The sequence below is a fragment of the Mirounga leonina genome, unplaced genomic scaffold (assembly GCF_011800145.1).
Source record: "Mirounga leonina isolate KUSES-001 unplaced genomic scaffold, KU_Mleo_1.0 Mir_114, whole genome shotgun sequence".
NCBI lineage: Eukaryota > Metazoa > Chordata > Mammalia > Carnivora > Phocidae > Mirounga > Mirounga leonina.
In genome coordinates, this window is record NW_023270265.1 from 14,399,826 (window position 1) to 14,528,988 (window position 129,163).

Genomic DNA, 129,163 nt, shown 5'->3' on the forward strand with positions numbered 1-129,163 from the left:
AGATAGCCAGGCTACAGACAGGAGCAAGGAGGGGCCACGGAGGGGCCTTACCATATGCCTGGGGAGAAGAAGTGGTTCCATAGTGCCCTAGCCTTCCCTGTGGATCCTGGTTCAACCCACCCAACCCCATGGCAAGCTCCTCAAAGTGGGTCTGGGGGTCCTCTGCATCAGCATCGCCCAGGAGCCTTATTAAAAATGTAGATTTGGATCCTGTTCCTACCTTAAACCCCAGCAAATGATTGGGGCTTGTTAGATTTCCATACCCAACAGGTCCCCAGGTAAGTGTGGTGTGCACTAAAGTAAGGGAACAACTATTCCAAAGCCCTCTTTGGGTTGTGGCAGATGGGCCTACAGGAGGGAAATCTGCTCTTTCTTCTGCCATCATGGCCGCTGGTACCACAACGGGCATGGCCACCATTTCGGAACCCGGAGGGAGAGGGCTGGCCAGGAGCGGCTTCCATGGTGCGCACTTGCCGTGAGTTCTCTTGTTTGTCACGGCAACCGTGTGAGGTCGATTTTACTCTGACACCCCTGTGTAGGATAAGGAAGTTGAAGCAGAGAGAGGCTTAGTAACTTGCCCAAAGTTATATGACTACTGTAGTTTTCACTTCTGCCACGAGAGCAGACACAACCAACCTCGGACTCACGTCACACTGCCAGACTAACCTCGACCACAGATGCTGCCATGCATCACTATCGACAGCACCACCCCCGACCATAGACCCAAAGGTCACCATCAAAGCCATCACCTCCTTCTCTTATACCACAGCTGTCCCAATGGCCCCACCGTCACCTCCTCCAGTGCAGCAAACCTTTCTCAGCTCTATCTTCATCGAAGATTTTGGCCCAGGACTGAGACATCTTTCCTGGTGTCTGTGACAACAGGAAAGGTGTTACCATGAAGTATGGATTCTCCTGTCATCATGAGTCTCTCTGGTTTGCTCTGCATCCCAGGACCCATGATCTTTCATGGGAGAGAATTTCCCAGAGTGCTGAGGGCTGCCTTCTGAAAAGAGTAGCCATTTTCAGTTAGTTCCTTTCTAGAATGTACTCCACACCTCCTTGAGTCATTTAGCCATCCATTTATGGTTCTTTCTTCACAGAAGCATACACAGACATCTGATGAGCCCTTACTAGGTCCCAGGCTCTGCACAGGGAATCCCTTCCTTCAAAGTAGGGCCATCCGGAAACACTTGTCAATAATCTGGGCTGACCCAGAGCGGTGAGCTCACAAGGATCTACAACCACATTCGCTTCATTATTCCTAGTGTCTCAAGGGTCTTTGGGACTACAGGGCATCAGCCCATCTCAGAGTAAAAAGAAAGATGTGTGGGGCTTGTGTATTCTAAGAAACTGACAGCACTTCTTTGGAGAGCAGGGCCCAGACTTCCTCCCCGACTGCCACAGTCTTGGAAGAGAGCTAGCACAGGATCCTTGTTCTCTAGCCTGCCCAGGTGTCCCTGTCTGTGGTGCACCTGCCTGAGAGCATGCCAGTTCCGGCGTGGGCGGTACTGCCCACTTCTGGAGCCATGGTGGTGCAATGAAGTAAAGGTAGATAAATGGATGTCTGAACAAGAACGCTGCGTGGATGGAAAGACAGATGAACAAAGGGCACGTCAGAGACATTCTGCTGATTCTGGAAGTGCCAGCGTATTCATGGGGTTCTACTCGGAATCAGCAGTTGTGCTGAGACTGTGCTCATTGGGAGTGAGGTCCAGAGCAATGGAAAATGAGATAAAAAGCAGGAGACAAGGCTCTAGACCTGGCTCTGTCCCCAACAGCTTCTCTGTCCCTCAGTTCCCCCCCTCCCCGTGAGATGGGGGTGCTCCTGTACATCCTAACGTGATGACAGAAAAATAATAGGACATAGACAAGAATCTACTCAACAAAATGCAGGTCGTCCTTATAATTTTCACAGGCTTGAAAGAGCCTCTCCCCCCCCCCCCCATATACCAGCTGATGACATTAGGGAGCTCAAAGACAGTTTCAGGCTGGCAAGAGCCCCCTCAAGCCCAGGTCCACATCCTTCCCCTGCCGTTTGCCCTGACCTGCCTGAGGTCACCACTGTCAAATAGAATTACGTGCCAGGGTTGTGATCACAGTTCAAGGGAGGATTCAGGTGAAATGACATGAGGGCGCAGACACATTCATAAAAACCAGGCTGGGCCACAGTATGGAGCTAGCAAGTCCATGTGAAGGCTTGCAAACCCAAGCCAGTGGAGGTCTTGCTGTTCTCAAAATACTGCTCGAAACGGTTTTGCTGGAAAGCAACAGTATTGGGCACGACACATAGATATTTGCACACGTGTCCTATTGGCGTGTATATCGCTGCATCCCTCAGATGTCGTAAGGGGAAAGAGAGGAGATCTTTGAAGATATTAAGGATGCTGCATTTGTGTACAGATGTAATCTAATTTCTGCTTGGAATTCATTTATTTGTCATTTGAAGCAAGGACCAACCCCGTTGAGCACAATTCGTTTTAGGAATCGCCCCGTAGATTTGGACTCAACCTGGTACATAAAAAGTGCTTGGGGAAGGCTTGTTGTTTGGACTTTTGCACAGACACAAAATGCGCATGCATTTCCTGGGCCCAGCTGGGGCAGCGGCATCTTCCCGCCCGGCTGCTGAGGGACCTCGCGGGGATGTACCCTGCCCATGTGTCTCCATCTCACCCTTCCATGCTGAAGGAATTAGTGTCTGTCCCCAAATGCAGTCATTAAAATGAGTGAAGTAACAATCATTGAGTTATATTTTTTGAAAAAACGTTCTCAGCATTTAATTATTGGTTGTGGCGTGAGAGGATTTAGATAAGTTGATAATGCCGACTTTATGTAATTTGTTTTTACTAGGCAATTACGGGCTGCATTACATCCTGGCAGCAAGGTATTGTGGGGCATCTTATTAAGCATAAAGCCAGTAAACACTGATGAACAATTTTGCTGAACTAGGCATGCAATTTAGAAAGCAATAATACACAAATCCAATTTGGTACACAATGGATACCGCAGCACGTCAGCACATGGAACTATCACAGGCTGCAAATTAAATTGGGACGGCCCTTTTTGCAACAGCAAGGCCAAGATTAAATATATTTTCCCCCTCAATTTAACAAGTTGCTGACCACAAATATAAATACGTGTGTATGTGTTTGTGGCCCTGCATGTGGACGTACATGTGCATGTGTGTGAGCCCACTCGGGGTTTCGAACGATTCCCTTGCACCATCCGCACAGGTCACAGGTGGCAGAAGAATCTTGCCCTGTGCCGAGAGCTGGATGTCAGCCTTGCTTTGACCGGGAAGCCCAGCAAGACCAGCCCTGCGGTGACAGCTCTGGCCGTGTCCAGGTAACCAAGGCCTGGCTTCTTCAGGCCTCCAGCAGTGGGCGCCAGGGGCACCCCTAGGAAAGGCCCCCCCTACAGCTCTAGGCTCAGGCTGCCTGGCCCTGGAAGGTGGTCTCACTACTACAGGGACCTGGGAGGGCCCACCACGCACAAGAGGCAAACAAGGTGCCCATGTCGGGCCCTGGGACGTTTTTTTAACACGCACATGTTCTTGCTCGCTCGCTCTCAAATATCCATGAATTCATGAAGAAATCTAAAGGGTAAAAGTATATGGCTTTGTAGTTTCATGCTATAGAGAGACCTTTTTCCTGAGGCTCACTACCGATTATAACATTTGGTGTAGTGATGATCCTATGTCACAAAAAAAAAAAAAAAAAAAAGCCTTTGAAAGCTCTAAGGCAGTGTAGAATAGACGAGTCTGAGACACTACCCTTGATAGAGAGCATTTTATTCTTCACAGCTACCCCATGGCAGTAAGCGGTACTTCCTATCATTAATCCATTCCACACACTAGGAAGTGTAGCCTCAGGAGGCTATGGACCTTGGAGAGCTGCTTCCCTTCTTCCCTCACTGCCCTGGAGTGGGTGGCTCAGGGTCCGTGGTGGTGGGACCCACACAGTGTTCTAGAAGCCAGGCTGAAGTGAGGTAGGCTAGGGTGGGCCATGGGCAAAGGGACAGAGGGTCCAGAGCCCTACTTCTCTGCTAGAAACCTTGCCATTCGTTTGGCTGGGGGGACATCAGGCACACCTGGAGATGTTGGCGAGAAAAGTCTGGGCTTCATCCTGCCACTTGCAGCCTGGACATCTTGGAGTGTCCCTCCGTAGTCACGAAGGAGGCCGCAGCCCTCCTAGTTCAAAAGTCCCCCTCCCCCTGGGTCAAAACATTCTCCAGTTCTCCCAGCCCCTCCCCCTGCCTCAGGTGGAGGCCAGGTGCAGGCCCCACGGGGTCCTGGACTGAACCCCCTGTGTCACAGTTGCCTGAGGGCCGGCTGGGCTAAGTGGGACTCACACTTGGCTCTAACGCTCCTGTCTATTCCTTCTCTTCCCAAGAAACCAGACCAGACTCCTGGTCGGCGATGAGAAGGGGAGAATATTCTGCTGGTCTGCAGAAGGGTAGGAAGAAAGAGACGGTGGAAGTCTGGCCGAGCAGCGTGTGTCCTGAGCTGCAGCAGCACCCCGCAAATGTGGGCTGACGCGGTGCCTGGGGCTCAGGAGCGTCTCCCCCGAGAAAGGGCTGCTGGCCTCAGAGCCGCACACCCTGCACCACTCCACGGCCCGTGGGACTTTGGCCTTGGATTGTCCAAGGACGCACTCTATAAAAAGGAAAGCACCCTGGGAGCCTGGGAGCGGTGATCTGGAAACCATGACTTGCTCACTAGCTGCCCACGAACTCACAGGACTCACCTTTACGGAGGGCTTATTCTGTGGGGAAAAAAAATTGGGTCGCTTACTAGAAACTAAGGGGAAATATTGGATTGTCTTTATTTTATTAAAACAACTATTTTCCAGATGCAAGAGGGCTTTTGAGTATAAAATCACCACCCTTTTCCACTCAGTTGTTTGCCTCCCATACCTAGAAAGGCAAGAAGCCCTCAGGGACGCACAGCCCACTCTCAAGAATGTTTCTCAGGCCCTCCCGTCTCCCTCTGTGGAACCTGACTCTCTTGCAGGCTTGCTTGCTGGACAGGGGCTCATGGGGAGTGAGGGGCCACACTCAGGAGGCCTACTTCTGTGGCTGAGCCACAGGACGTGGACATGAGGCTGCCCATGCCAGCCTGGGAGATGGGGGAGAGACACCCCACCATGGTATGCCTGCCCTGTCTTTGTACCCCACAACAGGCTTGGGCTTGGCAGGCTCTTCCCAGAGCCTATCCTTACACAAAGGTCAAGGGCCCCAGTCCACATGCCAATTCGGAGCTGGAGCTCATCCTGGAAGAATCTGGGCTGCTGTGTGACTTCTGCCCTCCAGCGGAGAATATGGCAGGTGAGGTAGTTAGTGGAGCCCCTCTGAGGAATTCCAGTGCCTTCCAGAGCATGGGTCACTCTCAGTCCCGTCATTGGGCACTGAAGGCATCACTCTATTCCAGTGTCTTCTCTCTACCCCCAGCCTTTCAGAGCTCCTTGAGAGGAAATTCACTGCCTCTTCAATGAAGTCAAGTCCAGGTGGGTGCATGGGGATTTAGGGTAATGAAGCTCCTTAACAACTCCCCTACCTGAGATTTCCTCTCCAGGGAACACAATCCTTTCCATATTTCTGCAAGTCCTGGAGAGGCCCTGATGAGTGTCCCTACCCAACATAGCTCAGACCTGGGGATGGCAAGAAAATGGAGTGTTTTATGAGCTGGTTCATCCGGTCTCTGGGGGCAGTGAGTCGATTTAAAGATAAATTTTAAGAACATAGAGGTGGTATGCAGCTATGCCAAAGAGAGTGAGTGAGGGATGGATAGGAAAGAGTGATCTATCTGTAAATTTCGAGGGCTTTGCAAAGGGCAAGATGGAGGAGGAGGTGCTTCTGAGGTCCATTGCGCCCCTCCCTGGATGAGAAGGGCCTGTGTCTGACCCCAGGGCCAAGGATCACACCACCCCCCGCACTGTCTGCGTGTGCTGTTAGCAAAGAGCCCATTTGCAATCCCCTCATCAGTCTGGGGCTGCACCGAAGGACCATAAATTGAAGAGCAGAGAGCACCACTCCCCAGGAAGGCCAAGAAGCAGGGTCATAAATATCAAGGCTGGGCCTGCTGTCTTGTTTCAAAACACCATTCATTGCATTTTCCTGGGGCTGAAAGGTCTGATGGCCCAAAGGCTGCCTTGGGCTCATTCACTTGACAAACATATCCTGAATGCTGCCTTTTGCTTCCTCACATCACTGGGAAAAGCGGGGGAGGGCATCAGGTCTTACTGTTGGAGTCTTGGGGCTAAGATGTCTGTGCAAACAAACGTGACTTTGAGGTGGAATGCTAAAGAGAGAGATGCACTGTGCCCAAAGGTAGGCCCCAGGCGATATTGTGGCTGTCATAGTCTGCTCAGGCTGCCAGGACAGTGCCACAGGCTGGAAAGACTTTTCACAGTTCTGGAGCCTGGAAGTTCAAGATCAAGGTGGCGGTCGGCAGGGTTGGTTTCTTCCGAGGTGTTTCTCCCTGGCTTGTAGGTGGCTGTCTCTCTCTGCGTCCTCACATGGATCTTCCTCTGTGTCTCTCTGGGTCCTAACCTCCTCTTCTTATAAAGAAAGATACCAGTCATGTTGGATTAAGGTCCATCCTCATGACATTTTACCTTAATTACCTCTTTAGAGATGTTATCTCCAAACACTGTCACATTCTGAGGTCCTAGGGATCGGGACTTCAACCCACGAATTTGGCGGGACAAAATTCAGCCCAGGACCCTGGCTGAAGGAGGTGGCCTTACAGCAAAGCCTGGAAGGACAGACATGACTTAGCCGTGGGCAGGTGGAGAGTATGATGTTGCAGGAAGAGGAGACCGCAGGGCAGGCCAGGCCGGAGCCAGAAGGGGCAAGCCGGCAAAGAGAGAAGGCGGGTCACGTGGAGGCTGGGAGGAAGAGAGGCTGTGGTCCAGGAGCTGCAGGGGCTGCGGCCAGCGCGGGCTGGCGGTGGGGCAGGGCCAGCGGGAGTGAGGGGGCAAAGATGGACCATCCACCCCAGAGATAGATGCCCAGAGCCCAGCTCACAGAAGATGCTCCACGCGTGTTGCTGACGTACGTGGCCGCACAAATGAATGCATGAGCCATGGTGGCAAGCCCTTCGGAGCTGATGGCTCCGGGGGTGAGGAAGAGCTCTGAGGGACAGCAGGCCGGGCAGCAGCGCCCCCATGGCAGGGGGCGAGGGGAAGCGAAAGGGACTGAAGGTGAGAAGAGACAGGAGGAGACCGGTGACTGCTGGCCTCCGTATTTCACCAGGAGAACCGGCAGACAGGGATTGAGCTGCGAGGGTCACGTGGATCCAGGCCCCTGCCAACACCCCAAACCTAGCAGTGACGAGGGGACCCCAGAGCAGGAGCCCTGCCAAGAAGTCTGGATGTAGCTCGGTATCTGGAGACTGGAATCTGAGGATGGATCATGAATAAGAGCAGTTCCCCGGGGCCCCGGCAGCCTGAGCCCTTTCCCCAGCATCCCCACTTCCTGCCAACAGCAGCCTCAGCTTCTCTATCTGTAAAATTGGATCCTGGTGTCTACCTAATGGCCTGTCATGAGATTAATGTTGTATCTGCTTATTTTATGGAGGGCTGAAGCAAACAACAGACTGCCTGTCCTGACATGATGCATCTTTCGATATATCACAGATTCAGTCACTCACCAGTATCTTCTCTTGCTGAGCCCAGCCCTGTGCCAGGGTCCTGGGGACAGAGAACCCTTCTGCCTGTTCCCAGGGATGCTCCCTGCCTGGGCTGGGGAGAGGCTGAGAGAGCATGACGGGAAGCCCGCTCCCGCGCCCGGAGATTTCTCAGGCTGGAGCAGGGGTGTTCACGCAGGATAGCCTTGCTTCAGGAATGTCCTGGAATGCAAGTCCAACTCTCAGTGACCTGGTCCCTCCTAGAGCAGAAGCTGTAGTCTGCATGTTCAAGTTTCCCAGGCCGTGCTGATGAGGGTTCCAGAGTGCCCACTCAGAGATATTCTGGAGTAGACAGTGACAGGACCTGGCAGGGATGGAGGTCATTTGCCCTCTGCTGCCCACCCTGCAGTCTCAAGACAGGTGGTGAGGGGCTTCCCTGGCCTCTGGGGTCAGGCACCCCCATGTTCCACTCACTTTCACTGGTTCAGCCAGAGACAGTAGCTGTGCCCAGTTCTCGCCCAGTTGAGCTCCTCCCCATGACAACTACTTACTAACTGTGAGACCAGGGGCGCCTGGCTGGCTCAGTCGGTTGAGCGTCTGACTCCTGGTTTCGGCTCAGGTCGTGATCTCAGGATCCTGAGATCGAGCCCCCATCGGGCTCTGCGCCCAGAGGGGAGTCTGCTAGAGATTCTCTTTCCCTCTCCCTCTGTCTCTGCCCCTGCTCACGCATGTGCACGCAGGCTCTCTTTCTCTCTCTCTCTCAAAATAAATAAATAAATAAATATTTAAAAAAACAAAAGCAAAAAAACTGTGAGACCAGTCCCCACCCCCCAAGCCCACCACTGCGATGACAGAGGGCTCCCACACTCCCATCCTGGGAAAGTCTCAGCTCTGCTCACCATTCCAAGTAAATGCTGCTTTCCCACCCATTCATCACAGTAACGCTCATCCTGACCTCCTTTGGATTTCTACCTCCTCTGGGAGGCCAGGGAAGAGAATCCAGTGCAATGGACATCCCTCTAATTGCAGAGAGGAGGGCAGGGCTTTCCAGTTCAGTCTGCAAAAGCACAAGATCAGGGTTTGCATTTGCATCAACCCTCTGGGAGACAGCTTTACCCACTGTGGATCCCAGCAAGGCTCGAGCCATGCCCACCTCTCTATCTGGACAGGCTTGGGCTCACCTGGGACATACTTAGCCTAAAACCTATTCATTGCTTATCAGAAGTTCAGATTTAACTGAATGTCTTGTATTTGTACTTGTTAAGTCCCCGTGCCCTGCTCCCTGGACCTCCTAGAGGCAAAGAAGGATGGTGGCCTGCCCAATGACCTGACACGCCCATCATATTCAGTGCATGACAGTGAATTGCTTCTGTGAATTGCTAGAACCTGGTGGAGGGACCACAAGAGGTTCTTTGTGCCACCACCATGTTTCCTCTGGCCCTTGCTCTCGGCAAGCATACCTTGACCTTCTGGTTTTGTTCCTTTGTGCTCTGGACTCCATTTGGGACAGAAGCTGCCTCCCCCAGGCTTAGCCAGCAGCTGGAAGCCAAGTCCTAAGAACCCAGTCACGGGCCTGCAGAGAACTCAGAGATTGGATTTGGCCACATTAGCATGCAGCCGAGCAGGGCACATCTGCGGAGGAATAGACTCTTCATATGAAAATCCTGATGAAATTTGTTTAGCATAAAATCAAATCTCTCTAAGCCAAAATCAGTTTTGCTTTAATAAGTTCTGGGTACATATCACATGTGCAGATCCAGGGCGTGCACATGCGTGCGTGTGCATGCACGCGTGCATGCGTGTGTGCGTGCGTGCGTGTGTCTGCCCACACGAGTGTGTTGTTCCCATTTCATTCTTAGGGCTGCTGCCAGGGGCACCTTCTGAGTCTTCTTAGTAAACAGAATTCTCCAAGTTATCTCCTTCCCCCAAATCCCTGAAAGCTCAGGGAACACTGTGTGGTCCAGGGCTGAGCTGTCCGCCCGCAAAGCAGCTGATACAGACTTTGCCCAAGACCCACTATCGCCATTTGCCAGAAATGATCACCTTACACCCCCCACCCTGCCGTGACCCCAAGTCCCCCAGGCCCAGCGCTCTGCCCGGCACACTGTGCAGCCCTGCTCTTCACGCAGCCAGTAGGCACTGATGCGATTTCACTGACGGCGGAGTGATGGCTTACATTAACTATCCACCCAGGCAATTGCTCATTCGTCTGTTCATTCATTCATTCCTTTATTCATTCATTCACTAGCATTGCCCAAGGGACCACTGAGTGTTCCAAGCCAGGCTGGGGCCTGATGGAGAGAGACTGAGTCTGGACACGGATGCCTGAAACTTAACCCCTAAGAGCCTGTAGGCATCAGGGGTCACACACAGCCTCTAATTCTGCTCTTTTACAGGTGGGGAAGCCAGGGCCTAGAAAAGGGAAGGGACGTAACTAAGGTCGTGTAGCAGGGCAGTGGCAGGACCTGCTCAGGGCTCCGGACAAGAGCACCCTTTCTGCAGTACCGCATGGCCTCCTGTTCCTTGGGGGGCCACGGACAGATGGAGGTGTAAACAGCCTGCCGCCAGGCCCTGAGCCTCAGCACCCTGCCTTACTCTCCAGTGCCTGGGTTTCTGGGACTGGCTGCCCCGTCCCACCTCACAACAAAACAGGGAGGATGAAGAGTGGGCCTAGATGCTCCTGGAAGAATACAAAAGAAAAATGGGTTGAACAGTTTGTATCGGAAGAGACCAGCTTGGCTATCTCCTGCAACAAGGAACTCACTGCCTCAAAAAGCAGCGCTCTGGGACCTGGAAGTTGGTCCTCCACAAGTCTCAGGAGGCCCCCTGCACCGCGTGTCCGGGACTCTGGAGCCCCCGGGAGCAGAGGTTGTGAGATCACCCTTTCTGACCCCGTGCGGCTCTTGGGCTCTGTGTCCCTCTGCCCCGGTTGTCCTTCCTTCCTGGGGTTCTGTAAAGTCGGAGTGACAATTCCCCACCTCACAGGCTGCTGGAAGATTCAATGAGATCATGCGTGTAAGCTCCTACCACAGAGCAAGGGCTCAGGAAAGGCTTATTATTGTTATTATGCTGATTAACGTGGTTTCTCACACAGGGCCTGATAAGAGAATAACACCTTCCTTGTCTTGTCTCTCTTCTCTGGGGCATTATCCCCTCATTCAAATGCTTCCAGAATTTTTCTCATTCCCCTACCACCTTCATGATTTCTCTAGGCCATCTGTATCAACTGCAATGATCTTACTGTTGTCTTTAACTCCACATGTTCCGTGAATTTTAACCTCTAAGCATTAATGTCTGTGAAATCACAGGTTTGAGGCACAGTCTCTATTTTTACTAATTACATAAAAACAAAAGGACAAACAACAACTCTTTTCCATGTCCACCTACCACCACCCAGTCCGGGGTCTCTTAGATATAACACCGAAAGTATGATCCACTAGGGAAAATGTAGGTAGACTGGACCTTGTCAAATTCAAGATCTTCTGTTCTTTGAAAGATACTGTTAACAAAATAAAAGACAAGTCACAGATGGAGAAAAAAATATTTGCAAATCACATATCTGTCTCAGGATTTGTATCTAGATGAAATTTAAAACTCCCAAAATTCAATGAAAAAAAAAATAAACAACCCAGTTAAAAAAAAAAATATGCAAAAGATTTGAACAGACACTTCACCAAAGAAGGTATCTGGCTGGCAAGTATGCCCACGAAAAGATATCAGTATCATTATCATTTGGCAAATGCAAATTAAAACCAAATAATAGGCCACAACATTGTAAAAACGGCTAAAACTAAAAAGAATGACCATACCAAATATTGGCAATGACGTGGAGGAAATGGAACTCCTGTACAGTGGGAGGGAATGTAAAATGGTACAATCACTTTGGAAAAGGAAGTTTCTAGAAAGATAAACTCTTTCTTCCCTTCCAGTATGAAAGCAGCTATAGACAATGCACAGATAACGTAAAGGGATAGGTGTGCCTGTTCTAACACAATTTTATTTATGGATACTGAAATTTGAATTTCATGTAATTTTCACACCACAAAGTATTATTATTCTTTTGATTTTTCCCAAACATTCAAAAATGGAAAAATCACTCTTCGCTTCTGGGCTGTATCAAAACAGGGCTGCAGCTTACTGACCCTGCTCTTGGGTAAGTACCCAGGGCCATTTCCATGAGGAACAAGGAGAGGCTTTAGGCATAAGGCCTCTGCTGGGAGACTGGAGGCAGCAAAGCCAGGTCCACATTGGGAGAGGCGTCTTCTCCCCATTTCTGTGTGAAACACAGCATGATTGGGGTTCAATGGGCCAAGCGGCATAAGCTACCCCCGATGGCCATGGAGCCCTGGTGAAAGAATGTGAGGAAGGTGGAGAGCCATTGAGGGGCTGGAGGTGACACCCACAGGAGGCTGGAGCAGGGGAACCCCTAGAGTCAGCTCCCAAGGGCACATGACACCCCCAGGCAACTTCCCGAAAGAACTGAGGGGTCATCCCATTTGAATGACCCACCATTGCGTAGCAGAGAAAGCCCATGAAGGAAGGGCATTCCCTCTCCTCACTTGAACCCCATGCTAGAGAAGCCTACGGACTTGGGGTCCCACGGTGCAGTTAGCAGACTCCTCCTCACCAGTGACAGGCCTCGGCCAGTTGTGCTCCTGGCTTCTTAAGGCTCGGAGTAGTGAATAGTGATTACCCCCAGCTGCCTCGAGAAGGAGGCACCCAACCTCACATACTGGGGGATCTCTGGGGCCTTGGGACCAGGGCAGGGTCACAAACTGGCGGTTTGAGGAGCCAAGTAGAGCCTGCAAGTGTCTTAGGTCTGGGCCGTTCAGAGCGAGCCCTTATTTTGAGTCTGAACACCTTGGGGAGGTTTGAATGGCGCTTCCAGTGTGGAGCAGATCCTGCGGCCTCCTCTTGCTGTGGTTTTGCAAGCCATGTCAGGTTCACATCATCAGGCTGGCCCCCAAACCCATTTTAATTTACAACCACGGGGCCAGCACTTTGGGGGAGACTCAAAGCCTGGGAAATGTGCAAACACCACCACTGCACTGCACGCAGGGGCAAAAGAACACCCCCCCAGGATCCCACGAACACAGACCCCTCCGGGTCTGTAAGTGGCTGGCAAGAATTTCTCAGCCATTCTCTGGGGGTGATGCCCTCCTCCAGGCGCTTTCTAACCCATTCCACATTTATTCATAATTACTTTTCCAACACCAACTCTTCTCAGGGCCATGACACAATGGTGAACAAGACAGATTAAGGTCCCTGCCCTTGGGGAGCTGATAGTCCAGTCATGGAGACAGACAAGGACAAAATGAAAAGATCACAGCTCGTGAGGAAGTGGGACATCAGGGGACACTCAAGGGAGAACAGTGAGGGACACCCTTCAGAGAACTGGTTGCTGGAGGGCAAAGCCAGATACATGTTGTCTCATGTTATCTTGTGTCTTACAGTTAAGGAAACTGAGACTGGGAGAGGCTGGGGGCCCAGTCCCAGCGGGAGGGGCCTGGATTCAGGGTAGTCTGTGTCCCCGCCTAACACGGCATCATATCGAAGAGCCGCGGGAGGTCCTTGTCAGGACAGCACTGAGCCCTGCTGGGCCTCTCCCAGTGTTCTTTCCTTGGCTCTAAGACGTGGCCACCCTGTCTCTCCCCTGCCCTTCCTTCCGAGGCATCGTGGCTCTCTCTCCCCTGTGCTCCACGGGTCACCTGGGTGGCACGTAGAGCAGGGAGGGGTGGGCCCTTCTGTGCTGTCTGCCTCCCCCTGGACTGTCCTAGCACCAACATAGGAGACTATCTGTGCCTGCTTCCTCTCTGAGCACAAGTGCCGAGCCCAGGGCCTGCTGCAGGGGACAGGGACACACGGCCCTTCAAGGGACCCAGAGTGGGCACCTCGTGGCTGGGTGGACCCAGGTGAGGCAGCCCCCTCCCATAATGACTCCAAGGAAGGCTCTTTATCCCACCTCGGTTGTAGGCGAAGAGGTTTGCGGGGAGAGGAGCACCTGAACCGAAGCCCCAACCAGGCCCCAGGCAGACTCTTCCCTGGTGCCCCTTCCCCCTGCTGCCTCCACCCCAGCCCATTACTCGGGAGCAAAATTTCCCCTTTCCTGGCCAAGCCCCTGAGCATCGGTGAGGTCCTGAAGATCAGAGATAATGTCCTGTGTATTTACGTCTGTCTCTACTGCCGGGAGGGGCTGGTCCCATGCGGGCACTCTAGGAAGGTGTGGTGAACGAATGAATGATGAACTGAAAGGAACCCTCAGAAGTTCTACAAAGATGTTTTCCCAGTGTTTGGCCAGGTCCTAATAAGCGGTCACCACGGAGAGCATCTCCATAGCTGGGAGGCTGGGCCTGAGCTCTGGCAGGGGTGCCCCCATCTGCTTATGCCAGGGCTACCGTGGCCTGTGGACCAGCAGACACTGGTCAGTGAGGACTGGAAAAGGAAGACAGAGGTACAACAGGGAGTGAGAGACACAGAAAGAGTGGGCAACGTAATGGGAGCAGGTCACCTCTTGGGACCCTCTGAGCAATGGGCAGGACACTTGGTAACCAGCTAAACACAACTGGGCCTTCCCAAGATTGGCAGTCTCACTGCCACGGCCAGCAGGTGGGAACACCGGACCCTGGCTAAGATGTGGCTTTGAAGTAGGACAGACTGTGGCTAATGTCCCAACTCTGCCCATGCTCCGCTGAAGAACTCGAGGAACCTGACGTGACCTCTCTGAGCCTCGTTTCCCAAATCTGTGAAATGTCCATGATCATACCCAATCCTGTTGGAGGGTAAAAGTGTCTACAGTGCAAGGCATGCATTCCCTTAGCCAGGTGCCCTGTACAGCTGCTCAGTGTCGAAGCTGGCCCTTCGGTGTCCGCCAGCCAGCCAGCCTAGAGCCGTGGGCTGCCCATCTCCTCCCAGGACCTTCCAGCCTGTTCTCCTGGCCTCCCATCCGCTCATTCATTGAACACTGAACACTCTTCGCCAAGTGATCACTGTATGTCCAGTGCCGGTCAAGGCCCTGGAGGTGGAGCAGTGCCTGATAAAGCCCTGGCCTGCAAGGAGCTTGCATTCTACTCCAGGAGACAAACAGCAGATACATAAGGAAAATACCTGGTAAGTAAGGTGCCTTTCCAAGTAGAAACGGGTGGGAAAGGGGCAAGGAAGCGGGGAGGAGACACGTGACCGGGCGCCCAGGGATCGCTGCCCCAGGAAGGTGACATCTGAGAGCTGAAGCAAGCAAGTCAGTGAGCCAGGTGGGTGTCAGGGGAGAACATTCCAGCATAGAGATGAGCCAGTGCGAGTCTCTAAAGCCGGAGCATGCTGCTTTGAGAAACAACGGGAGCGGGGGGGGGGGGGGGGGGGGGGGGGGGGGACTTTGATTTGGGGCAGAGTGATGGAGAGAAGCAGGAACAGGGGCAGAGTAGAAATGAGGGGAGGGTCATAGGGAGCCCGTCACCCAGGATGGCCAGAGGTCTCTACGCTGCAGATGTGAAGAAGGGAGGGCGGCTTCTAAAAAATGGCAACAGAAGATTCCAGTCTGGCCAAGTCTGGCCAGGTGACCCTGGCCTCTCTCAGCACCCCCATCCTGGGACGGTGCCTCCCGGCTCCTCCCGAAGAGGCAGGGTGCTCGGCCCCACCGCCACCAGCTCTCGTGGGCCACTCCTTCCCGTTCCTGCGGCCGCGGCATCTCACGTCCATGGGAGCCGTGTCTGGAGTCTGGCCGCAACACTGTGGGCATCACCCAAACTGGGGGGCCCACATCCTCCTCCTCTCCCCACCGGGCTGAGGCCGGGCCCCTGGCCCCCCGCCCCCGGCAGGGACCCGCTCACGTCTGCTCCCGGGGCCGGCGTGTCCCGGGCCGGGCAGGAACCCAGCTGTGGGACCCCAGGCGGAGCCCGGGGCCGTGCGTGGGGATCGCTGTGAAAAATAACACAGATGGCGAGCCTCGCCATTTCCTGTACAACACGTAATTAGGTTAGATAAGAAACTAGCTGTGTCTAAGTGCTATAAATGTCTATATTAAGCTATTTCGAAAGTGCCGAGCACTTTGACATTTCAGAGTTCAGAGTAATTGAGGTATTGAAATAAAATTGCTTCTGTAATTTAAAAGGTCATTATCGTCTTCAGCTAGATATATGAGGACTATTTTCCACTCTAGTGAGCCGTTCTCCCTGACACAATTAGTGTCGCTCGAGCAGAGGCCGGCTGGGGGACTCCCAGCCGCAGCCCCCGCCCAAGGCAGCCGCTAGGACACATGGAGCAGGAGGAGGGCCGAGGACCCCACCCTCCGTGCACGGTGCTTCCACAGCAACTTCCCGTGCAGTTTTTCCCACCCTCACGGGGGCTTCAGGACACCGGCACTGTGGGAATGCTGCAGACGGGAGCCGGGGCCACCTGCAGCAACGGAGCAGGGCGGCCCCTGGGGGCCGGCAGGGCGGCGAGCGGCGGCCCCTGTGTGCTGAGCACTTGGCACGCTCTGGGAGTCCGCCAGCCCTTTAATGTCCTGGCTTTGTCGAGCCTGGTCATCATCCCTAGAGGAAACGTGTCCATTTCAAAGATGAGAAAACTGATCCTCAGGGAGGTTGAGAAGATGGAAACAGCAAGAAAGTGGTTGGAAATGCCGTAAGACTCAAGAACAGGAAGAGTATCGCTCAGTGCCCAGCCCCGCTCCCTTTAGCTCGCATAGCTCAGGCCTCTCTCCACCACGTCCTGACCCTCCCCCGGCCTGTGCCCCTCGTGCCTTGAGGGCTCCTCGCAAAGAACAGAAACAAGAGTGGCCTCAGCTGGACCACTCGCCCCACAAACTTAGACCAGCAGTTCCTGGGAGGGAGGCTCTGCTGCCCCACGGTGCTGGCTTACAGGAGAGCTGGGTACCAGCACGCAGGAGGCCTGATGGGTACGGGGCACCCTCACGAGGCCCCATCAGTCACATGGTGTTCCTGAGAGCATCCAAATCAGGTGCAGATCTCAAACTACCCTCTGCAAGCACGACTCCTGGAACGTTCCACCATAAAAAACCAAACATTGCGGGTTTTCTCCCATTCTCATTCGAGCCACTTACCAGCTCACCCCTGATGGTTAAGTTCAATAAATAGAACGTTCTTAACTATAAATTGGACACCTAATTTAGTGCTAAATTACATCCTTGGTTATCATTGATTTAACGTATCACAATCTCCAAATGTCCCCCAAAGGGAATCTTGACTTCCAAAGGCATCTTCATCTCAGCAGTACGGGACCCACTGCTCCAGGGAAGAGATAAGCGGCAACAAGTCAGCCCGGGCGTGTCTGTTGGGCACTCCATCTGCGTGAGGCCCTGAGCTGGGCCATGGTAAAAAGCTTCAGAGAAAGCACTCGCTCTCTGAAAGCAGGGACTCTAACCAATATTCATACCCCCACATTCATGGCGGCACTATTCCAGAAGCCAGAGAGCAGAAACAACTCACGAGCCCATGGACGGATGAACAGATAAGCTAAACATGGAACATAGATGCGATGGAATAGTATTCTGCCTCGTAAAGCAGGAAACTCCGACATGTGCCATTCTACGGATAAACCTCGAAGACAGTATGGTAAATAGAGCCATCCAGTCACAAAAAGACAAATACTGAATGATGCCACTTACGTGAGGTACCTGGAATGGTCAAATAGAGCCAGAAAGCGGAGTGGTGGTGGCCGGGGACTCGGGAGGTGGGGGGATTGGAGTTTCGGTTTGGGAAGACAAAAAAGTTCTGGAGACAGATGGCAGAGATGACTGACCACCGTGTGAGTGCATCCATTCACTACAAACCACTAAGATGGTCCATTTAATGTTATGTGTATTTTATTACAATAAAACAAATAAGAGTAAAAAGTAAAGAAACATGCACCCTAGTGGGGCCGTCGACACTGTCGATGACATGTGGTGGCATGCGGGAAAGCTCAAGTGACGGAGGCAGAGTAATCGGTTTTACGTTGGTCTTACTTGGGCTCATCTGTGGTGAAAAGGTCCATTTCTCTCTGCCGCACAACGTCCGCTGGCGAGCTGTAAGGTCACTCTGGGGATCTCGGAGGAGAAGCGAGCAGCGGGGCAGACAGGGCCGTGGCGCCCCTGGGGGGCACGAAAGGCTACCCACACGGACAAGGAGCCGGACAGGGTGGGCCAGGCGGGGGTGCAGGGAGGCAGTGGCTGACACCCCTGCTTTTGTCAAGGATCAGGGAAGGGCTAGAGTGGCTGGAAAGTAGGCCAACCCTGGCCCTTCCCCAGAGAGAGTACTAGAAAACTAAGTGTCGAATCTGGGGGAGAAAAACAACACACCCGAAGACCCTTTGTAAAGTGTAAGCAACTTGCAAGCCTAAGCTCCTCTCACGACCTGGTTTAGAGTTGGGATTTCATCTGGGGAAATAAAATATTGCCTAAGCCTCTACACGTTACACATTAGCCTGCCCCCTTCTAGACACTGAAGCCAGGTACCTTCCTAGGGAGGCAAGGACTTTTCCCCCAGACCCAAGCCCTCAGCTCTGGTCTTCTGACTCCAGATGTTTCTGAGGCTGTGGGGCCAACCCCGAGCCAGCCTCCTGGCCGTCATGGTCCAGTGCTTTCCGGGGAAAATGTACCGCCTCCTTCTTGTCCCACAAAAGAGGAACCTCTGCGGGCCTCTGAGGTGGTCGACACCCCAGGGTTCCCGCCAAGCCCCCCACCCTGCCAGGACCGCAGCCAGACTGCAGCCAGCCACGGCCGCCTGGTCACCCCACCCCCCGCCCCTGGCAAGCATGTGATTGCAGGCTGGTCCTTGATGGAAACTGGCTGAGGGGGCTGCCAACAGGACAAATATAGCAGTGTCTTTCTGCTGAGTTGTGGAAGCTCTGGATAATGCGGTTTGGGGTACAGGGTTTGGATGCCTTCGGGAGGAATAAAATCTATAGGAAAAAAAATTCCGTCCATGTGGGTTGTGTTTTTTAGTTTTCAAAATGCCTTCACTGTCCTTCTCCACCCTTTGTCCCCTTCCTAGGTATCATGAAGCAGTTGGGTCCTAGGCTCTGCGACAGGCCGCAGGGACAGTGTAGTGACAAAGCAGATAGGGGCTGCCCTTAGTGGGACTCACTGTGCCCTGGGGAGAAGAAAGCCATCCTTTCCTCGTCCTGTTCCCCAACCGTGAGCACTCGGAGGAGGAAGGCGTGCTAAGGAAGCAGAGCCGGGAGCTGGAGGCCAGTTGCTGGCACCTCGTGGAAGGTCCTGGGAGCAAGGAAAGGAGGTGACTGCGCCCAGGCCTAGTGCTCCATGTGTTCATGTGGGTCGAACAAATACCAGTAGATGTTTTCATCCTCAGTCTAAGTGAGAACAAGCCGAAGGGAGAGCCAGCCCGGGGGCTAGAACTCCCTGCACCAGCATCCCGTCCTGGGCCCTGGGGCGGCTCCTCCCTGGGGTGCAGCCCCTCTGGGAGCCCTCCACACGCCTGCCCCTTCCCGCTGTCTGTTGAGGCCCACATGGAGCGGCGGTGATGATGATTGGTCATTTTTCACAGGGGGACACTGAAGACCAGAGGTCAAATAGCTTCTCAAAGACACACAGCAATTAAAAGGCAGACTCCGAATTTGGACCCGAGCTTCTGACTAAATCCTGTGCTCATGCTACCGAGTGAGAAAAGCCAGGACACCAGCAAAAGAAAACAAAGTGTGTGGGAAGAGAAAGAACGCAGACACAGAACTCCATTTATAGGCTCTGATCTGGGCTCCGGCCCCCGAGCCAGAGAGAATGGCCGGACGCGCGGGCCCGGTCCTAGCCTGCTTATGGCCCACGACGAAATAACCGCTTTCCCTGCAAATGGAGTGAAGGCATGAGGAGAGCGGGAAAGGGAGTGAAAATGCTAAGAGCAAGAGTGGGATTTGGTGAAGGTTGGAGTAGGACGAGCATGCGCGGGAATGTAGAGGAGAGGCAGAAGGAGCGGCCTCTGAAGACAGGAGAAGAGGTCCGGGCCAAGGACGACAGGTGGGAGCAAGGGAGGTCCGCAAGTTCTCGGCGGTGGCCACCAGGAGGCGCTGCCTACCCGGACCCGCGGGGCTGCTGTCCAGACTTGGCCAAAGAGCGGGGAGAGGCGCCTGACGGGAAGGACTGGGGGAGGCACGAGGAAGCGGTGAGTCCCCACCACGTCCCCGTCCCCGGTCTGTTAACTCAGGAAGTCCCAAGCCCGGGCTGGATCCCTCATGATTCCCTTCCTACCACAATCATGGTCACGCGGGCCATAAACAGAAGGAGCCGGTCAATTAGCAAAGGTCTCCTTTTTACTCACTTTCCTGGAACAAGCATGTGGCCAGTTAAGTGCATAAATTCCAAATCTATCAAAATAAGAGAACACGGGGCGCCTGGGTGGCTCAGTTGGTGAAGCAACTGCCTTCGGCTCAGGTCATGATCCTGGAGTCCTGGGATCGAGTCCCGCGTCGGGCTCCCTGCTCAGCAGGGAGTCTGCTTCTCCCTCTGATCCTCCCCCTCTCATGCTCTCTGTCTCCCATTCTCTCTCTCAGATAAATAAATAAAAAATCTTAAAAAAAAAAAAAAAATAAGAGAACACACTAAAGCTAAAGTGACCAGGCCACCAACTCCCTTCGTTGGGGATGGGAATGGGCAGAATTCCAGAATTTTAGGGACTTTCAGTAAAGACCTTTTCTCTGCAGTGTTATCTTTTTGTTCTTTCTGCCATCCATCAGGTGTACCAAATTATCTTTTTACTGCAGCTTTTCTCCTAACCTGACTGGCCCGTTTGTGCGTGATGATAAGGTGATCATCATTGCTGGTTGTGAGGGGAAACAGAGCGCTCAGCCCTCCCAGCCTGTGCACTGCTTACAATCCCATTTGAACAGCCTGTGGCCCATCTCCCTTCCCAGGCAGCCCTGGCTCCTGTGTACCGCGGTCCCCCAGGGGAGGCAGATAGGAGCCTTACACCCCCCACCCCCACCGCTCTCCCACCACGCACCTTCCCACCAGGAGCTCTGTGTGCAGCGGGATATTTACGGCCCACGGAGCCCCCTGCCCTCTGCCTCTGGGCAGATTCTCGCCCCTCCACGGAGCTCTGCTCAAATGGACACTTTTTCCAAAAAGCCTGTCTGACCCTTTCCTCCTTCTGGTTGCCAGGGCAATTTGGGATTATTTCCTTTGTGTTTCTGGGCCAGACCACAATAGAAAGAGCACAGGATTGACACCGAGCAACCATGACTTGTTTTTTTTTGTTGTTTTTTTGTTTTTTGTTTTTTAATTAAACTACAAAGTTTATTTAGATTACATCAGTTTTCTACTAATATCTTTTTTCTATTCCAGAATCCAATCCAGAATATCATATTATATTTAGCAGACACACACTTTTATATCTATCAAACATCTATCTATCTCCCTCTCTGTTCATCTGTCAACCTGTCCATCTTTCTGTCTGTCTGCCCTTCTATTTCTCTATCTCTATTTAGAAACATGAGTTCATGCTTCTAATCTTTTTTTTTATTCTTATGTTAATCCCCATACATTACATCATTAGTTTTAGATGAAGTGTTCCATGATTCATTGTTTGTGCATAACACCCAGTGCTCCATGCAGAATGTGCCCTCCTCAATACCCACCACCAGGCTAACCCAACCTCCCACCCCCCTCCCCTCTAGAACCCTGTTAGTTTTTCAGAGTCCATCGTCTCTCATGGTTCGTCTACCCCTCCGATTTCCCCCGCTTCATTCTTCCCCTCCCGCTACCTTCTTCTTCTTTTTTTTTTCTTAACATATATTGCATTATTTGTTTCAGAGGTACAGATCTGAGATTCAACAGCAACCATGACTTGTAATCCAGCTCTGCAACATGAGGTGCAGCCTTGGGCAAGCGACGTAGATGCTCTGACCCTCATTTCTGCCAATGATAACACAGCAGGAATGCCACCTTCCTTCGGGGCTGCTGCGAAGCCCGTAGCACCAGCAAGCCGCGCCCAGCACACCGCGACTGCCTTGCCCACGGCAACCACCGTCAGTATAATTTGCCCATTGGCTGTGCATCTTTGTGCAGGCTTCTGCATTCGATGCCTGGCACATACTTGGTGCTCAGTAAACATCTGTGGCACTGAGTGTTGCCCTCTGGAATTCCCCTGGGGGTGCTAAGCTTGCTGGGTTTGATGCATCCGCCCCTCCGCAACACTGACCTTGCTCATTTCAGCTGGAAGCCGTTAGCTGTCACCTTCAGATGGGTGCTCTCCATCCAGCCCCGCTCGATCAGGCTGAGACATGACTGACCTCTGGGGGTGGGGCAGGGAGGGAAAGGCACACAGGCTGGGGGGAGAGGAGTTGTGTAAAGAAGGTGAGCCCTGGGTTGGGATCCTGATGACCACTAATGGTCAAATTTGTGACCTCTAAGTCATGGTCTTGTTTGTAAAGTGACGGGGCACTGACGGGGAGGTTTAAGCAACCTCTCAGGGCCCTGTAAGTCCTAACATTCTATAAGGAGGGCATGTTCCTAGATGCCGAGTCATCGGCTTCTGGTGACTGGGAGTCCTGTGTTGCCAGCTGGGGCCGAGAGAAGATCTGTCCCTCCGCAGGGACGTATGACTTGAGTGGCACTCTCCCAGCCCAGGAGCAGGCCCCGTCTTTCTTTGCTTGCCCCTCCATTGACATCACAGAAGGCCTGGAGGAGCCTACCTGTGGTTGTCTCCACGGTCAGTCCTGGCTAAGCTTACCCTGCCAGTGTAGACAAAACCCTCGCACCTCCCAAGAGCTAGAGGTCTCCCTATTCTACTGCCTTAGATGCACGTCGCTCCAGAGCTTGCCACCACTGTGCCACCAAAGCCAGCAGCTGTGTCTGTGACACTCGGGGAGCACGGTGACCCTGCCTGGGCTCCCTGGTCCTGGGGCTCTGGCCCTAGATGCTGCAGAAGCAAGAGCTGCATGGCTGCCCCTGGGGCTTGGGTCGGTGGCCAGAGGCGTGGTCTCCTCTCCCCATGCTCTGAGAATTGCTGGGGCAGCCTCCGCCGGCCAGAGCTGCCTCCTCTTGCAGCCCTGACGCCCTACTTGGGCTGAGCAAATGGTGTGAGGGGAGGGGGCGGCCAGCGGTAGTGGAACCAGCAAGGGAGGCCGGGCCGGGTCATGATGGGTTAGACAGCAGGGCGAAGGTCGGGTGTGAATGCGGAGGCCCATGAGGGAGGTGCCCAGAGCCGGTGGAAGGCAGGAGCCGTGTGGATGGAGGGGAGCGGCAGGTGCGGGCAAACGTGAAACGGGAGATATCATGATCCAGCTCTGCCATCTTGAGCAGGTTAGCTGAGCTCTCCGACCCTCTGCTTCTCCATCTGCAGATGGGTGCGGCACGGTATGGGTTTAATGAGATAATACAGAAAATGTGCTCAGTACGGTGCCTGGCCCCTGGTATTTTTCTCCAAAAGTCAGCAGTAGGTCTGCAGCTGCTTGCTGTTCATGACCTCCATCTCCACTGATGACACCAGGTTTCCTGTCTTAGTTACGGGCTGAACAGTGGTGTTCTTAAGCAGCACGGCTAGCTGTTGAGGGGCGCAGGGTGTTCATGATGTGGTCAGCTGTGGACACTGGCTTCTGAGAGACCCGGGCTGTGCTCGGGGCGGGGGGGGGGGGCTAGTGGGTAGACATGGAGCTCAGGAGAAGGGTCCAGAGACTCCATGTCCAGCGTTCAACTGGTGGGCTGCCTGGGGCCAGAGCTTGGTGGTAGAGTTGGGGGGTTAGGGTGGGGAGATTGAGGGGGGATGGTCACCAGGTTTAGCGACAAAAAAGCTTGGTTCCAACCGGGCTCTGCCACCAACTAGCAGGTCCCTTCCTACTCCTTACCTTCCCCAGTTGTAAAGTGACAGACTTCATCATGATGCTTCTAGGGGACCTTACTGTTAGGACCCTGGCAAAGAGTCTCTAAAGGTCCCATCTTATGTGGAGCATGGACTCCTTTAGAAAACTGAAGAGGGCATCAGGCCCTCACACAAGCAACACAAACTTCTGCATAAAAATTCCTGGGTGTTCATGGATTCTCTCAGATCCCCCCATAGACCTGGGAGTCTGGGGTCCTAATCATCCTCATACATAGGGAGCGATCATGCCCACCTGCCAGCTAGCAAGCTGTAATAAAGGAAAACAGAATGCTGGGTCTGCCCGCCGCAGCCACGGCCCTCATACACACCAGCTAATAATGAGTTTTTCTCCTGTTTGCTGATGGAGGACACTTGTAATAAAGTTTAATGTGGAAGAACACGGTGCATTTAACCAAAGCTGTAAACATCTCTAATTCTATTTAAAACTATAGGGTCCAGTACATTAACGTTTAACAATCAGACTCTAAATTGGTGTGAAGCTAATCGAGCTGTGTTTATTAGGAAGGAGACACCAAGTCATCTTTTATCAATGACAACAGAAGGAGCAGAAAACTGCCCCCCCACCCTATGCATTAATTAAGAGTCTTCCCCAAATCGCCACCCTTTGGAAAGACACCGATTGCCTCGGGGAAAATCTACTGAGCAGAGCACACAGGGCTCAGTGCCAAAGTCTGTTAGCCCTGTGCACTTGGGGAATTGTTTTCCCCAGCAAAACAAATCATTTTTAAAAATGCAAAATGTACAATTAATTCAGAAAGAGCAAAGGCTCAACCTCTATTCTATTTGACCTCTGCAGAGTGCACACGGCTGAGTGCTTCCTCCTTCAAGAAACTCCCAGACATGGCTTTCTCTGATCGCTTGCTCTCCCCTGGCCTCCTTCAGGCTCCGCACCTGCTCCTGGAGCTGCCAGCAGGGAGCTCCTCACCCCTCAGGCCTGGGCACCTTCTCTCCACTTTGGGCTGCCTCTCCCTGGGGATTTTGCTCACTGTCAGGCTTCGGCTGTGACCTATACTCTCAGGACAGCCCCCAACCTTGCAGGGGTTCCAGATCCACATTTCCCAGCAGTTCACATCGATGCCACTCCAAACACGGTCCGGATTCAGAAGCATGGGCATTCCTTGGGGGCTTGTCAGAAACATAGACTCCCGGGCCCCATATAGACTTCCTGAACTACGATCCACAGTGTATGAAGATCCGGTAATGTCCTAAAGTTTAGGGAGCACTCATCTATCCTACCCATCTGAACACTCCACCATAGCTCACATTCAACCTGTCCATGCAGAAGGCAGGCCCTTCCTCCAGACCATGAACAAGACGTCTTCTTTGTTTTCCATCCTGGTGAATAGCTTCTGTCCAGTGTATGGGGTGGGGTTGGGGGGTGGGGGGTGATGGAGAGTCAACATCCCCACCATGTGGTTGCCTCACCTTATAATGGGCTAGGAACGACACAGAGCTGGGTCCCACCTTCTCCCCCAGGAAACACAGGGACACTGAAAGACATGTTCTATATGGAAGCCACACTAAACTTCACAGCCACACAAAAAGACTCCCTCCAGTATCCCTGTGGCGTGGCTCATTTGAATCTCCTCCTCGTGCCTTTCCCCTGCTGTCCCCAGTGCTGCTTAGTACTGCTCCAGGCCTTCTGCTATCCCTACTCCGAGCCAGAGGGTCCCTCCATCAGGAGAATATCAGTCCTGACAGTCCCTCTCCATCGAGAAGTGTCTTCAGGGCCCTGAGAAGGTCTGCTCAGTGGGAAAGTGCAGAGCACAGCAGAAACTCATGGCTGCAAGGACCTCATGGAACATAATGTAAGTGGACTCCTTGGGTAGGGACACTCAGTGGGAGTCTTTTGCTTCCTGAGCTGGGAAGCAACTTTGATGCATACTATATTAGTCAGAATTCTTGCCATTGCAACCTGATGAGCTTGAACAAAACCAGGATTTAGAAGATAGGAAAAGAGGGTAGTTAATTGAATCAAAAGCAGATCTGAAGGAAAGAGAAAAGTCCGGGGGATTCTAGGGTCTGGGAGCTAGGATTCTGTGCTTTCCTCCCTGCTTCTCTCTCGAAGTCTCCTTCATTCTTCAAGGCTTCTCTACTCACCAGAGACATGGCTGGAGGCAGATCTGGTATGTGGCATCCTAGCTTCGCTGCCCAAGGGAAAGATGCTTTGTTTCTCCCAAGGATTCTGATTAGTCCAGGCCAGGCCTCTTGCAAGCTTTGGACCATTTTTTGTGGCCTGGAGCATGAGCCCCATTCTTGGCCCAGCCTAGGTTGCAGTCATGCATATCAGAGGCTGAGTGATGAACGAGGGCGTGAACAGTCCCTGAAAGGATCAACTGGTTTAGTGTTCTTATCCCAAGTGAGAGTTTGGGCTTATCAATGTGTGGGATGACCCAGATGACTATGCACTAAAAAATACCGAGTGCCCATGTCATTTTCACTCCAGCAAGTATCAGGAAGGGTGTGGAAGGTGGGGGGCGGGGGTGCTGGCTTTTTCTGACTCGCCCTGTGAGCTAACAAAATCATGATGCTTTAATGAAGACAAGATCCCAGAGAAATCCCAACCCTTTCCCCCCACAACATGGGGCGTTTAGTTCAGAACTTTAGTTCAGAGCTTGAAGATGCCGTTTTTCACTGCCTTGCTTCCTGCCATGTTTCCATGTTTCCATGTTATGCCTGGCCTAGGTCAAAGTTCACCACCAAACCTTAGAGTATCTGTGAGTAACGGGTTCTTACTTGTTTTGATTTCATTTAAATGTACAAGCAATTGTCCCTTTTATAAACTGCTTTAATATAGTTGTTTCAATAGATGCCTGAGAGTAAAAGCAAGTTGAAGAGCTTTTCCTAATTTCTATTTGATATGTTTCCCCTTACTTTAGAAATTTAAGGCATGGTTAGTGATTTGCTTGATAGAGAATAAACAAGTAGACCCATTTTTTTAGTTTACTATGACAATAATGTCCAGATTTATCATCCCAAAGAAGCACCAGGGACAGATCATCCATTGCTTCTAGTTGTGAGCTGAACTGGGACGGTTTGCTTCTGGAGATAATGGTGGGATGAACTCTGCTCAGATGTGGACGGTACCTTCCAAGATTCCTTCAGGAAGCATTTTCAGTAGGGGGTGATGGTCTGGCAGACTCCTTTTATACTCTATGTCTATCTGGTCCCCCAGACACACAGCATAGGGTGGATTTATGCAGTTATGACCAGAATGTTGGAGAAAAAGTCTGGGTTGACTCTATAACAGTGACCTTTAAGACTAACCTGCAGCTACCAGCTCTGAAAAGCTTGTGCTCTTCTTAGTGGCATGTGTTTATTTCCATATATGATGGCCCTAAACTCCCTCTGAATTTAAGGACATGGATTTGAGGGTGATTGAAGTTCAGTTTGGTTCTGCAGAAGGCTGGGGGCTCCCTACCCTCTTGCCTCTCCCCACAATCTTCTCTCCATGTACCCCACTCTCCACCCCCACCTGTCACCCCCGGGGGCCCCACTAGCCCATATGGCTCCTCGTGCAAATGAAGAAATCACCCTCCTTTCTCAAAACACCAAAGAACCACAGTCTGCTGGAACATTGCCATGATAAAATAGGATATGCTGCCCATGATAATTATATGAATTGTGTGCCAACCATATATTCACTCTCCTAAAGGATGCTCTGGGAAGGTCCAGTGAATCCTTCCAGGTGGTATTTCTTCCTCAAAAGCTGTGTGGTTTATTCACTATCTTCGAAATTTGGCAGAGGGGAAGGGAAATGAGATGCAGGTATAGGCCAGAGAGAATGACTTCCTCTTTGTAAAGGCAGATTATTTCTGCTTCTAGAAAATCTACCTGCTCCCAATGCGGACCCTTTCCAATAAACCACAAGATGTACTCATAAGCTATCATGGGTCTTTGCGAGTGTTACTGTAGAGCTAAGCTCATGGACAAACATTTGCTTTTTGAAGCTATTGTAATGAGAGCCTTACACTGTAAAGAAATTTTCATTCTGAAGATAAGTACTGGCTGTCGCACGAATGTTAACACAGTGTTTTGTGAAGCAACGTATAGTATCCAGAATCTCGCAGTAGTCGTTATCCCATTACAAGAATTCTATGACAGGTTAAGTCACCTTAATATAAACATGAGTCTGAGATAATTAGGGAATAAGAAACTTGTAAGACCGAGTGCACATGGCTATACAGAGGAGCACAGCTCACACTCAAGGCTGTGTTTAAAATATATAATTTACCGTATATACATGATCCATTACAAAGCCAAACAATTTCTGCAGTGTGCAGTAAATAACCGCCCAGAGCACACCCACACAGAAAGTGTCCTTAACACAGGCAACAGGATGTCTCTCTTCTAGAAGGTCTCCATCTTCAGGGAGATCCTGGATGTTGCATCAGTCCACACAGGGCAACTTCAGCACAGATGTATTTGCCCCGCATCCCTGCCTGAGCCCAACCCAAACACATGAGAAATCACATGTGAAGTCGAGTTGGGAGAGGCACTTTACAACAGTAGGGTCTTTAAAACACATTTTTCCAGCTCGGCCTGCACTTCCTACTCTCCTACCCCAGTGGAACCAGGCAAAAAAACTCTGCTCACACAAGAGCGGACATTCAATCAGAGCTGGTAACCTCGGCTTACTTCCAAGAGGCCCACTTACTTCCTCCAGCGTGTCCATCGATGGCTAGCTCCCTCCCTTGCTCCTTTGGAAAACAGTGAGTAAGAACTTTCTGGGGAATATGAGTTTCTATAGCAATATAAGTTCACCGTGCTGAAGGGGGGGGGGTGTCCTTTAGAATGGTATGCTACTCGCCCTGCATCCTTGGGTGATCACAGGTGGGGAAATGGGCACTGGCGTATTTAGAGACAGTGGACTGTTAGCTTAGACATCAAAGTTCCCCACAATCTGCCTCTGCCCTTAAACCACCAGGGTCAGTGCATCTATTTAAAACAAGAGATGCTATCTTGAGTGACCATTTGCAATAAGCAGTTCGCTCTGATCGAGGTGCCCTAGAAATGTTCTCTGACCTTTTGAAAAACCAATTAGTACATATCTACCATCCCACACTTTGGCCTATAATGGCATTTCCTCTAGCTATATACTATGAGCTTGGTATCACAAATACAGGAAGAGTAGAAGATTAAAATAAGATTTTAAAAAGATTAAAGCCCAAAGAAAGGAGAAGAAAACATGAAGAGGTTTGGCTCAGCAGAAAATCTCCTTGGGTGCTCTCAGAATCAGAGTTCACACTGCTCAGGGCTCGGACCCAGACACATCCTGTCCTGGGAGATTCGTCCAAGGGCTGTGGCCCCTACTCTTTGATGGAGAGGAGCCTCGTACCTCGTGTGTCATACCTTTCCTCGAAGGCACCTGGGACGCCGCTGGAAAAGGGCTCCTCACCACACAGAAGGCACGAGGTAAAATACAAAAATAAGGATTTTGTTTCCAAGATATCATAAATAACTGGGGTGGCAGGTATTAAATAGGACCACGGAAGAGGACGCCACGTTACAGCTTGTTCTCCTCAAAGAGGATCTGGGCGTAGACAGTGCTGGTGGGGAGGCCTTTGGCAGCCCGGTGGGGTTTGACCAGCTCCAGCTCAGCGTAGGTCAGGTTCTCCTCGGCAATCTTTGGCTAGAAGACAGAACACAACACAACTCTAGCTGACCACAAAGAGTTCCACATCATACCTTCATTCATCGGGCATGCATTTTCACTGCATTCTGAGGATCCAAGGGGGAAAAGATGGACACAAACTTTCCAAGGATAGATAAAAACCTAATTAATAATAAAGATCTCATTGTCTTCTAAAGAACACTATGCCCTGCAAAGAGACACCATCATTTATTCTTAAGTTGACATAGAACACTAACAAAAAATGATTAACCATGAGGCCATAAAATAAACTTTAATTCTGAAAATAATGTTAGCAGTTTCTCTCTTTTTTAAAAAAGATTTTATTTATTTATTTATTTATTTATTTATTTATTTGAGAGAGAGAGAGAGAGAGCACGAGACCGGGGAGGGGCAGAGGGAGAGAATCTTAAGCAGACTCCCCACTAAGTGTGGAGCCCAACTCAGGGCTCGATCCCATGACCCTAAGATCATGATCTAAACAGAAATCAAGAGTCAGATGCTTAACCAACTGAGCCACCCAGGTGTCCCACTAACAGTTTCTGGTCAAAAGGAAAAAATAAATAAATAAAAGATAGAGCAGAAACAAAAAATTCTAGAAATTAATAACAAAATTAGAATACCATCTATACATCGCCTTGAATGACTTAACCTGTACAAAACTAAAGCTCTGGAATATCTTGATAATGATGAAAAAGAAAATATTACTTGCTAGAAACCAAAGAATGCAGTACTCACAGAAAATTCACAGTCTTAAATATTTATATTAATAATATGAATTAAATGGATCAAGCACCCAATTAAAGAAGTTAGAAAAGAACAAAATAAGTGAAAAAAAAGTAGAAAGAAAAACCAATAAAATTAAAACCAGACTGTATGAATCAGAAAGCAGAACAATAGTAGAATTATAAAAATACCCAAAAGCTTGTGCTTGGAAAACACCATAAAACAAATAAACTGAAAAATAAATTAATCAAGATAAAATGGGAAAAAAGCCCAAATGACTAACATAGGAAATGAGGAAGGGGATATAATGTAAATAAATTTTTTTAATTAAAACAAACAAACAAACAAAAAAACAACCTTGCTCAACTCATTGCCCCAAATTTCAAAATACAGGATAAAATGGGTAATGTTCCAAAAATATAATTATAAACATTAACTCCAGAAAATATGAATGTACTAATTATTATCAAAAAAAGAAAGAAAAGGAAAAGAAAAGAAGGGAAGGAAATACTGTCAAAGAGCTCTTTCTCAAGAATACCAGGCCCAGGCAGCTTTATAGGAAACTTTCTATGAGAAATTCCCTTAAGGAAAAGATAATTCCAGTGTAATTAACTGATCCAGAACATTAAAAGAAGAAGAAAAACTTCATGTATTTTAAAACAATCTATTAATGTAAATTTTAAATCAGATTTACTCAGAATGAGGAAGCACATTAAAAGGCAGATAACCGTGTTCCAGGAATGCAAAGATGGTTCAATGTTAGAAAAATCTACCAATACAATCCATGATAGCCATAGATGCAAACAACAATACGGTTATCTCTATAGATGGTGGAAAGGTATTTAGTAAAATTAAAAAGAAACGTTTTTGTTAAAAACAACGTTTGAATGAAGGAGGCAGAGGTGTATATTTTCCTACTATGATTAAGGAACATAATTAAAATAAAGAATAATTGGTGGATTACTATGGAGTGATGTCAGCATCACACCAGCAGGAGTCATTCCTTTCTTCTCTCCCCTTCCACGTACAACTAATTGGACATCCATAACCAAAAAGAAAAACACCTCTGCACAGCATACCAGGATAGCCAAGAGATCTGACCATCTGTGCACCTAAGGTGGGCGGACGGGACTACAGAGGGAGGGTGGTGGTGGTGACGGAGCCAGCGGTGGCATGTGCTGTGATGGCAGAGAAGGTGTGGGCTGCTCCAGCAACCAGCCAGCACCACCTTTCTGGCAGAGGAGGTGGAGGGTGAAGTCAGGAGTGAGTGGTGGTCGGCCTGGCTATGTGCTACACAGCTGGAGGGACCAGTTGCTCTCTCTGAGGAGACCACAGGGATGGGGGAGAGGAAAAGAGACTGAAAGAGGACCATCCCCACTTCAGGATCCCCCTACGGAGCAGTGGGCACACCCAAAACCCCAAGCACTGAGTATACACCTTCCCTACTCACCCCTGCTCTGCCCCACCTTTTGCTTTTTTTTTTTAAATGCATAGTGCTCCCAATCTGAGCAGCTTGTCAGATCCCTTAACAGAAGCCAAAATCTTGTGCTATCGCGCCACCTTCTGGAAAACAAAAGGAAGGCTCCTAACTACCAACCTGTTGAACAGTTAGAATCAAAGTAAACAAAACCTTGCCTACATTTTAAAAGAAGGTGTTCACTACTTCAAATGCAGTGGCAGAACCATTTCTCCTCAAACACCATGAAAAATCACAGTAATATGAAAACAATCACAGTAACGTGGTATCACAAAAATAAAATGACAATTTGCCAGCAACCAAAGACATGGAATATTATAACCTAACTGATAATTTAAAACACTTCTTGTAAAGAAGTTCAAGCCACAAGAAAACTCAAGAAGATGATGCAGTGATCTCAGCAATAAAACTAATAAACAGAAGGAATACTTTACTAAAGAGACTGAAATTCCAGAACAGGACCAAATAGAAATTCTGGAGCTGAAGAACTCAATAAATGAGACGAAGAATGCATTAGAATGTACTGGAAATACAGCATATCATATGGAAGAAAGAATTAGTGAGCTCAAGGACAGAAAAATAGAAATGATTCTGGTGGAAGAGAAGAGAGAACTGAAATGTTTAAATAGTGAAGAAACCATGTGAATCATCTGACTCTATTAGAAAAGCCAACATAAGAATAATGGGTATCCCAGAAGGAGGAGAGAGGGGAAGGGAAGAGAGCCTATTTAAAGAAATAAGAGCTGAGAACTTCCCACTCCTGGGGAAGGAATGGGATATACAAATCCACAAAGCTAATAGAACACCTTATTATCTCAATGCAAAAAGATCCTCTCCAAGACACATTATATTAAAACTGTCAAAAGTCAACAATAAAGAAAGAATTTAAAGACAGTGAAAGGGGAAAAAAAGACAGTAACCTACAAAAGTACCCCTGGTTAGGCTATCTGCAGATTTCTCAGCAGAAACTCCACAGGCCAAGAGAGAGAAGAATGACATATTAGAAGTACTAAAAGATGGGGCGCCTGGGTGGCTCAGTTGGTTAAGCAACTGCCTTCGGCTCAGGTCATGATCCTGGAGTCCCTGGATCGAGTCCCGCATCAGGCTCCCTGCTCAGCAGGGGGTCTGCTTCTCCCTCTGACCCTCCCCCCTCTCATGTGCTCTCTCTCATTCTCTCTCTCTCAGATAAATAAATAAAATCTTTAAAAAAAAAAAAGAAGTACTAAAAGATAAAAACTGTCAGCCAAGAATACCTGGCAAAGTTATCCTTCAGAAATGAAGGAGAAATAAAGGTTTTCCCACACAAAAGCTGAGAGAGTTCACCACCACTAGACCTGCCCTACAAGAAATGTTGAAAGGAGCTCCTCAAGCTGAAATGAAAAGATGAAAGTACACAAAACTCTGATTAAGGCAATACATAGAATTAGAATATGATAACTCTTCTTTAGAACAGTTTGTTAACCTCTTAACTACAGCATGAAGGTTAAAGGAAAAGAGCATTAAAGATAACTACAGTTACTACAACTTGGTAACAAAATCACAGTATAAAAAGAGATCATTTGGGTTTTTTTTTTTTTAAGATTTTATTTATTTATTTGACAGAGAGAGAGAGACACAGAAAGAGGGAACACAAGCAGGGGGAGTGGGAGAGGGAGAAGCGAAGCAGGCTTCCTGCTGAGCAGGGAGCCCGATGTAGGGCTCAATCCCAGGACTCTGGGATCATGACCTAAGCCAAAGGCAGAGGTCTAACGACTGAGCCACCCAGGCACCCCTAAAAAGAGATCATTTGTGACATCAAAAATATAAAAGGGGAAGAGTGAAAGAATGGAGACTTCATAGGCAAATGAAAATAAATTACTATCAGCAGCAGAAGGACTACATTATCTATGAAATGTTTTGTGTAAACCTCATGGCAACCACAAAGCAAATATCTAAAGCATAGACACAAAACATTAAAAAAGGGGGGGGGGAGGAGACTGTGCCAATAACCTTGAAAAACCACCAACTTACAAAAGTAGACAGAAACAAAGGAAAAAGAAACAATGGAAAGACAAAATAACCAGAAGGCAAAAGACAAAATGGCAATAGTAAATACTTACATATCAATATTCATCCTAAATGTAAAATGGATGGAACTCACCAATCAAAAGGCACAAGTGGCTGGACAGATAAAAAATAAAACCCAACTAAATGCTGCCTACAGGAGAATCATTTCAGCTCTGAAGACACACAATAGGCTTAACATGAAAAAATGGAAGATGATATTCCAAGCAAGCAGAAATGAAAAATTAGACATAGCCAAACTTATATCAGACAAAATAGACTTCACGCCAAAAAGAGTAACCAGAGACAAAGGTCATTATATAATGATAAAGGGGTCTATACATCAAGCAGATAGAACAACTGTAAATATATATGCTCCCAACAACTAAACAATGAAATTAAGTATACATTAATTATATTAAGTAATTAATATTTAAGCATATATGTATATTATATATTAAGTCATTAATAAAAGTAGTTAAGTAATTAATAAAAGATCATAAGGGAGAAATAGACAACAATACAATAATTGTAGGGGACTTCAATACCCCACTATCAGCAATGGATGGATCATTCAGACAGAAAATCAACAAGGAAATGTTGAAATTGAAACATACTTTAGAACAAATGGACTTAACAGACATACACAGAACATTCCATCCAGCAGAATACACATTTTCTCAAGTGCACCTGGAACATTCTCCAGGACAGATCATGTTAGTCCACAAAACTAATCTTAGGAAATTTAAGAAGACTGAAATCATAACAACCAACTTCTCTGACCACATGGTATAAAACTAGAAATCAACAAGAGGAAAGTGAGAAGATCTAAAAATATGTGGAAATAAACAACACATTTCTAAGCAACCACTGGATCACAGAAGAAATCAAAAGGGAAATAAAAAATTATCTCAAAGCAAATGAAGATGAAAACATAACATCAAATACTGTGGGATATATCAAAAGCAGTTCTGAGAGGAATGTTTACAACAATAAGTACATATATTAAGAAACTAGGAAGATCTCAAACAACCTAATTTTACATCATAAGGAACTACAAAAAGAAAACAAACTAAGCCCAAAGTTAACAGAAAGAAGAAAAAGTAAGGATCAGAGTGGAAATAAATGAAATAGAAACCAGAAAAATAATAGAAAGGATCAGTGAAACTAACAGACAGTTCTTTGAAAAGATAAACAACATTGACAAACCTTAAGCTAGACTAATTAAAGAAAAATAGAGAAAAATCAAATAAAAAAAATTAGAAATGAAAGAGAAGACCTTAGAACAGATACTACAGAAATACACAGAATCGTGAGACTACTATGAACAATTATATGCCAACAAATTACATAATTGAGAAGAAATGTTTACATTTCTAGAAACACACAACCTAAGAAGACTGAATTGGGAAGAAATAGAAAAGCTAAAGAGTAGCTTTAGCTAACTGTAAAGAGATTGAATCAGTAATAAAAAACTCCCAACACAAAAAACTTCAAGACCAGACAGCTTCATTGGAAAATTCTACCAAACATGCAAAGAACAATTAATACCAATCCTTTTCAAACTCCTCTAAAGTATCAAGGAGGAGGGAATGCTTCCAAACTCATTTTATGAGGCCATCATCACTTTGATACAAAAACCAGACAGGGGTACCACAAGAAAAGAAAACTGTAGACCAATATCCCTGATGAATATAGATGCAAAAATTCTCAAAACAACATTAGCAAATCAAATTCATGAACATATTAAAAGGATTATACACCATGACCAAGTGGGATTTATCCCTGAGATGCAGGATGATTCAACATACACAAGTCAATAAATGTAATTCACCACATCAATAAAATGAAAGCTAAAAATCACATGATCATCTCAATAGATATAGAAGAAACATCTGGCAAAACACAACATCTTTTCATGATAAAAACCTTTAACAGACTAGATATAGAAGTAACATACAAAAGGCCATATATGACAAGCCTACAGCTAACATTTTACTTAATGAAGAGAAACTGAAAGTGTTTTCCCCAAGATCAGGAACAAGGTGAGAATACCCACTCTCACCACTCCTATTCAATATAATACTGGAAGTCCCAGCTAGAGCAATTAAGCAAGACAAAGAAATAAAAGGCGTTCAAATCAGAAAGGAAGAAGTAAAATTGTTATTGTTTGCTGATGATATGATCCCTACATATAGAAAATCCCAAAGATTTAGTAAAAAACCTATTTTGGTAAAGTGGCAGGATACAAAACCAACATAGAGAAATTAACTACACTCCCTTACACTAAAGACGAAGCACCTGAAAAACAAATAAGGAAAATGAACCCATTCATAATGGCATCAAAAAAATACTTAGGAATAAACTTAATCAAGGAAGTGAAAGATCTGTACAATGAAAACTTTGTACAAAACTTTGCTGAAAGAAATTGAAGAAGACACAAACAAATAGAAAGATATTCCCTGTTCATGGATTGGAAGAATTAATATTGCTAAGATGGCCATACTACCCAAGGCCACCTACAGATCCAACATAATGCCCATCAAAATACCAAAGGCATTCTTCACAGAAATAAAAGAAACAATCCCAAAATTTGTGTGGAACCACAAAAGGCCCTAAATAGCCAAAGCAATCTTGAGAAAAAAGAACAAAGCCAGTGATATTATGCTTCCAGATTTCAAACTACAGTACAAAGCCATAGTAATAAAAACACTATGGTACTGGCACAAATATAGACACATCAGACAACTGAAAAACCCTAGCATATATGGTCAACTAGTATTTGACAAGGGAGCCAAAAACACCCAATAGTGAAAGGATAGTCTCTTCAACAAATGGTGCTGGGAAAAGTGGAGAAACACATGCAGAATAATGAAATCGGACCACTTCTCACATCACTCACAACAATTAACTTGAAATGGATCAAAGACTTAAACAAAAGATCTGATACCATAGAAGCCCTAGAAGAAAACATGTGGAAGAAGCTCATTGATACTGGTCTTGGAAATAATTTTTTTGGAAATAACACCAAAGGCACAAACAACAAAAGAAAAACATTAACAAATGGTACTAAATAAAACTGAAAGGCTCCTACAGAGCAAAAGAAACAACAAAATGAAAAGACAACCTATAGAAAGGGAGAACTTTTTTCGAACTCTATTAATGGATAAGGGGTTGAAATCATCAAATAACATCCAAAATATATAAAGAATTCCATCAACTCAATAACAACAACAACAACAAAATCCAATTTAAAAATGGGCAAAAGAATTAGACATTTCTCCAAAGAGGACATCAAAATGGCCAACAGACACATGAAAAGATGCTCAACATCAGTCATCATCAGGGACATGCAAATTAAAACCACAATAAGGTATCACCTCACACCTGTCAGAATGGCTATCATCAAGAAGACAAGAGACCACATGAGTTGGTAAGGATGTGGTAAAAAGGGAACCCTTAAACATTGTTGGAAAGAATGTAAATTGGTCCAACCACTATAGAAACAATATGGAGGTTCCTCAAAAAATTAAAAATAGATGATCCAGCAATTCCATTTCTGGGTGTATCCCCAAAGAAAACAAAAAACAGGATTTCAATGTGATGTATGCAACCCCATTTTATTGCAGCATGATTCACAAAGCCAAGATATGGAAACAATGCAAATGCCCATCAATGGATGAATGGATAAAAAAGATATGCTACATATATACAATGGAATATTATTCAGCCATGAAAAAGGAAGACATTCTCCCATTTGTGACAACACGGATGGACCTTGAGCACATTATGCTAAAGTGAGACAGAGAAAGACAAGTACTGTATGATATTACTTATTACTTATATGTGGAATCTCAAAAAGTTAAACCTATAAAAAGCAGAGAGTAAAATGGTGGTTATCCGGGGACTGAGAGGAGTCAAATAAAAGTGATGGTGCATAAGGGTACAAACTTGTAACGAGCAGTAATAAGGCACTGAGATCTAATGCACAAGATAATGCATGTAGACAATAATATTGCACTATAATTATGTACATGTGTATGTATAATTATGTAATGTGATAAACATTGCTACATTGGCAATCATATTACAATATATAAATGTATCAAAATAGCACATGTATACCTTAAACTTATACAATGTTACACATCAAACTTATTCAATAATAAATAAATAAGCAATAAGTGCTTATTTATTTATTAAATAAATATAAATATATTTATATAAATATGTAAATATAAATATATTTATTAAATAATTATAAATTATAAATATTTTTATTAAATAAATATAAAAAGAATAACTGGTAATCCAGTTCTAGTGATATTAAAGTCTAAGGCTGTAATAATTAAAATACTGTTGTACTAGAGAAAGACATGTATCATATGATCTCACTGATATGATGAGGAATTCTTAATTGCAGGAAACAAACTGAGGGTTGCTGGAGTGGGGGGTGGGGTGGGAGGGATGGGGTGACTGGGTGATAGACACTGGGGAGGGTATGTGCTCTGGTAAGCGCTGTGAATTGTGCAAGACTGTTGAATCTCAGATCTGTACCTCTGAAACAAATAATGCAATATATGTTAAGAAAAAAAAAAAAGAAGAAGAAGGTAGCGGGAGGGGAAGAATGAAGCGGGGGAAATCGGAGGGGTAGACGAACCATGAGAGACGATGGACTCTGAAAAACAAACAGGGTTCTAGAGGGGAGGGAGGTGGGAGGATGGGTTAGCCTGGTGGTGGGTATTGAGGAGGGCACATTCTGCATGGAGCACTGGGTGTTATGCACAAACAATGAATCATGGAACACTTCATCTAAAACTAATGATGTAATGTATGGAGATTAACATAAGAATTAAAAAATAAAAAAATAAAAAAAATAAAATACTGTTGTACTGGCAAAGGAATACACCTATATGTCAATGAAACTGATGAGAAAGTCTAGAAATGAACCCAGAATAATAAAACAAATTATTATTTTTCAATAAATAGTGTTAAGACACTTGGGTAGCCATTAAAAAAAATCATATCCTTACATCATTCTTTATACCAGACAAATTCCAGATAAATTTAAATTTTAATGTGGAAAATAAATTCATAAGTGCTAGAAGAATGAGTGGGGACATTTTTAAAAATAACCTCAGTGTATAGAAGGTATTTTACAGAATAATCCAGGATCAATACAAAAAAGATATGTACATCTTCAAGCCATAGACGGCAAAATATTTCTTAAATAAAGTCAAAGGACAATTAACGAATGAAGAAGAAAATATTTGCAACTCATATCAAAAAGCTTTACAATTCAACAAAGATAATGGCCAATAATCCATTAGAATATTAACAAAGTACAACAGACAGGACCAGATAGTTCACAGGAAAGGAAATTACAAAGGCTCTTACACATACAAATGAGACTCAACCTCTCGTAATAAGAGAATCATGATTTAAAATCAGACATCACTATTTGTCTTTCACGTTAACAAACATTAAAAAAGAAAGACTGCGAAAAGAAACAGAAGAAAAGGGTCCTCTTGTATGTTGTTAATGGAGGTGTTTGTTGGTACAAAAGCAAAAATCTGGAAACACTTCAATGGACATCAGTGGGAGACTGATGTATTCATACAATGGGTATTGGTGCAGTCTTTAAAAAGAATGAGGGAACCATACGTGGACTGTATGTTTTACTATCACTTGGGTAAATATGTGTATATGTATTTTACATGCTTAGAAAGCCCTTGGAACCTGCTTGGGAAATCAAGCCCCTGGTACCTATTCATGGTGCCCTCTGGTGACATAACCTGGATGGCCGAAGGGAGACCCACAATTGAGTGTGTACATTTATTGATACCTTTCACATTTACTAGTAGGCACGTGTATTTAAACAACACATTAATTAATTTTAAGTCATAATCAGAAAAATAAAAGTCAGTCGCGAATTTACAGTCATAAAAGACACCTGACTTGCATTTAAGCAACCTGCTTTTCGTTGTTTCTTGGCTTTGGTTGTGTTGTTTTGTTTTATGGTTTTTGATTTTCGTGCTTCCACCTTGGTTATCTTGCCAAGATTCAGGACCAGTAAATCATTTACATTCAATTTAAGTTTCTTAAAAAGAATGCCTAAAGCAAAAACCTCTTTTCTTTTGAAATGGAGCATCCTAATAGAGACAGGAAGCAAGAGACAAAGAGAGTTCCTAAACTCCTACAGCCAGTACGGATTGCCAATCGACCTTCACAAATTGGCCATTTTTAAATTTCAAAGGAGATTTATAGGGATGAGAGCCTCTTGCTTGTCTTTTAACATCAAGTTTTAACATTCCTTCTTAGTTGTCCAGATATTCCCAGCCAACATCTTGCCTTTCAGTTTAATTACATTTCACATTAAAATGATTCCATTTAGAAATGCCATGTGTCCTCAAATAAGCACGCAAAACCCAACTCATGTAAATTTTAGAACCCAGATTTATGAAATCATATTGTCCAGGTGTTTTATTACATTACCTTGAAATTGCATTGTTTTCTAGTGTAGATTATCTGTTTATTCTTAAGTTATTCCATTACGTTTGGATATGAAAAATAACACTAGCTTTCTCAATACAGGTCACCAGGCTGGTTGGGCTGATGTGTTGTTTTCATACATTTTTATGATGTTCCTATAGTAAACATAATTCAATAAAGCCAAAGCACACTAAATAAATAATTGCATCTAGAAAAGCAATAAAAACAAATAAAATTAGTACTTTCATAAGTGGAAAGGTACTTCAATTACTGCTACAAGCAACAACCCTCCATAAAATGTGTAGAATCATTTCCCTTATGCATATTTCTGGGATATAATAATTTGATTGAAGATATGAGGCAGCACACAGGAGGCTCCGAATTGTGAAGTGTATACAGTTTCCAACAGAAGATGCATAATATCGGTCCTTGGCACCTTTAAAGAACCTATTGTTTTTCTGGCATGCACACTTGGCTGTCACCATCAACCATGTGCTTAATTACATTTCCCGGCTTGTTTAACTGGAGATAAATTCCTAATGGCCAACGGAAGGCGGTAAATGTAGACTCCTCACCGGTTCTCACCAAGCCACCTTGTTTTCGCCCGGATGCTTTAGTGGAAGGTTCAGGGGAGAAGCAGCTTAGAGCAAATGATCAGAATCATTAATTATTGGTAAAACTATAGAACTGGCAGTAAAGCCAGGAGCCAGGAGCAGCATGTCAAGGTTAAAGTGGGTGATGCAATGGGGCACAACCTGGGTGAGGACCCTGCAGCGGGTCTTCAAGACCCCATTCCTACTCACACAGAAGTGCATGTGCACTCCAGGGTACAACCTTCAATAACCTCGAATGGGCTGTCCACACCCTTGCAAGTGCTTCAGACTGCTCTCGGGCACAAAAGAAATCCCTGGAAGCAGGATTTCCAGGCCTCGGACATTTAAGTCTTATGTTGCTGTATTCACTAGAGAGCAGGAGAAGGAAGAAACGGGAAGGAGGGGAAGTGGACCAACTGCTGGGAAGGTGTGACAGGGTCCTTTAGAAAAGGCCCCAGAACTTTCCAAACACGTGAGAAGCATCTGCCCCATTTCCTCTTTCCCAGGACTGTCTGATTTTATTTTCTTTTCCCTCTCAGCCTACAGAGACCCCTGGTCAGTTTCTCTATTCCTCCAATAAGGACCTGGTATTTGTGTTCCACTGCTTGGGCTCTTGTCTGTTCTTAAACCTCTTTGTTTTATGTACCTATAATCTCAGTTTCGATACATTTCCTCCCAGCCAAGGTAGAATCCATTCTTAGTCTGGAAGGGGATTCGATAAGCAAGAGGGGATGGAGGTTCAGATACAGACATATGTTGATGCATCAAAGAAAGGCCGGAATGGAATTCTGAAAAATTCTTCTCTTGGTTGGTGGAAATGTTCATGGAGAGGAGGCAAGGAGACCGGCCCGGAGGCCATCATCCCGTGGCTGACTGCAGAGCATGGCTTCAGGGGCACTTTGGACCTGAGTTCAAATATCAGCTGTGTGACCCTTCCGCTGTCCTTAAGGATCTCACAGATGCTAGACTTGAACTCAACTGCTCACTGACCACCACTGAGCCAGATTAAATTCCCACATAGCACAACTTCCCCTCAGAAAGATTCAGAAAGCATTATCACACAGACCAGTTTTCTCATGCAGTGATGGAACCTTCTGGACTCTAGGTGTAACAAGGTCAGTATGCAATGAAATGCCAAGTCTTCCATGGCCCATCCTTCTGTTCTGCCAGTGGTGAGACACTCAACAGCAGATTACAGCCCCCAGGCTGGACCTCTTACTTCTAATTTAAGCTCTTTTTCCCCCAGTTTTAGAGTACTGATTATGGAAAGTGGATCTATGGGGAAGGATTTACTTGATATGGCTCACACTAGAGAAGTCAACCCCCAAGAATTCAGAAGTTGTGCACCTCTTGGGGACACCACACTTCAAGCTCCTATTTGGTAGTTTCTGAGTATTTCATTTCAGGATTCAAGCCAAAACTTAACATTCCTACCAGGAGAGAGAGAGGGAAAGAGAGGCTGATTGAACATTCTATGCCGACTCCTGCAAAACAACATTTTTTCATAGAGATCACAGCTGGATGTGCACGTTGAATTAAGTTGCAGGAATGAAAGAAAAATGGAATTGCAGCCACTGCAAGTTCTCCTATGTCAGAAGTTCAATTGGGTAATAGCATTATCCGAGCAAGAGATCAATAACTAGGACATGGGGATGTTCATGCTAACGTCACCTTAGAGTTAAAAAATGTGATTGCAGTTCTACCGACCTGCACTATCAGGAATCTATTTACCCAAGAGAGAATTACATATCATCGAGGGCAGACTTCCTCTTCCCCCTTCAAGATAAGTGCTCATTTTTTATTCAACAGAGGAGTACCTAGTAAAACAAATTCTCCCCTCACGACGCCCACCCACATGACTATGGCCACTGAGGAGGCAGAGGCTGTGCAGTCGGGGAGGCTCTATCTGATGGAGGGCCCTCGACCCCTCGACAGGTATCCGTAGGTCCAACCTCAGGAAAGAAAACGATGTCATGGTTCTTACTGGCCCTGTTAGAATCGACATGCCTTGGAAATGAACTTGACTTAATTTTGAGTTCCACAGGTCAGCCGACTGGCATACTCTGCTTTGGCCATGCTGTGTGTCAGGTGGTAACAGACTTTGTTGCTTTTTTTTAAGATTTTATTTATCTATTTATTTGAGGGATTGAGAGAGAGGAGGGGGAGGAGCAGAGGGAGAGAGACAAGCCGATTCTGCACAGAGGGCAGAGTCCGATGCAGAGCTCGATCCCACGACCCTGAGATCATGACCTGAGCAGAAATCAAGAGTCAGAGGCTCAACCGACTGAGCCACCCAGGCACCCCTGGCAAGAAGAGACTCTTGATTAGAGATGTCCACTGGACAGGTGGGAATAGGAAGCTAAGCGGTGAAAGGGTAGAACTGGGGAATTTTCTGAGATAACTGCTGGAGCCACATGCCAGCTCTACTCACCATCTCCTTGGAGGTGAGATCACTGGTCCACTAGGACCTCTGGCTTCAGCAGCATAAGTGCTACCAGAATCCTGACTCCGAAGTGAGGGCTGGAATTCAGCCGCACTCCCCAAATTCAGCATGCAGCTGTGACTGCTGACATGGGTGCCTCTTGATGCTCTGAGCCGGGGTCTAGAGACCAGGGCCCTTGGTCAGCACCAGCAGCACACAGGTACTCTCTCAGGCACCAAATGCCTCCTTCCTCAGTTGCTTCAGACAGCCACAAACCTTGGCATGATATCTGCCCAAATTCCTCCCCCATGCCTGGCTTTCACATGATTCTTCAGTAACTGATGGCCAATGAACCAGTGATCTCTATGACTTTGGGAGGATTAGAAAGGATCTGGAACTCAGGAGAGAAGTTTTGGATGGGGATTAAGATTTCAAAGTTGTATCCAGGTTTTTGGCACTGTGGATTGGATGAAGTCACTTGGAACTCTTGAGCAGAGCAAATTCGCATCATGCTCTTGACTCTGGAGAATTCAAAGGATGTTTAGCAAAGCACATTCCCAGAATGAATATGACATGACGGAAAGTCACATGCCCCTGGTTAATTGCTCTGAGGACACACAGAGGTGACCAGCTATAGAACCTGTTAAAGCCATGCACAGAAAAGGCCCAAGGTTTTACAAGTCATCAGACAGATGGAGGTCTCTAGATTTCACCAGTGTATGTTTGGAAGCTAAAATGTGATTATAGATAAAGCTCTTGGGGAGGGTCCTGACACATGAAACTTTTCATAGTGACACAGTGATAGCGGTGATTAGCTCCATGATCTAATACAGACACTCATTTTCTCTTCCCCATGGACCATAGATGTATGTTTTCCCAGCTTCCTTCCAAAAGTACTTTTACTGGCAATATTATTCAAAAGAATATTTATGTTTAGAAAGAGAGGGTGTTTGGTTATCTCCTTCTTTGTAGTAGTCCACTCTGAGAATCTTCAATTTGGAACCCTCAGTCTTCCAATCCACTGCAATCTTTAACACTCTGATTCATCGAATGTCTGGGGCTCAAGGATCTATCTAGTGGTACTTAAGAGCATCATTCTCAGAGACAGAAAGACTGCCATTTACCAGCTCTGTGACCTTGGGCAAGTTCTGTAGCTTCTCTGTGCCTCCATTTCCTCATCTGTAAAGTGAGACTCATAATAGTACCTATCCCACAGGGTTATTTTGAGGATTAAATGCATTAATACGTGTAATGTACTTAGAAAATTACCTTGTGGGTAAATAGTAAATACTATACAAGTGCTCACTTATTATTATTACTATAATTTTTATTATAGAGTACAGAGAAGTGTTGTTTTGAAAATTGGTCCCTTTGAAATACTTAGAGGCAGAGAGAAGAAGACACTCAGAGATCATTTGGAAAACACCACCTGCCAGATTCTGATGGATGCCACTGGACCTCAGGCCAGTGCCAAATAAATCCAGTGATATATATAAATATAAATCTGTATGTATTTTTTTCATAGTGGTAAAGTTAATCCTTCTAAAAAGATAAGTCAAACCACTCACTGCTGTGCACAAAATTCTCCAATGGTTTCTTATTACACTTAGAATAAAATCTAGAGTCCCTATCAGGACACCGATCTTTCATGATTTTGTCCCAGGAGTCCTCTGGCCTCCGTTCACACCACACACACCCCTTGCTGACCAATGCTCAGGCCAAACTGGCCTCCTGGTGTATGTCAGACACACGGGCACAGTTCTCCTTGTCCAGAGCCCACCTCAGGGCCTTTGCCCAGGCTGTGCTCTCTGCCTGGAATGTTCTTCCCCCAGATAGCAATGTGGCTTGCTCCCTTACTTTACTGGGCCTTTGCTCCAAGGAGGCTCCTCCCCATCAAACACAGTCCCTCCCTGGCTAATATGCTCTGCAGAGGATGTATCACTCCTTGGAATTATAAAGTCCTGTTCATTGGCCTTCTCCCACCAGAATGTAATCACAGCACCTAACACGTGGTATATCAGCGTACCGACAACGCTACGCAGAAAGTGCTCTTATCATCACCCTCATTTTACAAAGGTAGAAACAGAGGCGCAGAAATGGCAGGCTTGGGGTCAACAGCTCGTAAGTGGGGAGCTGGGACTAGAGCTAGCCTCGAACCACACCGCTCAGCTCTGCAGAAGCACGGACTCGGTCAAACCTTCACGGCTGCATCTCACAGTGTGCTGGGAAACGGTGAGCAACTAGTTCTCCAAGAGAAACGTTCTGCTTTACAGCACTGGCTGATTTACACCTGTAAACTTTATGACACCAGAGATCTGTTCTCTCTCGTGGATGGAAGTGGGCGGGCGCACGCCACTGGTTGTGACCTAGCTTCCGGCAAGGTGCCCAGTTCAAGTGCTACCTTGGCATGTAGGGGATAGTCAGTGCACATTCTTACATGATCGACTGAATGAGTTTAAGACAAAATGAAAGAAAACCAGTCTGACACTGCATTAAAAACCCTCCTTTTGGGCGCCTGGGTGGCTCAGTTGGTTAAGCGACTGCCTTCGGCTCAGGTCATGATCCTGGAGTCCCAGGATCGAGTCCCACATCGGGCTCCCTGCTCAGCAGGGAGTCTGCTTCTCCCTCTGATCCTCCCCCATCTCATGCTCTCTCTCTCTGTCTCATTCTCTCTCTCAAATAAATAAATAAAATCTTTAAAAAAAAAAAAAAAACCCTCCTTTGAATATCCTGGGCCTCAGGAATACAGTGAGGGGATGCTCTTGGAAATCGCGAGCAGAACCATGGGACTTTTTTCTCTTTTGGCCTATCTAGGGTTTCCATGAAGACTTTCTACCGAGAAGAAGGATACTTAGGTTCCACTCCTTGGAATCACATAAATCTGCATATGGCTTTCAACTTCATAGGTTAAAATATAGACATATGATGATATCAGATAAATAGACAGATGAAAGGAATGATGATACCATGACACCTGCCAGTTATTAAAAGAATGAGATGGATCTGTATGTACTGACGTAGAAATATGAGCCTGATATATTGTTAGTGAGAAAACACTTCAATGTATAATCATTTTGTTTAAGGTCATTCTCAATTTTAGGGAAGGTGGCACACATTAATTATTTGTCACAATCTGTAGCCATGACCTACACTGATTGTGGGGTGACCACGTACACACTTTGGGAATATAGAGAGAGATGGATATAAGTTTGTGAATACACAGAAAACTGCTTAAAGAATATATGCCAAATAGGAATTAGGCAACTGCAGAGAAATGAGCCTATGGAAGGAATTTCACTTTCTAATCCTAACAAATGGATATTCTGAACTGCCAGCCCCACTCTCGCCCCATTTAGAATCACCATTGCAACTTTCATCATATAAGATCCCATCCAGTGAGGTCAAGGCAGAAAACGCTCCAAGATTTGGTGGACTAGAACTTTACTGAGTGCTCTCGATGAGGAGCAGCGGAGCCCGGAGCCCAGTGGGGAGGAACAGGGACCCGAGGCCAAGCGCCCGACAGTGCACATCCGTCCTTACCTCCCTGTGGCTCCCTGCCTCATCTGGGAGACAGAGCCAATAGCAATGCTCATGTCAGGCTGTCCCCGCGTTCCTAGGGACAAGCACGGGGATACCGGCTGCGTGGGGAAGTGCCACGGAAGTGAAGGGCATGCGTCACCACCACCACCATCACCATCACTAGGTCATGGACACGATGTACAGGGCACAAACCAAGTGGTAAGACCAGACATAAAATAACAGCGGGTCTGTGGCTCATTTGCTGAATCCATACGTAACGTGAGCAATGGGCACACATGACCGAATTTGTAGCTTGCCATCTTCATCTTTCTATGCGTGCTCTAGTCATACATTCACGAGGCTGTGTCTTACCGCCTTTTGGACATCACATGTGCTTGCTGGAATGTATAAATTCAGCTTTTGCGAGTTATAATAGTAAGTTAGAATTAAATCTGGCTAGGGGCATAAAATCCCTTCAATGTTCCATTAGCTTGTCATGAACTCAGGATTTCCCATCACGATTTCCTTCTGGATATTTTTTTTTTTAAGATTTTTTATTTATTTATTTGAGAGAGAGAATGAGATAGAGCCTGAGAAGGGGGAGGGTCAGAGGGAGAAGCAGACTCCCCGCTGAGCAGGGAGCCCGATGCGGGACTCAATCCCGGGACTCCGGGATCATGACCTGAGCCGAAGGCAGTCGCTTAACCAACTGAGCCACCCAGGCGCCCTCCTTCTGGATATTTTGAATACTTAGCTTGATGTCACAGATACAGTGACGACTTTTTTTTCTTTTCTTTTCTTTTTCCCAAAATGGCACTTTTTTCTAGTATTCTCTATCTGAGATTGAAAAAGTCTTTTAATAACAATTCTGAAATGTTCTGCACTGAAAACAGTGAGGTTTTAAATGAAATCAGCTTTTTCTATTAAAAAAAAATCAAATGTGAGCACAAATGATATTGTTCCATGAGATTACAAAAATAAAATAGAGTAAAAAAGTCAAAAAAAAAAAAAATTCCCAGCAGTGCAATGATCCCAAAACGAAGTGCCCAATAAAAGCAGCAAATCAGCTGAGCTGAGCTGAGCTGAGCTGGGAAACAAGCTACCGTTCTGAAGGGACATTCCCTGCAGACCCACAGGGTGGGCCTTCCCAGAGGGGGCCTCTCCAGGACGTCCAGGAGAAGGATGGGCCTGTGCCACCCGGTGGGGTCACTCATGGGGCTGGACCTGCAGGACCTCTAGGCCCCCCTCCGGCCTTGGACCTGCAGGACCTCTAGGCCTCCCTCCGGCCTCGGCCAACCTCTGGCCCAGCTTCTCTCTCCACCACCTGCTCCCGTCTGTCGGGAGATTCTAAGGCTCATGCTCTTGTCCCCACAGCTTCTTGCACACTGCCTGCCGGCACTCAATAAATGGGCGAGGAATGAATGGGGATGTGGAAGATTGCAACGTGATATGACCTGCATCAACGATGCAATAAACAGGGGCCCGCAGTCCTGAGGTGGTCAGTCCCGAGGCACCTTCCTCCTCAAAGCACAGGGTCACATTATCCTCCTAGAACGGGGTGAGGCAGACTCTTCCTGCAGCAATCCTGGGGTAGGATCCCCACCGTCTCCCAAAAGGGGGTTCCTCACGAGTGCCTAGGTGCTACTAGTCTTCCTGGAGAGTAAGAGCTTCACTTGGCCCATCGTGAAAAAAATCAGAGCCTCCAGCAATCTCCACTGGCCTCTGACACAGCTGAGAAGCATCCAACCTGGTGGCTGTCTGTGGTCAGCCCCAGGCAGCAGAGGGCCTGGGAGGTGACAACCCTGTGACAGAGTTAACAGTCCCTAACACGAGACTAATCGGATTCCACCTCCACTTGGGGCAGGGGTGGGGGGGCCTCACCTCCCTGACGACTGCATCACGCTTATCACAGGCCCCGCCGCCTGCTCTCTCCGGACTGGAGGAAATCCATGAAACCAAATGACTTCTGTTTCCCCTCCTCTCATCCCTTCTGAAGCTCAGCATCTATTCTTCCCTCCAGTCAACATACATAACTCCCCGTGACAATAATGGGATATGCATGTGTACCGAGGGGAGCATAGAATTTTTATCTCCTCAAAAATGGTACTAGCGTGGTGCCAGCAAAGTTTTTGTTTTTTTCCCAAGGCTTTTACTTGGGGCGATATATTGTACATGTGGTTGTGGGGTTTTTTCTTCTTTTTAATTTTAAATCTAGATTATGAACATATTTTATGCAGGTTAATATATCCTTTTCATGTAAAATTTAACTGAAACCAGTTCTAGCCCATTAACGACAACAAGAGAAATTCTCCGGCTTATTATAAACATCCTTCAAGAAACCTGAAATGCGTGTCCTCTGGAAATAATTTTGCTGGGATTTGGGTTATTATTAAAATCCTCTCAGAATTCTATCACCAGTGCCTAATGCGCCTCCCAGCCCTGCACTGCTACGGATCAGAGAGAAACTCTTCTGGTCTTGGCAGGATATTCTCGATAGTGAAACGGGGCCGGGAAAGGGGGCTTCTTTCCTGAGACCAGGAACACGCCGGACAAGGCGAGGCATCTGGGTCCTGGGCTGACCACGCAGTGGAAGGCCGTTCCCAAGACAGGTTCCCTCTCAGCTCTGATGGAATGAACCACATCCTTTATGTCCACTCGGAGTGCTCTGATCTGTCAGATTCCACGAGAGGAGGCAGGTGTACTGCAGATAGTAAGCTTGAGGGAATCCCAGGCGGGCAAGTCTTGGTCACACACTCCCTACATGTCAGAACTCTCTATCTGTGAGAGGCCCTAGGAGATCACAGGGCAGAGCTACCCCCAGCTGACACAGGGATAAGCTGTCCAGGAAAGGTCCTCAGGAATGAAGGAAACTCACCATACCCTTTAGAAGCAGATTCTCGTGTTTAATTTTCTCGTTGTTGATAAATAAGAAAACTCACCATTCTCCCCTGTGGGCTGAACTTTTTACAAAATGTAAAATCAGTCTTCTCCAGATGTGACAGACTCCATCTTGTCGGCGGTGACCCAACCAGAGCTGGCTACTGAGTTAGATAGTTATTCAGAGCCACACTCTCAAACTTTCATGTTCGTCAGATACATCTGGGATCTTGTTGAATTGCGATTCTCATTCAGTAGGTCTAGGGTGGGATGTGAGCTTTTACTTTTCCAACAACTCCCAGGCGATGCCCAGGCTGCTAGTCCATGGATTGCACTTTGAGCAGTGAAGACTCAGAGCTCCAATCACAGATCTCTGTCCTCAATCGTTCATTCACTCCACACTTACTCTACAAGTTCCAGCTCGTCTACTGGGGACACAGTGATGAGGAGGACAAGTTCTTGATGTTTTCAAAACCAGTGCTAATTTAAAACTTCCATGCATCAAAGGACACAATCAAGAGGGAAAAGGGAACCTATAGAATGCGTGAAAATATTTGCAAATTATATATCTGATAAGAGGTTAATATCTAGAATATATAAAGACCTTCTACAACTCAACAACAACAACAAAAAAACAACCTGATTTAAAAAAACAGGGGAAAGACTTGAACAGACATTTCTCCAAAGAAGATATACAAATGGCCAACAAGAACATAAAAAGATGTTCGACATCACTAACCGTTAGGGAAGTGCAAATTAAAACCATGATGAGATGCCATGTCACACCCATTAAGATGGTTACTATCAAAAACACCAGAAGATAGCAGTGTTGGCAAGGATGTAGAGAAACTGAATCCTTCTGCACTGTTGGTGGGAATGTAAAATGGCATAGCTGCTGTGGAAAACCGTAGAGCAGTTCCTCAAAAAATTAAAAATAGAACTACCGTATGACTCAGCAATTCCACTTCTAGGTATATATCCAAAAGAACCGAAATCAAGAACTCAAAAACATATTTATACATCCACGTTCACAGCAGCATTATTCATAATAGCCAACATGTAGAAGCCACTAAAGTGTCTATGGACAGATGAATGGATAAGCAAACTATGGTATATACATTCAAGGAAATATTATTCAGCCTTACCAGAAAAAAAAAAAAAGAAATTCTGACACATGTTGCAACATGGATGGTCCTTGACAATGTTATGCTAAGTGAAATCAGCCAATCACAAAAAGAGAAATACTATGTGATTCCACTTGCACAAAGTACCTAGAGTCGTCAAATTTATAAAGACAGAGAGTAGAAGGGTGGGCTTCAGGGGCAAGGAGGGGGGAGTGTTATTTAACGAGTACAGAGCTTTGCAAGATGAAAAGAGTTCTGGAGATGGTTTGTACAGCAATGTAAAGGTACTTAACACTACTGAACCATACACTTAAAAATGGTTAAGATAAATTTTTTTTTTAAAGATTTTTTTTAGGGGCGTCTGGGTGGCTCAGTTGGTTAAGTGACTGCCTTCGGCTCAGGTCATGATCCTGGAGTCCCAGGATCGAGTCCCGCATCGGGCTCCCTGCTCGGCGGGGAGTCTGCTTCTCCCTCTGACCCTCCTCCCTCTCATGCTCTCTGTCTCTCATTCTCTCTGTCTCAAATAAATAAATAAAATCTTCAAAAAAAAAAATTAAAAAAAAAAAGATTTTTTTAAATTTCTTTATTTGACAGAGAGATAGCACAAGTAGGCAGAGTGGCAGGCAGAGGGAAAGGGAGAAGCAGGCTCTCTGCTGAGCAGGGAGCCCCATGCGGGGCTCGATCCCAGGACCCTGGGATCATGACCTGAGCCGAAGGCAGCCGCTTAACCGACTGAGCCACCCAGCGCCCCAGCTAAGATAAATTTTATGTCATGTGCATTTTAGCACAATTTAAAAAAACAGCCCCTCCCGTCTCTAGTATCTAAGCTGTCTATAATGTAGAGCCTTTGTAGTCTAAGAAATGTAGAAGTCACTCTGTAAAAAGGAACCACATGGTGCTAGGGGAGGAGAAAGTCAAATCGGGCAGCTAAACATGACTTCAGTGTGGTGTGGGAAGTGCTAAAATACAGGTCTGGATGGGACAGCCATTCCTGGAGGCAGGGGCATCCCGGGGGGAGCAGGGCCGGGGGCAGGTGATGAGTCCTGTGTGTGCTGTGGTGAATTTGGGGGGCAGGGGGAGCCTCCAAGGGAATGTACCATAAACAGCCAGGAGGCCCAGTCTGGAATCGCCATGAAGACCCAAGTGAGGGAACGGACGGGCTGCCACATCTGTGGCAGTGGTGACTCTCCCAGGCAATCTGCTCAAGAAGAAGAGCACCCCAGAGACAGCCAACATCCAGACAGGTGGAGGAGGAGAAGCAGCCTAAGCATCTGGGGAAGGGCCACAGCCAGGAAGCAAAGCAGTCAGCTGGGGTGGTGGCAGACGACCCACGTTTACCTCCAGGAACAAGGACGCTGATGCCTGGAAGGGTCAGAAATAACAGGTCACTGAAAAGTGCCATGGGGGTGGGTGATGGGGAGCTCCCTGACATGAAGGAGCATAACTGATGCCCAGAGAACTAGACTGGGGATAAGTGGGGCTCAAGGGGCAGAAGGGCTCCATAAGAAGCTCGTGAGAGAGCCACGAGGTAAGTGGTGCAGGACAGAGCCTATGGGGCCACCGGGGTATCGGGGCCAGCGGGAGACAGCCCGCACTCGTGCCGCTCACAGGAAGCTGCGCTTCATCCTGGAAGCAAGGGGGAGCCTGGAGAGTATTTTAAACAGGGAAATGACATGGTTGGAGTTGTGTGTGGGAACAATCTCTAGGCAGCAATGTGGAGGATGGATCTGAGCGGGACAGACAGGATACAAGAGACCTGCAGGGAAACTTGTGATAATGAAGCCCGTGATGTGCCTCATTTCTCGGTGTCTTCAGTCTTTTGCTCACAAGAGATCATCTCCTCCTCAGAGAAGAGAGGTGGCCCGAGCCTTCCAGCTCCTGAGTACTACACCCAAGTGTCTTCGTTACTGATGTGCAGGGGTGAGGCCCTGAGCGGTCCTCAGCGAGGACTGCATCCTCTTCTTTTTTGGTTCGTTCTGGGGTGCTGACTACCCTCCTCTCAAATCCATACTTCCTGTGGCTATTCGTGAAGCACTGAGCTCTTGCCTCCACATCACAGAAACTGTTTCCTCTTCTTCCTCTTGGCCTCCAAATCAATAACTGACCCGGTGCAATAAAAATCAATCAAAAGTACTTCTGGCTTTCTCTGTTTCTTCGGAAACCAGGAAGCCGGGACGGCTTTTCCTGGAAGTTATCTGCATTCGCTCAGTGAGTACTGGGGGGCTCTGCTGCAGGGCTGCTTAACCAGGGGGAGGAGGCGGGGGTTCGCCGAAGGTTTCAGGGGTCTTGAGCCAGTGGCAATCCCTCTCCCCTAACTGAAAGGAAAACGACACATTTTTGAGGGTTGTGAAAGTACTCCCTTGCCCCCAAAAGGAGGAAGAACCTCTGATGTAGGAACAATGCCTCACTCTCGGCGTTTAGGGTTATGAGACAAACCGATCACATCGTCAGTCAGAGAGACGCTGCGTGATCACGCACGGCTCACTCGTGGACGAGGTCACCTTGAAAGCAGGCCACTGTGTTTGTTTTGTTAAAAAAGAGGAGGGTCGGTTTTGGTATCTTGATTATAAAATGCCTAAAATGCCTTTCTCATCTCTTTGTTTCCTTCATGAATCCTATCTTTTAAACTTTCCAACCACTATCAGGCATCCATACTGCCCACAAAATGCCACGTTGTCTCGGAAACACAAAAAGAGTCCCACTTTTATGCTTTGAGGGTGAAAACACACTGCAAGGCGTCGGTCATTTTTGCCTGCCGGCGTCCAGAGGGCCCCCCGGGAGCTCACGTGTGAACTTAAGATGAGTGAGATGGAGCCTGTGAGCCCCTAGCAGACGAGTTAGCACTTAGTAGGTCCTCAGTAAATACAGGTCCTCCCTTCTTGTCGAGGAGTTGCTGGAGGCGGCGGGCAGCGTGGCTTCTTCGGGGTGAGCATGTGCTAACAGCCCTCTGGAAAGAGGGCTGGGGGGCTCTGCGGCCCATGACCACTCCAGGAAGCACCGTTTTATGCAGATGGTGACAAAATGGAACAGCGACAGAAATAAACGCCCCAACTGGTACCAGGCCCCGAAGAAGAGATGTCTCCTAGTTATTTCCTAAAACACCCACCAAGGCCTCTGTGAGCCAACAAGTATCTGTGGACTTTAGTTGCAGCTCCCATCAACACTTACTGACCTGAGAGCTAAATATCGACCCAACTGAGACTAAGGTCAATGTTGCCCTCCCGGGAAAATAAATCTTAATATTAACTAAAACCTGCAGATGCTAGGCCTGGGATTTTTGACTCTAAACTGCTGGTCAGATAGAGTCCCACTCAAAGTCAGCTCTTTTCTTTATTGTCTATTGTTATGGGTATAAACTGGTTTCCAAATGGTCTTGTTGCTGGAAAATTTTGGTATGGAAAATTTTAGGTCTTTTCATCTCGTAAACGATCCACAGATAATTTGGTACTTACCAGCTCTTATTGGAGATACTTTCATAAAACAAAGATCCCCTCTGAAATGCATATAATTGCCCCAACTTACTTTCTGTGAAGATGAAGAATGTCCTATGTTGCGTCTGCATGAAGAGGAGCACACCAGCTCGAACGAACACACAAACAAAACTCAGCAACTAAAACTTGTGATTAAGACCAGAGTTATTTTTGAGGCCACCATTACCTTGATCCCCAAAGCAGACAAAGACCCCACCAAAAAGGAGAATTACAGACCAATATCCTTAATGAACATGGATGCAAAAATTCTCACCAAAATACTAGCCAATAGGATCCAACAGTACATTAAAAGGATTATTCACCACGACCAAGTGGGGTTTATCCCTGGGCTGCAAGGTTGGTTCAACATCCACAAATCAATCAATGTGATACAATACATTAATCAAAGAAAGAACAAGAACCATATGATCCTCTCAATAAATGCAGAAAAAGCACTTGACAAAGTACAGCATCCTTTCTTGATCAAAACTCTTCAGAGTATACGGATAGAGGGTACGTACCTCAATATCATAAAAGCCATCTATGAAAAACCCACAGCGAATATCATTCTCAATGGGGAAAAACTGAGAGCTTTCCCCCTAAGGTCAGGAACGCGGCAGGGATGTCCACTATCACCACTGCTATTCCACATAGTATTAGAAGTCCTAGCCACCGCAATCAGACAACAAAAAGAAATCAAAGGCATCCAAATTGGCAAAGAAGAAGTCAAACTCTCACTCTTTGCAGATGATATGATACTTTATGTGGAAAACCCAAAAGATTCCACCCCAAAACTGCTAGAACTCATACAGGAATTCAGTCAAGTGGCAGGATATACAATCAATGCACAGAAATCAGTGGCATTCCTATACACCAACAACAAGACAGAAGAGAGAGAAATTAAGGAGTCGATCCCATTTACAATTGCACCCAAAACCATAAGATACCTAGGAATCAATCTAACCAAAGAGGCAAAGGATCTATACTCAGGAAACTATAAAATACTCATGAAAGAAATTGAGGAAGACACAAAGAAATGGAAAAACGTTCCATGCTCATGGATTGGAAGGACAAATATTGTGAAGATGTCAATGCTACCAAGAGCAATCTACACTTTCAATGCAATCCCCATCAAAATACCATCAACTTTTTTTAAAGAAATGGAACAAATAATCTTTTTTTTTTTTTAAGATTTTATTTATTTATTTGAGAGAGAGAGAATGAGAGACAGAGAGCATGAGAGGGAGGAGGGTCAGAGGGAGAAGCAGACTCCCCGCTGAGCAGGGAGCCTGATGCGGGACTCGATCCCGGGACTCCAGGATCATGACCTGAGCCGAAGGCAGTCATTTAACCAACTGAGCCACCCAGGCGCCCCAGGAACAAATAATCTTAAAATTTGTATGGAACCAGAAAAGACCCCGAATAGCCAGAGGAATGTTGAAAAAGAAAAGCAAAGCTGGTGACATCACAATTCCGGACTTCCAGCTCTATTACAAAGCTGTCATCATCAAGACAGTATGGTACTGGCACAAAAACAGACACATAGATCAATGGAACAGAACAGAGAGCCCAGAAATGGACCCTCAACTGTATGGTCAACTAATCTTTGACAAAGCAGGAAAGAATGTCCAATGGAAAAAAGACCGTCTCTTCAACAAATGGTGTTGGGAAAACTGGACAGCAACATGCAGAAGAATGAAACTGGACCATTTCCTTACACCACACACAAAAATAGACTCCAAATGGTTGAAAGACCTCAGTGTGAGACAGGAGTCCATCAAAATCCTAAAGGAGAACACAGGCAGCAACCTCTTTGACCTCAGCCGCAGCAACTTCTTCCTAGAAACATCACCAAAGGCAAGGGAAGCAAGGGCAAAAATGAACTCTTGGGACTTCATCAAGATAAAAAGCTTTTGCACAGCAAAGGAAACAGTCAACAAAACCAAAAGACAACCGACAGAATGGGAGAAGATATTTGCAAATGACATATCAGATAAAGGGCTAGTATCCAAAATCTATAAAGAACTCATCAAACTCAACACCCAAAGAACAAAGAATCCAATCAAGAAATGGGCAGAAGACATGAACAGACATTTTTCCAAAGAAGACATCCAAATGGCCCACAGACACATGAAAAAGAGCTCAACATCACTCGGCATCAGGGAAATCCAAATCAAAACCTCAATGAGATACCACCTCACACCAGTCAGAATGGCTAAAATTAACAAGTCAGGAAACGACAGATGTTGGCGGGGATGCGGAGAAAGGGGAACCCTCCTACACTGTTGGTGGGAATGCAAGCTGGTGCAACCACTCTGGAAAACAGTATGGAGGTTCCTCAAAAAGTTGAAAATAGAGCTACCATACGATCCAGCAATTGCACTACTGGGTATTTACCCCAAAGATACAAATGTAGGGATCCGAAGGGGTATGTGCACCCCAATGTTTATAGCAGCAATGTCCACAATAGCCAAACTGTGGAAAGAGCCAAGATGTCCATCGACAGATGAACGGAGAAAGAAGATGTGGTATATATATACAATGCAATATTATGCAGCCATCAAAAGGAATGAGATCTTGCCATTTGCAACGACATGGATGGAACTGGAGGGTGTTATGCTGAGCGAAATAAGTGAATCAGAGAAAGACATGTATCATATGACCTCACTGATATGAGGAATTTTTAATCTCAGGAAACAAACTGAGGGTTGCCGGAGTGGGGGCGGTGGGAGGGATGGGGTGGCTGGGTGATAAGACATTGGGGAGGGTATGTGCTATGGTGAGTGCTGTGAAGTGTGCAAGACTGTTGAATCACAGATCTGTACCTCTGAAAGAAATAATGCAATACATGTTAAGAAAAAAAAAAAAAGAAGAAGATAGCAGGAGGGGAAGAATGAAGGGGGGGGAAATCGGAGGGGGAGACAAACCATGAGAAACGATGGACTCTGAAAGAAACTGAGGGTTCTAGAGGGGAGGGGGGGTGGGAGGATGGGTATTAAAGAAGGCATGTTCTGCATGGAGCACTGGGTGTTATGCACAAACAATGAATCATGGAACACTACATCAAAAACTAATGATGTAATGTATGGTGATTAACATAACAATAAAAAATTTTTTAAAAAGACCAGAGTTATTTTTGAAAATGCTGTTGACTCCCATCTCTTTATAGGTGGCCCCAAAGTGCTTATTGAAGCATTCTGTCCCCGAAGTGTGTACAACTGATTTTTGTTTAGTGGATAAATGAGAGGTGGGCTTCCCCCGCCCCAGGCTGTGGACTAGAGAAAGTTGTCCATTTATGACCAGTGACACTGCAAAGGGGCTGTCCACCAGGGCAGAAGCACCATCTTCACGGGAAGTGGATTGCTACTCCTGTGAGTTGTAGGACCTCGCTTTTCTTAGACAGAGTGTGTGTCCTCCCATGCAAAACTGGACATTGGGAGGAGGGACCTTATTGTGAGAATTAACTATGACGACGTGCAAAAAGCACTTTTTTGGCTCTCTCTCTGGGATATATCCATGGAGCGTCAGTAAGTAGCTGTTTCTGTTATTACCAGGGCTAAAATTTTGGATTATAAGCAAAAACTCCTGAGCAACTAAGACAGAAAGTAAGGTGGGAAAATTTACAAGGCATATCCTTTCTTGAGGTTTTGATAAATATCAGAACAAGGAGGAAAGATCTGAAAAAGATACACACATACTCACACAGATGCGCAGTGATATGCACAGTTGAGGGAGTGAGAAAAGTTGATAGGTTTAGCCTTCGTGCCCCACTGAGTTTCCAAAAGCCCATTGAATGGCCAGAGATCTATTAAAATCAGCAAAGACTCTCCAGCAGCATTTGAGGACAAGACAGGGGTAGTGAACAGAGCAGAACTGGTGAGGAACTTTTGATGATCTGAACCAGAGGGAATCACATGGAATGAAAAGTCCATTGGAACCCACAATTCACTGCAGGCAAAAGAAGGCTCTCTTTGGAAACAGGTGAATCAGCCTCTCCGATGGAACAGCTGGAAATATAGGTGCAAAGCAGCAAGGTCGCGGATGAGGCCGAGCCAGGACAGTATGTCCGACCCACGCCCAGAGAGCCACCCAACCCAGGCTCCACTCTGAGGCAAGAATCCAAATGAGCATGTTTTGGATTCAGAAGCAGATTCAAGTGTGCGTGACCTTGGGTTCCATCTTGCACCTCACTGACTTTGCATCTCACTATGCCCATCTGTAAAAGCAGAATGACAGAACCTACTCCACGGAGCTGGTGTGCAGTCATTAATGAATCTCCATCATGCTGGACCCTGCTCTGGGCACGGAGGACATCGCACGACCAGAGCAGACAAGCTCCCTGCCTTGATGGGCCGTGCACTCTGGTAGAAGGGAGAGGCAATTATTAGATAAATATAAAGTATGTCGGGGTGTCTGTCATGAGGAGCGCCGTCAGAGGGTGAGCAGTGTTTTATATAGGATTTCAGGATGGTTTCTCCATCAAGGTGATATCTGCATAGAGACCTTACGGGGTGAGTGACAAGCCGCAAGCATATCCTGGGGAGAACGTTCCAGGCAGAGTGAACAACTGGTGCAAACGCCCTTCCAGAACATGCCTGGTATGTTTAAGGACTAGCAAGGAGGCCAGGATGGCCAGAGGGAAACAAAGAAGGGAGACAGTGGCAAAAATGATGTCAAAGAGCTAACTGGGGCTGGATCATATACAGCTGAGCTTTCCAATATGGTAGCCACTAGTCAAATGTGGCTGTTAAGCACTGAAAATGTGGCTCTGAAATGAGATGTGCAGTAGGTGTAAAATATACACTGGATTTTGAAGGCTTTGGAGAATAAAAAGCATGTAAAATATTTCATGAATAATTTCTGCATAGATTATATGTTTAAATGATAATCTTTTTGCTATATTGGGTTAAATAAACCATATTATTAAAATTGGTTCCACCTGTTTCTTTTTCCTTCTTTAATGTGGATACTAAAAAATTTAAATGACGTATGTGGCTTGTATGATATAGGGTATTAGAGGCCACAGTATGGAGTTTGGCATTTACCCTGGGCAATATGGGAAGTAAATAGAAATGAACATAAAGTATTCAGCTTATTTCTCAGAACAGAGTGGAAGGAAAAAGCTTATAAAACTAGAATTCCATTCCCGGGCAAATTGCTCAAATGTAAATGCAAAGAAAGATATTTGGGGAGAAGACATTAGATTCAAGAAAGAATAATAATAAAGTTAGTAAATGTTTAGTTCAAATAACTGTTTAGAATGTAGGGATGAAGTTTAATAAAACTGGCAAGGAATGATTATTGAAATACAAAACATAAAGTAAAATAAAAAAGAATCTGACAAACAGATAAAACTGGATACATTCCCAAATTCCCAATGGGTCAGAGAAAAACAGGCAAAAAAAAGAAACAAGTGTTCCATTTCAGCCATCCTCCTAGATGTAAACTTTACGCTTTTTAACTTGCATTGCCATGATGCTAATGAGGTTAAATACTTTTCATGTGCTTACTATTGGTTTATCTCCTTTTGTGAAGTGCATGTTGAAGACTTCTGCTTATTATACTTTTTTTGTAGAGTTGTCCTTTTATTTCCTATTGATTTGTAGGTGTTCAGACATTCTAGATAAGAATCCTTTGTTAGATGCATGCATGCTGGATGTTCTTCCAAACTGTGGTTTGCCTTTGCATTCTTTCTTGGTGCCTTTAAATCACAATCAACAGTCTGAATTTTAAGATTTTTTATTTATTTATTTTTATTTTGAGAGAGAGAGAGAGAGAGCAGGGGGAGGGGCAGAGGGAGAGGAAGAGAGAAAATCTCAAGCCAACTCCGCACTGAGTATGGAGTCCAAAGGGGGCTTGATCCCACAACCCTGAGATCACAGCCAGAGCTGAAATCAAGAGTTGGATGCTCAACCAACCCAATCACCCAGGCACCCCAACAATCAACATTCTAAATTTTAAGGTAATCCAAATTTTTCCATCTTTTCCTTTATGGTCGGTACTTAGTGAGTCTTGTTTTAAACAGTCTTTGCCTGAGCTGAAGTTAGGGAGATACGCAATCTTTAGGAAGCTTTATATTTACCTTTCCTATTTAAGTCTATGATTCTTCTCTAATTTTTGTCTATGGTATAAAGCAGGGGTAACGGATCATTGTTCTTCATATGGATATCCAAGAGACCTATCACCCTATATTGAAAGGTAATCCCTCCCCTGACTTGCAATGTCACTTTTGTAATAAATCAAGTGACAATACATATATAGATCTGTTTGGAGCTCTTTATTCTGTTCCTTTGATCTATTTATCTATCTTTGTGCTCATATCATAGTTTGTTAATTATTGTGGCTTTAAGGTAAGTCTTGAGAATTGGTATATAAATTCTCCACTTTGTTCTTTTCCTTCAAGATCATTTCAGCCCTTCTCAGTACATCCACATTTTAGAATAGGGCTGCCAATATCTCTCCCTCTCAGTCTCTCTCTCTCTCCCTCCCTCTCTGCCTGTCTGTCTCTGTCTCTCTTTCTCTCACACACAAATATACAACTGCTAAGCAATGTTAGCGACAAAGTAAATAATTAGAAACTTAAAATTTCTCATATCCATGCACCCATACTGATAGAAATTAGTGAATAAATAAATGAGAGAAGGTGTCCAGCTTTTCCTTACAGAAGAATTTCAAGTAGTAAAAATAGAAGGATTTTTTAAAAGATTTTTTGATTTATTCGAGACAGAGATACACAGAGAGAGAAAGAGAGCACAAGCAGGGAGAGAGGCAGAGGGAGAAGCAGACTCCCCACCGAGCCAGGAGCCCGACGTGGGACTCAATCCCAGGACCCCAGGATCATGACCCGAGCCGAAGGCAGACACTTAACTGACTGAGCCACCCAGGCGTCCCTAGTGACTGGCTTCTAACAAACAGGTATGGAAAGGGGAAAATAGTAACTTTGTATGGAGGAAGCCCAGAAAACACCACCCTAACGAACCAAGCTATCGTGATTAATGTCACTAATAAGACATATTGATATCATGCATCCCCAAAAACATGCCATGAGGAGGAAATATCACTTCTGTATTCTTGTCCAAAATCCAGAACCTCATCTCTACTCATCAGAAAATCTCAGAGAAAGCCAAATCAAGGGACATTATAAAAAAATAACTGGCTGCTTCTCTTCAGAAGTGTCAAGGCCACAAAAGAAAAAAAGATTAGGGAACGTCACAGACTGGAGGAGACTAAGGATGCACGACAACTAAGTGCAATGTGATATCTTGAACTGGATCCTGGAACAGGAGAAGAACATGGGTGGAGAAACTGCTGAAATCTGGCCGAAGTCTGGAGTGTGGTTAACGGCAATGTGCTGATGGTAATCTTACTTTTGACAAAGACACCAGGGCTATGTGAGATGCTCACCCTAGGAGAAGCTGGGTGAAGAGCAGACAGGAACTCGCCGTGTCTTTAAAACTCTTCTGTAAATCTACAGTTATTTCAAAATAAATAGCTATGACATATTTTCTGGAAGGTTCTTCAGCAGTCTCTTCAGAGTCGTTATCAGGTAAATTTACATAAACAGGTCCATATTCTATTTATACCTTCTGGAGTGTGGCTTTTTTTTCCCCCTTCTTTTTGAAAAATAGCATTTCTAATGGAACATGGTTCTCCTTGGATTTTTTAAAAGCCACTGTGGGAACCAGATGTGGAGAAAAGATGGCTCAAAAGCTGACCCAAGAAGAGAGAATGCCTTCATTTGGGGACGGAAGCACCAAGAACTTGCAGCACATTTTGAGTCAGTCAAGGTACTCCTTGGACCTCACGTGTGTTTAAGGCTTGAGGGGACAACAACAACACAGAATAAGGTTACTCACCAGGGCGACTTTCCTTTGTGGTTTCAGCAGCTTCGGTTTATGGAATGTGGTAGCTATGGGAGCTGTGGAAGGATGTCAAGGGTTTAGCTTGCATTTCCTCCAGGACTTGTAACACCCACGTAGCATGAGCATCACAGACATACTCTGTGGAGACTCACGCACCCCTCCCTGCCCCCACAGAAGAAGTTCGGTTTCTGATCTAGGCATCACTGGGTGCCCCTCCATGGAGAGCAATCCTCCCCTAGTCTTTGGACATGTCATAATCTCCCAACAGCAAGGTCAATGAAACAACTCTGCATAAAACACTGCCAGCTACCAAGGTCAGGTGTGCAGGTGAGAACCAGGTATGTCTGGTAAAGCCTGAGGCCGGAAACTTCCCTGGGCTTCATCCTAACTACACAGTAACAGTTAAAGCAGTGACCCCGACCCTCAGAGCAGCCCTCAGAGGTCATCAGGGAGGCGGGTCTTATTGTCCCCATTTAACAGAGGAGAAAATTGAGGCTCTTCCCCCCAAATATCATGTAATGAGTACTTCAATGTTTTGGAACTTGAACTTGACCTTGAAAGTTAGGCAGCCTCACCTCCAAGCCAGACTCTACCACTTAGCTCTCTGAGGCTCACTCTCATCTTTTGTAAGGTAAGGTACTATCTACTCTGATTGAATGAGACATTAAGCAGGGTTCTCTGCCCCCTTCCCTCCCCAGACCGACAACTTGTCATGCCTCCCAGAATGCCCAGGCCTTCCAGCCCTTCTGTCTACCCAACATGTGTTCAGCCTGAGCACCAGTGGCTTTTAGCACAGGACCCCAAGGATCTCTAGGGGACAGTCCTAGTACTTCCAACTACATTTCAAACTCTTTGAGGTATGAACATCTCCAAAACTGGCCACAGTTATTTTAGGAACTATCTGTAAATGGTCTCAGTTCTCCTAAGACATGAGCAGTTCTCCAGAAACATTCATCTTTCTCACCTATGTTGCTCTACATTACAACTGGAATCAAAGACTAACCCTCATTTTATCCCTAGAACAAATCCAAAATAAACTACATACCTGGTTTACATCCTTAGAAAAATCAGAGAGGCTTCATTCCCTTGAATGAACCAAGAAGATGTTGATACCCCTTTGTCCCACCCCACTATGTGTGAGAATGTTAATAGTTCAAGGTGAAGTACATTGTGGAATCAATCTGTGCACGTTGACCTCCCCCCTCCCATCTCCCCACTAATGCCATGCTGGGCCAGCGCACCACCCCCAGCCCCACCTCAGTGATGGGGCTCAGTTATGATCAGAATCTAGGTGGGGTTCTGCAAGCCATATCATCAGCAGATGTCACATCCTCCATCTGTCTACTCCCCCTGTCCCGATCCCACTGCAGACCCCAGACCCACTTCTAGATCAGCCGTGCTGGCTCCCACGTGGGTAACTGTAGGCTAGACTCCTACCTTTGGCAGGCACTGCAGGAGGAACGTCGGCCTTCTCCTTCCGCCTCTTGCCCTTCTTGGGTTGCAGTGGGGCCAAGCTGGTAACACTGGTCACGGTCTCCCCTGAGCTATACAAGAAGAGAGTCCTGGTGAAGGCAAAAGCAGGTTTGTTCCAGAAAAAGGGAAAGGAAGCCATAGTTTCTGTGGGCTTCCTGAGTACCTACGTAAGGTGAAGTTCTCTTACAGCTGGACTGGGATCACTCTATGTTGGTCTCCAGGGATGCTGGGAGGTCTAGTACTGACCTGTGGCTAAGATAAGGATGGTGAGGTGAGCTAGTTAGTGATGTATAATGTGCTGTTTAACATTCAAAGATCCCTGGAGAGATCCAGGGCCAGCTTGTCTACACAGTTACAGATGCAGAGATTGATGGTTTATACAGGTTGCATCAGGAACACAGTCTGGCTTGGCCACATCACCAGTAGGGTATTAAGAAACGATTAGAAACTTCTGCTTGAGCTACCCTAAAACTAAGATTTGCACGTATTTTTGTGGTTCACAATCCACAAATAGAGCACCTCCTATGCAAGGGACAAAGGACTGTGGGAGCTGCACCCAGAATTCTCCAGGGTCCCCCATGATTGTTCACACTTTCTTTTCCTGCTGTAACTTTACCTTTAGTAGAGAGTAAGCGGCTTCACCCTGAGGAGGGCTGTGGGTGTTTTCAGTTATCTGGCCCTGTGCAATCACTGTGCTCTCAGGTTCTTTGTATGTGTTACCCAGAATGATGGTACTGATAAGCCTTATATTGCAGGTAAGAAAACCAAGATGTAAAGGCGTTAAGTGACAAAAGTTACACACACAGACTGGCTTGATGGGAAACCTCGATGCTACATGTGGGCTGGAGTCCATGCACTTCCTTGAATGGCTATCACTCTTAACTCAAATGTGTCGTATTGGCTCCAGCAAAGGCCCCTTTCAGAATCTCTTGTCCTGAGACACATGTTCCAGCCAGGTAGGTGCAGTTACCAAGAGAGGTTATCTCCCTAATACATAAAGAATTTCTAGAAATCCGTAAGACTATGACCAACTGCCTAATAATCAAAATGAAGGAAGGCAGTAAGCAGTTATCACATGAGAGGAAAGGCTCTTACCTATGAAAACACGCTAAGGCTCCTTCACGAAAGGAAGCCAAATTAAAACACACTGCACTTCCTTTCTCCACACATCAGAATGACAATAATCACACTGGAAGCAAAGCACTCTTTTGCCAAGGATGTAGAGAATCGGGCACTCAGAAGTAGGGCTGGTATGAGTGTAAACCCTTCCCAAAGGAGAATAACTTGGCAATCAGAATAACCTGGCAATCAGAATAATTTGGCAATCAGAGCTATAGAGGCTTATACTCTGACCCAGCAATTTCACTTCCGGGAATTTATTCTGTGGATATCCTTGCACGTGTATGAAATGTACATGTAAGAATCGTCCTTATGGTGCTGTTGTTGATAGCAATGGATCAGAAAGAACCCAATTGTCCATCAGCAGGGGACTGGTTAAGGAAATGGTGGTGAGTCTACAAATACACATGTGGGGTTCTCTGTAGCTGCAAAGAGGAGTAAGAAGCTATTTATGTGCTGATGAGGAAAGATACATTGCTAAGTGGAAAAGCTGGGTGTTAGACAATGTATAAAATGTGCCCCTTTTTGTATTAAAATAGGGAAAAATAAAAATATATATTAGTGTTTGCATATACATGCATAAAGAAATTCTGGAAGCAGTCCAAAGAATTTTAAAATAGTGGTTCCTGAGGCACCTGGGTGGCTCAGTAGGTTAAGTGTCCAACTCTTGGCTTCAGCTGAGGTCATGATCTCAGGGTCATGATATGGAGTCCCACGTCCAGCTCTACACTCAGCACAGAGTCTGCTTGGGATTCTCTGCCTCTCCCTCTTCCCCTGCCCCTCCCCCCATTCGCCTGCTCGCTCATTCTCTCTCAAATAATAAATAAATAAATTAATAAATTAATTAATTAATTTTAAAAATAAAATAAAATAGTGGTTCCTTAAAATGGGGGTGCTGAGGAACGAAGCAGATGGGAGACCAGGCAGGAAGAATTATCACTATATATATTTTTAGTCAATTATTTAACCTTTTTTTTTAAAGATTTTATTTATTTGACAGAAAGAGAGGGAGAGCACAAGCAGGGGGAGCAGGAGATGGAGAAGCAGGCTCTTGCTGAGCAGGGAGCCCAACGTGGGACTAGATCCCAGGATGCTGGGATCATGATCTGAGCCAAAGGCAGACCCTTAATCGACTGAGCCACCCAGGCACCCCAATTATTTAATTTTTTAATTTTAATTTTTAAACCATGTGATTGTATAATCATTAAAAAAAATAATCATTGCAAAACAGTAAATTAAACACAAATAAGTATCTGCATACACTTAAGAGAAGGTAGGCTATTCTAACAGAGTTCTAGGGTTTTGTTTTGTTTTGTTTAAGATTTTATTTATTTATTTGACAGAAAGAGACAGTGAGAGAGAGAACACAAGCAGGGGGAATGGGAGAGGGAGAAGCAGGCTTCCTGCGGAGCAGGGAGCCCGACACGGGGCTCCATCCCAGGACCCTGGGATCATGACCTAAGCCCAAGGCAGATGCTTAACGACTGAGCCACCCAGGTGGCCCTAGAGTCCTAGGGTTTTTAAAATTAACAAAGACTGACTCACGCATTGTGGGAAAAACTCCAAGAATACATATCGTGCTGAGAGTCCCCAAAGATGGCTTATTTTTACTGGGAACTGAAACTCCAACTGGCCATAAGTTGAGAGTACAGGGTCAATTGTGTAAACTCACAAATAGCCCAAAGGAATGTGCGTTTACAAAACGCTGACCACTAAGAAGAAACAAGGGATCAAAAACTCTCAGAATTGTTTAAATACACAACTGCAGGTACAGCTTCATCTCATAGCTTTAAACTCTTTAAGTGTTTATTTTTTTCTTTCCATTATAAATTAATGCACATTCATGTTTTCAAATGGTAATTACAGGCATGGAGAAAAAGGAAAATAAATAAGTCTAGCCTAACCAAAACACAGCCTATTTAAATATTTCCAGTCTTTTTCCTCTTCCTTGCTTAATTTTTTTAATGGACTTCATTTTTTTTTTTTTAGAGAAGTTTTAGGTTCACAGCAAAACGGAGCAAAAGGTACAGAGATTTTTCATATGCCCCCCCACCCCCCCCCACCATATGTGCAACCTCTCCCATCATCAACGTCCCCCGCCATGGTGGGATGTTTGTTATAACTGATGAACCTACATCAAGACATCATTAGCACCCAAAGTCCATAATTTACATTAGGGCTCCCTTTGGGTGAGTTCCATGGGTTTGGACAAATACATAATGTATCCACCGTGTAGTATCAGACCGAATAGCTGAACTGCCCCCAAAACCTCTGTGCTCCACCCATTCATCCCTCCTGCCCCCCAACCCTTGGCAACCACAAATCTATTTACTGTCTCCATAGTTTTGCCTTCTCGGCAATCTTACATAGGTGCAATCATACACTAGGTAGCAGCTTCTTTCACTTAGTATTTAAAGTTTCCTCCAAGGGGAGACGAACCATGAGAGACTATGGACTCTGAGAAACAAACTGAGGGTTCTAGAGTGGAGGGGGGTGGGGGGATGGGTTAGCCTGGTGATGGGTATTGAGGAGGGCACGTTCTGCATGGAGCACTGGGTGTTATGCACAAACAATGAATCATGGAACACTACATCAAAAACTAATGATGTAATGTATGGTGATTAACATAATAAAAAAAAAAGAAAAAGAAAAAAAAATAAAGTTTCCTCCAAGTTTCATGGCTTGATAGCTCATGTCTTATTAGCCCTGAATGATACTCCACTGTCTGGATGTACCACAGCTTTTTTATCCATTCCTGTACTGTAGAATATGTTGGCTGCTTCCAAGCTTGGGCCATTATGAATAACACTGCCAGCAGTGTTTATCCATGTCCAAGCTTTCGTGGAGACATTAAGTTTCAATCCTTCCTTGATTTTTATACATTGTATTTTTTTTTGTCATAACATATTTATACTTTCGTGCCCTTCTTTTTACCTAATCTCTCTTTTCCATATTGTTACATCCTCATACTATTCCGGTAAGAAGCTATGCCACGGTCTTCTCAGCCAATCCCTGACATCTAAGTAATATTGATACCTGAGTAATATTGCCATAAATGTATTTGTGCATCATAGTTTCCCACTCTTGGACTTTTGTTTTAGGTGAGAGTCTTAGAGCTGGGATTACTAGTTCATGGGGGAGGACCATTTTAAAGGGTGTCTAATCCCCACTGTCCAAATGATCTCCAACAAGTTAGTACTACCTCACAGCCACTGTGGACGAGGGTATCTCTGTCTTCAGCCTAAATTCAACACCAGGTTTATCAGCTTAAAAAAATTACTCGCTTAATGAATAAAACTGTAATCTCCCTTTTACTTGCATTTCTCTGACTGCCAGTGAGAATGAGCATTTCCAGCATGTGTCTAATCGTGTTTCCCCTTTTACGAATGATGTATGGACATCTGCTATCATGTATTAGGGTCCTGAGTTTTTCCTACAGGTTTGCATGCACCTTTCACATTGGTCTGACATATTTATTGCAAACATTTCCCCCAATTCCTTTTGAGTTGTGGTTTCTTGTTAAATGCACAGTGACTTGTTTCTTTTGCTAAAATCATTCAGTGTTTTCTTTTTGTCTGTTGCCTCTGAGCTTGGATCGTCCTCCCCAGCTGCACCTCACACCCTGCAGAATCAAAGATTTCCCCTTCCTCTTCTCTTTTCTTGGACTTAGTTCTTTAGCTCTTTAATATAAAATGAAAGTTTTGGGACATCATTTGTATAAATGCGTGCTTTCAGGCCCAGGGCGTTCAGTAAGCTGAAAAAGATCTGCTTTGTCATCACCGTTTTCCTTCAGAACAGCAAAGCTGCACTAAACTAAATTTAGCTCTAATTCATACTTCAACAATGAGAATTCATATACAATGAGTCACCCCCCCCACGACATGACAGATGATTTTGCTCACAGAATACTAGGTCTCCCACTGAGCCAGCAAGACCGGCAGAAATTTTTGACAAAGAAACTCCACATTATGATTCACTTACCAGAAAGTTATTCTATATCTGAGATTGGAACAGGACTGTGTTTTGTCTCTGACACAAGGGAGTGAGCATTGCTGGAGCCAGTCAAACCCAAAAAGATAGAGAACAGGCCGGAAACTCCGTCTAAATGAGAGAGCTATGTGGTTTCCCTGTGGAAAACAGGGCTGTCTTTCTGGCTCCAGGCAGGGCCGCGTGGCTGGCATGCGTGTGTGACAGGTATAAGGTTCTGGCCCGGCTACCCCCATGGGCGTCTCCCTCCCACAAGTGCTGGGCACCTCTGCTCTGCGCCACATGTGGTCGCATCTAGTGGATGGGCACTGGACAAGGGGATTGGGTCTGCACTAAAGCAGGTTCCACTCTGATTAGAGGGGTGACCCTGGGCAAGTCACTCGCTTCCTGGGCCTCATCCCCCAATCTGTAAAATGGGAAGACGTACACTTGCCATTTATCGCACAGGGTTATAATGAGAGTGAGATGGGCTAGCGGAGCCTAAATTGGACGAGGTGCACGAAGTGGCTCAGTAGCGCTAACCCAACTCTCTGGTGTGTGGGTGCAGCGGGGGAGGTTTCATGCTGTGCCTCGGGGAGAACAGTGCTGCCCCTTGGGTATCTCCTGACACCATGTCGTGGCCCTGAGGGGAGGGCTGCAAGTTACAACTTAAAGTTCGACCAGAAAATCTTTCCGCCCGAGATGGCACAGCATGCCCCCCTACTGCCCCAGAGACAGTGGTGTCGTCTAGGAAGCAGCAGAACATACAGCCGGTGGGTAAGGAGGAGGAAGAGGCTGCACCCCGAGGAACGGAGAGCTATGCCAGGACACCAGATGAAGCAGGCAACCTGGATCTTGCTAGGTATTGAGCACATTGTGAGCAACTGTATTTTGCCGGACTTAAATTAATAAGAGCTCCATCTGCCCCTAGCCTGTGCAAGGCACTGTGAGAAGTGTGTGATATCCAGAGTCTTGGACCCTCCCAGATGGGGAAAATGAAGCCTCAGAGAAGTTCAGGCAGGAGATGTGGGATCTGATCCAGGTTGGCCTGTCTCCTTGGCCCTGAAGCAAGGACTCTGGGTCCAGCCCAGACAACAGAGAATAAGAAAACTAGGCCAGGAAGAGGGTAGATCATGCCAGATACATAATGGCTGCTCTGGGCATTTAGCTCCCTAAAGAGAAGGTACTGAAAGGCAAGATCAGCATTCCACTGCATGTAAGTCTGTACTAAATCTGGGACTGTTACAGCTGCTAAAGCCCTGCCTGGGCCGGGGGAAGAGGGGCCAACCTGAGTGCTGGGCACTTGGAGGCAGGAGCTGGGGCTGGTGGCCCAAGATTGGGCAGAGGAGGAGGGGAGCATGTTCTCGTACCTGGAACTATCTGGAATAAGTGATGTCAGCTGTCAAAATGGAGGTGGGAGGGGGTAGGCTGGCCATGTGGAAATTTGGCGCCTCTACTCTATAGCTAAGAGTGTTCGGGAGTAGAAAAAAAAACAAACAATAAAACAGCACAAATAGAACTGACACCCCCCCCCCCAAGAACACAATTATAACTAAGACTCATAGACCCAGCCACATCTTGCCTCCATAACTAAATATGAGATCAAAGCGCCCTCATATGGAAGCACAGTGCCTGTGGCATAGAAGTCCTCATCCAACCATCCGTGACCGTCCTAATGCCCCGCCTCTCCCTGGGATAATACGAGAGGGGCGGCTAACCACTCGAGCCGAGGAGCTTTAGTACATCCAACCCTCACCCCCCACATGCCAAGTATTTCCTTTGGTCCAGGGCAATCTTCGTGCCTCAACACAGGAACTACGAATCAAAATCCTTCTTTGAGGTCTCTTTAATCTCGTTTCCATCTAATGAGCCAGCACCCTCGTCCCTGGGCACACAGCTGTCTGTCCCATGCCGCAAAGCAGAGGGATTTGTTGCAGTTTGAACTGGGATGGCCAGAGATGCCAAGTGTTGTTTGTCAGTCAAACGAACCCAGCCCGGAAAGCCCCTGGGGAATGGCGCTGGTCGTGGTCCTGCCGACACCCCCTCCCCGGGGCTGCTTCTTGGAGTCATCTCCTCCCGAGCCCTTCTTGCTCCGTGCCATCTTCGAAAAAATCATTGCTTTAGTTGCCTATTGCATCTGCAGAAATGTCCCCGTGCTTCCTTTCCTCCGGCCCCCATGGCTCAGTTTTGACACAGACGATGCCCGATTGGGTCCCCAGAGGACCAGGAGCTCCTTGCCAACCAGCTCTGAGCTCCCTTCTCCAAGATTTCCTGCAGTACACTCAGCACCCCGTAACCCTGTGTCCTGCAACGTCAAGTGTGCAGTCTTGAAGGAGGAACACTGGTCTCAACAACGATGGTGGCAACTCACCGTCATTACCAGTTACGGTCAATTATATCTCAAAAAGCTGTGGGGAGAAGTGCGATTACAGCCCCCGAGCCCCAGGCTGGCTGTCACTGAGAAAGGCCCATGACTCATGCAATGGGGCAAACTTCCTGACATCTCGCTCTAGGCTTCCGGACGTGCTCTGTGGGCCTCCCCTGCCACTGGACTACTCGAGGCCAATGGAGACCACATGCCAGAGCTGCTTAGAAGTTGGAGAACTCCCCTCTCAAGATGGATGAAGGGTCCCACTCCCGTGACTCCCTTGACATGCCAAGAACATAGAACCGTGTCTGGTATGCAGTGAGCATGTAAGAGGTCTCACCTACTATTATCTTACCAGTATTATTCTCATCATTACTCTGGAATCTCCTCTCAGAGTCCTTGAATAGGGAGCCAGACATGACAGAGTTCTCTTCAACTCGAGCCCAACTGGTGCCCCTACCCGAGCCCAGCAGACCCTCGGTGGTCACGGTGCATTACTTTCTGCTGCTTCCATCCTACCACGTCTTTGTGTGCACATTCCAAGCAACATCAGAGGAAAGCTGCTCCTTTGTGAGAGAGCTGCCAAGGCGTCTCCCTGGCCACAGCCTCCATGGCCTTTTACCATAAATGCTTCACACAACCCGAGAGGTTCTGCGGGGGCCTCTTTGTTAAAGCTCTTCCTCGCCACTCCCTGCCAGCTTTGTGAAGACTGAGCAGATGCTTTGCCAGGCCACTGGTTTTGTCTGTGAATTTAAAATCTCTGAATACAGCCTGGGAAGATCAGGAGGCACTTAATTAATGTATATTGGTTCCATGCAGTGTTCTCGTCTTGGGTTGAAAGAATAATGGCAGAGAGAGGTCACTGGGGGTATGTGCCCCTCATCTATCGCCTGTATCCCTAGGGCTGAGGGTATGTGTTTGGGTGGGATTGACCCCAGCCATCCTCTGGCCACCGTGCTCGGTTCAGGCTGGTCCCCTAACACTAAGGTGCGATTGGGTTTGCTGTCAGGAAGGGAGACAACTCCTTCATTAGGCCAGAAGGGAATGCACCTGCTACCACCTTTCTCTTCCCAAGGGGAGCCAGCCTGGCCTGAGGACATGCCAGCCCTTAAGGCAGCACTGCCCAGAGACAGGCTGGGAATGGAGGCCACCACTCTAATGACACTGTGTCTCCTAGACAGAGCTTCCCTGAGGCCCACCCACCGCAGCATCCCTAGTTACATGAGCCAGCCAAGTCCCTTCCGGGGTAATAGCAACTGCACTAGCTCTTCTGTCACCTGGAATCAAAAGGTTCTTAAACAGTCCAGAGGGCTAGCTATTTATCTAAGAGTTGGCAGTTTTATTCCTGTTCTTAGTCTGGGGAGACTAATTTGTGCCTTGTAGGGTTTTATGAGGATTCGAAATAAATCCCATAAAGTGTTCAGAAGTGGAGGTGCGGGGGCACACGGTGAGTAATTATGAGGAATTAGCCCACAGCCACTGATAGCTCATTCAATCCTCAAAGCCACCCTGAGTGATAGGGACAGAGGCAAGCTTGTACCCATTTTGTGGAGGGTGAAAAATTCCCAGAGAAGCCAAGTGGCCCAAGGTCACCAAGCTGCCAGGTGGCATGGCTCCAGCTGACACCAAATCCAGGTGGAATGTTCCTTATGTTACTCGAGGAATAACAACCAGGCTCCCTCTCACAGGCCGGCTCTCCTCATGCCTGCCTCTGCCTGAGGGCTACAGAAGGGCACTGAGCCTGAGAGCTGAGGCAGGAGAAGGGGTGAGGATGAGAGGCACAGCAAGGATGTCAGAGACGCAGGACGGGGGCCAGGAGACATAACGCCCGCATCTGCTATCCCTGCACTCGCCACCTTCCATGTTCGGGTGAACGTGGCCAGAGGGGATGGCGTTTAGCATGTATGTGGGCTAAAACCAACCCAACGACAGCAAGGGTTGGAAGCATTCACAAATTGATGCCTGTGACCAGAGCACACTGACCTTTCAAAGTCAAGGGGATGGAGGGCAGCTGCAGCCATGGCCAGCATCTGTGGCCATACCCTTCCGACTTCTCCTCCCACTGCCCTGACTTTCTGTAGCATCTCCTCCTTGGTCATCTGTGCAACTGACAGCACTGAAGCACTCACAAGCAAGCCTGAGCTTCCCAGGCTGGCATCCCTCATGGCTCCATCTCTGCCCAGCAAAGACCTCACCACCATCCACACTCTTTGTGCAACAGTTTTCATCTGTAGAATGGGACAATCACAGCACCCACTCATGGGACTGTGGTAAGGAATGAAGATGGTGTGTGGCAATGCTTAGCCCCGTGCCCATCCCCTGGCCTCTGGCCCTGCCACCCCCTAAGGCTCTTCTCCCTGATGCTCTGCCCTGAATCTCCAGGGCACCTCACTCCTGTGGACCAAGTGCCACCAGACCCCCAGCCTCCCACCTGCTGTACCCCTCTCTCCCCACTTCTGTGTGCTGCGCTCCCCCAACCCTCTTCTGGAACACTCTTACCCCTTCTTCAATATTTGGCCCAAATTTCATCTCCAGGAAGCTTTCCCTACCACCCACCGGCCCGGAAGGTGGGGTTAGCAGCACCCCCTCTGGGTGCCCGCATCAGCTGTGTGGGTACCACATGGGTGCTGCCATGGTTTTGCTTCTCTAGTTCTTCCATTTGACGTCAACCTCAAGGGCGTGGGCTGTGTGTTATTTCATCCTTGCCCTACAGGCCTTACAAGAATTCCTACATAGATGAATCACTCGTAAGTATGACTGAATAATAACAGAACCACTTGCATAGAGCTCACCATTGGAAGCACTTTATACAGACTAACTCATTCAATCCTCCCAACACCACTGCGTGCTAGGGCTACCTTTGTCCCCGTTTCCTCAGAGAGGTCGAACAGCTAACCAAAGGCATACATCAATCAGTGTCAGAGTCCAGATTTGACCCGAGGCAGGCTGGCCCCAGAATCTTCAAACACCCCAGCAGATTACCTTTCACAGAAGAAACAAATTCTGTAATACCACCACTCTGCAATATTATGAAAATGAAGCAAGTTAGAGCTGATATGTTTACATTCTCTCTGAAATCATCTCTGCCTTCACGCTAAGATCCTGAACAAATCAGTTATTAATTAAATCCCATACTTCAACTGGAGGGGTATGTTTAAAAAAAAAAAATCTCTGATGGTTCAGAAAAAACTAGAAAATGCTTTAAACCAAGCTCACAAACCACAGTAACCCTGGGCCTATAATTTATCCAACATATAAGTAGTCTGTGCCCCTGCGCCAGAAAACATGAAGAAAGCTTGGATCACTTCGGTCTTGTAAATGCTGTTGTCGGCACAGGGAACATACTGCCCACTTCAATTTCTCCCATTTGCAAATACTTTATTATCTCAAACCCGTAATAAGAAGTCAAGCAACAGGTCAAGAAATCTACTGATTAGGAATTGCCTTTTTGGTACCCATGTCCATCTTCTTGGCAACCTTCTTGAACTTGACCTACAAGAAAGAAGGTATCTGGATCCATGGAAGAGGTGTCATGGTGTGGGGACACACCACATCTCTATGCAACTGGTGGCATTTCATTTGAAATTTGACTTTCTGGGACCTTTAGGAGCAGCTTCATGCTTACCCATTGAGCTGCTTTCAGGAAGCTGTCTTCCCTGGGGAAGGCACATTTAAAATCTTGCAGAACCTTGAGAGGCTCCCTCTGGCCCAGCCTTCTGCTCCAGAAGAGCACTTAGCCATGGGAAAGGAACAGCCTCTCCCAGCCCCAAAGTCAGTGCCACCCCTCCCAGGAGATGGCAACTTCCGATGTCGGGAACGACACACATTCAAGATGAGACTCGTTTTCCTTCTGTATGAACTTCTCGCAACAAGTCATTGAAACCCCTAGGGTCTCCAGGTTCTGCCCCAGTCACTCGGCAGGCCTTCTCTTGGTGACCGCAGCCTCAACACCAGCATGGCCTCGTCCTGAGGGACCCTTCCCTGCCTGAGGGTTTCCGTTCCTGGCATCCTGCCCTGGCCCTGAGCTCTCTGCCCATTCTCCCTAACGAGAAGAACATTGATGCTGATAATAGCTGGAGACTCTACGGGCCCAGCCACCCACTGCCAGAGCACAGATGGAGCTGGGATCTGAGAGCCCCCTGGCATGACGGGGACAGGAGGTAGAGCACAGAGCTGGCCAGAACCAGCTGGAAGGCAAGGACTGACCAGTTCACTAGCGAGGCACTGTGGCAGGGAATCTGGGCTGCATGAAATCAAATTGGCCTGAGGCTCTGATCAGGAAGATGAATACAAGTCAGCAGGGTTCCTCTGCATGGTCCTGGGGGGCAGTGGAGTAAAGGCGAGCTTTCCAGAGGTTGATCTGTGGGCTGGTCCAACAAGAGACATGCCCATGGAGACAGCTTGACTCGGGCACTCAAACAGACTCGCTAAGAGCACCAGCTGGAAGAGGGGCAGCATCTGAGTGGGCCTCTGTGGTCATCCCTGATATCTAGGAGGTAGCCCAGGCCTGGGGAAGACCAAACTCTCCTGCCCACAGTCTGGGGAACACCCTAATTGTACTTCCAGCCTTAGCACCAGCTCAGAATAGGGGCAACTCGAGGGTAAGACTTAGGAGGGCAGGCAGGAACCCAAAGGCCTGGCACTGCTTGCTAACAATGAAAAGCCAGACAGGAGCCCACAAAGCAAGCAAATCCTCAGAAGCACTGGCAGGCTGGCCCCTCACAGCCTCTGAGCTCCCCAGCCATAACCCACCCCCACCCCCATCTGAAATGCCAGTCCTGTGGAGCACATGCTTTTAAAAAGAAACAAGCACCTTTATGGAGAGATAATTCAGTCACCATAAAATTCATTGATCTTAAGTATACAATTCAATAATTTCTGGTAGATTTATAAAATGGCGCAACCATCACTACAATCTATTTTTGGAACATTTCTATTACCCCTCAAAGTTCCCTCTTGCGCATTTATAGTTAATTCCTTCTCCCACCTCAGCCCTAAGCAATTATTTTCTGGTCCTATGAATTTACCTTTTCTGGACATTCCAAATAGATGGTATCATACCATATGTAATTTTTTGCATCTGGTTTAGTTCATTTAGCATAATGTTTCTGAGGTTCATCCATGTGCAGAATGTATGAATGTATCAGCAGTTTGTTCCTTTTTATTAGCAAACTGTATCTTATTGAGTGGACTTCTAAATGGTGTTTATCCACTCACCAGTTGTTGGCTATATTTAGATTGTTTCCAGCTTCTGATTATTATGAAGAAAGAAGCTGTGAACAACAGTATGTATGTCTTTGCGTGGACATATGTTTTCATTTCTCTTGGGCAGATTTTCTGGGTCATATGGTAAGTTTATGTTTAATGTTTTAAGATACTACCAAATTGATTTCCAAAGCAGCTACACCCGTTTAAATCCCCACCTGCAACAAACAGGGTTCCAGTTTCTCCACATCCTCACCAACACTTGACATTGTCTTTTTATCACCATTGCAGCAGGTGTATAGTAGCATCATACTGTGGTTTTATTTGCACTTCTTAATGACTAATGAACATATTTTCATGAACTTGTTAGCCATTTGTATATCTTCTTTAGGGACCTATCTATTCAAATCTTTTTTGTCCAGTTTTAATTGTGTTATTTGTCATCTTATTATTGAGTTGTAAGAGTTCTTTATGTATTTTATCCCAGCGTTATTTGTTGAAAAGATCATTCTTTCTCAAATTTTAAAATAATTTTTGAAGGCCTGGTATTATTTTTTCCTTATTTCTTGATATATTTCACCAGTAAAGTAATGTGGGCCTGGGCCCATTTCAGTTGGAAAGATTTTAGCTAGCAATTCAATTTCTCGACTTATTACAGGTTTATTCACTTTATAGCTTTGTTTTTAAATCCATTTTGGTGATTTGTGTCTTTCTAGGAATTTTTCCATTTTATCTATGTTGTCTAATTTGTTAGAATCAATGTGTTCATAATATTTTCCTATAATCCTTTTAACTTTTGTTTAGTCTGTAGTGATTCCCCTTTTTTTTTTTTTTTCTTTTAAGTAGGCTGCACACCCAGCACAGAGCCCAACGCAGGGCTTGAACTCATGACCCTGAGATCAAGACCTGAGCTGAGCTCAAGAGCCAAATGCTTAATCGACTGAGCCACCCCAGTGCCCCAGTGATTTCTTTTTTGCTTCCTGATTTGGTAATTGGCTTTTTCTCTTTTTTATTTTCATGTATAGTCTAACTTAAGATCTGTCAATTCTATTGATCTTTTTAAAGAACCAACTGGTTTTATTGATTTTTCTCTGTGCATGTGCGTGTGTGTTTTCCATGTCATTGATTTCTGTTCTAATCTTTATTATATCCTTTCTTCTGCTTACTGTGGATTTCACTTACTCTTCTTTTTCTAGTTACTTATGGTGAAAGCTTAGGTTATTGATTTGAGGTCTTTCTTCTTGTCTAATATAGGGCATTTAAAGCCATAATTTTTTCTTTAAGCACTGCTTTAGCAGCATCTTATAAGTTTTGATGTGTTTTGTTTTCACTTGTATTTAATTCAAAATATTTTCTTTTTTTTTTTTAAAGATTTTATTTACTTATTTGACAGAGAGAGAGATAGTGAAAGCAGGAACACAAGCAGGGGGAGTGGGAGAGGGAGAAGCAGGCATCCCGCTGAGCAGGGAGCCCGACGTGGGGCTCGATCCCAGGACCCTGGGATCATGACCCGAGCCGAAGGCAGACATTTAACGACTGAGCCACCCAGGCGCCCCTCAAGATATTTTCTAATTTCTCTTGTAATTTCTTCTTTGTATTATTTAGAAGTGTGTTGTTTTAAATTTCAAAATGTTTGGAAATCTCCCAGATTTCTTTCTGTCATTAATTTCTATTTAATTCTATTGCTCAGAGAACAAACTTTGTATGATTTCTTACATACATAAAACTTGTAAATTTATACGGATTTGTTTTGTGGCCTAGCTATATGGTCTGTCCTGGAGGATATTCAGTGCACTTGACAAGTATGGTGTGTGGTCATTGGGTAGAGTATTCTATGTCAATCAAATTGCTTGATCTTCTGCACCCCTGTTGATTTTCTGTTTAGGTATTCTATCAATTACTGAGAGTGGACCATTGCAATCTCCAGCTATTCAATTTTGTTTTTCTTCATGTATTTTCTTCTTTCTGTTGTTAGGCCCATATACATTTATAATTGTTGTATCTTCCTGGTGTGTTGACCCTTCACAATTTGTAATTTCCTTCTTGGTCTCTAGTCATATTTCTTGTCTTAAATTATATCTTATCTCTTATCTGATATTAATTTAGCTACCATCTCTCTTATTGTTACTATTTGCACGGTATTATTCTCTTCCTTTGGGTGCTCTCCATTCCCCACCGCACATGTGTGTTGCGTCAGCTAGAAACGCACTTGCCCCAGCTGTGACCAAAAGCTCAGGCTAGTGGAGCTGTTGGGCCTCCCTGCTCAATCCCCCTGAGAAGGTCACCTCTGCTGCTAAACATGAGCACGGCACACTGCTCCGAGTCACAGGCACCCCTTTCTATCACAACAGAGCATCTGGGGGTCCTCACAGCAACCCCTGCCCTGAAAGAAGCTCACCAAGCAAGCAGGAAGAGTATCAGAGCAACTGGAGGCCAAAACCCCACCGAATTCCACCGTGGTCAGCAGCAGCTCAGCAGTTTTTCAAGTGTAAAAGCCTCTCAGTTTAGTACATACCTTTGGCCTTTCCAGAGTGCTAGAATAGTTATTTTTGTGGATTTTGTTCAATTTTATAGTTGCTTTTTGGGGGGAGAGGACTTGATGATCTCCTCAGTTGGCCATAGTCAGACATCTCTCCCAGGGACACATGCATTTGCACTCACTGCCTGGCAAGTTCCACAAAGCAGGGATTTCCGTCTCTTTTCTTCACCGTTGGACTACTCTAGATGACGATCTGGTAGAGCGTAAACTCTCAATAAAAGAAGTTTGCATTTTGATTTTAGTAACAGGGTTCCTCTGGATCTCAAATTCAGCAGCAGCAAAACAAAGCAGTCAGGTATAGGGACTGTTGGGGCTGAAAACAGGATCTGCCAGGGACATCCAAATTCACATTTAACTTAAGTTTTTATGAAGGTAATTGTAGATTCACATACAGTCATAAGAAATAAAGCAGAGATCCTGGGTACACTTTACCCATTTTCTCCCAGCAGTCTCCCAAGAACCAGATTTTGATTCACTGATTTTTCTCTATTGTCTTGCTATTTTCAATTTCATCAGTTTATGCTTTGATCTTTATCATTTCATTCCTTCTGTCTGCTTTAGGTTTATTTTGCTCTTTTCCTAATTTCCTGAGGTGAGATTTCCCAATTGTTGATTTGAGGGCTTTCCTAATTTCTTATGTAAGCATTTAATGCCATGTATCTCCCCTCTGCACTGCTTTAGATGCATCCCACATGTTTTGTTATGTTTATTCTCATTTTTGGTCAATTCTCTGTATTTTTTTATTTCCTTTGAGACTTCCTTTTTGATCCATGTATTATTTTTAAAGTGTGTTGTTTCATTTCCACATGTTGTATGATTTCTATTGCTTTAAATTGTTGAGGTTTGTTTTAAAGCCCAACATTTGGTCTAAGATAGACTAGATCTTATGGTGAATGTTCTGTGGGGGCTGGAAATACAAGTGTTCTGCTGTTGGTGGTCCAAGTGTTCGATATGTATCAATTTGGTCCTGTCAGTTGATTGTGGTGTTTAGATCTTCAATACCCTTGCTAATTTCCGTCTAGAAGGTCTACTGGTGGCTGAGAGGGGTTGCTGGAGCTGCCAACTGTAACTGTGGATTTATCCATTTCTTCTTTCAGCTCTCTCGGTTTTTGCTTTATGTAACTTTGTGGTTCTTCTGTTTGGTGTGTATACATTTAGGATATTTGTCTTCCTGGTGGATTGATCCTCTCATCATTATCTAATATCTGTCTTTGTTTCTAGTAAGTTTCTCTGCTCTGAAGTCTATTTTATCATATTATTAGTATACCCACTCCTGATTTGTTTTGGTATTGTTTATGTGGTATAAGTTTTTCCATCCTTTTATTTCAACCTACCTAAGTCACTGTGTTTGAAGTGAATTTCTTGTAAAGAGCATGTAGGTGGGTTGTGTTTTTTTTAAATCCACTCTGTCAATCTCTATCATTGGACTGATATATTTAAACTGTTTTAAGTTTTAAACTATGTAAGACAAACAGTATGTTAGCAGTTAAGTCTGCCATTTTATTATCTGTCTTCTGTTTATTTCCTGTGGTTATCATTCCTCTGTTCCTTTAATTTACTGGAACACATTTTAGGATTCTAGCTTTATTTTTCTATACTGTTTTTGAGTGCATTTTTTTCATAGTCACTTTAATGGTTGCTTTGAGCATGATAAATAAATGTGTGACTTACCAAATTTCACTTTCAATGAAGTATAAAAAGCTCACTCCTATTTAGGTAACTTGCCCCTCCCCACTTCTAAATATCTTAATGCTCTTCCTGAGTATCAGATGGTTTTGTAATTTTTGTTTTGATTATAAAATATTATTTTTAAAACTCATGAGGAAAAGAAGAGCTTACTTATGGACCCATATTTCTGCACTACTGTTCCTTCTTCCATCCTAATGTATCAAGTCTTTTTCTTCTATTTCAAGAATTTATTTTAGCCTTTCTTTTAAAGTAGGCCTGACAGTGACAAATTCATTCAGTTTCCCTACATCTGAGAATGTCTTTATTTCCCCTTTATTCCTAAAGGACAGTTTTGCTGGATATAGAATTTGTAGTTGACGGTTCTTCTCTTTCAATATTTGAAAATGTGCCACTTCTTGGGCTGCCTGGTGGCTCAGTCTGTTAAGAGCCCAACTCTTAATTTCAGCTCAGCTCATGATCTCAGAGTCGTGAGATCAAGCCTCTCATCAGGCTCTGTGCTTAGCAAGAAGTCTGCTTGCGATTCTCTCTCTCCCTCTGCCCCTCCACCCTCCACCCTGCTCATGCACTATCTCTCTCCTTCACTCTCTCTCTAAAAGAAAGAAATAAATAAAATCTTTTAAAAAAGAAAATGTGCCACTTCTTTCTGCCTTCCATCGAATCAAAGGAAAACTACACTGTCATTCAAATTTGTGTTCCCTGTAAGTAATGCATCGTTCCTCTCTGGTTGCTTTTAAGATTTTTTTTCTTTGTCTTTCATCATTTTCTTCTTACCACCTTTCAGAGCCCTCCTGTGGTTGTCTCTGACATTATTTTCAGGGTTTACGGTTGTGCTTAGCAGGGAAGAGCAGGGAAAAACTGACCTCTGCCATTGTGTCTGAACCAGAAGTCTCAAATTTCTAAACTCTGAATTTGCAATATCTACTATAAGTGTTATGTTATCTGTGAGGTGTGTTCTACCAGCTAGAAGGCTAGCATCTCAGCACATATATTTCTAATGGCCACATTCTGCAGAGCAGGGCATAGGGCAAGCAGGCACTGGTGGAAGGGAATTAAGAGGATCTGTGGTCAGAAGGCATCAAAGTGGTTCAGTCCAGCTGCTAGCTTCTTCCTAAACAGGGAAAACCGTCCTCCGAACCAGCATGAGCCATATTTTCTCTGGACCCTCTGGGGGTGATAACCAGAGTCTGGAATCTAGAAACATGCTAGTGCATGAAGAACACACGTTTTTAGGCCAATCTGCAGACTAATTTGCAGACCCTTAAGTAAAGATACAAATTTTGCCAATTTCTTGGTAATATCAATAGAAAGTAAAATATCAGAGTTTCATTTGAAAAAAGAAAGAAAATATTCCTACCTGTTCTGAGGACATTTCACCAAATAATGTCTTGCTGTAAAAAGAAAAGAAAAGAAATAGAAGATGGTAAATAAGTGTTACTCTAGATATATATGCTCCAGGAATCCCCAGGAAATGTAGGTGCCCAGGCGTTGCTCAGATGTTGGGACAAGCCTCTTCTTGGGGCTTTCATACTTCTCTTTGGATGAGTACTGCAGAACCATAGCACAGATGCCACATTGACTCGATAATATTCCACACCTAGATTGAGCCAGGCATGAAACCATACACCCCAGACCTCCTAGTTTGATATCCCAAAACAGTCATTTTTTTTTCCAAGCCAGGTTAAGGTGGGTTCCAACCTGGAAGGTCCTGGAGTAACAGTCACCCAACTTCAAAGCTCTGCCTTATTCATGAGAAAGACTTTGGGGATAACCTGTTTCCACTTAGATGCTCCTCTCTGTAAACCGGCTTTTTGTTCTCTGATCAACGCCCTTCCAGGGGGGCCCTTGGAAAAACAGTCTTAGAGCAAGACATCCTCCACAGTAGGTCTCATTAAAAAAAAAAAAAAAAAAAAACAGATTCTAGCAGCAGAGGAAAAATAAGAATACCTAGGCAGTTATCCTAATAGGTATCCAATCTAAGCTCACAACTGAGTTCACTTCAAATAGAAGTAAAGCCATGGGCCGCGGAGTCGGGTCATAGATCATTACATCGATGGCCCCAATGAATCACACCTCCCTGTGTCTATCTACAGCCCTGTGAAACTCCGCCCCCACACTGGGCTTGGCCGCCAGATGTGCTTTGGCCAATGAAACAATAACCAATATGTCACAAGCAAAGGCATAACAGGTCCCTGTGCTCTGAGGTTTGCTCATTTGCTCTTTCTCTCATTGCAGGGAACTCTTCTGCTACCGCATAATGAAGCCTGGCTAGCCTACTGGGAGATGAGACCACATTGAACAGAAGCAAGTCATCCCAGTGAGGCCCCAAAGCAGCCAGGCCCCAGCTGATCCACCAGCAGGCTGCAGCTGCAGGAGCGACTCCAGCGAAGACCAGAAGAAATGCTCAGCTAAGCCCAGCTGAAATCGCTGACCTACAGAATTGTGAGCGAATAAAATCGTTGTTTTAATCTACTACACTTGGCAGTGATCTGTCCTGTAGGTGACCAGGGTAGGTTCCAGACCAGCATGACAGTCTCAGCTGTAGAGAGGGCTTTTTAGGTTTACCTGTTACAACCCCTTATTAGTGCATAAACTCTTTCTGCATCCTGTTTACTAAGCACCTACTCTGTGCTGGATAATTTACAGATGTAGCAATAATAAAACCATAATTAGTATTTAGTGAACACTTCATATGTTCCTGGCCTAACTCTAGGCCTATTAAATAAATCAATGATCATTTGTCTGGGGTTTGCAAACCAGTGGGCACTCCTAGGAAGGGCAGTTTTAAGGAAATCAGTTTCTAGATCCTCACCTAGCATGGTGTTCTTTCCTCAGAATTCATTCTTCCAGAACATGCCTGAGCTCTAGCTGTATCCCTTTCCCTCCCTTCTCCATCACATCACTGTTTCTTTCCACAAAATCGAGGCACACCTCTTGCCCATCCTGACTTAGACTATGGAGGTAAAAAACAGGAGGCACCGAATGAGAAATGATTTGAAATGTTGGGGCCAGTGCTGAGAAAGCAAATGACTAATGACTGGGCAACTAAACCTTTCACCAGCAGAGAGGTTTCCAATATTTTGCTTTCGACAAGGATTAAATAGTGACCTAATCCAGTTGTCAGCTGGTCAAGTGTTAAAAATCATTTTCAATGATAGATCATATACCCTTGCATGAATCTGCTTCATAACAGAATTCAGCATCATTTCTATTCTTAGTAATAGAATTCAGCATCAATTCCATACTTTAAAAAGTAGGAATAGAAATGATGCTGAATTCTGTTATGAAGCAGATTCATGCAAGGGTATACGAAGTAAAATAAAAATTTATTTTAATAAAAATACATTTCCAATAAAATGGTCTTCTTATGATTGATTATCCAAACTGATAATATCTATGGAGTTTTGATTAGTTTTATACTCATTTTCCAAATCTTACTAATGGTGCACTATTAATAACTCAATACAGAAAAAAAAATGTAATACCTAGAAACTTATGGAATAAAGAAATTTAAAATTTCTTAATTTAAACTTGTACACACATTATTTTTACAGAGAAGTGTAAACAAAAAAATTGTATTAAAGTGGGATAAAATTTGGTGGGGGAAGTAGATTGAAGATAGAAGTTCAAGGAGAAAAAGGACTGACATATAATTTCTAACAGCTAAAGCATGTTCATAGAGTCTTTTTAAATAAAGAGAGGTAGTTACTAAATTCATGACATTTAGATGTGAAAGAGATTTAACCATTTCATTTTAAGATGTCAATATTTGTGATGCCCTGGAAATTACCTCCTTTGCAACAATTTACATTTATGATGAAAAAGTTTAGACATCAACAAAAAATGTTCAAGGGTGCATAGTTTTTGAAATGCTTTTAGGTGCTATGCCAGCAAAAACGTTTGAAGACCACAACTTTGCATTTGAATTCAATCTTCACAAAAACTTTGTCATTGCACCTAATTCTACAGTGGAGGGCACTGAGGCACAGAGAGATTAATGACCTTGATTAAGGTCACACAGCGGTGTTATGGGCTGAGCTGTGTCCCTCTTATGTTGAAGACCTAAAACCTAACACCTCAGAATGTGAATTAGTTGGAGATGAGGCCTTTCAACAGGTGATTCAGTTAAGATGAGGTCACTGGGGTGGGCCCTAATCCAACATGACTGATGTCCTTCTAAGAAAAAATTAGGAAACAGACAAGTGCAGAGGAAAAACCAGGCGAAGACACAGGGAGGGGACAGCCACCTAGAAGCTTTACTACGGCAGCCCAAGCAAACTAACACACCTAGGAAGGGACAAAACTGGGCAGCCTGACTCGAGAGCCCTCTTGTGTCTACCCCTTACCATCCTCAGAGATACTGGGCGGCTGGTATTAGAGCTCCTATAGACGAAGAGAATAAGTCTCAGGAGAAACGGCTGGCCCACTGTGCCACAGCTGGGTAGGGCAGAGCTGGGGCTAGAGTCCTAGGGAATCCATGCACTGACCTGTATTTTGGGAAATCCAGTCCAGGGGCAGTGAGGTGAGCAGCCTGGAGATCAGGAAGCCAGGGAGCAGGAGGGCAGGCCCGGGGGACTCATAATAGTTGGCCACAGGGGAGGGGGCTGACTCAGGAAGACCAGAGCCCAGGGAGGATGGTCAGTGCCGGGCACAACATATGCACCTCAGCCAACACATGCTGACCGATGTTTATAAGGTCTCAGACTGGTAAACACAGGGCCGATGTCCCTTTAATGAGAGGGACTGCCCAGGGAACCAAAAGTAATCCTGCATACCAAACATTAAGACTTATGTGCATCTGAGAAATAACCCTTGCCCAGAGTCACCTTTAAATATATGTAACGTAATCAGTGCTGACTCCAGAGCTAGGGCTGCCCGAGAAGCAGAGCCTGTAAGACAAACCATTTCAGTACAAAGAGTCTGTACGGGACTCGATCCCAGCAAATCCACTGGAGAGGGGCGAAGTGAGACCAGGAAAAGAAGGGAGCCAATAAAAAGGGGGGTCCTGGAGCCAGTCTCCATCGTGAGCCATGACCTCCCACCCAGCATACTTGACCCAGAGGCTCCTGGCTCCACACAAGGCAACCGTACTGCACAGAAATGAGAACTCAGGACACAGTTCTTTTTCATTGGTGATCTTAGGATCTTTAGGACTTTGAAGACTAAAAGGAAGGACTGCTTTTCTCACCTCCAGGCCCTGAGGCTACCCTTTCTCTGCCTCCTCGGCCGGGGCGACACTGCTCTCAGCCCCCAACTCAGGGCCAAATCTCCCAGACGACCTGGCCAGGCTGAAGACTGTGTCATCTCCATCTGGGCCTGTCTCTGTCACCACGACCACCCCCAGACGGGTGACTTGGAGTGGAGGTAGCCATGCTCCCCCATCCTCTCAGGCCCTGAAGCAGTCCTGGAGCCTCAAGGTATAGCTGACCCTCCCCAGTCCTTCCCCTAATTTGCCTGCACCCTCTCCAGACCCCAGGCCTTGCAGAGACCCTGAGATAGGACCCGTGGATATTTCTGCTCTGTTCCCCAAGCGTCTCCCACACTGTGCCAACACTGCGACCGCCCCTGCAAAAGGTCCCGTGCGTTTGCAGAAGGAGCCAAACGACTGAGCACTGGGCTCTCCCAGCCTCCCCCAGCCCCAGCACCGGCAGGGAGCCCGGTGGCCTGGAAAAGGACCATTGGCACTTCCCTGGGGGGGAGAGATAAGACCAGGGGTGTGCCCCACTTCCCGTCAGCCCTTCCCTTTACACGGAACTGGGCTCCCGTCATGTCACATCCAAAACCCCAGGCCCTCCAGGAAGCAACCCTGCCTTGATGGTGCTTCCGGGCCGGCGCCGACACCAGGACAGGTGAAGCCGTTTCTCCGGGTCACCAAGTGGTAAGCTGAGAAGGAGAATGGGGTTTCCTATCGCCTGTCCTCTTGCTACAGCGAGCCATTTCATGGCCACAGGAAAAGCACTGGTGGAAAGCCCAGCACATAAAGTTGTGTGTCTAGAGACTCGTCCTATATGGAAGGCGTGGGCCCCAGGCTGGCACTCGAAATACACCTAGTCCCAAATGAGACGTGCTGGAAGCGTGAAATCATGCTGGATTTAACAAAGGAATGTAAAATGTCTCATTCAGAATCTCTCTATTGATACTTGTTGAAATGCTATCTTATATACAGTGAGTTAAATAAAAGAGATTGTTTTTTTTTTTTTACCTTTTTACGCTGTTAATGTGACTACTACAAAAATGCCCAATGACATATGTGGCTTGCAGTGTATCTCTACTGGGGACAGTGCGTGGGGGGGCTCTGCTTGCCCTCGCTGCCGGGATGGCCGATCCCGCAGTCACCATGACCGTGATGGAAGGATGTGGTTTGGAAAGTGAGCTGCACCCGGGAGAAGGTGCTCCCCGGAAGTGCCCACACCAAGGACCGGCATACCACACTGGGAAGAGCATCCCCAGTAGCTGTACAAGTAAGAGAAACTCTTAACCCCATTTCATAGTGAGGACACTTGGGGACGCAGGGCGTTTACTCAGGGCCGGAAAAGACCCACTCTGTAAGTAAAGGAGCTTGAATCCAAGCTCTGGGTCCCATGCTCTCCGCACTACGCTCCTGGGGGGGCTGACAAGCACCAGCCCAGGGAGGGTGGGCCTGCTTCCCAAGGCGGCAGTGGGCCCACGAGAGCCAGCCAACCTTCCCACACGTTCTGAAGACCAAGTCCGCATCTCAGAAGTGTGTGGTGAGGAGAGCTCATGCTAGGGATTGTCCAATTGTCTGTGACACCAGGCAGGTGAGCCCATCAACTTCCCCAAGGCCCCAGGGTCGCCCCTCTGCTCCTCATCCACAGCCACCTCACTCCATGCTTTGAGCCTCCTCCCTGCACGGAATATGGCTGTGACAGACTCCTTCTTCCTTGTACCTCTGGGAGTAGAGATCATAGGCTCTTTGGCCCCATCGCCGTGGGGAAGCATAGAGAACAGGGGAAGAACTCAACAGAGCCTGCAGCAGGGGAACCCGGGGGCCTAGCAAGCTCTAGGAAGCCCTGGCTCCAGTGTGAGGGTTCTAGCACAGCAAGTGCAAGCTAGACTGCGACATCACAGACACAGAGAGTAGCGACCAAGGGGCTAAGCCCCTCTCCTTCCGTCTGGTTCTAATGTGCCTTCAAACTGCTCTTGTAAGAGCTCAGACAGGGAAGGTTGGGGGATTGCTGGGGTCCCCTCAAAGGAGTGAGTCTGGACTCATTCCCAAACAAGTAAAGGCCACTGGAAAGCAGTGTGCTTGAGGTATAACTCAGGCTTTGGTCCTGGGCCACCAGGACTGGTGTTTTCCAGGGTGACTCAGAGCCGCAGAGGCCCCGGGACAAAGTTCCAGGCACCCCGGCACAAAGAGCCAGGACGAAGACTCCCAGCTCGGGAGAAGGTGGAAAGCAAGTAACACATGGGTGCAATTAACTCCAGCTCACGTGAATAATGAGCACCCCAGGAAAACAAGGCAGAGCGAGGCCGGGTGAGGGCAGAGCAGCGGGGATGAAGAGAGAGAAGGACGCTGGCCCCTGGCCCCCCAGCTTCCGGGCTGGGCTTTGTTTACCTCAAGCACCCTCCAGGGGATCGCTTCGGGAATGGGGACGGCTACTCCGATATCCTCTTTGAAGACAGATCCTGCTGAAGGAGCGGGAGAGCAGGTGTGGGGCTCTCCTCCACTCTCCATGTGTATGTGAGCAGCCTACAGACCTGGATGCTCTGCGGTTCTTACATAGGCAAGAGAGGCACTTCCCAGCTTTGTGACCTTGGCTTTCCTCCATGCGGCCAGGATGCAGAAGGCCCAACCCACACATAGTGACATAGAAAACCCAGAAAATGTCCATATAACAAGGGGGTCTGGGCCTGATTGTATTTTTGTGGATACAGGAAGCATATCTCATCTCTGAGTTTCATTTCAAGACAGTAATGGGATCCTTTCAAAATATTTGTTATAACAAAGACGGGTACAGAGTAGGAGAGAGTTCAGAAGAACCGGCTGTAAGGCCTTGCTTGCTGCTACTCAAAGTGGTGGCCCCACCGTGATCTCATGAGACGGACTGAATCAGAATCCTCGTTTGAGCAGGTTTCCCAGCTCCTTAAGGTTCGGGCAGCGCTGTGCAGAGGCTCCAGGGTCCAGTGAGGGGTAACCCCAGGCCCATCACGCACAGTCCTCTGTCCCCAGCCCTGTGGTGGCTGGGAGGTGCCTGGCTGCTAGCACCCCATGGGGCAGGACCTGCCCGGCCTGGGCTACAGAATGCTGGAATAAAGCCAAGCTCCCTAGGGGCTGCAGGTGCTATGCTTGCTGTTTGGGAAGGACCTTGGCAGCAACCACCATGGAAGGCTGAAGGAAAATTCCTTGGCAAGGCTGGCTCCCAGATGGCAAAGTTTTCCTTGAACAGAAATTTCCTCCGAATCAGGCTGGGCTTGGGCTCTGGCATGCCCGTTTCAGGACTTTCTCAAGCTCCTCAGCTGCGTCCTCTTGCAAAGGGGAGCGATAGGGACTGTCATTCCAGACTGGCAGTGAGGATTACACAAGAACGTGGAGGAGCCAGTGAGCAGTGTGGCCCGCAGCAGGTGTCCCGGCGAAGCTCTTGAAAGCTCAGTCGGGCTTTGCGACACTGTGTGCAGGTGCACACGAGTCTGTCTGGGCCTGCTCCAGGAGAGACAAGGGCGACTGGGATCTGGGTTCTCAGCGGCTCTGCGTGAGTCCTGGAGTATGTGTCTCAGTTGGCCTCATTGGCTCTGGAGGAGATGGATGTCTCCTGAACTAACTCCTTTGCTTTGATTCCCCCACCCTGCCTACGAACTAACAGAGCCTGCAGCTCAAGGCACACTTCCCTGCCATGCTCCTGAACCCAGGCAGAGGTGCCTTTGGGGCAAAACAGGCTTGGAGACTGCTTATGTGGCTTCCAAACTCCAACAGTTGGGAGCAAAGCAGCTGGGAAACAAACACATTTGTCCCCCATCTGTTGGGAATTTGTCATAAGCCAAATTCCAAGGAGAGTGGACCAGATGACGGGCCTGCGCCTTCCTCGCTATTTGCAAATGCAGCTGCACATGTGCACCTCGTCCCACAGTCTCACAGGCATAGACAAGGGTTTGCAACGGGAGATGAGCTTGGGCACTCTTGACAAGGCAGGCAGATGCTGCAGAGGAAGGCTCTCGGGCACAGCACAGAGGTCGCCTGGAGCACTGTGGGAAGGGTACGGGCCCTGCAAGATCCACCACAGGCCGGGCTCCGTCTGCAGCGCTATGTGCTGGGTGTCTCCATGCCCTCTCCATCCTGACTGGCCCGAATGGCTGACCTCCCTCCACACCCTGCCCTCTGGCTCCTGGTTGGTGAGAGCCAAGCAAAGAGTAGCAGGACATCCAGAGGACAGGGGAGAAGGAAGGGCTGAGGAATGGATGCTCCCGGCTCCCTCCCTGCTGCCTCCTGGGTTGGCATTGCCCGGGTCTCTCCTCTAAGGCTCCTGCTGGTGACACTTTCTCCCACAGCGGCAGCTCTTCCAAGTTCCCGGAGCCTCTCCTGTCCTCGTCTCCTAACCCTGCGATGCCAACAGCTTGCTGCAGGCTGGTCCCTGAGCGCGCCCCCTCCCTCCCTCCGGGGTTCCCTGTGCCCTGCCTGCTCCGTGGTGGAGGGGCCCTCCGGAAGCACTGCCCCGTCTCCCTGTTCGAGTCCCTTACGCTGTGACTGCCAAATCTAACACTTCCCAGCTTTGTGACCTCAGGCTGATGCGTAACTCTAACCTCATGTCATCGTACACGCAGGACGCTTACAAGAGTCAGAATGTGTTAAATGTGGTTGCTGTTGTTGTTGAACTTTATCCTCTCAATAATCCCATGAGACTGGCACACTAGCGCTTTCCCATTATTTATATGGGAAAGGTGAGGCTCAGTGGGTAGGTCATCGGCTGGTAAGTGAAGAGCAGCCATCTGAGCCAGAGCCAGTCTCATTCCAGAGCTCAGCTGTCATCCACGGGGAGCTCCCGCATCCGCACCTGCTTTGGGAATGCAGAAGGGGGTGCGGGGAGGGTATTTCAGAGGAAATGTACAGGCTCTGGTGGAAAGGAGACATCGAGGCTTGCTGAGAGGTGGGGGCTGGAGAGGAAAGCAGGCAGCCTGCATAGGGAGGTGAGAGTTGGAATCCCCAGAACTGTAATCATGAAGAAAGGAAGAGCAGAGCAGGAAGGGGCTGAGGACAGACCTAGGGCGACAGGGATGCCGACAGGAAAGGAGATGGAAGTGACCCCTCCGGGTGGGCAGAGCCTTCCTGACCCTGCCTGCCTGCCTGGCGCCACGCTGGTACTGTAATTAAATAATGAACCTTACAACCACGTGCAATTTGAGGAAGGCAGGGTCCACCCCAGTTCATTTCATAGATGAGGACCTTGAAGCTCAGGGTGGCCAAGGAACACGTCTAAAATCAGTCTTCTGTGGCAGAGCCCGAATCAAAACCAGGTTCATCTGACTCCATAGCCCCGTCTGGGCGAATGAGAGGTAAGCACCCCCCACCCCCTTTCCCCAGAGACCACAGAAGGATGGGATTTGAGAAAAAGAGATACTTCAACGTGGGCACGGCTGATTTTAGTGGAGTCCAAGACACATCTCCTCACTCACTGTACTCACCAGTCACAGGGACATAATCCCTGACTCACGATGCATTTTTCAAAGAAGGTTATACTTTCCCCAGCATCTTCCGCCTGTCTGTGGTTTGGTTGTGCTCCCATTCCAGACATGACCTTATCGGTTCTCTTACCTCTGGCTTTCCTCTTGCTAAATACAGACTGCCAGATGATGGTCAGGGTGAAGAGGAGGACACTGAGGATCCCCACAGAGCACACGAGCACAGCATATATGTAGAGATCTGAAGGCAAGGACACAGTGGGGCATTGTCAGGACGAGCCACATCGGAGGAGAGGTACCAAGTAAGATAAACTTCATACATTACCAAAAATTAACTCAAAGTAAACCACAAGCTTAAGTAGAAAATATAAACTTTGGGGGAAAATATAGGAGAAAAATCTTTGGGATCTAGGACTACGCAAAGAATTTATTTTTATAAATATATTTTTTAAGGACTTTATTTATTTGTCAGAGAGAGAGCGCACAAGAGCACAAGCAGGGGGAGTGGCAGGCAGAGGGAGAAACAGGCTCCCTGCTGAGCAAGGAGCCCAACTCAGGACTCGATCCCTGGACCTGAGCCGAAGGCAGATGCTTAACCGACTGAGCCACCCAGGCTCCATAAGCAGAGATTTTTTTATATCTGACACTGAAAGCATCATCCATGTAAAGAAAACTTGATCAATTTGATTTCATCAAAATTAAAACCTTTTGCTTTGGAACACCCGTAAAAAGAGGATGAAAAGACAAGTTACAGAGTGAGAGGAAATATTTGTAACTGTATATCCAACAAAGGACTAGTACCTAAAATACAAAGAACGCTCAAAATTTAGCAGTAAAAAAATAGACAAACCAATCCTACTAGAAAATGAGCAGAAACAGAGATAATTCACTAAAGAGAATATACAGGTGGCAAATAAGTTCACGAGAAGATGTTCCACTTCCTTAGCCATTTGAGAAACGCAAATTTAAACCACACTGAGATATCTCACACACCCATCAGAACAAATAAAATAAAAAAATAGTGACAATACCAAATACCAGGAAGGATATGAATAAATTGGGTCACTCGGCATTGCTGGTGAGAATATAAAATGGTACAGCCACCCCAGAAAACAGTTTCTTAAAAGATACATCTACAAATACTCTTCAACTCAGCAACTGCACTCTGGGGCATTTGTCCCAGAGAAATGAAAACTTCAGTTCACACAAAATAGCAGCTTTATTTACAGTAGCCCAAAACTGGAAACTGCCTGGATGTCCTTCAGGAGGTGAATGGCTCAACAAACTGTGGTCCACACACACCATGGAATACTACTTAGTGATGTAGCTAGCAATCTGGAACTTGCAAACAATGATGCTAAGTGTGTATTGGGGGGGGGGTGAGATCCCAGAAGGCTACATACTGTATGACTTTATTTTACATAATATTCTTGAAATAACAAAATTATAGAAATGGAGAACAGATTAGTGATTGCCAGAGGTTAGGGAGGGAGTAGCTGATGGGGGGAACATGGGTTTGGCTATAAGAAACCCTTGTGGGGTTGGGAATGTTCTGTATCTTGGCTGTATCAATGTCAACATCCTGGTTACCATGTTGTACTATAGTTTTGCAAGATGTTACCACTGGGAGAAATTGGGTTAAGGGCACAAATGGGTACAAGGGATCCCTGTATCATTTCTCAGAAATACATGTAAATCTACAACTCCAAATAATTTTTCTAAGTTAAACCATGACCATATATGTCTCAGTCAATTTGGGCTGCAATAACAAAATACCATCAACTGAGCAGTTTAAACTATAAACATGTACTTCTCATAGGAGCAAGGTGCTGGCAGAACTGGTATCTGGTAAGAGTTCTCTTTCTGGTTTGGGGACATTTTCTCTTGGTATCCTCACATGGCAGAGAACAGAGAGAGACCAAGCAAGCTCTTACAGGGTCTCATCTTATGAGGGCAAATAATCCCATTCATGAGGGCTCCACTCTCATGACACAGTCACTTCCCAAAGGCCCCACCTCCTAATACAGTCATATTAGGGGTTAGGATTTCAGCATATGAATTGGGGGGGGACATCAACCTTGAGCCCATAACAACATACATCCATTTCTTAAACTCCAATGATCAACCTCATCACCAATCTGATTGGTAAAATGCCGATTGCTCAGTAAGGGAAAGGGAAGCCAAAGGCCTTAGTTTATCCTTCTCTGCAGCAAAAAGCTACAGATGTTTGAGCTTAGCAAAAATGTTTTTCTACTGACTTAAATTTCTTGAGCCAACAGGCAGTTATTATCAGCCATGTTCAGCACTCTCCTAAGTACAAGAAATATAACAATGGACATTTAAAAGTCTCATCAAGAAATCAGAGAGCAGTATGGCATTTGCGACAACAAAAGTGTGCACCCAGTACTAGAAACACACAGAGAAGGAACTCAACTGGCGTGAGGAGGTCACAAGGAGCTTCAAAGAGGACTGGAGCTCTGTGCTGAGTCATATTTTAAAAAACACAGAAAATGCAAAAATATATAGAAAGAATAAAAATACAGAGAGAAACAGAGTGAAAAAAATGTATCAGATTATTATAAGTGGCTTCATGGGACCTTATTACTGGCCACTCAAAGTGTTTCTAACTGCTCCCTATAATAAATGAGTATGATGAGCATTCACAAACTCAAACCTTAATGCACCTCTCATATTAGGTTTTTAAGATGAAGTCCCTAAAAGTGCAATTGCTGAGTCAACAGGAATGCACCTTTGTAAAGCCCTTGGGACCTGGAGAAGCAGTTAGTTAAGTGTCCAAACGGAAAAAGCAGCATGCTGGGAGCGGCAGGGGGGCTGGCTTCCACAGTGAGCTAGAGACACAGGTAAGGCTGCAGTCAACGGGAGAGGAAGAGGGAGGATGGGACAGAATCAGACATCTCAGGTTCCTTTCGACTCTCTCTTCCCTGGCCCACACCCCAGGAGGCTCACTGTAGTCTCTGACCCAGAGTCCACGAGGTCCTCCCATGGTCTTAGGCTCAGTCAACATTTTTGCCTAAGTTAGTCTGAGAAGGCTTCTGTTCATGGAACTTAGGAGCCTGAATTAAAAGTAAAAGAAGTAGAAAGCACAGCAGGATAAGGCTGCAGGTGAAGGGAACACCTGCCCTAATATTTAAGGGAGCAGGAAGGTGGGTAGGAAGAGTCTGCCACAGAGGGAGCTGGGAGTCAGTCACAGAAGCAGAGGAAGACTGAAGTTGAGAGTTCTGGAAGCCAAGAGAGTAGATGTTGTAAGAAAGATTCTTTAATAGCATCAAGTGCTGCTGGAAAACATCCACTGGGTTTTCCTGCTCGGAAGCTACTGGAAAAGTCCTGGGGGAAAGCCAATTCTGTGGGAGGGTGGGGGCCGAGCCAGATTAGAGGGTCGAGGAGTTCAGTGGCATGTGAGGAGTTTGAGACAGCGGAAACCCTCTCCTACAACAAAAATCAAAACTGCCCTTCTGTATAGACGCCTGTGTCTCAGATGCGTGGGCTTTGCAGATTCACTCGGTGAGAGCTCTGAATGGTCAGAGCTAGGGGCTTGGGTCTCCATTTAAACAGCGAAACTCTGAGAGCTAGGACAGGGGTCACAGACCAGGTCACAGACAGTCCACATGACAGGACACGGGATGGGCCAGAACACGGAGAACATAGGGCCAGTCCCGGATTTACATGCAGTCGAGCATGCGTAGCCATTTCTGTCTGGCATGAGAGAACGGCAAATAATGCAGTCCCATTGCCAGGCACGCAGACGTGGGGCACGACACAACATCTGCCTCCAAGGGACTCCAAAGATGCCGGCCCCAGGACCAAAACGGCAAGGGCCATCTGGCTTCAGTCTCATTCTTCGTTGGAGAGACAAACCATCTCACTGCATGAAGTTTCTGGACCACTGGAGCAGAGCAGCGTCCTCTACGAGCTCCCTCTTCATCGGAGCCCTTTCCTTGGTTTGGAAACCGTGGCAATCAAGCAGGGACAAGGTCGTGGTGCGAATCTCCCACAAGGGTCCCCAGAAGCACGCTGCAGGCCTCTGTGGCCCGCTGTGCCCCGGCAGGAGGCGAGGGGCTCCGAGAGGTCCACGCTCTGGTTTCAGACCACAGCCTCTACCACGTGGCACAGAGGGGGCTCTCCACAGGCAGCCCCAGCTGCAGACCATAAAACATCTGGCCAGCTACATGGCCAAGCACACAGGCCCACGGGCTGGGGACACTGGCCAGCAGGCACCAGCCGCCTGTGTGCGCGTCCCCACAGGCCTGGAAGCAACCGCGCCTGCTCTCTGTCGCGTTCCTGAAGCTACAGGAACCTGAGCACGCGTCACCTTGCCGGAGGAGAAAAGCTCAAACAGAACTTCTGAGTTTCCCTGGATGGGGCAGCACCCAGCACCCCAGCGTTCCAATTTTTTCCTCTGTTCCAAGAGTTCCTTTTGCGGCATAAAGACAATTGCCCTGTTTTAGCGGCTCAAAACACTGAAACCACCTCCCCCGATTTTCTCTGCCAACAGAGGTAGAACGCTGACCACTTACGCCAGGGTCACGAACACCTAGATCGAGCACCGCCTTGCCTCCGAGGAGGCCGCGACTCTGCTCCAGACAGCCGTCCTCCGCCTGGAAGCCGGCCCCGTGCTGCCTTATCTCCGCCCTTCCCTCAACCTCCTTGCACACACCTCTCTAATTATAAATGTTGGCTCAAAGGTTTTAAAACTCAGGCCAGACCGGGCCAAACAATGCTTGTCTGGCGGCGGAATCCAAGCCTTCAGATCCAAATTGAACAAAAACCTCTGCACTTAACCCAATCTGGGGTTAGCTTTTAAAACACCACATATACCTGCGCCCTCAAAATCATTCTAAAAATCTTGTTATGCTCCTCAAATTCATGTGCAGCTTTGTCTTCTGCCATCGGACTTCCAAAGGCACCAATGTCATTTTTAGGCTCGGCTGCAAGCCGCCATGCAGAAAATGTCACACACACCCCCAACCCCACCACGACCCCAGCCGCCCCAGCCCAGGCCTCCCTGAAGCAGATGGCCGGGCGGCAGGCTGGAGTGACACTCAAGCGGCAGGGAGGCCAAGACGGTGGGGGAGGGGGGGCACAGTGAGCTTGTGCCTGCTCCCCACTCCCAGAACACCAGGCCCACCACAGGGCAGGCCCGGCAGAGAGGCCCTGCGATAGGCAGGCAGCACCTATTGCTGGGCAACCCGGAGGCCAGCTGGGACATTCTGCGCTGCTTGGAAGCCCGGGGGCCCCAGCCTGCCTCCGCACACTGAAGGCAGCAACTCGCCCAGACCACCGACTCGAGAAAGCCCATGTCAGTCCTCTACTCTTCCAGGGAAAATGCAAACACCAGGATCTCAGGTCCATGCGACAAACTGCAGCCTTCTATTTTTTTTTTTTTAATCCAGCTTGTAATATCATCTTGCTCGGGGAAAAACACCTGAGCAATAGCAATAGCCCTGAGGGATTTTAACTCACTCCAGCATTTCACCAAGAGGCCCGACAATGCTGGATTTTGTGCCGCGGGCATGTGGTCAGCTGAGCGGAGCCCCAGGGGGACGGCCATCCCTCCGCAGGCCCTGCTGCAGCTGTCCCATCCAGGAACAAAAGGGCAAAGGCCCGGGATCAGGCGCCAGGGAGTTTCATCCGTACCCCTGACCTCGCCGACACCGTGGCTGGGTTAAGAAAGCAAAACACACGGCCACTGCTGCCGGAATCCCGGGGAAAGAACGCTCTGGAAACAGCTGCTCTGAGGCATTAGACATAGTGAGGACTCCAATTCTTTTCTGAAGGGACCTAAGTCTCTGTGTTGAGAAGTAAGCCCACGTTGGGCTACGGATTTTGTGTAGAGAGCCAGGTCGAGAGTGACCCTGATAGTCGATAGCTACACGTGAAGTATAAACCACTATTAATTACACACTTGTTTTAGACATGCTGATGATGCTGCAAGGCATGTTGGGACCACATGCTGCCATATTTCCAAATATATGGAGTCTTGTTTTTTGTACCACGGGTATTTTTTTTTTAAAGATCATTTATTTGAGAGACAGAGAGAGTGCACGAGCAGGGGGAGCAACAGAGGGAGAAGCAGACTCCCCGCTGAGCAGGGAGCCCAATGCAGGGCTCCACCCCAGGACCCCGAAATCATGACCTGAGCCAAAGGCAGGCGTTTAACCGACTGAGCCACCCAGGTGCCCCTGTACCATGGATTATTTCTAAATACAGTCCTTAGACCATTTGCACTAGGGAGACACCCCGGGCCCCAATACAAATGTTGTGCTCCCTTCCTAAAGGCAATAATCAGATTCTCGGTGGGGAGCCCAGAATGCGGGTTACTAACAATCCCCCAGGAAATCCTTATGCATCTGATGATAAACAAGGCTCCTGCTATCACAGCTGCCAGCGACCTACCTTAGGGATGCCCTGGATGTCTCCATACTTCTCCCCCACCATGGGGCTCTGGGTCATGGGGCAGCTCCCAGAAACATGGGGTAAATCAATTATTTTTTCTATTGCTTCACCTCATGAGCAGTAAAGTCACTTTCATCTCCTTGCTAATAAACAGGCATTCCCTGAATGAAAGGCTGAGCGAGAGAGCTGGGGATCATTTCGCTGGGAGAGGGTCATTAAATAAAAAGACAGCCACAAAGCCTGCATAAGAAAAGGCAGGCGATACAAGGAATCTCTACTGAATGAAGTGAAATCTGACAAAGAAAATACTTGATGGCAAAACAATGAATCCCAGTGTCCTATCTGAGTGACACTGTCTGGTTTGCAAACAATGTTCACAATCATGATTATATTTTCCTGAGAGAGAAAGTGCCTCCATCCACTGCTTTTAACTGGCTATTGGAAGAGGTGGGTTTGGATCCAAGCGCCTGTCTCCCCCATGGGGAATGATCTCCTTCCACCACATCTGTGAGTTAACTAAAGGTGAGGGGAAGCCTCCAAGGCACACACATCTCCCTAGATCCGTTCGGCAAGGGGATTCATCATCCATAAATGCCATGCCTTCACTAAGTGTAACCCTTCACAAGTTCCTCATCACCTTTTGACATTCATCAGTTTTTCACTGACCAAAGGCTCTGCCTAAGAACTCACCAAGTACATTCTTTCATGGCTTCTTGTCATAACCCTCACCTACTTTGCAATAATAATTCCTGCGAACTTTCCTCCCTCTCAGTAAGGCAAGGTTTCTCAACCTCGGCACTCTTGACATTTGGGGCCAGACACTTCCTTGTTGTGGGGACCTGACTTGTGCATTGTTAGGACGTTTCTCAGCACCCCTGGCCTCTACCCGGTAGATGCCAGGAGCATCAAAAGGCTAGTTGTAGCAACCAAAAATGTATCCACACACTGGCACATGTACTCTGGAGAGGCACAACCACCTGCTGAGAATCATTGCTCCAAGGTTCCAATCTGAGTGCAGCAGAATCTCCACCCGCGCCCCCCCCCCCCCCGAGGTCTCGCGAAAACCCAGGTTGCTGGGCACCACCCCTAGTGTTTCTGATCTTGTAAGTGAGGGGAGGGGCCAACACTGTGCCTTTGTATCGGGCTCCCAGGTAATGCTTCTGCTGCAGCTGCTCATCTGGGACCAGCGAGGGCTGCTGCTGGGGTCACCTGGAGAGCTTTTAACAAGTTCCAGCTCTATCAGAATGTCCATAGCTGCGGTCCAGGCATCAGTGTTTTTAAAGCTCCCCAGGGGCTTCTAACATGGGTTGAAAATCACTTGCTGAAGATTCTCAAACCCCAAACTCTGTAAGAAACCGGAGATAAAATTTGTCACAGTAGGTGTACATTTCATTTTCACATTACTTGAAGATCCCTCCCTAAAATCACTTAAAGGTAGGAATTCTGGAGCAAAACAAAACAACCCCAAATTATACAGATTGGAGCTTTGGCCTCTACTCTTTCAAAACCCATGGGCTGACACCACCAGGAATTCCCACCCTATTCTTTTTGTATATATATAGTTTTTTATGTTTTTCAAAAGATTTTACTTATTTGAGAGAGAGAGAGAGAGAGCACAAGTGGGTGAGGGGCCGAGGAGAAGGGAGAGGGACAAGCAGACTCTGAGCTAAGCCCAATATGGGGCTCGATCTCACGACCCTGAGATCATGACCTGAACCGAAATAGTCAAGATTCGATGCTTAACCAAATGAGCCACCCAGGCGTCCCTCCCACCCTACTCTTGAGTAAGTTTAGGATAAGAGAACAACTAAGAAGTCAGGGTCCTTTTGTTGGCTAAAATGCAAAAGGAAGTTACTCAAATAAGAAGGATGGAGTATCAGCAGAAGGTGGGAGGGGAAGGGACAAAAGTAGGGAAGGAATGTGTTTCATTTCACAGAGAACCAACAGTTCCAGCCAAGGAGATGCCCAACTGGGTGTTTCACCTGAGATCCCCTTGCTAGGTTTGTCTCTCCTAACAGCCCCCATGGGTGCCAGTGTGAGCCAGGCTGGAGCTGAGGACCTGCACAGAAGCCCCCCGTGTGCTGACCTGAAGTTACCTTTAGCTCATTATACTAACATCACTTCCTATGGACAGAGTGTTCTGCCATTTCTTAGAACGTACAAGGTACGCACTAGCATGCTGACATGCTAGGCATGCACAACTGAACCAAAAGTACCGATGGCAGCTCCCTGCCTCAGCCCCTAACACACTGAATAAAAGCTTCCTGTACTAACCCCATGGGGAGACAGTGCTTAGAGAACTATCTCCCTGTCTCCTAACTTGTACCAAGTAATAAAAAGTCCTTAGCTTTCAGTATTTTCCTTGGTTTGTGTTCAATTTGGTGTACCCCAAGTGGTGACCCCCTTGAGTTCGGTTATACTTCCTTCCCATTCTATTCCCTTCCTATTATCTAAAAGCTAGGGAGGGGCATCTTATAATAAAGAAACATGCAAGGTCTACCTTCAAAAAACGCCCAGGTCTCTTTCTTTTTCTCAACGGATGAATCTTCAGAAGCTTTGAGGGAAATCACTGTAAGACAAAAAAAGAAATGGCATAGCATGAAGTACAGTAGTTTATGGACCCGGCTCACACTGTGATCCAAAATAATGCCATATGGTGTGGCACTTACATTTATAAAGCAATTTTCCCATTTGCAAAACCACATTTAATTATCACAACTCACACAAGAGGGAGAGGTACAATGCCCGACACGTAACACTTGAGGCACCAGTGGGGGGGAACGTAGGTTGTCTTTGTTTAAAAGCTAATAAATGGCACAGCTGGGACTCAGTACAGTAGAAGTCCCACTTGCCCCACATCCTTGCCAACTAAAGAGTTCCCCAGTGGGAATTCCAAAAACCAAAACATTTATTTGACCATTTTAGTGGATATCTTTCTAAGTAGGGTGCACTTGCCAGACACCCCTAGAGAGAGGAGGCTGAAGTCATCTAACGGCTCAGGGTCTGGGCTTTGAGCACCACTCCATGCCAGACACACACACAGCAGGAAGCATCTGATTTTGAGATTATTTTGTCCACTTTTAGTCGGTAGCTGATCACTGAACTTATTGTGCCTGCTCTCAACAGTCAGAGAAACAGAACTGAGCTACACAGTGTAAAAGCTTGAACGTTACACGGGAAGAGGATGGAACCATGGAAAGGTTCCGTGCAGTAGGTGTACATTTCATTATACCTGATTAAGCTGACCAAAAAAAGCAAAATGTCAAGGAATGAGATTACTGTCCTATAGAACTTCCAGCATGAAGGAAATGGCCACTTGTGGCTACTTGAGAATGTGAAATGTGGCTAGTCCACATGGGCCTGAGGAATTGAATTTTTAATTTTATTTTAATTTAAATGTATATAGTCACCTGTGGTCTGTGGCTACCACACTGGAGAGTTCTAGAGAAGAGAATCTAGGACCCGAAAGAAAGACAAAGGAGGTTGGAATGGAGATTGAATCAGTATGAGAAGTAAGGCATATGGCAGAGATCGTCCGAAACTTTAACTCTATTTACTGTCCCTCCCAAAAACTTTTGTATTATATTGACATGAATTTCAATCTGAATTTTCCATCTTTTTACTCCTCTAGGCCTTATATTTCTTATTGATCCATCTTGCAGATCGCCAGTCTTCCCATCTGATAAACCCACCTATTAATCCTTTTTTATATTTAATTAATTTATTCATGTTTATATATCCCAGCTTCCAGATGAATTTCTCCAGCTTGTCACCTGATTTTGAAACCATATTAATCATATTATTTTAATGCATGTGCCTGATAACTTTCATATCTGCATCACTCATTGACCTGTTTCTCTTATCTGTCTTTGCTTTTGATCCTGTCCCTGGCTATGTCTTAACACTTTTTTTTAACTGAATGCCAGACATTGTATATAGAAAACCTTAGAGATGCTAGGCAAAATTTTATTTTCCGGGGTACCTGTCAGGGTCAGTGGGTAGAGCGTGCAACTCTTCACCTCAGGGTTGTGAGTTCGAGCCCCACGTTGGGTATAGAGATTAGTTAAAAATAAGATCTTAAACATTTTTTACTTAAAAATAAAATCTTAAACTTTTTTTTTTTTTAATTTTCCTGGTAACAAGATAAAGTAGAGGGATAAACATCTAATCCAATCAAGATTTTAACTGCCTAGAGTCTGGGTTTCAGTTTTATATGGTCTGGACTATCTAAGGTTTGCCCTGACTTCAGGGATCCTCAGTGAGAAGCCTAGAGTATTAAACATGGCCCTTCCAGTTGTTAAAATTGCCAAAAGTTCTGCTTGCCTCCTAAGCATCCCAATTGATACTTTCTGCATAGCTTCTCTTAACTAGTGCTGCTTAAGTATGGTTGAATTTCTTAAAGAGTTAAGTGTCTCCAACAATTGGGGTCACTAACTTCTCTATGCTCTATCTAGATAGTCCTTCAGAGAAAAGTTAGGATAGCTAAAATATATATAATTATGTAATACAAATGTATATATGATATATAAATATGTAATTATTACAGTTGAAACGCAGATTTTTTTTTTTTTCCAATTTCTAGTTTTTCTCAGAAGGAAGGCTTTGGTCTGCTATAAGCTGCTTAAGCCACTACCGAAGAACTCTCCCATTAGAACCTAAATTCCTTAAAATATTTCTTCTACCTCTATATCCCCATCACTTGGTAGACTGCTTAGCAACTGGTAAGCGCCTAGTAAATAAATGGATAATCCATTTCTTTCTGAGTGCCCCACAAAGTAGGCAGTCTGGCCCTCCAGGAATGAACTCTTGGTCTTGCATGGAATATTCGATAAGCCACACCATTTGCCCATCATCAGTCCTGCTTAATTTCCCCACCCACAGCTGACTGCCGGAGCAATCAATCAGATTCTTCCTTCAAGAATTTAAACTAAGAAACACAGTATAAATGGTTGTTGTGGGCCCTGGGGCTGAAAGAGCCTGTGGACTTCCAGGCAGCAGCCATGTTGGAAAAACAGGCAAGTGGAATGGAGCAGGGGCAGAACCCCCAAGGGGAACCTGGAAGTGAGAGGATTCATGGAGCTGAGGACTTGATCTTGCTGGAGCTCTAGGCTCCAAGAGGGCTGATGTAATGTGGCTGCTATCCTTGCATTCTATGAGCTCCATATCCTTAAACTATCCCCACCTTTCTTCTGAATTAGCTTGAAAGGTCTTTCATAGCTTCAACTAATTGAGCCTAGGCTAGGATAACCATAAAGAGACCCAATGAGGGCGCCTGGGTGGCTCAGTCGGTTAAGCGACTGCCTTCGGCTCAGGTCATGATCCTGGAGTCCCGGGATCGAGTCCCGCATCGGGCTCCCTGCTCGGCAGGGAGCCTGCTTCTCCCTCTGACCCTCCCCCTTCTCATGTGCTCTCTCTCTCTCATTCTCTCTCTCAAATAAATAAATAAAATCTTTAAAAAAAAAAAAGTTAAAAAGTTAAAAAAAAAAAAAAAAGAGAGACCCAATGAAGACCATACAGAAAGGAAAAATAGATTATCTCCAAGGACCTGAGTTTTCAAGAGATCGAGCATGCCCATCATCATCCAGAGCCTTACCACTCCAAATGTGGCCCACAGCCCAGCAGTTCAGTGTCACCTGGAGGCCTGTCAGAAGTACAGAATCACAGGGTCCCCAAGCCAGACCTACTGGATCAGAACCTGCTTTTAAACCAGATACCCTGGATCAATCATATGAACTTAAAAGTTTGAGATGCACTAATACACACCGGGTTAAAAAAACAAGTTGCCATTTACTGGTTGGGTAACCTTGGGCAAGGTGCTTGATTTCCCAGTTCCTTAGTTTCACAAATAGGGGTGATAAGCGCCTACTCTTATGGGATGTGTGAGAGTCAAATGGGTTAATGTATGTGAAGTGCTTAGAAAAGTGCCTGAGACCAAATAAGCCATTTTTATCCGCAACGATGTTAGCTCCATAAGAAGAGATTTTTGTCTATTTTCTTCACTGCTCTAATTCCCGCACCTAATTCCAGCATGGTCCTTTGCTGTCAGCCCTTTGTTTCACTATGTGACTCTTCAGTCATCCAAATGGTCCACAAGAAAGGCTTCCTTGCCCTTGTCCGCTAAATGTCTACAGCTCAAAAGGGCTGCTATTACCCTAGCAAAGGCAGGTGCCTTCGAATAACTTTTTCTTCATTTTTCATTTTTTCTTTTCTGAAATTGTGGGCCCTTGATGTAGTCACTAACAATGGCTTTGCCTTATCTGGGATACAAGATAACAAGGTCTCCCTAACCAACTTAATGGAGACATGCATTGAAAGAGCCAACAAACTGGGATCCTAAGTTAACAGGGCTCTAAGCAACAAATTAATGGATGGTCCTCATTTCCCCCCAGCGCATCTACTTTATGGGAAAATGCAGCAACTCTGTTTGCATATGATTAGCAACACCAGTCATAACTTTATCTGTTCCATGGACTCTTCCAGAGCTTCAGAAATTTTTCCAAGGTTTTGCCATAACGATCTTGTTTCGGCTGCTAATTCCCTGCTATCTCAAAGTGAATTTGATACATCGTCAAGCCCTGTGTCTGAGTCCACACACTGTAAGGAAACACAGTGTGGGACACGGCCAGGTGGATAGAGGGCTTTGTAGTGGACAAGCAGTGGGTCAGCCAACTTGATTAGCGCAACTCCTTCACGGCCTGGCTGCACAGGGCAGACATAAATTTATAGCAGCCAACCTGGAGACACTGAGTGAAGAGGCCACTGCAGGGTAGATATGGAGGAGGATGAAATGCTTCAAGGAAACATTCTGTTTCACCAAGGAAAGAGTGGCAAATTTTCCAACCGCAGATTATTCATGTTGATACTTTCAGAAATAAAATGCAAGTTTCTTGATCATAGAGCATTTATAATGGTTTCCGATGAATTTAGCCATCAGAAGATTGCAGCCTTTTAAATGAGATTCCATGTATCTATCACTTTCAACTGCATTTGCCTCACCTGGTGATCCGGCTGGACTCTCAGACAACGAGGAGGAAGGCAATAAGCAGCCTTTCATACCCAAAGAGCTGGCTTTTCCTAAGCATCAGCTCAGGGGAGCTCAAAATCCTTACCTTCTAATAGCTACCTATGACTGGGGGGGTTCCCACCATAATCCCTCAAAGATTAGGAATCCACATGCAGACAGCCTTTTAACTAATGGGTTGTCTTGTAGGGTCATGCAGGGGGGATGGGGGCTCATCCTCTGTGCTGGGTTTCCAAGATTGGGAGGAAGAATAGCACTTCGGTCCCTTCTCAGAAGGGAGCGTGTTACTTGAGTATCCCTGTCTGACCTTCCCTCCTCTCCCACATCCACTCACCCTCCTACTCCCCCAGGCAAGGGGGTTGGGGAGGAGTCCCTGATCCAGGGGAGTTTCTGACACACTGCCCCTCTCTGAGTGAGAGGAATGTGGTGGAGCCCCTGCTCAAGGTAGCCTCTGTCTTGTATACGCTGAGACTGGGCTCTCAGCAAATAGCTGATGAGGGGATGGGCAGTGTGCACCCCCTTGGGGAGGTCTCATTACCCCAGCTGCTGGGAGTGATGCCAACCCTGCCTGGGAGCTCCCGCCTGTGGCCACTCATGTGCACTCTCCTCTTCCATCTTCCCTGCAAAGACCACCTCCACCCATGAGGTGTGGGGCCCTGGACCGCCATGCTGGGTGGGCCTGAGGGAGGGTCCCGAGGAGGGTAGTGCAACTGATCAGGAAAGCAAAAAGAAGTCCAATTAGGCCTCATCACCAAACCACTTTTCTTAGTACAGCTTCATCTGGAATAAAGTGGGCATTTTTATCTCTGTCTGACTCCTAGGCCCATTTATTGATCGGTTTGCACTCACAGTAGAGAAAACAAGAACACTCAAAGCTAAGTCATCAGCTTACCTACTGACTGCTTTGTAATTTCTTGGGACCCTGGTGCCCAGTGGGCAGAACCTGTGTGACCTTCCGGTGAAGGTGGGGGCCCAGATGATGGAGCTGCAGGCTGTCTGGGGGCCTCTACCCAAGACAGCAGAATCAGATGAATCTCAAAAGGGGCAAGTTTCGAGATCCACCCTGTCTTGGCCCCTCGGGGAAGAACTGGTTCAAAGTGGCTGCAGGATCCCAAACGGTCTGGAAGAATGCAGCCCAGAGGCACCCAGACAAACTGATCCTATCAACCTCGTGCCTGGAAAAAGCAGGTTGGAAAGAAAGAATCTTGGTCAAGCCCCCTGGGATGAGATCCGTGGGGAAACCATCACTCAAAGAGGTGTGAAAACGGAGAGGTTTGATTCCTAACTTGGACAGAATGTCCTGCCAACTCCCTCGGGGAGAGCGTGTTTCACAGGCGGTGGCAGACTGTGTCCCGGGAGTTTACCCGACACCGGGACAATGCCCTCCAGGCTGAGGGGCCTACCATTCCCCTCCTGGTCTCCTTTTCACAGATCATACTGACACCCTTCTCTGGACCTGCGCTGACACCATCATCCATAGAACAGGTGGCTGACGATTTTTAGGGGCCTTGGAAAGGTTCCCTTTCTTCCAAAACTCTTTCTCATCTGCTCCCCTGTGTACCCAGTTTCTTTAACAAAAGATCCTACAATTAAAGGAGTTTAAATTGCAACCATCGGTTACATCCAAAGGAAGGTGCACAGCACATTTCTGATATGGAAAGCCTTCTGAAATGCAGATATTGATGGAGAGAGGTGTAGAAGGGGCCCCAGCAGAGCCAGAGGCCTGAGGAGGCCGCAGGGACATGGGAAAGGCCAGCCTGAGTTCAGGAGACATACCTTTGCCTTTCTATTCCCACTGCTCGACAGACTGGGCTAAAGTATTCTCCCAGATTACACAGATTTTAATCATAGAGGGTGTGACCTTTATTTAGTGCCCAAAGACCAAGATTTCTAAAACTTTGGTGTGTAGTGGAACTCACTGGGACTCTTGCTAAAATGAACTTCCCCAGACATCACCCCTGAGCCTCTGAAGAGAAATCTGGGGAGGGCTTGGGAATGCGCATGATTGGGGAGCACATCATTCAGGAAAGCCTGAGGCTCAGGGTCTCAGGACTCCACTCAGAGAAGCCTCGCCTCACACACTCTGAGGAGAGAGGTGAGCACGAGTCCAAGGAGATGTGGGAGAGGAGATTCAAGTCATGAGGAGCCAGACCCTGGGCCTCAATCACTCGTCCAGTCCAGGGCAGGGCCCAGGGCTTGAAACTCAAACAATGCCTCTTTCCGTTTCATCCAGGGAAAAGAAAAGAAACAGCAAAACCTAAGGAGTAAGCAATAGCATGAGTGTTGTTTACAAAAATCTCCAAACAGGCCCCTTTAAATAGCATGTCTTAGGACAAAAGAACACAGTTTTCAAGGAAGTTACTTTCTAAAAAGTAGACCATCTATAACGATCGATGTGTCTCTCCAAGCCGCTGACTCCAACTTGCAAACTGGAGAGAATTTGAGTGAGAGACACTGTCCTCCAATGATGACCTGGTATTTCATGCCCTCTCTCCCTGCACAACGTGTTGCCTTAGAAAGCATCACTGTGCCTCACTCCTTCATCTTGTTCATTATCCACCACCCCCAGCTGACGGGAAGGTGACAGCTGGGACTGCACCTGTCTTCTTCACTTCCCAGAATCCTTCTTGGCCCATTGTAACTCACGGTTACTTTGAAAGAACAAATGAATGGAATGAGCATGAGCATTGGTACTGGTGGGTCAAGACCTCCCAAAAGAACTTGGTCCTGGGATGATGACACTGTTACATTCTGGAAGGCTGGGAAGAGAGGCCAGGGAGAGACCTGTCTACCCAGCCACCTCCCTTCATCTGGAAGCCCTGCTTCCAAAGCAATGGGAATACACCAGTACGCTGGGCCATCAAGCCTAACTTCTCTGCAAAGTTCTAGCCTAGGAGTTAATGTACTCTGGGTCTGCTGTGATTAATCCTATGGCCTCTGAGTTCTTAGTTCGTTACAGGATGGATGTAGGAAGTCCCAGGATCTTAAGCAGAAGACAATTCTTAAGTTCACTGGAGTTGAAAGGAGAGGGGCAGCCATTGAAAGCCCTGGTCCCTGGCATGCAGATCTCGCTGATTTGCACCCAGGGGCTGTAGGAATCCAGATGGCAGACACTGCCCTGTCTCAGTTTCCTCAGGCAGCATCTTGCACAGATCAATAGGAGGGAAAAATCGAAGGAGATCAGAAGAGGTTGGTGATACGGAGTACGCACAAGGAAAGATCCTTAAAGAAAATAAAGGAGTCAACATTTTGCTGCAACTTCAAAAATGAATATACTTAGTTCACCGTCCCTTCTTATTCAATGATGGGACAGTTTCCCAAGGAAAAAAACTTAAAAATGTAGCTGTGTCGCCACTATTTATAATTGGATCAGCGTTCTCAGGGAAGGCAACGGCAGCCCCAGGGACACACAGAGACTTTCTCTGTCTCTGACCCTCAGAAGTTCACCCTATTGCTTCACTTCCTCCTTGTGTCTCCAAGATTCGGGCCAAAGGCAGTCTCTCCTGGGGCTCAGACAAAGCCATCCATGTGAATAAGACCTCCCAGTGACCTACAGGGAGCAGCTGATGAGAAACGGAAAAGTTCCAGTTGTGTCTATTTCAAGCCACTCTTTTCTTTTGCATCCACTGTTAAGACAAATTCTAAAACACAAAGGAAAGCAAAAGAGCACACAAACAAAAAACCTGGATTAAATAGACTTCCCATTATAAGACAGTTGGAAAAAAAAGTTGCCTTGCGAGATGGAATCTGCTACAGAATACAAAGGCCATGTGTATGCCCCCAAAAAGCCATTAGGAAATGCTGAAATGTAGGGCTTGGGAACTGACCCTCTCCAGATACAATGCCAGGCCAGGTCTATATACCTGCTCACTACCACCTTCCACTCCTTGTTGCCATTAATTAAAATGGCATTTTACCAAAGAGCCTGGGTCACTCATTCATTCTTTCTTAAAAAAAAAATCATCACGGAGCCCTTCTCCGTACCATGCCCCGTGTCAGGTATGAGGATACATTTCAGAAGAATCTGGCAGGTCCCTGGAGTCGAGGTCCCTGGCCAGGTCCACCATGCCAACCTTGGCTCTCACCACTGCCCCCCTCTGGCCCTCACCACCCACAAACATGCAGCCAGCTTCATCAAGTCATCTGCAAATTCCTCTTCTCTTCCTCGTCTATCCTTTGCTCGGCCTGTTTTGTCTCTTGACGTGGCATGGCCCCAGAGCTGCCCTAGCCCCCCTCACCCTGTGGCCCAGTGGAATCCCGCATCCTCCAGGTGACCTCCTCATTTCCCCCGAGAATGTATCTTTGTCTCTCTTTTACTCCCAAGCCAGCGTCACCCTCTTCTATGGCCCGTTCACACTCCCTTTTTATTAGCTATCTCCATAGTACCTATCAGATCTATGCTCATATCTACATGTCCCCTCCTCCAGATTGAGAGGCTGGGGCCCGGAGAGGGTGGGGATCAGACCTCCCCACCCGTCCCTCTCTTTAAGGTAGGCACAGTGATAACAGGCTCATAAACCGGGGCTTAATACATGTTTGTTCAGTTTGATTTCAGTCTCTTAAACTCTTCCAAGACCATGGCAGTTGGAGTGAGGGTAGGCACACTGAAGAATTGTTTCAAGTGTAGTTTAAATTACACTCCTGTCGTCAATTTGTTCCCTTTGAGGATCTGGACCTGTTGATACTTTGAACATCATGATGTGTGCTTGCTTAATTAAGCAGTAGCACTAAATGTTTAGTAAATCTCACTCCTAATTATCTGCTCCGTGTCTCCAGAGAAAAGGGAATTATTTAATTTCTTCCCCCGAAACTTGAAATATGGGTTCCCTGTGGTAGTACTTTCAGATCCAATTATTAAATTCCCTCTAACATTTTGGGGTTAAGTAGTCAAATAAGAAATTATAATTTCATCTTTGCCCCCAAATACTTTTAGAGTAACAGAGTTTTCTGTTTGCTTTGTTCACTCCCTACATTTAAAGCTTATTTATATAATCTTAAGTCAGATAGCCATTTGGCTTATTAAAATATGTTATTTGGGGTCAGACTGAGATACTGATTAAATTGCAGGAGATAGCCTTTGCAAATTGCTTCTATTATTAGCATTTTCACTGTTAATGAAGACGTCTCCATCTGAAAGTATGCAGATTCATTCTGGCTCAGAGTATCAGTCTGCCTGAGTCTGTGGGTGGCAGGACTGGGCTGAAAAGCCATCAAGGATAACTTTTTATGAGGTCTGGGGAATTAAAGCTGCCATCCCTTAAGACCTCACCGAGCAGCTTCATGTCCCCACTGGGTAGTATCCCAAACCTCTGCTTATACTCTTTCATTTCCATTCTGATTTCCTTGCTGGCTAACTGCAATCTTTCCAAATCACAGTGCTGGGTACAGGGCACTCAAGAACTCCACCTCCCGGCTATCCCTGGGGTCGGGCAAGACCTTACCCTGCTCTTCATCTCATCATGTCTCACCTGCTGTGAGGCCCACATCTGCATCTCACCTGCTCATGATGAATGAGCAAGAAGATATTACCGAAAGATGGCTGTCATTGGAGCAGAAGACACAAGGCTCACAGGGCCCCTGGGGATCGAGGTGGCTGCAGCTGGTCCCCACCTAGAGCACTGTGCTTCTCTGGATTTCCCACAGACTTACCTTCTGGGGATCCGGGCAAAGAGATGCTGTACTTTCTCCCTCCGGTGCTGCCCTTCTACTAAGAACATTCCGCTTTTTCCAGACGGCCAACGGGCTGGCCTGGAAGTGCCTGAATCAACACCAACCCAAACTAGCTCCTTCCGTTGCCCCAAATGTTGGCTCCATCCCTACCCCTGCCTTTTGGCATTCTCACCCCCCCCCCCCATGGTTTCAGCTGCCTGACTCAGAAATCAGTTCGCATTAGCCAGATCAGACAGGAGCTTCAACTCCACAGGCCTGTGTACCTACCAGACATCAGTGCAGGGTGGCCTCCAGCCATCTTACTCTCAATCTTAAATGTCCCCTATGGACTGGCTGTGGGCACCACCCTGCTCATACTACTGAGTTGGACCTCCGGGTGCCATCCCCAAGCTCTCTCTCTTGCCCACACCCAATCGATTACTAAAGACTTCTCATCTGACCTCTCCATGTCCCTCCATTCCTCCTGCCAAATGTCATCTTCCATCATTCCAAGCCTGGGCAACTACAAAAGGCTGCCTTCTCATCCTCTAGTCTGGTCCCCCAAATCCATGCCCTGAACAGCCAACACAGGGACCTGTCAGAAGACTTTAATACTTCCTGGGGTTTTCCAAGGGCTAAAGCAGAGATCCTCAAAACTGCCTGATGATCAAATCACCTAGACTTCATGTTAAAAATTCAAATTCCACCCCAGGCGTAACAGACTGGAATCCCCTGGGCAGATGCTTGGGAATCTTGGGAATGTTAACAGTGGCCCCGGTGGTTCTTATCATTAGGCGAGAATGAGAAGAACAGCCTACAAAATCAAGTATAAATTCCTTAATATTCAGTACAAGCTCCTCCACCTTCAGCCCTGCCTGCCTCCCCCAGTAATCCACGGCTGCCTGCCCCAGCTCAGGCTCCAGCCCCAGCTCAGACTCCCACCCACAGTGATGGGACACCCACACACTGAAATGCCGCCTCCTCCCATTTCCAGCCCTGCAGAAAGGGCACTGCCTTCTCCCTCATCCTCAGGGGCTCTCCCGTGTGTTGAATGAATGCCCCGCGCACACCGTGATCATTGCACGTACACTACCCTGTAACCTCCTATCTGTTTGTGTAACAGCCACCCCTATAGACAGATCTACCCGTATGTGTCCCCATGTTTCCAGCAGAGCAGGTACTCAAAAAAATGCCCACTGAGTGAAGGGATAAATGAGTCCACCCAGCGCTGCCGAACACTGTAGTCAACGTGTTGTTTCCCCAGGCAATGTGTTCACCGAGCCCAGCGAAGCCTCCTCCGCTGAACTGATCGCATCTCTGGAGGCTGCCACTCGTTTCCTCATCACGCTCGCCCCTCTTCTCTAGTCTGAGTCGATCTTTCTGGAAATGAGGTTCCCAAAACGGACTGCTCTAGTCCCCATCAGTCTCACCAGCACAGCACACCCAGCACAACCGCCTGCCTTCGCGGGGACACGGGGCCAACTCGTACGCGGACGGAAATCACGGCGGCTGCTGGCGCTGCCGAATCCGATTGCAGGCGCGCGTCTAATTCACTGCCACTGTCACCAGGGTCCCTTCACAGAGGCAGCCTCTCAGCCTCTCGTGGACGATCCAGCGGTGCCTGAGCTGCGCTGTCCCCACATGCATTGCTCTGCCATTTTCCAAATTGAATCTCATTCTGTTATTTCCTGCCTGTATTTCTTACCTCTCTGGATTCGTTTTTATTATGTTTTTACTCCTCGCTGACATGAAAAACATTTCCCAATTTTGTATTTTCTGTAAAGTTCCATTAGGGTGCTGTGTGCTCCTTTTTCAGTGTCATTGATTAAACAACTGAATGAAATCAAACCTAACATTGGCCCTCCCCGTTTCCACTGAACCCCTCTCTAGAGGGTTCCAGCGCCATGTGTCATTTAGGACTTTCTGATCTATTTTCTCTGCAGGCAGGGCTTCTTGCTCCGTTCAATGCTCACAGAGCACGAACAATTGGAGAATCTGCATAACATTCTTTACCTTTCCTTCTGCCTCCATGTAATAAAAATAATACCGTCAGGTTCATCTGACAGGACAACTTCTCCAAAATAAGCCGATCGTGACTCCACTGTCCTCTAGAGGGTCACATATTTTCAGTTCCCATTATTTACCATTTCATTTTGTGCCACACGGCACCCACAACCCTACAGGCAGGAGCCCTCCGTCTCACAGTCTCACACAGACATGATTTGCAGATAAGCCCCGATTTATCAATTCGCGATTCTTCAAAATCTCCACTTCTCCATCACGTTTTACGGACATGCACAGCTAAAACATGAAACAGCAAAACAAAAGCTGTGCTTTGCCTCAAATTAATACAACTTATATTTTTTAGCCAAACACTTCCAGAGATGTTTCCAGGGGGGGAAAAGCCATGACAAATCCGTATGTTAGTGTAGATTTTTTTCCCCAATAACTTGCTATTTTTTTTCACCACATATACATGCTCAAGGACTCACCCCAAATTGGGAGAAATTCAAAAACAGATAGAGGAAAGTAAAGCAAATAACACTGCAGATATTGGGATGAGCTGGTTATTTGGTTTGGTCTTGGGTTTTTTGTTATTTTTTTATTATTATTTTGTATGAGATTTATAAAGCATTTTATAAGCACATGGATAAGGAGCTGGACTTTGTAAGGAGCCACCATCTTAGAGATGCACCAGGGATGAGACTGATCCTGAGGCGCCTGCCTAGAAAAGCATACGATGGGATGAAGTTGCTCTAGGCCCTGATCTCCTCACAATTTCAGTGTTTCAAAATGGAAGCTCTTTGACCAGCCACCTGTTTGTACGTTTCTTCCCTGAGGCACAGTCTTATATAGACAGTAACTTGCAGAAAACCTCAGCCCCCTCTGATAATCTATTTCTCTAGCCCACCTCCAAGGTGCTGCATTGAATCAGGAAGCCAGAAGCTACAATCTTGAAACAAGCTCCAGATTGCAACTTATAACCAGTTTGCTCCTACAAAGACCAGAGCAGACCAGTCAGAGCCACAAAGGCCCTCAGCAGCCCTGACCTTTTGACCTTTTCCCTCATTATAATGCTAAAAATCATGCCCAGGGTGGAGACTTAACATGCAAATAAAATGTTCTGTCAACTGTAGCTACGCACCCAACTCCCTGTATTTCCCTACCTTTACCTGGGATATATATACATGACGTCACTCCTTTCCTGCCTCAGCCCCTTCAAACACTTGCCCGGGGCCCTTGTTTGGGGAGCAGCCTGGTATCCCTCTTAATAGGGCTGTCTCCCTCATGCTCAGGCATGAGCTTGCAGTAACCGCTATCCACCCCATCCTTGGCCTTGTGTCTATTTCTTACCTGGGAGGGTCAGAGAACCCTGAGGTCATTAATACCTTGGCTAAAAAAAAAAAAAAAAAAAATAGTAGGAAAGTAGGTTTTAAAAATTTAAGCTATCTCTGACAAGTTTCTAGAATGGACTTTTTATTATTATTAAGACTTTAATTTTTTTAGAGAAGTTTTAGGTTCAGAGCAAAATTGAGGGGAGGGTACAGAGATCTCCCAAACCTCCAGCTCCTATACATGGCCTCCCCCACTGTCAACAACCCCCACCAGGGGGGTACATTTGTTACAATAGATGAAACTACAATGACACATCATAACCACCCACAGTCCATCATTTACCTTAGGGTTCACTCTTGGTATGGTATGTTCTATGGGTTTGGACAAATTAATAATGACATGTATCCACCATTATAGAATCATATAGAATGTTTTCTTTGCTGTAAAAATCCTCTGTGCTGCACCTATTCATCCCTCTCTCCCTGCAACCCCTGGCAATCACTGATCTTTTTACTGTCTCCATAGTTTTGCCTTTTCCAGAATGTCCTAAGGTTGGAATCATACAGTTTGTACCTTCTCAGATTGGCTTCATTCGCTGCGCAATAAGCATTTAAGTTTCCCCCATGTTTTCATGGCTTGATAGCTCATTTCTTTAGAATGGATTTTGTAAAGAGTTTTAAGAAATTTAAAAAGGAAAAGGTAAATTACTAAGAGACATTGCCAGGTCAATCCCAATTGCTTTTCTGATAGGTTTACTGGTGGGGATCATGAAAAAGTCATGGGTATCTCAAAGCTGGTTTTTCAGTAGAGAACCGACAGTCCCTAGCTGTGGCCATGTGGGCTAGATGGAAAAATATGGTTAAGATAAAAGCCCAAATGGTAAAATTAAAATTCCCAGCACTGTCAACAAATAGAGTACAGGTAGATGACTCACTACCCCTGAAGTCCTGGCCAATGCAATAAGGTCAGCAAAAACAATGACATATCAATTTGCAGACATTCTTGAGAAGCAACTGAAAAAGTATGTATTAAAAAAAAAAAAGGGGGGCGCCTGGGTGGCTCAGATGGTTAAGCGTCTGCCTTCGGCTCAGGTCGTGATCCCGGGGTCCTGGGATCGAGTCCCGCATCGGGCTCCCTGCTAGGCGGGGAGCCTGCTTCTCTCTCTGCCTCTGCCTCTCTCTCTCTCTCTCTGACTCTCATGAATAAATTAAAAAAAAAAAAACATTTAAAAAAAAAAAAGGTAAGTCACTATGTTGCCAAATACAAGTCAACAACCTTTCTGTACATCAGCAATAACCAATTTAAAAGATGTGTGTGTGTGTATGCATGTAGGGAGAAGGGATAAAATCTACTTACAAGTGTTACAATACCTAGAAATAAACATAATAAAAAATATTCAAGGCTCATGTTAAGATATCTTTTACTGAAAGATTAAAAAAAATAATCACCCTGCACGCATGAAGGAACATAGCAATTCCATGGACAGGAACATTTAAAATCATAAAACCATTGGGCACCTGGGTGGCTAAGTAGGTTCAGCATCTGACTCTTGATTTCAGCTCAGGTTATGATCTCAGGGTCTTAGGATCAAGCCCCACACTGGGCTCCACACTGGGGAGTGGAGCCTGATTAATTTTCTCTCTCTCCCTCCCTCTCTAAAAAAAAAAAAAAAGAAAAAGAAAAAAATCATAAAGACATAAGATGTATATACCCACGCCAAAGTAATTTATAAAGTCAATTAAATCCCAATAAAATCAAACCCCAACATAATTTCTACAAAACTATGTAAGATCAGCTGAGGAAAAAACTATACGAGACCAGGCAAGACATTTATTTAAAAAATAATGAGACTTGCCTTATTCTCTAATAATTAAAATAGTGCTTTATTGGTGAGTATGGAGTTTGCATTTAAATGTAGGAATTTTGCTTATGACATTGTAGCATTTCAAAACAGGGAAATTTTATCTATTCAGTAGATAAGGTAGGGACAATAGGATAGCCATTTGGAAACAAAGAGTTATTTATTCCACACCTTATACAAAAATGGATTCCAAAGAGATAAAGGAGTAAAACGTTTTTTTAATCCTTTAAAAATATTAAAGAAAAATACAGAAAATACTTTTATAAGCTTGGGTGGGAAATACCTTCCTACATAATATATGAAACCAAGGTACCATGTGCAATTTATTGAATAAATTACATCTCAATTAAAAAAATATATGACTGAAAAAAGGAATATCATAAAGGGAAAAAACCCAGCAAATTTGACAACATAAATATTCTGAAAATGTAAAATATCTATGTGGTAAATAAATAAATAAATAAAGTGTAAAGGTAAGTAACAAAAAGGAAGAAAATTTTGTACCATATATAACAGCTAAAAAATTAATGATCAGATAAATATATATATATATACACACATACATATGTATGTATACATACATATGAAAAACACAGCAACCAATTGAAAAATAGGCAAAGGTTAGGGACAGGTGATTGACAGAAGAAATTTTTTTTTTTTAAAGATTTATTTATTTATTTTTAGAGAGAGAAACAGAGAGAGAGAGCATGAACGGGAGGGGCACACAGAGAGGGAGAGAGAGAATGCCAAGCAGACTCCATGCTGGGCACAGAGCCCAACACGGGGCTTGATCCCACAACCCTGAGACCACTACCTGAGCCAAAACCAAGAGTCAGACACTCAACTGAGTTTGCTACCCAAGCGCCCTGACAGAAGAAATTTTTTTAAACAGTCAATAAACATATGACAAGATGTTCAACCTCACTAATAATTGAATACAATAATTGAAATTAAATTGTATTGAAAATAATAATCGAAATTAAAACAACAATGAAATATTCTTTTTCCCATCATTGGGATAAATAATGAAAAAGATTAATAATATCCATTGGTAATGAGGCTTCAGGGAAATAGACCCTCTCATGCAATGATGGTCAGAGTATAAATTTGTAAAATCTTTTTGGAGACCCTACGGGCATTGTCTATTAAAAATTTAAATATGCAGGGGTGCCTGGGTGGCTCAGTTGGTTGGGCGACTGCCTTCAGCTCAGGTCATGATCCTGGAGTCCCGGAATCGAGTCCCGCATCGGGCTCCCTGCTCGGCAGGGAGTCTGCTTCTCCCTCTGACCCTCCTCCCCCTCATTCTCTCTGTCTCAAATAAATAAATAAAATCTTTAAAAAAAAAAAAAAAATTTAAATATGCATAGCCTTAGGCCCAGCAATTCTCTTTCCAGGAATCCAACAGATGCACTTGAAAATGTGTAGAATGATGTTCACTGAAGCATTTGTTGTGTTAATGAAAAATTGGAAGTTTCGTGAGACTTCATCACTAGGGGAATGATGGCATGCAGTTTGGTGTTGTCTGGCTATGTAATATCAATTACGAAAAAGTGTAAATAACATCATCAGCAATACTTGTAAAGCATGAAGTGTAGTGTTATTGGAATATATGTGTGTGGGTGTGCATTAAATGCCCACACAAGAGGGACTTGGTGGATGCAGACCACACCATTGATGAAGATGACCTCTGGGGACGGCATACACCTGAGGATGTTAGGATGTACGACGGATCTCTGTGGGCTAGCATACACAAGTGAGTCCTGAGGAAAGAGGAAGGATGGACAAGGGCCTTGCGTGAGATGTACAATTAGAATAGGCCAAGGGAAAGAGAGGTGACTTCTCCCAGAGAAGGTGACATCATCCACCAAGTCCTGCCTGCCTCCAAGTATTGGTAGCAAGAAATGCTGCTATCGAAGAGCATTTCATTCATTCATCAAGTACTTATTGAGGGTCAACTGTATACCAGGCATTCCTAGCCCCCTCCTCTTCCTCCTCCTCCTCATTATCTCTAAAAAGTCTATATTACATAGAACCAATCCATAGGAAAAAGGCATTTTCAATGCTGGTGGGACTATAAATTCATTAACTATTCTAGAGGTCAATTCACCTCCTTAAATTGTTATCAGCCTAAATTATATCAATCATTAAATTGAATATACCTTTGGACCCAGCAATCTTATTTCCAGGACTTTATTCTAAAGGCAGGGACATTTATGGAGATTTATTGACAAGAATTTCGAACGACTTCACTGTCCAGTAACAGTAATGGGAAAGATAAATTGTGATACGTCCCCGTCGTGGAATACTATCCCGCCATTAAAATTACGCGATGGAAGCATATTTAACAACATGGGAAAATGTGCACACTCTAGTATGAGAAAAGCCAGTCAGAAAATAGTACTTAGGGTATGAGAGGAATTAGGTTTTTAATTTTTATTTGCATACAAGTGATTGGAAGGATCTACACTGAAATGTTAAGTTATGCCTGGGTGGAGATACTGCAAGCCATTTTTATTTTCTTCTTTAAGCCCTTTCAATATGTCTTCACATATCTCTACTTGAACTATATTATTTTTGCAATAGAAAACAGCCAACATTTGGGGACCAGGCTACACTGCTGTGACACCTGCCAGGAACCACCCCCTCAAGACACAGCAAGAGTCAACCTCCTTTTGCAACAGTGAGACGAGAAGACACCACGTGCCAACCATTCTTCCTGGGAGTTTACAGTGGGAGACAAGCAATTTTATCTCACATTAAGAACAATGCAAGGAGAGTGGGGCGCCTGGGTGGCTCAGTCGTTAAGCGTCTGCCTTAGGCTCAGGTCATGATCCCAGGGTCCTGGGATCGAGCCCCGCATCGGGCTCCCTGCTCTGTTCAGCGGGAAGCCTGCTTCTCCCTCTCCCACTCCTCCTGCTTGTGTCCCCTCTCTCGCTGTATCTCTCTCTGTCAAATAAAGAAATAAAATCTTTAAAAAAAAAAAAAAAAAGAACAATGCAAGGAGAGTGTGACAGTCCGTGGTCAAGGGCAGGGGAGAGCGGTAGTGTTAAAAACATTCCCGAGAAAATTTCCCCTCTCCTGTGAATGGCTTCAGAAGCCTGCAGGAAGGAGAGCAAAGTTGAGTTCCCTAGGCCAGAGGGGCTCTGGAGCCCAGAGGAGGAAAGGCACTCACTGCAAAAAACACTTCTGAGAATTGCTATTCAGTGTTATCACCCAAAAGTATTTGCCCACAGAACTTTTCATTGTGTTTGGTTTTGTTCTGGTTTTCCATAAAACAATTATTAATATGAGATGAAGATTTAGGAAAACATGGCCCCTGGAAATGAGCAAGGAAAAGGGCCTGGGGAAATGGTGCCCTGGGAGGCTGGAGCCACGGGCCTGATCCGCACCTTGCCCAGGAAGGACTAGTGAGCCAAGCTTCCACACGCTCCCCCCCAGCCTGGGGTGGACATGTTCCAACCTAAACAAGACAGTCTGCTTTCAGGTCATTTATGTAGAGTCACCTTTTCTTAACCCTCCTGGTGGAGTCCCCTTGAAGCCTACATGGAATGTTCTAGAAGGTATGGTCATCACTTCCTAAGGTTTCCAGTTGTCCCGTCGAAAAACCACAGCCCTGCCCAGAGGCTGAGACAGTGTGAGGAGCGGGAGGCTCTGAGGTTGAGCAGATGCAGCCAGGGAGGCCCAGCTCTGCTTTGAGATTAGAACAAATTCCAGGGCCTGAGGGGGATGAGCATGAGGCAGACAGACTGAGAGACAAGGGGAAGAGGAGGAAGAAAAGAGTAAGTGAAGGGAAGGGGAGGGAGGAGGGGAAGAATAGAAATGAGAGGACCAGGAGATGGAAAGAAAAGGAGAGAAAGAAGAGAAAGGAGGTTCGGAGAAGAGAGCGGGAACAGGAGGAAGGGAGGGGGGGAGGGGGAGAAGGGGGACAAGGGTCTGTATTTCCAGTGAAACCTTATGAACCACCTCAGATTCGGGGAGCAAGTACCTAAATAAATGTTCTAGAAGGAACCCACCTTCAATGAAAGTAGATTCACATTAAATAATGAACTAGATGACTGCACTTGAAAGCAGGGAACGTTTTCATCTATTTTAATTTGCACAGAGTCCTCACTACCAAGAGGTGTAACATACAGTTTCAGAATATACGGTGACATAAACATAAAAAGGACATGTATAAGATCTTATGTTTCAGAGCTAAGTGATATTCAGAGTGGATTCCCTCCTCAGCCCATGGTCATCTGATGCATTTTTCTGCTTTCTGTGCCAAAAGATGTATTTATACTAATAGTCATTTGTTTTCTTGAATGAATTTGCTTAGGGAGAAAAAGTGCACATTTCAGATAATACATCATTTCGTGCTTTAGAAGATTATAATGAGCAAACTCCAAAGGCAAATAAAGTTGTACTAACCACTATCTACATAAATTATCTACTTTAACATGTCCCTTATTCATGCAGGATATTAAAAATACCCTTTCTCCTTCTATCAAAAAAAAAAAAAAAAACCAACCACCTCTTCACAACTGAGTTTTATCCCTTCAAAAAAAGCTTATCAAAACAACATCACTGGGCGCCTGAGTGGCTCAGTCGTTAAGCGTCTGCCTTCGGCTCAGGTCATGATCCCAGGGTCCTGGGATCGAGTCCCACATCGGGCTCCCTGCTCCGCGGGAGGCCTGCTTCTCCCTCTCCCACTCCCCCTGCTTGTGTTCCCTCTCTCGCTATTTCTCTCTCTGTCAAATAAATAAATAAAATCTTTAAAAAAAAAAACAAAACAACATCACTAATGCCTTTAATATTATATTACATGCATGTAATAATATTAGATTCTTTCTCACACTTGGGACCATCAGCTTTACTTTGTGAACCTCTTTATCTTGTACCAGACCAAATTCAAGTTCAAAACAATAAAAAATGTAATATTTAGCACACAATAGCAAGTCTTATTAAAATTGTAGAACATTTGTGATAAAAAATGATAACCTTCGAATATGGTGCTTGGTAGCTAAGATGTTCCAGAACACGGCCCATGCCTCCAATCTTTCTCCAGGAAGGGAGGGCTACCTCTGGTCCTCTGCCCACTTTCAGATGAATTTCTCAGGGAGATGTTGCCTGGGACTTGGATCAGTTCCTCTAGGCAATAGATCAGAGCCACCAGCCTGCCCTGCTCGGAGGCCTAGAAATTGACATCAGGACCTCCCGATGCATGCCTCCTCCGGGGGATGCCCAGCACCCTCCAGCCAAAGCAACCAAGGCTGCACAGACCTGAGCTGGGGGCAAAGCACACACACAGCCAGTCCAATCTTTTAGACATGAAGGTTTTGCCCAGGGCTACGTTGGGCAGAATGGGGCCAGGCACTTGCTCCTTCCTCTCCTTACTTCCATGTTAGCCCCAGTGTCCAAGGAAAGATCTATCCTCATCCCCACAGCCTAGTTCACATGGCCCACAGAGGCCATGAAAATGCATTCTAGCCCAGCAGAGCCATCTGGGGGCCCCTATCTCGCCGATTAGAGGAAGGACCACTGATCTGTCCCCCCGTCTCTCCCCAAAGAGCGGATATGCCCTTACCTCTCATTTCCGTCGCTGAGGAGCCGTTGGACCAGGCAGTCCACTTATTCCTGTGCTTGCTAATTTCCTGGACTTTGCAGACGTAATGCCCTTGATCTGCTGGCCGGAGGGTCAAAACCGAGAGTGTGTAGAGTGCCCCGCGCCTCTCCTCAAGGAGGCACAGCCTCTGCCGGAAGGCGCTGCGGCTGTAATTCCCATAGTATTGCACCACCCGGAGCTTGGTCATCTTAACCATCAAGGCTTCCGGGGAGTTGGGGCGTGCGAAGAACCAGCGCACGGCCAGCAAGCTGTCCTTCCGTCTCTTCTGGGAGACATGGCAGAGAAGAGTGGCATTTTCCCCCTCCAGGTAGTCAACCACAGGCCCTGGGGACACGGTGACATTGAGGGCCCCACACACCTCTGCAGAGAAAAAAGGAAGAAAATGAGCATGGCCACTGCCTTTCCCCAGAAGGACACACAGTGCATCTTTTCTCCGGGAGCCAACTGCATGGCCAGAGGGGCAGGCCACCCTGATCCCCTCCACACTCACTCTGTGCCTTTGTGGTGGACAGGAGGACTCCTTCTGGAGCATGGCGGGGACAGGGGGCTTCTGTGGGCTCCCATGTCCTCATCCATGGGACAATCCCATCCACATGAGATGCCACTGACCACTGGCCCAGACATAGTTGAAAATTTTCTTTAATTAGTTGCTGACATTTAACACTCAGGACATTTCACATAAAGATTTGGGTTTTTGGAATCCCTCAAAAATTTCCAGCCCATATCCCATCCACCTGCCTCCCAGGGTCACTTTAGATCAGTTTCATCACCTGCCTGAGGTGACAGTGCTGTGGGTCCAGGAGCCGCCCTTCCAAGCCCCTTGCCCTGTCTCCGTGATTCCCACTGTAACCAAGGCAGAACATCAGTGCTAGTCAGGCAGGCATTGAACTAGTACCGAGGAGCTGGGGCAGCAGAGGTTTCTCGGTGTCTTGCTCTAAGTCTTTTGTGCACTTAGGTCCGCGGTCTCAGAGCTGCAGTGCAGGAATAAAGAATGAACAAACCCAGGAACGGGGAGCAGTGGGAGAACGCCCCAACAACTCAAAAGATGCTCCAAAATCCCAGACCTGGTCTACTACATCCCGTCCTTTGTTTTCTTCATTAGGTCCACCCCCAAGGGCTGCCCCTCCCGAACTGCCCTTCTGCCCCCCAAGCTGACCTTGGAGGGAGCCACCCCAACACCCGCTCAGACCAGCCAGACCAGAGGACCTCACACAGAGACCTCCCCCCGGGGGACTCACTACATGGTGACAACAGGGACTGAGCAGTGTGGCCGTCCTGCCCCGGAGCTCACCGCTGGAGCCGTCAGCTGGAAGGCAGAGCCCAGAAAGGATGTTTCCGCACAGGATGCCCAGAACCTGACGGCAGGGCTGTCTTCACCCCAGGTCCCACATCCTCCCCCTGCACTGCCAACTGCCCAACAGCAGCAAGCACCACCCCCTGCCTGCCCCACCACACAAGCAGGGGTCCCTGGGGTATCTCAAGCCCCAAATGTCACCTCTGGTCACAAGAAGGGGCTTGGGTCCTGATGTGAGGGTCACCAAAAGCTTTGAACTCTGGCCAATGCTGCAGGTAAGCAAGGAGGAAGGATAAAAAGAGATCAGGAAAGACTTGAACCCTCCACTAGGAAGAGGCCGTGAGTCAACAAGGTGAGGCCCTATCTCTGTCGGGGTGGGAAAGACTCCCGTGAAAAATATTCTTCATGGTAAAAGTCCAGGCAATAAGCTCATCCTCCTACATGGCTTCCACTATTGAGTTCATAAACTGAATACGTTCAGAGATATGATGGAAGGGTCAATTTTCTCTAATTTTCTTCCCATCTCTCAGATGCCAGGCCCACCAGGATACTCCAGAACACTCCAAGATCCTTAACTTAATCACATCCATAAAGTACCTTTTGCCACATAAGGTAATATTCACAGGTTCCAGGAATTAGGACCCAGACATCGTTGGGGGCCATCACTCAGTTTTACCACATCATGATAATCTTTTGTTACCTTAAAAAAACAGATGGACATAAATTCACAAGAAAAAGGTTGGTGCTGGGCTGGACTCTCCTTGTGGAAAAGAATGAGATCTTCTATGCCTACAGTAACAAAGGATAAAGCCAGTCCAGGGAGATACTACAGGAATGAGGAGCATCAGCAACCAAGGAAGGTGCACATTCTCTAGTAACAATCTCCCTGTGAGAGAAATCGCTCATGTAGGACAAAAGAGGAGGGAATGCTCCCCGCTGCCCCCCTTGCATCTCGCCCATCTGCCCTACACCTTGCCCAGATGCCATATTAAATTAGCCCAAGTCCCTCCTGACTGCTAAGGCCCTGTCTGAAGTCCCCATGGGCCACAGCCGGGACACCAGGCTGACCTGCTCCAACAGCTGCCTGGGGATCGGCAGGAGGAGAGCCGCAGAGAGCGGCAGCTGGCTTCCAGAACTGAAGCCCAGCTTTACCCGCCCCCAAGGGCCCCCCACTGGAGTCAAGGGGAGAACTGCGGAAGGCAGGAAATTGAAACAAGATGGGTGGGATGAGAGAGCCCAGACCCCACACCCCAGTCTCCTCCTATTAACGCCAAGTGAAGGAGGGATTATTTATAGTGACTGAAACCAGGAGAATGTGCCAAGTGCTCAGTCCCCATGGGAAGCCAGATTCCATCCTGGAGGCAAATGAGTAACCCTTCCACTTCTGCAGCTCAGACCAGGAGTCAGCAGCTCCCGGGAAAGCCAATGGACCAAACCATTTGCCTAAAAGGACCCCTCCTTTTCTCTTTACCAGGGCGCCTCTCCACCTTCATTCAGCCCCATATTCTCTTACAAATGGTCCACGCATGCTTCTCCCACCAAAGTGCAAAGACCCCTGTTGCGGATTGAATTGTGACCCCAAATTTATATGTTGGAAGCCCAAATCCCCACTCCTCAGAATGTGACTGTATTTGGAGATAGGACCTTTCCAGAGGTGATTAAGTTAAAATGGAGCTATTAGAGAGGGCCTTAATCCAACATGTGCAGTGTCCTTATAAGAGGAACTTGGGCACGATACGTGCACGCACAGAAGGTAGCCCATGTGAGGACACAGGGAGAATATGGCCATCTGCAAGCCAAACAGGGAGCCTTGAGAGAAACCAACCCTCCCGATACCTCAAGCTCACATTTCAGGCCTCCAGGACAATGGGAAATAAATGTGTGTTGTTTAAGTCCCCCAGTCCGTGGCACTTTGTTCCGACAACCCCAGCGAGCCATACATCCTTGTTCACAGGAAGGAAGGCTCGTTTGGCCCTACGTCTGCCACCAACCCAGATATTTACACCCACTTTCAACTCAAAGGCATGGCTGGAGGATGACCGAAATTCAGGGCCAAGGGCCCTTCAGGGGCATAAAGCTTTGCTAAAGGACATGGGCTCTCAGGGGGCCCCAGGCCTGCAATGAGCCTTCCTTGAAAGCCAGGTGTTCCCAGTAGTACCCTCTCTTTGGTTCTAGTTAAAACCCAACGAACACAGCTCCCGTGCCGGCCTGGAAGGAGGAGGAAAAGTGCAGGTAGAGGCCCCAGTGCTTAGCAGAGGTCAGCTGAGCTGGATATTTGGTTAAATACTAGAAAAAACAGCATCACACAGCATCTGCCCGGCTGCAGCCAGCAGGGCCCCTAAGGATCAGCAGAGAACACAGCAGGTGGGAGTCAGGACGGTGGGAAGCAAGGGCAACACCAACCAACGTATGGAGTCAGGCTGACCAGAAGGCAGTGCCCGTAGGAGTCCAGGCCTTTTTCTTCTGCCTCTGTCTGAATGATAGAAAATATACCCACCCTACAGGGCAGAGGAGCAAGCCAAACAAACAAGGGCCAAGCCAGCTACAGGACAGGACAGGATGGGTGTCACCCTCCCGGCAGGGTGGTCTCCCCTCTCCTGGCCTAGGATGGAGAATTGTCAAAAAGTCATTCTTACCCAGAGAAGAACTGAATTTCTTGCTTTGTAACCCTGCATTGCAGGGAAGTGAGATGGGAGGTAGACTCCCCTACCCCCACCGGCCCCCGCCCCAGGCACCTCTGCACCCAGAGTTCCCACTTCCTCCAGCTTCTGTCCCAGCCTATGCTTTGTTAATCACTCAACAAATACTTGCTGAGCAACAGCATTGAGCCAGGCACTGCACAAAGAAGGCAGCATTCCTGGGGCGCCTGGGTGGCTCAGTCGTTAAGCGTCTGCCTTCTGCTCGGGTCGTGATCCCAGGGTCCTGGGATCAAGCCCCGCATCGCACTCCCTGCTCAGCAGGAAGCCTGCTTCTCCCTCTCCCACTCCGCCTGCTTGTGTTCCTCTCTCTCTATCAAATAAATAAATAAAATCTTTAAAAAAAGGGGGGGGGCGCCTGGGTGGCTCAGTTGTTAAGCGTCTGCCTTCGGCTCAGGTCATGATCCCAGAGTCCTGGGATCGAGCCCCACATCGGGCTCCCTACTCCGCGGGAGGCCTGCTTCTCCCTCTCCCACTCCCCCTGCTTGTGTTCCCTCTCTGGCTGTCTTTCTCTCTGTCAAATAAATAAAAAACCTTTAAAAAAAAAAAAAAAGACGAAGACAGCGTTCCTAACCTCATGGAGCTAAGAGTCCAGTGGGCAAGGCAGCTGGTCCTGGGGGAAAATGACACAGGAGGAACGGCAAACAGTGTCACATGCTACAGGGAAAAGGTGCAAGGCTTTAAAAAAATCAGGGCAAGATCCCGATCTAGTCTGTGGTGGGGTCAGGGAAGAAGGAGACTCTGGGGAGGTGACCGGGAGCTAAACACTGAGTTGGGGTAAATGACATAAAATTCAGGAGAGTAGGTGTGCCTGGGTGGCTCAGTCAGTTAAGCATCTGGCCTTTGGCTCAGGTCATGATCTCAGGGTCCTGGGATTGAGCCCCACATCGGGCTCCCTACTTTTCCCTCTCCCTCTGCCTGCCACTCCCCCCACTGCTTGTGCCCTTGCACTCTCTCTCTCTCTCTCTCTGTCAAATAAATAAATAAAATATATTTTTTAAAAAATCAGGAGAGTAGAAAAGAGTGACCTTCCTGGGAGAGAGGGGGTGCCACCTGTGCAAAGACCCTGGGGCACGAGGAACCTAGTGCAGGCTGGAGGGAGAAAGCACAGCGCCCTCTGGTGAAGGGCACCACACAATGGCCCAGAAAGCCACGGGGCCTGCCAGCCGATCTCAGACCCAGATCTCCACCCCTATAAGGACCCCTCCAAGGCCAGTTCTTAAAGGAGGAATATGACAACATAGGGAGGGAAGAGGCTGAATGAAACAGAGCAAACAGGATTCTGGCCACAAGGAACCCTCCCTCATGTGGGCTGGGCACTGGGATTCTCACAGCCCAGGCCTTCCCAGTGGCTTGGTGGGGCTGGGCAGAGAGCCGGGGGTTGGTATTTAATACAGCAGGGCTAGAAACTTGGTGCCATTAGATGTGAGGCTCTCCTCGTCTGAAAAATTGGAAAATGATGCCTGGCAAGGTGAGTGTAGGCTCCAATGAGGAAACACCTTCAAAATACTGATATTCGTCTATAAGCTCTGAAAGCTAGGCAGGGGAGGGCAACAGAAAGTGACACACGCCGACCTGTGAGCTGGGTGGGCTTCTTGGGTGTATGATCCACAGTCATCCAGGGCCCTGCACTTGGAAGGGCCCACTGCTTGGCTTCATCTCCGCTGTCACTCTCTTGAAACTTTTGAATCAAGGACCCCACATTTTCATGTTGCGTTGGATCCCACAAATTATATAGCTGATTCCGCCACAGATGAATATAGGCACCTCCACGAATTAAATTCCTGTGGATAGGATTTCTGGGGTCTAACCCTCTGGCTCTCTCGTTTGGATACTGTCGTGAGAAGGACTAACACAGCTCTGGAAACAGCTCGGAAGAAGCTGTTTGTATACCGAACAGTATACAACCTACTCATCCAGTACAGAGCCTCTGTCTCTGCCTCTAGCACTGGCCACGCGGTGGAGGAGAGCAATTTCCAGCTGCAGGGGAGTGTAGGACTTCTAACAGAAACAAGGCACCCACCTGGCCTGGGACCTAGAGGGCGTATGGCCACCAGCGATGGGCTAGTGGCTCTGTGCCCCGCGCTCCTTCTCTGTCCTGAAGAAACTGCTTGCTCCCTCTCACTCAGATCATTCCTCTGACTGCTGCCCTGAATTTTATGTCATTAACTCCAGCTCAGCCTTCAGCTCCCCAGAGTCTCTTTCTTCCCTGACCCCACTCAGCCAGAAGTGTCTGCATGTATAAAGAATGCAAATCATGCGTACTAATCGGCAGCAAAAATTTCATTCTTAGCAAAAAGATAGTCTGAATTCATGACAAATAAATCTCTGAAAGAAATACAACTGTATTATTTAAAAACCCAAGGCACTGGGAGCCTGTATTTATCAAGCACCAAGCAGAGGTGCTATGAGACCTAGCCTATGGGGTGTTGCATCCACATTAAGCCCATCCCCTGAAAATAGCTCTCATCCGGGATAGACACGGGACCCTGACCAACGATAAAGGCTACCACTCTATGCCAAGCAGTGTTCTAAGCGCTTTAGGTTTATCTTCCCAGTTGCTCCTCATACTATGTTTATCCTCATTTTACAGAGAAGAGGGCTGCCTCACAGAGAAGCAAAGCCCACTGCTCAAGCTCACACAGAACACGGCAGAGCTGGAATTTGAACACAAGCCATTTGGCTTCAAAGGCAACTCTCAACCACCACTCTGGACCACAGCTTGGCTTTTGGTAAATATTTGGCCCTCGGTTTCCTTTCTTGTAAAATGAGGGGTTGAACCATGTAACTGCTAAGGCCCCACTCTGTCCCCAAATCAAGAAGTAGGAAAGTGCAGTGGTAAAGAGTCCGGAACTAGGTACAAAGCAGCTCTGACAGGCCCGCCAGGCCCGTCGTGGGGTGTCCGTCCGGGAATGCACAGCTGCAGTGGGCTTCGCAGTCTCTTTCCGTCACAGACGGTATTGCTAAGGGGAAGGCCGCTTGGAGTTTGGGGCTGTTGGGGCAGGGGGGTGGCCACCAAATGCAGTGGGGGATCGTGGCCAGGGCTGTCATGATAATCCACCCCATGGCCTTGGGCACAGCCAGGGCAGACTCTATAAAGGATCCCGAATTGCAGCTCTCAAGCCTCCTGAAGTCTCCTGAAAACACAAAAATGTCCTTGACTCCCCACCCTCCCCAAAAGTCACTCTCTGGGAGTGCCCTCCTTGATAGCACCTGTGATCAGGAAGGTGGTCAGGGAGCCTGGGGGGCGGGGGGCTGAGGACCTTCAAGCCCCCTTGCATCCTGTTGGCTGCTGGCTACTCCACCAGAGCTGTCCCGGCCCAACCATCCCAGTCAACGTCCCAGTCAAACCTCCAGTCACTATCAGCCAAGACAATGACAAGGATGACAAAAGCACTTCCCAGAGCACCGATGTCAGATTCACCAGAAACCCCGCTGCCCTGGTAGCCAGGGGACAAGGGGTGAAGTTCTCCCTACTGTGATCCAAGTCCCTCCTCCTCACACTCTGATCTATGCTGGCTCATATGCCAGCTCGACCACTTGGGAGCTGGGTCACCCTTGGAAAATCACTTAACTCTGACCATCAGCGTCCTTATTTATAAAACACAGCTTAGACCTTCTGAGCACACTGTAGAGCCAGGCTCCCGGGGTTCAAATCCCTGCTCCACAACTCACAAGCCTCCTGACTTAAGCCAAGTCGATTCCTGGGCCTGAGCCTCAGTTTCCTCATTTATAAAATGGGGATACTGACAGCACCTCCTCCAGAGGTTACTGGCAAATTGAGTTAATGTTTGCAAGGCACCTGGATACGTAAATTTTGCTCTTGTCATGATTACTTTAAAGCGTTGTTGTGATTAAATGAGACAGTGTGTAGCAGGACGCCTGGCCCCCATCAGGCACCCAGGAAATGTAAGAGCCAACGAAATACTCATTATTGACTATGATTCTCGCCAGCGTGGACTTTTCAGCTCCGAGGCAGGCGGGAAGGGCTCGGGGAATCAAGAGAGACTCTTCTTCAGCAACTCGGAAGTGAGAGCAGCAACCCCAAGAGAGAGCCAGCAGTGCAGGCAAGGTTGTCCTGAAGCAGGGTGCTCGGGTAAAGGGTCCCACGCCTTCCAGGCGCGCACACCGTGTCGCACCGGGCCTGCTCTCGCAAAGCGCCCGCCGACAAGCCCCGGGTTCCTGGGGCAGATCCAGCCCTCCCGACCGGGTCGGAGAAACTCTCCGCAGAGGTAGAGGAAAGTTGCTGCCAGCCTAACCTGCCAACAGTTGTTGGTCCTGACTGTCGTGGAGAAAGCAAGCCAGCCAGCCAGCCAACAACTAGGGCCGGCGCGTCCCCGCTTCAATCTTGCCCCCAAGGCCCGGCCCCGGGAGGGCGCGGGGGCTGTTGCGAGTGGGCCCCGCGGAGGCAGAAGGGGGCCCCGCACGGCCGCCGCGGGGAGCCGGGGAGGCGCCGCCGCGCTCCGCGGGGCTGGCGCGGCCACAGGGACCCGCGGAGCCCCGGCCCGCCGGGCGCGGACGGGGAGGGGGCGGCCCGGGAGGCGGCAGGGCCTCCCCGCCAGGCCCCGGCCCCGAGCCCCGGCCTCCCCGGCGCGGGCTGCCCTCGCCCCACCC

At 46.8% G+C, this 129,163-nt stretch overlaps 2 protein-coding genes across 4 annotated transcripts in view; one reads left to right on the plus strand and one right to left on the minus strand.

The window, feature by feature from the left end:
* The window catches only part of WDFY4 (WDFY family member 4), a 292,015-nt gene extending 287,159 nt beyond the window's left edge, over positions 1 to 4,856 (plus strand). For all 3 annotated transcript variants that reach the window (XM_035023705.1, XM_035023725.1, XM_035023715.1), the window contains exons 61-62: positions 3,234 to 3,345; positions 4,392 to 4,856. In XM_035023705.1, coding sequence (XP_034879596.1) covers positions 3,234 to 3,345; positions 4,392 to 4,458 — 179 coding nt within the window. In that variant the 3' untranslated portion in view covers positions 4,459 to 4,856. The remainder of the gene's footprint in view (positions 1 to 3,233; positions 3,346 to 4,391) is intronic.
* A 22,803-nt stretch (positions 4,857 to 27,659) lies between these two features.
* Positions 27,660 to 121,138, minus strand: VSTM4 (V-set and transmembrane domain containing 4). The gene is made up of 7 exons (XM_035023756.1): positions 120,521 to 121,138; positions 99,588 to 99,656; positions 90,807 to 90,914; positions 81,399 to 81,432; positions 63,123 to 63,229; positions 61,680 to 61,741; positions 27,660 to 29,080 (listed from the first exon to the last, which is right to left on the minus strand). Exons 1-7 carry the CDS (start codon positions 121,089 to 121,091, stop codon positions 28,955 to 28,957), a joined length of 1,077 nt encoding a protein of 358 aa, XP_034879647.1. The 5' UTR covers positions 121,092 to 121,138; the 3' UTR covers positions 27,660 to 28,954.
* Between the last annotated feature and the right edge of the window lie 8,025 nt (positions 121,139 to 129,163).

Bases quoted from the DNA above. Each gene is read 5' to 3' on its own strand.
- VSTM4 (XM_035023756.1), bottom strand. From the start codon at position 121,091: ATGCTCCAGAAGGAGTCCTCCTGTCCACCACAAAGGCACAGAGTGAGT. The intron at 90,915-99,587 runs GTAGACCTTGCA...CCTTGCCTTCAG, and splicing joins GACCTGGGCGTTTTTTGAAG to ATCTCTACATATATGCTGTG. The intron at 29,081-61,679 runs GTGAGTAACCTT...TCTGTCTTCTAG, and splicing joins CACAAAGGAAAGTCGCCCTG to CCAAAGATTGCCGAGGAGAA.